This window comes from Salvia splendens, chromosome 14 (assembly GCF_004379255.2).
Source record: "Salvia splendens isolate huo1 chromosome 14, SspV2, whole genome shotgun sequence".
NCBI lineage: Eukaryota > Viridiplantae > Streptophyta > Magnoliopsida > Lamiales > Lamiaceae > Salvia > Salvia splendens.
The window spans coordinates 5,688,799-5,830,131 of record NC_056045.1 but is presented as its reverse complement, the minus strand read 5'-3'; the positions used below and the strand labels follow the sequence as shown (position 1 = coordinate 5,830,131).

Sequence of the window (141,333 nt, the reverse complement as noted above, 5' to 3'; positions counted from 1 at the left end):
TAAATAACAATGTCTGGAAAGGAAAATAAGCAAAAATAATATAATACCAAATCTAACTAATATTTAATATAATCTGCGTATTTGGCTGGTTGTGTTCGCTTGGCTGCTCGATGCGCTCTGGTTCGTCATCTTCATCGGTCGACTCATGTAAGCTCTTGTCGGGGTCCCTATCAACTCCCCCCCCGATGAAAAACGACTTGTCCTCAAGGCGCAAATGGGGAAAATCCTTCACTAACTGTGCTGCTGACTCCCAAGAGGGTGCACCATTCACATCAGACGCCCAATGCACAAGACAATGCACCTGTGAAACACCATCAACCAACACTGTGCGTTCCTCAACAGCCCGAACTGGTGTGTCAAGCGGGCGACCTTGTAACAATTCTGGTGGTAAGGCGACTGGCGTTCAGGAGGACGGCGAGCTGATAAAAGGCTTAAGCAACGATAAAAGGCTTAAGCAATGAAACGTGGAAGACATCATTAATGTGGCTTTCCACGGGAAGCTGAAGTCGGTAGGCCACTTTGCCGATCCTCTCGGTAATCTAAAATGGTCCATAGTAATGACGTCCCAACTTGGCAGATATCGGCCTCCCCACCGAATGCTGACGATAAGGTTGAAGGCGAAGCCACACGCGGTCGCCCACCGCGAACTCCACATCCTTACGGTGGCGATTCGCCTGCGCAGCCATAAGCGATTGAGCATGGCTAAGCCGCGCCTTCACCTATCGCAGTAGGGTCTCACGCTCCTCCAGCAATTCAGCCACCTCCGCGTTGTGAGAAGGCCGTGAATATGTGTCAAACAAATTGGGTGGTTAACGTCCGTAAAGGGCCTCGTAATGCGACATGTCAATACTCACATTAAACGAGCTGTTCATAGCTAATTCTGCCCATGGAAGCAACTGCGACCAACACTGCAGGCAGTCAAATGTATAAGCTCGGAGGTACTGCTCCAAAGCTCGATTAGTGACCTCCGATTGGCCATCCGTTTGAGCGTATTACTCAGTGGTGAATTGCAATTTTGTACCGCTGAGTGAAATTAATTCAACCCAAAAATCACTCATGAAAATAGAGTCCCTATCGGAGAGAAGCTTCTTTAGAAATCCATAAAGTTTGACCACCGTGTCCACAAACAAGCGGGCTACCCTTGGCGCATCAAAGCCCGGTTTCAAAGCCCCAAAATGGGCGTATTTCGACAATCTGTCAACCACCACCATCACTGCCGTGTAACCCTGCGATTTAGGAAGACCGACGATGAAATCCGTTGAGGCCGCCTCCCACAACATGTCCGGGATTGGCAACGGTTGGATCAAACCGTTTGGCTTGTCTCGGACGTACTTCGTAGCTTGACAGGTCACGCAAGCCGCAACATAATTATTGACGTCGGATCTCATCCCTGCCCAATAGAAGGATCCTGCCACATGAGCAAGCGTGCGACGAGCGCCGGGGTGGCCAGCCGTCGAAGCGTCGTTGCACTCAGCCAAAATGGCTGGGATAGCGGAAGAGTCCATAGTGAGGAACATGCGACGCTTAAAGTGGAGGGTCCCATCTTGCACAGAAATGTGCATCGAAGCGTGACCCTTTGCCACCAACTTCTGCAACTCGCACATTTCGTCCAGCGAAGAATTCTCAAGCCGGATCGTGTCAATGATCGCGACTGCCGGTCGTGTGAATAAGACAAGGAGACTCGGGTTGCCTACATGCAGCTCGTCCACCTGACGAGATAGAGCATCGAAAACTTTATTAGACGCCCCAGATTTTGTATTCTATGCGAAATTGGAAGCCCATCAATTTTCGCAGGTAAAACTGCTGATCGGGTGTCTGGACCACTTGCGATAGTAAATCCTTCAAGCTGCGTTGATAACTGCGGATCATAAATTCCCGTCCCAACAAATAATGTCTCCATTTCTGAACTGCCTTAACAATGGCATAGAGCTCTTTATGATATATCAAAGCCAAACGACGGTGCGGTCCCAACTTCTTACTGAAATAGGCGAGAGGGTAATTCTCCTGAAGTAACACGACGCCAATGCCGAGGTTGGAAGGATCAGTTTCTATGACAAAGGGAAGCTCAAAAGTGGGCAGCTTTAGCGCAGGGCCCGAACACATGGCCTCCTTTAGTGCGGCAAAGCTCTGCGAAGCTGAGTCGGTCCTAGAGAAGGCATCTTTCTTCAAGAGTTCAGTGAGAGGTGAGGCAATAATGGGGTAGTTCTTGACAAATCTGCGGTAATAGCCTGTGAGGCGAAGGAATCCCCAGAGTTGTTTCACATTAGAAGGCGATGGCAACGCCTGCATGGCCTCCAATTTCGCTGGATCGGCTAGGAGCTGGCCGGTCGAGATAATATGGCCTAGGTAGTCAATAGTCCGAACCCCAAAAGCACATTTGGACCTTTTGATGAAAAAAGTGTTATCTTGGAGGATTTTAAGAACCTGCCGGAGGTGGAGCTTGTGATCGTCTGCCAAAGCGCTATACACCAGAATATGCTGAAATAGTCATCGAAGAAAACGATCACGAAGCGTCGCAAGAACGATTGAAATAAGTTGTTCATGGCGGCTTGAAATGTCGACGGGGCGTTAGTGAGCCCGAATGGCATGGCGAGGAATTCATAATGGCTGTCATGGGTGCGGAAAGCCGTTTTGTGGACATCGTCCGCGTGCATCCAGATTTGGTGATAACCGGAGCGCAAATCCAACTTAGAAAATACCCGCGCTGCGTGGAGCTCATCAAAAGTTCATCTGCAGTAGGGATAGGGAAGTGGTCGGGTGTGGTTGCCGCATTTAGAGCCATGTAGTCGATACAAAAGTGAAAAGTGTCGTATTTTTTGCGGAGCAAGAGTACTGGGGATGAGAAGGGACTTGTGCTGAGTTGTATCACCTCCTTTTTAAGCATCTCAAGAATTTGCCGTTCGATCTCCGTTTTCTGGAAATAGGGGTAGCGATAAGGTCGAACATTAACAGGTTTTGTCCTTGTCGGTAGATGGATCCGATGGTCCCATTGACGGGTTGGTGGCAACTCCGACAAAAGATAAAAAACTGATGTGAAGTCAGAAAGGATGGCGTCCAAATCTGGATCAGCCTCGGCGAAGCTCGGGCTCGAGGTCGAGGTATCAGGCTGTACCAGCACAAGTTCAAAGATGTCTGCCTCAGTCTATGTGCCCATGAGAAAAAACAAATTGTTATAAGAGATTGGGCGTGGGGGTGCATCTTCCCCTCGCAAAAACACTGGCTGATTATTCCAATCAAACTTCATAGTGAGATTCCAGTAGTTCTTTGTGATATCGTCCAAATCATGCTGCCATTGCACTCCCAAAATAATATCCGGGTCCTTGACTTGGAGTATAAATAAGTCGATCTCAAACTGGTGCCCCTGCAATGTAACCGGGGTGTTAAGACATGTGAAGGCACATTTTAATGATGCCCCATCACCAGCAAACACTCGAAACGGAGAAATAGCATTGACAGGAAGACTTAGCTTTTCCGCGACGGTGGGTTGGATAAAGTTATGGGTACTGCCGCCGTCGATCAGTATAGACACCGAAGAGCCATTAATTCGTACGTGCAAGCGAATAGAACGAGGCTTGATCTTAGGGCACAGGACGAGAACTCAAGAGACATCACCACAAATTACCATATTCTCACCATCATCCTCCACGTTTGTATCGTGGATCTCCTCGTCTTCTTCATTTACAACCATCAGTGTATAAAATTTCTTGGCACAAACATGAGCTCGAGAGTATTTCTCGGGGCACCACCAACAGAGGCCCTGTCGAGTCCGTTCCGCCACTGAGATACGGACCACGTGATAGTCGTGCGGGGGCTGCCCTTCGCAATGGGGTCGCTGGTCTGGTTGACCTTCTCGTTTGGTGACTGACTCGCCCGGAATGGCTGAATGGTTGTTGCAAGAAGACCACGACTGTCTTGGTCCATATGGTGGATTCGCGACGTCTCGTGAGGAGCTCTTGTTTGTGCGCCATCACTTCTTTTCATATTTGGCTTGGCGTATCTGCATATCGTGAAGCATTTGACCGATTTCCTGGGTAGTATATTCATGTGGTCGCGACGATTTCTTCTCGTCGTCATAATAATCCGAAGGCATGGTCCAAAAGGTTGAACATGCAGGGGGAAGAGTGGCTCAAGAAAGCACCAGATGATAGGATCCGGTTATCCTATCGATTGAGAGAGCACGCAAATTGAAATATTGATCGATGAACCCTAGATTTGATGTTAAGGGTATACCGAAAATAAAAGAGAGCAAGGGAAGAGAAAAAGATTTTATTTTTATTGTATCCAATTAGTCGTTTATATTAGAATATTACGAGCAGCCACTACAGAAGTAATATTGTACTGCCCATCCAAATCCGAAAGTACAAGTATTCCGGGTTTCTATTTGTTTGTCGTCATTTCCCTTGCTTAAGATAGAAACGTCCATTAATTAATTAATGTCTGCTATGAACTTAATTAATTAACATATTATTAACTACAAGAGTGGACTTAGCAAAAAATGCTTATTTATTATCCATAGAATATTCAAACTCCAACTAGCTAGGTTCCGAATAATAAAACCTTGTTTCGAGCTCCTCTTGTGGACGTTATCAAACGAGACTCACCTCGCGACGATTCAATATAATAGCAATCCTAGCACCGCTAGATATTAATCACCACTACCCAATATACCAGGATTCTTGGGTTGCGAAAACCCCACACCATTTGGTAAGTCAAAGTAGTGCATAATCAATACCGTATGCTCAATGCTAACGTACATTGATTAAGAAATTAATTATCAAGACATCGTCTTTCAGTAGATAGCATAAATACTAGTCTTGCTGTTAGATCCAATTCAGTGCTATACCGCACCAATGTCATCTTATTTCAGTAAGGCTTAGAAATATGCGGACTGACATCACGATAGGTAGTCTAGGCCTATCTAGGTTGTGAAATTCTTATTTTTCTTTGTTCAGAACTGACCGTGTTACCTTAAAGTGGACGACGCCCACAACCGGTCTACTAAAACAAAGACTTAGACTTTGTTACGTTGTTTATACATTTAAATATGCAATAAACATTCATTAAATGTAAAACATAACAACATTATGACAAAAATAATATGTTGCATCAATTGAAAAATAAAATATAGATTTTTACAGTATTCAATCACTCGGGTGATTTCAAGTATATAAACTCTAACACCATATCCGCAAAATCCCATGTTCACCAACTGTTAAAAATTGAACACGTTATGAACTAATCTTCTTCCCATTTTTCTGAGCAAATGATGACAGGCATAGGGCAAAAGGGGATGACGCATCAAATGTACACACTGCTTCTACCACTTCATATGTGGGTACAGTAGTTTTACAGCTATAATCGTGCAGGTCCCATACATTCACAACCTGAACTTACAGATGGATGTTATGACACAACTAGAGGATGTAATATGACAAAAAATCTATCACAAAAATAACAAGGATGAACTTACACTAGAAAATATAATTGTGATAATTATAATATACATTTCTTATATGCACATACATGTTTTGCCAGTTCATACATAGACCTTAAAACAAATAAAAAGACAAAAAGGTTGTAGTTGAGATTTTCTTGCCCTCCATCATATAAATTATTGCATTAGTATGATAGAGAAACATAAATGGGCCAGAACATTATGGATTTACCTTGTCTCTTCCAGCAGTCACCAAGGTCCATCCATGTTCGGATATCGCAATTGATGTTTTTCTAGTGTTACGGCACACTTTTTCTTCGCAAGGTCCCACACCCTGTCATCGCCACCGGAGAAAATCTGTAAAGAATTTAATCACTCCAATCCAATCCAATCCAATCCAATCGAGATTTCCAAAATAAGATAGCCAGAAGACTATTAGAAAATTAGAGATATTATGTGTTTCAATAAAGAGGTCACAAGTAATCGGTTTGGGTCTGGGTGAAACATGAGGCTGGTTACCACCCCTTTAAATAATGTGTGCAGAAGCCACCATCAACACCCCAATATATAAATTAATTTTAAATAAACTCAGGTATGTAAAATCATAATTCTCAGCCTAAAGCTAGTTATACTTTCCATATGTATACAACAGCCTAAGGCTTGGAAAATCATAAAAGCTTAATAAGTGTCTAAACTCATCAAAAATCCTATTGAAAATCAAACAAATTCACATGCTTACATTGCTGAATAGTATCATAATCAGATTGATTCGATTCATTTCCAACTCTATAACCGAGCTAAATTAACTAAAATTATGAACAGCGACCTATTCGAAACAAGCTTCAATTCTTCAATACCAAAAACATCATCTGATCATCATAAAAAAATTCAACAAACAACATATAGAATAATAGAATAGCACCGGACCTTCCACGAGCCAATGCATTTGAGTGTGGAAACCTCCCACACTCGAACGTCGGGGCTGAGGATGAGGGACGGTGACGGGTTCGGAGTCGCCTTCAATGGTTGATCTGATGGCGGAGTTAGAAGATTCGACGACCTTAATGGTGTCGTCGCAGGCGCAGACGATGAAAGAGGCATCGGAAGCAACGGCATAAGGGCCGCCGGTGTAGGACTGCTGCAGAGATTGGAAGCATCGGTAGTTCTTCTAGAGCGCCACTGCCGACGCCATGAAACATAAGAGAAACGAAAAAAAAAATTCTTTATTATACCCCTGAAAAAAAAAGTTCTTTATTATACTACCCTCCCTCAAAGTTTATCACATTTTTTTCTTTCGTAAAAATAATACTCCCTCCGTCCCTGTGTACATTCCATTTTCAGAAATTTATATCAATTTAATCATGCATGTCTCACTATCCACTAACACTACTTTAACTACCATTCTCCTTCTCTCTCTTGTTTTACTATACCATTTTCCTCCTCTCTCTTACTTTACCAATTTTTTCTTAATTTCCGCGTCGTCCCAAATGCACATATTTTTTTGGGACGGATGGAGTAATAAATAGTTAAAGTATAAAGAGGATAAAATAAGAGAGAATAATATAGAGAAAAGTCTTAACTAAATTATTTTTTCTCTTACTTTACATTCTCTCAACTATAACTATTTATTATTTTTTTATAAAACTATTGCAGAAAAGAAGTGTGACAAACTTTTAGGGATAGAGGAAGTAGCATATTTTATCTAAATTTTTTTATATTTCAAAAATTCTAATCTAAGTGAAAAATTATAATGTACTAGTGAAAAATATGCAATATATTTTTTAAAGTATACTACTGTTCATATTATCATATACTAATATTATGTACGGCTACATCATAGTATAATATATGGTGGAGCCGTGTGTGAAAAGAGAGAACACATAAGAAGAAAATAGTCCATTTGATGTAATCTCAAATTCAGAATCAATCTCTTTATCGCAGGTAAAACATTTGGTTCTTATTGCGGAATGTACAATGATTTATTCAGTTTTACTCATAGAGTAACAATTTTGATTCTTACTTTCATGAGCCAATAAAGACACCACAATATGTTATTGAAGGGACATATAAAGATTAAAGAGGTTAATAATGCCTAAGGTCAAAAGTCATAGATTTGAGTCCTTCGTGGCGCGGCCTTTAAATTTAAGTTTATCTAACCATAAAAAATTAAAGAAGAGAATGCTTGTTAGTTGCCCAAAATGTTCGAGCAATTTTTTAAAATAACTTTCAACAACAAAAGCATATATAGGAGTACTTAACTTCCATGTTAGAAGGTGGAAACGAAACAAACTACTAAAGTTGGATCATGAAGAAACATTTGATCGCTAGATGGAAGATGCATTCAAGATTTGAGGACAAATTATTTTTGTCCAACAACTGGGAATGATGCAGACATGGTTTAACATTAATTAGTTTTGATTTTCTTTCCTTTTGTAATTATTAAATTTCACAAGTTGTGTTGATAGATTTATTTATTTTCCTAGTTAATTAAAATAAGTAGATGAAAATTTGTTGATCTATATTAATTGTCTTTGATATTTTTTCTTTCTACAAATTGAGATTTTCTTTTAATCTAGTTGCTTTTTAATATATTTTCTTCACGTTTTATTTTTCCATAACTTAGAATTAGTGTATGTATAAAATTAAGATCCTTTATCAATAATATTTTTTGTGAGTTTATTTCTTGAATTTTATCTTCAATATTTTTATTTCCATTCTTTGTTTTAGTCTTGTATAGTATATAAATTGCCTACGGCAAAAAATAATTTTTTTTTGTTCTTTTGATTCTGCTATGTTAAAGATAAAATTTGAAATTACCGGCAAAAAAACTGAAGGGAAAAACCCAAAATCGTTTGCCCTAATTCTTCATCTTCTTCTCTTTCGCAACGAAGAATTCCAAACTACGATACGATGTCGGAGGAATCGAAGACAAGGTACCGCATAGGCTATGCTCTGGCGCCTAAAAAAGTGAAGAGTTTCATTCAACCGTCGCTCCTTGTTACGATCATTCTTCGTAACTTATCTATCTTAGCTCACAACATTGATTTCACAAGAATTCAACGATGAACTACGATCATGAGACAATGACAATCAATGAGAATGAACTGAATTAACAATCATGATCGAAAGTCTTTACAACTCGGAGAAACGAATCAAAGAGGAGCTCACGATCCACGATCGGAGCTTATCAAAACGTACAACTCACAATATCAACGCTAAAACTAAAGAAAGAGTAGCAATCGACTATTTATACTCTGTTTCTTAGCTCAAGCTAGCTCACGCCGTCTTCCAGCTTAGTATCTTCCACGTAGGATCCTTCCTATTGGCTGCTAACACGTCATTGCCTTCTTCTCATTGGTCAAGACTCTTTACTAACGCCACGTCACAGCCACCTCACTATATGTCGCATGCATGTACGCTAATGTTGCATGCATGTATGTTGATCAAGGTTAATAGTCATGCATGCAACACTCCTCAATCTCGCCAAGGAGAGAGGAATCGATCTATTTCCCATCCAAACCACCAAACCCCTGATCGATCAATTACCCTTCGATTGCATCATCCACAAATCACCCGACCCGGAATGGCGGAACCAGCTCGAGCAGCTCCTCTTGCAAAAGCCCAACATCGTCGTAATTGACCGGCCGGAGGCGATCGAGCGCCTCCACAATCGGGTAACCATGCTGCAGGCGGTGAACCAGCTGGAAATCGCGAACGGGTTTTCGATTGGGGTTCCGAAGCAGGTGTCTGTGGAAAATCCCCAATCGCTGATTGGCTGCGTCGCGTCGAGTGGTTTAAGGTTTCCGGTGATTGCCAAACCTCTGTTGGCGAATGGGACCGCGTGCTCTCACCAGATGTCGTTGGTTTTCAACGAGGAGGGCTTGCGAGGGCTGAATTGGAGCCAGCCGTTTGTACTGCAAGAGTTCGTGAATCATGGAGGGGTCATTTTCAAGGTGTACGTGGCGGGCCAGCACATTCAGTGTGTGAAGAGGAAATCGTTGCCGGATATCTCGGAGGTGAAATTGGGCGTTTCGGAGAATTCGGTGTCGTTTTCACAGATTTCGAATGTGACTGCTCAGGATCAGAGCGATGACGGCGTGGAGAAGCTGATTGAGGCGGCTGAGCTTCCTCCATCTAGTTTTGTGACGGAAGTAGCTAGTCAGTTAAGGGAAGCTTTGAAATTGAACCTTTTCAATTTTGATATGATAAGGGACAGTAGTGTTGAAGGACGGCATCTCGTTATTGATATCAATTACTTTCCAGGGTATGCGAAGATGCCTTGCTACGAGACAATTTTGACTGATTTTTTTCTTGACATTGTGCATAATAAGCCAAGCGTGATTTCTAAGGATTGTTAGCTGAATATAACTGAGTAGTTCTGTCACTCAGAGCCGATATTCTGGCCTGTTGTGGCGATCAACCAGCACTGGGTTCATCTTGATTGATGAAACACATAGATAAGTTGTGTGGAAATTCCCAGGATAAGAGATGAGCAGTGTGACAGAACTTGAGCATGACTTGCGCGGACAATATGCTGCGGGAAGCTAATTATGTGTTTTCATTCTTATTTTATTGTTTTGGAATTCACGACTGCAAAGGAACCCACTTCTTGCTTGCACAAGGCTTATTGCCAGAATTGTTGGTAGCTAATGATTTGGATTTCCGACACCCTTTCCCCCATTTTGTTATATCGATATTATTTACAGAAATTTTTCGTATCAATGCTGACTCTGTTTCTTCTATTTTGTTTCACTTTGTTTGTTAGTAATTTATTCATTCTGCAATGGCTGTCAATTTTGATTGTGGCTAAATAGAATGTCCAGAATGGTGACAGCATAATCTTTTCGATGTTCCATCTAGCAATAAGGCTGATTTTATTTCTAGAGTTGTTCTTAATCTGAGATGAATGCTTTTACCAGTCATATTCCAGTGACAGGTTCCAGTTTGTCAAGAATGTTAGCAATGTAAAAGGGAACATGAGTTGCAAGACTAGTTAACAAAGCAATTGAAGCTCCTAAGCTGAACTTTTGGACCCCTGTTATAATTTACAAAGGCATTTAGTTTCTGGTTAGTCATGATATTGTGTCTTCTAAGGTTATGTAGACGAATCTAGTAATCACAGCAAAGCTTAGCACCATCCAGCTCAGGTTGCTACAACCTCTAATAGCTGTTTGACCTGTAAGAGGAATGTTGGTTTTTGCAGGAAATTATTGAAACTATCTACTATGAATATGCAGATCACTTGAAAATTGGTTTTCTATATCATATTTTTCTATTTTGTATATGGCGAAAAGCATTTCCATGTCTGCAATCACATATGCTGAGAAAAAAAAATGCCCCTGATAGATAGCTACGCCAATGTCTCACCTCTAAGTAGAGATCTTCTCTAGATCAATCGTAGTTTTATGTAACATTGATGATGGTAAAGCTGTTCATTTCTGATTTTAAACTAATGCTTCTTTGTTCATGCCAAATCTTTCTATGGTATGGTGTTTCCTTGTTGTGTACTATAGATACCACCTGGTTCTAGGTGAAGTCTGGTATGCACGGGGTTGATGAAGTTTGGCATGTGTAGATTGGCTATCAAGAAATTTTATTATATTCCTATATTTTTAATTCACTTTATTGGTGATTACTGAGTGCAAGTATCATTTATACTCTTCTTATATGCTCTAAAGGTTGACGAGATGGAGGCAAAAACTTAGGTTCAATTTATCAAAATATTGGTAAAGGTTGGTGGGTTAGTTTGTTTATGAGATCATCGCTTGTTACAGAAGGTTTGTTGCTTACTTGTACATTGGGAAGTCTTATACCCAATTACTTTTTGTATCAGGTAAGAACCTACTCTTATACTCGCATATTGTTTTTTTCAGATATCTACGGAAGAAACATGTTTTCTGAAATTAGGGATTCCTGTGTTGACTATCCTTATCTCTCTTATGCTATTTCTGGCAAAATTAAAATAAATTTTATTTCAACATTGTATGTCTGTTTAAAGTTTCTCTTATTGTATCTCTGTGATTTCTACCCTACCTAATATTTTGATATTGACTTTTTTTATCAGTTTAAACTTTAAAGCTCACTTAACATAATACTATTGGCCAATACTGGAAAACTATTATTCACTAGGCATATTTTACCTAGACCAAAACTCATGTAGATCAATGCCTGGATTGTGACACTCCGCATAAGGTGATTTGACATTTTAGTTCTACTCTTTCATATGAACGGTTTCGTTTATCTAATAGTATGACTTCTTCGTGTTATTTTTCACACCCCCTTGCTTGCGAAAACCAAGTGCAAAGAACAAATATATGATTAGATGTGTCAGTTTGGGGGGGAAGAGTGCTACGGTGAGCCCAGTAATCAGAATAAACCAGGAGGAAGAAAAATCAAATTCAGGGAGAGACTGAATGTTTTGCACAAGCCAGCCTGAATGTATTCTCTTTACACTGTGTTCAAAATGGATTGTTACATAATAAGGAAATAGACCTTATTTGGCAATCATACATGGAAAATTTAGGGAAAAAATTGTGGATAACATGAATCACACTGCTGATGGATATGATCATACAGGCTCTGTACCATAGCAAAGAAATAGTATTACATGAAATCTGGTAATTTTTCATTGCTAAATGTTTGGTATTTTCCTTGAGATTCAACTCTATCTCTTGACACCATCTGTTAGCTGCGTGTCCAGAAACGATATTGATCATGATTCATGGCGACAGTCTGGCCTGACTGCAGTGAAGAAAAACACTGTTACCAATATTTGAATAAAAAAGGGCACATATTTTACAATGAAGGGAAGCATGATTTTACTTACTCAAGGACTTGTTTCCAGTAGTAGTTGTTTGCTTCATCATCCATGAGAATATCTTCCATTGTATTAGAAGTAGTTGGAGGGTTGGAAAATTCATCTGGGCTGATGAAATTGTTTGGTTCTTGATCTGTACTTAAACACACAGGAGATGCTGAGACGAGATCGGGTACTTCAAAATCTGTGTACATGTTAGATGATTCCCCAAATTTGGTACTATCTATATCCATCATATTGTCAGTTTCCATTGTGTTCTGGAAGACAGGTTGAAGTGCATTTTTTAAGCTTTGTTGGCATGTCAGAGTATCAGACTCGGCTTTTGGAATGAATCTTTCCGACTGCAATCCCATCATAAGGGAATCCCATGGCGTTCTGCTCATGACTCGAGCAGATCCCAGGCTAGGACTAATAGTTTCCATTGGGAGATGAGGCGAAACTGTAGTACCAGAGTTCAACAACTGTAAAATGTTACCTACCAGTAAAATTTTTGTGAGACGAGCAGCATTCTCTTGAGATCTCACAACACTTTCCCAGGTATGACTATTACAGCTGAGAAGCTGAGGTAATACAGGTAACAAGGTATCAAGATGAGTCCTTGGCATATGGGTGCCGGGGTCTATCCCATTCCATAACAGCTTTTTCTTGAGACGAGTATTCCAGAAATTCTTGATCTCGTTATCAGTTCTCCCTGGCAGGTAACTAGCTATAGCCGACCACCTGAAAAAACATAAAACATGCAAGATACATCAAATGCATTAAAAACCCCGTCTTCAACAGCACAGAAAATCAAGTCTACGAGTTAGATATCTGAGGTTAGTTCATTACTTGTTGCCTAGCTCTGCATGAAGATCGATAATGACCCTTTCTTCCTCGTCAGTAAAGGCTCCTCTCTTGATATCAGGGCGTAGATAATTCGTCCAACGCAGGCGGCAGCTCTTGCCGCACCTGTTGAGCCCAGCAAGCTTCGGAAGCTCTTTCCAGCTGCCATGGCCGTATTTCTGAATGCAATCAACGAGCTTCTGGTCTTCTTCAGGTGTCCATGGCCCTTTCTTTAGGCCATTTTCTTCCGCCGTCCTTTCCATCACGTTGTTTATCTCTCTCCCTCACTCTTTATGTGTGTGTTGAGTGATTTTAGATGAACATGAGATAGTGTTGTGTGGGATTTCATTGCTTATAGCATAGGTTTTATAGTGTGGATGTGTTTGAAAAACTTGACAGTGGCGTGCTGTGGAGAGTCATTCATTGACTCTTTTCTTTTTTGGCTTTCTTCATATGTTTTTCTTCCTTCCTTCCTTCCTTCCTTCTCCCGTTAGAGGTCTCAAAATATCGACTTGACTGAGCCTAATTAGCCTCTTCTACTTATCGGTATAGAGTCGAATGGTAGCAACACCGAGATAGAATGATTAAGTGACGATGAAATGCAGTCGAATGGTAGCAACACCGAGATAGAATGATTAAGTGACGATGAAATGCAACTTAGTAGGAGTAATTTTTAAGACGATTTTTCAGTTGATTTTTCAAAAATCCAAATAAGGATTTCGATTGCTTTTATTTTGTTTTCATTTTCGATCATATCTATGAACTTACAATTGGCACAATCCTTTTTGGGTACATTTGAGATTCTATTTTTTGCTAATTACGTATACAATTTGTTAATCAGAACAATTTTGAACGACTTAAGTGGTTAATACTAAATACCAAACCCCACCAACCAGCAACATTAGAATATGAAAAAAAGTGAAATGCACTGAATTTTGAATGCAATTTCTAAATTGGGTTATAGCTTAATATGAAATTGCATGGGTCCTAATAATCTCCCAAATTAGTCACATAGTATTAAATAATCTGACGACCAAAGCAAAATCTTCTTTGAAAAGCTTCAGTTGCTATTATTATAGAGTAGAATATATATGTATACATTTTCTTATCCAAATTGTATATAGTTTTCATTTTGAATTTCTTGCTGTCAGGCGGCATTTGAAAGTATTGTTGGTCTATTGATATTTTTTCAGTAAAGAAATTATTTCCATTTTATCTTGACAATCTTGAATTGTTTTTAGTTAGGAGGGCAAGAGTAACAAACAAATTTTACAGTAGAAGTCAAGCTACCAATTTCTAACATTCAAATACAAGTAACTTGAAACTTAACATTTTCTAGCATGCATAAAACACATTTACCAGAAATATGCAAAAACTATGTTACAACAGATCACAGATGCATGTAGAGAAGTCATATCTAGTTAGAAATATACCCATCTATACTCATCAAGATCCAACAGCCATGAAGCTTGTCATTAAGTGGACAAATGAATGTGAGTTGAGTTCTTAGATACCCGTCGCCTGAGTTGATGGACTTAGACGAACTGGCGCCTAGAACCCTCGTTCGTGATGATTCTTTTGGTCTGAACTGTAGGAAGAAGATAGCTCGGTTCTTTATACTTGGGCCACTTGGAGATCATCCTCTCCTTGTTTTTCCACAGCTTAGCAACCATTAATTTGAATCCACTCCGTGCATAAGTGACAAACAACGTGACAAGTTCTCTGCAGGATGCAAGGCAGAGTTACTTGCAATATGTACAGCCCCAATCGTTCAAATTAGGATTACTAAGTTAGGAAACGGTATATACCATCGAAAAAACTTAAATAGAACCTGACTAACTAAATGTCATTTATCTCTACAGAAAAGAAAGAGGGTCTCGTTTTTCTAGCCCTCAGATCACAAACAGAACTAAATGTAGCTATGAGATTAGGCACGATTCCTTTTCAATAACCACTGATAGCTAAGGATGGCTGTCAAGACCTTCTCCAAGATTTACATTATACTACTAAGAAGCCTAGGCTGTAAACAGATGATGAACTCTAAATATGAAGCATATATAGAAGAATTTGAAACAATTTTTTGCAAACTACTGTTAGAGATGGAGTGTTTCACTTACAGCGGAGAGCAGGGAGACCGACCGCCATTCACGTAGTAGACAAACAGATAGGAATCGTAATATTGTCCGTTGATGTAATAAAAATTGTACAGCCGCCTTACACACTGAAATGACATTTTCTTGTACAAATGTATGGCTGGATTATTGTATGATATCACGTGGAGATAAACAGCACGGCAACTTGAAAGACTCGAGGCGTACTTTATGACCTCATGGATTAGTGAACTGGCTGAAAATCCAATATCATAGGGTTCAGTAAAAGAAGCGCACACACTACTTAACAAAACAGGGAAAAACAATAATTACCAATTCCTAGATTTCTGTAGGAATCGATGACTCCCAATGTTAGGATGTATACTAACGTTTGATCTGTTCTTGATGCCTCAAAGCTCAATAAATCTTCTACCTGAAAGAAAGTTCTCAAAGAGAAATGACTTCTTATCCGCAGCATTGTTTAGATAAAATATGATTCAATTTGCAGCAAAACCTACATTTTCTAAGTAAAGTGGATTGCTAAGTATCTAATGATAACTGAATTCACCATGGCTCACCTCACTGTCTTTGGCTGGAATAATCCTTACAGTAACAAATCCAATAAGTTCGTCACTCTGTTCATTCGGACGACTTCGATCAACAGCTCCCCACGACACAATATCTTGCTCATCGACAACATTCTGAAAGAACTCGGATTCATACCTAGAGGAGCATCAAATGGTTTTCAGAAAAGAAAATAAAAGAAAGGAGAAATAGTAACAAAGAAAGAAATAAAAACTGAGCTATTCTTCAGAAATTATTTAAACCTTATGGGAAACAGTTCGCCATGAGTTCTCTCAAGAATCTCCAAGTCAGATGGCTGTATTGGCCTATAAACTATAACTGGACGGCGGTGAACTTTGATGTTCACCATTGAAGGATGTAGCATCAATCCCCAGAGAAGATTTTATGTATGCAGAAACTCCACAAACCAACGATCTCTTCCATTTATGCAACATTAATTACATCAGCCATGCAACCTTGAGAATCCTACCAAAGATGTTTAATCATTAGTTTATTCACAATGATATGCATGCAGAAAACTGAAAAAAAAGAGTGAATTAAGCAAAATAAAATTAGTGGAAATTTTGTGAAACACTGACTTGAAATGCAGAAGTCTATACCCATGTTCCTGAAAAAAGTTTTATCCCCATTTCAAAGATAATGTTATCCTAGCAATCTTCACTTAACCATGACCCGCCCTCAAAGATAATGCAAGTCTTGATTACAAACCAGACAAAAGCATTCCATTGATTCAAAAGGCTATTTTTCCCCCAAATAATAGATTTTGAAAACTTATTTTGGTCCAAATCCAATAAGAAGTTCAACACTCGTGGGTTTCTTAACATCTATAAGAACCCAAACACAAACAATAGAGCAAATCAAATGCCTTTGCATCAACTGGCTATTTGAACTAGATCCTCAAACAACTTCAAAAGTGAAACAGGACAAACAGAATAAGCTAAAATGCACTTCAGATTAGTTAATAATCAATCTCGATTTCTTGCATAGCTAATTTGTTCAACACTCTTAAGGGCTGAGCTATCCATAAATGTTGATACTATGGTATTACCTAATCAGATCAAAAGCAAAATAAAAGCTAGATGACGAAATAAAACAGCACATTCTCTAATAGGAAGTAAGCAAACTCCTTCACATTAACCATTTCCCTTTCAGCCACCTCTAGAAATACAAATTTCATTTCAATGAATAAAACCAAGATCATATCAATAGCCCAAAAGGATTTTTAACACACAAACACTTTCCAAATCCAACCAATTCAAGGTATACTCATCCAACAAAGCTTGTTGGAACTCATCAAACAAGAATTAAATACAATGATACCAAGCATCAATCACGAAATAAGCTAATCATTCTACAATCAACTAAAGGCAGGCAGACCATTTGAGCAGCTCTACAAAAATTTAAAAAAATTACAAGTCACCACTACCATATCACCAAACGCTCTTCAGAATTGCATATCAAATCCGCCAATATAAGGAAAATATCACAGCTGTCAAATTCAACAAATATCAAAGTTCCAACCTTTAATCTGGACCGCGCAGATGGGAGAAAAATAGAAGCGGAAACGGGACCAAAAAGAAACGATTATTCTTACTTTTCCTTCGCCGATTGCAAAAAAGGAATAGATTCCTCTTTCCTTCTTCCTCTTTGGATTTCGAACCTTTTTATGCGTAATCAAGACTCGCCTTTTGAGAATTTGGTTTTTCGTATTCTTGACAATTTGAGTGAACAGTCAACCAACAATTTAATCAGGTGAGGGATCTTCTTAATTCAAGAATTGCGTAATCGAATCTGAGTTTAGCTGATTTCAGCAATGTTCAATTTAAGCATTCGTTTTATTCTAAGCTGAAATAGAATAAGCCTCGTGGAGTCAATCGAGCTTAAATGAAATTAACAATTTTAAATATTAATTGATTATATTTTTAAAAATATATATATACTGTTCCTACTTAAATTCGTCATTTTGTTAGAAAATATAAAGTTAACTATATATCTATTGATAAATAGATTGTACCGAAATTGTTAATAATAATAATAATCCTATTTCAAACTAATTCATGTTATAAGTTTACTCACGAATTAATGAACAATAAGCTAAATCCTATGCGTTTGGACGATTTGTTAAATTGTCAATTTAGGTAGGATTGATTAAATAACGTATGGCTTATTTTATTTATTTTTTTGGTTACAAACGTATGGCTTATTTATCAGTTCCTAGTATATAGTGAAAATTTTAGATTGTTGTTTTTATATATAAGCAGTTCGATTCATGATGACATACTATCTAAGAATAAAAGAGCTTTTTAAAAAATACAATTTCTTTTTGAAATGATATAGGAAACATAATATAACTACAACCTGGTATAATTGTACCATCGACATAAGGGATGGAATAATGGTGATAATCTATCAGTGTATAATATAAGTATAATGAAATTCTATCCATTCACGATATAATTAATTATTGCGTGCTCGTCATTGTAATTTGATTTATTATTAACAAGATCATAATTTGATTTATTAATTAATAAGATCAGCTAATATAAACACTGGCGTTTCTAGTTTTAACAATAGGTTTATTTATGTTATTTCCTAAATTACAATAATTTACTACTCAGAAAAACTGTAACTATTCAATAATGAACCAACATTGCTCAGATTTATTATCGTGTATCAGACGATTTTAAAACATATACAAACAATTGATTGATGGTGTCCTATATATAGCTGTAAAATCTTATTAGTATTTCTGTTATGTCCAATGTTATATCATAATCCAACTATAGTATATAATAGCAATTTAATTATCTAAATATCAGCATATTTTATCTTGAAATGAAACTGCCAGTATTAATGTATGCAGGGGATTTGGTAAACGATCGTCGAAATCCAAATATTTGGCTTAATGAGATAATGGAGTATTTAATTTAAGTTACATAATTTGTTGAAAAAGGAAGCCGTATTAGTGGCGCAAATGAACAGTTTATGGAGTATTCTCTTCTCTCACAAAGGCTATCCACAATGGCGCCTAGCGCACCGCCTAGCCGAGCGCCGGCGCTAGGCGGTCGCTAGGCGAACCATTGCAACTTCCGAAAACCGCCGAGCGGTTTTTCGGAATTAAAAATCACCTAGCGCTAGGCGGTCGACGGGCGCTGGGCGATCCGCTCGGCGCCATTGCAGCGTCGGGATCGCCCAGCGGTTTTTTTGTTTTTTTTTTTTAATTTTCGAGACAGTATATATATACGCGATTTGCACTTTATTTTCATTCGCACCACTTGTATTAACGAGTACTCTCTCTATCTTAATTTCTATACAAGATCAACACCGAGAAATGAGTAACGCGGGAGATGGTAGTGGAATTAGTGGGGGGACGCTGAGGAGTACGAACGTCGAATGGCCGAAGCGTTTGAGGCATATACCAACCGCGGGATAGACCAATGGATGCAAAGAGCCTTGCAGCCGGCGGTACCTCGACCTCGGCCAGTTGTCCATCGCCGACAAGCGATTGATCGTGATCACGTAGCTGCACATCAGCGCCTATACGAAGACTACTTCGCAGAGGAGCCGCGGTTTAACGCCAACATTTTCAGGCGACGTTTTAGGATGAGCAGAGCCATGTTTATGCGTATTGTTAACGCCTTGGAGCAGCGATATCTGTATTTCCGCTTCAGGCACGATGCTGCTGGCAAACCCGGCCACACACCAATTCAAAAGTGCACTGCGGCAATCCGGCAGTTGGCTTACGGAGGCGCGGCAGACATGTGGGACGAGTACCTCCACATCGGTGAGACGACTTCCCTGGAATGTTTGAAGTATTTCTGTCAAGCCGTGATTGAAGTATTCGGTGATCAGTATCTCCGAAAGCCTACCCGCGAAGATTGCCGGGATCTGCTGAGGATGCATGGGGAGCAGCATGGGTTCCCGGGAATGTTAGGCAGCATAGATTGTATGCGTTGGGAGTGGAGGAACTGTCCCGCTGCCTGGAAGGGGTTCTACACGACCGGCTACAAGGGAAAGAAACCCACGATGATCCTCGAGGCCGTAGCTGATTACCGGCTGTGGATTTGGCATGCGTATTTTGGGATAGCCGGTTCGAACAACGACCTAAACGTCCTCAACTCGTCGCCCCTATTCAACGAGCAGTGCCAGGGCGTCGGTCCGGCCATCAGTTTTGTAGCCAACGGCAACCGGCATGATATGGGCTACTACTTGGCGGATGGGATATACCCTAGGTGGCCCGTCTTTGTGAAGACGATCCGATGCCCAGGAGATGAGAAGAAGGCCTACTTTGCGGCACGGCAGGAGTCCGCGCGCAAGGACGTGGAGCGCGCATTTGGTGTGCTCCAGGCTCGATGGGCGGCGGTTAGGGGTCCAACGCGTTTGTGGCACGTCGACTGCATTGCTGATATAATGTACGCCTGTATTATCATGCACAACATGATTGTCGAAGATGAAGGTGTACAACTGACGGATTAAGCCAACGACGATAATGAAGCCGGTCCAAGCCACGGCGTGGCCGTCCCCAACGCACGGAGTGGGGTACCTCACGATGAAGCCGGCCTCCTCCAAGCACATGCCGACATGCGCCAAACGGAAGCTCATATTCGACTCCAAAAGGATTTAATTGAAGAGTTATGGGCGCGGATGACTGCTCGGAGTTAGTTTTTTTATTTATGTAATTTTGTAAAATGTACTTTTTTTAATGTAATATTTATTATTAATGTACTTTTTTAAAATTTTAGTACTTTTTTAAATTTATTGTACTTTTTTAATTTATTGTATTTTTTTAAAATTAAAATAGTATTATTATTATTTCCCGTATATGTCTCGTAAATTAAATTCCGTATATTATGTTATTAGTGATGTGGCTATTGATGTGGCTGGGCTATTTATGATATGGCTAGGCTATGGCTGGGCTATTTCTGATGTGGCAGGAGGATTTTTAGTATGGATGATGTGGCAGAAGGAGTTTGTGGCTGGGCTATTGCTGGGCTATCACCACTATGGATACCCTAACACACATTCGCACACATCTCTAGCGCTTTCCTCTTTCTTCAACCCGTACAATCCCTCCCCTCCTCTCTCAGTTTGTGATTCGGTAGAAATGGAGGCTGGAGGCGGAGGAATTTTAACGGCGGCGGCGTCTCCGCCGCCGTTTCTGAGTAAGACTTACGACATGGTGGATGATCCGGCGACGGATGCGGTGGTATCGTGGAGCAAGAACAACAACAGCTTCGTCGTCTGGAACGTGCCGGAGTTCGCCAGAGACCTTTTGCCTAAGTATTTCAAGCATAATAATTTCTCCAGCTTCGTTCGTCAGCTCAATACTTATGTTAGTTTCTTTCTCTACTGTTTTACCTAGCTTCTAGTCTTTTAGATTAAAGTTAGATGCGTACAAAATGCATATTTTGCATTTGTAATTACGAGAATTCTGAAATTTGATCGAGGTTTTGGAAATTGATGATGATTTTGGGTGTTTGAGCTCACTGTGATAAAGACATTAGAGTGTGAGTTCTGCTTTCTGCTGTGTTTTTTTGCGGTTTAGTGTTGAGCTAGTATTTTTTATGTTGATTGAAGTTGCCTGATGTATAAACAAAAAAGTGACTATTTACTAATTCTTGCTAGATTGCGAGGTACAAATGATTAGGTTTCCTTTTGCATGCTACGAATAAAAAATTTGGAATAGAAAATCCGATTGAAGATGTTGGAAATTGATAATAATATTTTGTGTTTAAGCTCAGTGATTAGAATATCATATCAGATTGTTAGTTCTGCTTTCGACTTTGTGACCAAGCAGATCCCGCTTTTAGATTCATGTTTGTGAAATGTTTTTAAAACTGCTGTGGAAGCATTTGAAGAGGGCTATTATTTTGTTTATATAAAGCTACAGGATTTGGTGCTTAAGGATTTTAGGCTCCTACCATCTTGCCTTTTTGTGTATGTTGAGCCTCAGTAATTCTTTTATAGTTTGTCCTCTTCTGTTGTCAAACAGGGCTTCAGGAAAGTGGATTCTGATCGTTGGGAGTTTGCTAATGAGGGTTTTCTTAAAGGTCACAAGCATTTACTGAAAACCATAAACAGGCGTAAAACATCCCATGCACAAAGCCAGCAACAAAATGTTCAAACTCAGAATCCCCCTGTCCCGTCTTGCATCGAGGTCGGTAAGTTTGGGATGGAGGAAGAGGTTGAGAGGTTGAAGAGAGATAAGAATCTTCTCATGCAGGAGCTTGTTAGGTTGAGGCAGCAGCAACAAACAACCGACAGTCAATTGCAGACTGTTGGTCAGCGTGTTCATGTAATGGAGCAACGGCAGACGCAAATGATGTCCTTCCTTGCAAAAGCTATGCAAAGTCCTGGCTTTGTTTCACAGCTGGTGCATCAGCAGAGCGACAACGGTAGACATATTTCTGGTGCTAACAAGAAAAGGAGGCTGCCAAATCAGGATGACGAAATTTTAGCTCACAAGTTGAGTAGTACATTGCCCGATGGACAGATTGTCAAATACCAGCCTTTGATGAATGAAGCTGCGAAGGCAATGCTAAGACAAATCATGAAAATGGATACATCAAATAGGTCCGAGTCTAAACTGAGCAGTCCTAATGGTCTCTTGATTGATAGAGCACATTCTCCCCCTGATTTGTTAGATAGCAGTAGTTCATCCAGTAGAATATCAGGAGTGACTCTTTCAGAGGTTGTACCCAATACCTCATCCTTGTCTGAGGTCCAATCTTCCTCTTGTGTGACACATGCTAGTTCTTGTAATACCCTCTTTCCGGAGGCAAGCACAGGGGTACCTGATTTCATTCCGACACAAGTAATCAGTCCAGGAAATAGTACCGACCTTCCTAATAGACCGTTGAAGGGGCCGGAGCCTACAAATTTCAGTTCTGTTGATGCACTTCCGGGGTTTGTTGATGCCCCTATACCTCCTCCGTCAGATGAGCCTTTAGAAGATTATGACGTTGACATCTTGCTCGATGACATCCATAAGCTGGTAGGTATGGATGATGATACGCATAAGCGGCTGGGTATAAGTGATGATATCCGTAAGTTGCCGGGTATTAGTGATAATATTCATAAGCTTCCGGGTATAAACGATGTATTCTGGGAACAGTTTCTTCCTGAGACCCCCAATACTGAAACAACAGACGAGATAATTACTGTTGATCTTGGACATGAAATGAACACGGATCAATTGATTGAACTAGAAAGCGAATGGGACAGGCTGAATAGTTTGAATAATCTTACTGAACAGATGGGGCTTCTTGCATCAACTGCGAAGATCGGTTAACAAAGCATCCGCCCATAGAAACCACCCCTTTTAGAGGTATAATTTGTCTTCAGTTTACTAGATATTAATTATAGCCCATTTTACCACCTTCTTCAGTGTGTATGTACTATATATGCTTAATGTGATTGCATGACTACAAACATACACAACACCAATGTTTTTGGAAAACGAGTCCATTGATTGTACAACATGTGGCAGTTGGACCCATCATTTTTTATGGAAGATGGTATAAGTTGACTATTATGGTCCAATTGTCATGTGTTAGGAAATCAAAGGATTAGTGCAGTACATGTATATAAGAATTTCCAGTGTCAGATTTGTGAAAACGATGTGGAACATTGAAGTTTTTGCCTTTCTTCAGCTGGGCGTACCATCAGGCTTGGATACAAAGATACTCTACCAAATAGTGTGGACGATTTGTTGCGGTGAGAAGCCTTTTCTGCTGCACTCGTCTGATATACTGCTTTTTTTAAACTTTATAGAGACAATATGTTTCGATGCAAAATGTGTGAACTGCTGCTATACCAACCCTGCAGCATCATTGAGATTTGAGTCTCGAAACAATGTCTTCGAAACTTCATTATGCTCTTTCTTCATCTTAATAATGCGTGTACTTGCAAAATTAGGACCAATTTTCATTTGATTTCTCTATACTAACTGCATTCCCTATGGTAAATAGAGTCGGCCTTGTTGACTGAGTTGAGTCAAGGTGAGTTGAGTTATAATGTGCTCACGATAAGTAGTAGTAGTAGTAGAATAAATTACTCCATACAGTATGATTTTATATTTGTTTGAATGTATTTGCAACATTACTAGTATTTGATTTGATGCATCAAAATCTTCTTACTAAATTGCATTTCCTAAGTAAACATTGTCTTACATGTGGGAGGATGAGAATAGTGGTAGTTTAATCAAATCATGTAACTGACGTATGTTAGGGCATCCGCAACGTGGGGGTTTCGTCACCTCCCGGGGGGACTAGACAAGGGAGCAAGCGTCCGTCCCGTCCCCAGTGTTGCTTGGCCAAGGGACGAATGTGAGCTGTCCCTCCATGCGTCCAGCCTCCCTTAATCAAAATGTACCGTGAAGCACACTCGCGGGCTTCATTTGAGATTTTTTTTTAATAAAAGAATTCTAAGATTTGAATTATGAAATTTGGTCACAACAATTAATGATTTGAATTTAGATTATGTATTTTATTGCTTTGTAATTCTAAGATTTGAATTATGTAATTTTAATGTTTTATACAATGTAATTATAGGATTTTAATGAATTTTGTATTTTGGAGTAAAAAATTACTCCCTCCGTCCCGCCACAAGTGATGGATTTCTTTTCGGCATGGGATTTAAGAAAATAATATATATTGAGTTAAAGTGGAGATAATAAAGTATGAGAGAGGAAAGAGTAAGAGAGATAAATAAATAATAAAGTGAGAAAGAGAAAATAAAGTAACTAACCGTTAAAGTTTTATTTTTGTTAAAAAAGAAAATTGATCAATTGTGATTGGGACAATTCAAAAGGGCAAGTTGATCAGTTATGGTGTGAGACAATGGAGTATAAAATAGTAAGAAATACAAAAAGATAAAGCAAGTGGAATCCATAAATAGTTATGGAATATAGAGTCGTGACTCGTGGTGTTGTTTCTGAAGTAAAAACTAGGGTAAAAAGTGAAGTAGGAATTTTCATAGTGTAGTGAAGGAATGTATGGATGAATTGTGGCTTAACAAAGCATTGAGCTACAGAATCACGTTTATTTCGATACTAAATACCAGACTCTTGTTTAGTCTTCAATATAAAGACTAAAGACCTATTTTGGTCCTTAACATATTGCGATTTTTTGATTTTGGTCCAAAGCATTATCTTTTGAATTATTCGGTCCATCACAAATAAAAACGGGTCACATTTGGTCCATTTTGGACGGTTCCGTAAAAAAATATGACGGAAATTCCAAATATGGACAGAAATTCAAAAATTGACGGAAACATGCCGGCTTCCGACTCCCGGTGTTCTGCCGCTGCTGCTCACCGTCAAGTCGTCGTCTCGCCTCCTCTCCCTCACCCTCGACCCCTCCATCGACCACCTCCTCCTCGCCGTCGTCCAGGCACCCTCCGCTACGGCTGCCTCCCCCACCGCAGTTCCACCTCCTCCTCTCAAATCGTGGCTGAGGAAACACCGGAAGGCGTCGTCGTCGCTAATTTTGCCGGAGATGAAATCGATCGGATACACTCCCGATTGCAGCACCTGCAATTACCTATTTCTGACTCTTTCGAAAATCGGTCAATTCGTCGTGTCGCCTCCTCTCCCTCTCCCTCACACTCACCCTCGACCCCTCCATCGACCACCTCCCCCTCGCCCTCGACGTTGTCCAGGCACCTTCCGCTACGGCTGCCTCCCCCTGCCGCAGTTCCACCTCCTCCTCTCAAATCGTGGCTGCGGCAACACCGGAAGGCGTCTACAGGGGATTGATTGCTGAGTTGAGCGAGGTGAGGAAGGTGGACGCCGTGGCGGAGGTAGTGAGGGAGATGATGTAAGGAGGGGGTGAGGCTGAGGGATGAGACGGTAACGACGGTGGGTGAGGCTGGGGGATGATGGAAGGTGGACGTCGTGGCGGAGGTGGTGAGGGAGGTTTGGGTTTAGGGTTTCCGTCAATTTTTTTACGGAACCGTCCAAAATAGACCAAATGCGACCCGTTTTTATTTGTGAGGAACCGAATAATTGAAAAGATAATGTTTTGGACCAAAATCAAAAAATCACTTTAGTCCAAAATAAATAAATATGTATCACATCTTTATCATGTTATAACAAAACGAACCTCAGGCATCATAGGTCTTCACCAATAGTCATTACAAGAGCAAGACCCCTCCTTGAAGTGGTGAAACCTATACCTATCCCTCAACACAATCTCCCTCCCATAAACCTTCGACACAACCTTGAACACAGAGTGACAATCCCCGCAGACACGAAGGTTCTTCACGATCCGAATCCTCTGCGTCGGCTGCTCGAGCGCAATGAGCCCGTACGCAAGAGCCAGCCTCTCACTGTGAAGGCTCAAAGCCTTCTCCTGCATCTCTTCTTCCTCCACCATTTGCAGCACCTCCGATTTCTTCGTTTCATACCCTTCACTCTTCACTCTCTCCGCGATTTCCCCCAATTTCGAGTATATCTTCTTCGACATAGGATGTGTGTTATCTCCCACTAGAAACTCATGAACACTTCCATTCATCTCAACAGAGCTACACCCTGGCTCCTTCCTCAGCCCGACCTCTCTCATCCTCTTCCTCACCTCTGAAACCTTCTCCCAAAGCCCCGAATTCGCATACACGTTCGACAGCAGCACGTACGCCCCGTGGTTCCGTGGCTCAATCTCGTGGAGCCGCGCCCACGCCTCCTCCGCCAGCTCGACGTTCTTGTGGAGCCTGCACGCCCCAAGGAGAGCCCCCCACACGGAGGCCCCGGGCACAACTGGCATGGCCTTGATCAGCGCCATCGCATCCTCCAGTAGCCCTGCCCGGCCCAGGATGTCGATCATGCACGCATAGTGCTCCACCCCGGGCGGAATGTTGTACACTCGCTCCATCTGGTCGAGGAACGCACTCCCCTCCTCGACCAGGCCCGAGTGGCTGCAGGCAGATAGCAAGTTTGTGAAGGTAATAGATGTGGGTTTCACACCATCCTCCAACATCTTCTCGAACATCGCCATTGCATATACGCCACACCCGTGCATTCCTAGCCCTGCAATCATCGCGCTCCACACGAAGACGTCCTTGGTGCACTCGACTGAGTGGAAGACGTCGAGCGCCTTCTCCAAATCGCCGCATTTGGAGTACATGTCGATCAAGGCAGTTGCAAGGTGGCAATTCAACCTCATTCTTTCCTTTTTTATATAAACATGGATCCAACCACCTAACTCTATTGCCCCAAGCTCAGAACAGGCTGATAAAGTGCTAACAAGAGTGACTTCATCCGGTTTCGCCGTCTTGCTCCGCTGCAGCTCATTGAAAACGGCCACGGCCTCCTTAGGGCTACCGTTCTGCTCATAGGCCGAGATCAAAGCATTCCACGCTGCAATATCTTTGTTAGGCAATGAGTCGAAGAGTCCTCTGGCCGCATCAAAATCCCCCAAACTTCCATACCCTACGAGCATCGTTGTCCATGAGATGATATCCTTCTCCACCATCTTGTCGAAGAACATTTTGGCCTCGTCCACGCCTCCACACCTGGTGTACATGTCAAGAATCGCGTTGCAGAGGATCAAGCTCTGCTTTATCCCATTCTTCTCTATGTAGGAATGAACCATCTTCCCAAACTTCACATCCACCTTCATTCTCCTGCAAGCAGTCAAGACCCCCACCATTGAGACATCGTTCGGCCTCACACCTTCCTCATCCATGGCGCGGAAAATCTCCATGGCCTCATCCTCGCGTCCACCATTAGCGAGCCCATCAATGATCGAGTTCCAAGAAATGACATCCCTCTCAGGCATATTGGCGAAGACGCGCGACGCCAAGTCCAAGCAGCCGCATTCCGCGTAGAAATGGATCAAGCAGTTGGCCACGTACAAATCGGAGGAGAAGCCCTCTTTAATCGCCATGCCATGGATGCCTTTTCCGAGTTCCAAGTCCCTGAGCTTAGCCAAAGCCTTGATGACGAAGGGGTAGGTGAATTTGTTGGGCTTCTCGGCGCAATCTCGGAGCAAACGGGAGAACATGGAGAGGCAGGTGAGGGGCTGAGAGCGGGTGGCGTAGGCGCGGATGAGGGCGTTCCAGGAGTAGAGATTTGGGTGGGGAATTTGGTCGAACACCTTGTGGGCGTAGTCTATGCTAGAGAATTGGGAGAAGGCGCAGGACTGGATGAGCTTGCTGGCAGAGAAGGGGTCGAAGAAGAGGCCGCCGCGGAGCATTTGGGCGTGGAGCTGCTTGAGGTGGTGCGGATTTGAGCATTTTTCGATGAGGGCGATGGTGGGGTGGTATGCCAAGTGGCGGTCGGTATTGACGGTAGGGAAATTGATGAGTGGGATATTTGGCGCCGCCATGCTTCCGATGACTCTCCTTTTCCTATTTGGTTAGGATAAAGTAGGAATATTTTAGAAAAACTTAGTAGTCTTAAATCAAAACTCTAGATTTAATTAATTCACAAATCATAACCAGGCAAAGTGAATTGAAGTATGATGAATTTGTAGGGTTAATTTTTTTGGGAAAGTCTGGTTTCATAAAATAAAACTAATTTTATGAAGCAAATAATTTAGCTTTTTCTACTCTCCGTTGCAAACTAAATTTTACCCCTCGACACTAAAAAATTGTGTCATTTTTCCATTTCCGTCCATCCCACAAAATTTGTCATATTCTACTTTTTACCATTTTGATAATGGACCTCATATTTCTCTAACTCATTCCTACTCACATTTTATTATAAAACTAATATATAAAAGTAGGACCAACATTCCAATAACTTTTTCGACCAACTTTTTATTATATTTCTTAAAACTAACTCGTGGCGGATTAAAGTGGGACAATATTTGAGGGATGGATGAAGTACTTATATTGGGACATTTCTTTTGATACATAATAATAAAAATTGTATTCAAAATAAACTAAAATTAATTAAAAAATATAATAGTAAAATATATAAAAAAGAGTGATGAAAGTAAAAGCTAAAATAAAGTTTTTTATAAAAAAATGATTTAACTAACTTGGTATGACTCAATGAAAAAAGAATACCACTACTGAAATATGCTTTAAATTTAGACTGAAATAGTATTAAATTCAAGGTATTTAAAAAATAAACAATAATTTTAAAAAGACCATAAAACTTTGTTACAAACTATACTATTTCTCACCATTATTTCATGTGTTCCACAATAATAATCATATTTTAGCATTTTAGCCTATCGCTTAATAAGATTCTTATTTTATTTTTATCATAAATAATAAGTAGGTCTCACATTATACCAACTTATTATATTTATATTATATTATAAAACTAACATAATATATAAGTGACACTCATACTTCACTAATTTATTCAACTCACTTTTCTTTACCTTTTTTAAGATACGTGTCATAACTAAATATAACTTCTATTATGGGATGGAGGGAGTATTATTTATACCAAGCTATTTCACATAATGTTAGTTTTCAAATATTATTTCAAAATAGTTAAAATCGAAGCATTCATATTTAAACCGTCACCTGAAAAGTTGATATTCCACGCGTACGCGAATCGTGTGACGCCTAAAAATGCGGGTACTCTCCTGTGCAGTTCGTTCCAGTTCTCTGTGATCCGACTAAAATAACCCTGAAAAACAACTTTTTATAGAGTCGCATCTGCATTTACTGTACCGAAAACTGGAGAGACCCCACATGCCCACACACTTCTTCCTTGATTTCCAAGACTCATAAATTAATCATCAAATAGCCGTTCTCTATCTCACACAAACTACTCTCTATTTCTCTTCCAACAGATTGTTACAGTTTATTCGTATCTCTCCTGTAATCACACGCAGTCGTAGGCAATGACGGTAAGTATATTCATGGTTTAATTCACTGTTTTTTTTCATTTCCAGTGTTGTTAGACACAAATTTATTGAGTAGCGTTAGATATTTTCCAATTTTCTTCTCCCCTGTTGTTTTTTCGTAGTTTTTACCTCGAACAAGATTGATTAAAAACTTAGGTTTCCGTGAATAAGTTGGTTTCGATTTTGTGATATCGCTGCTTTTAGTGGATCGAGATGAGATTATAGTCATCTTTTTCTGATTGATTTTCGATTTGTTGAACTTTTTTTTTGGTTTTTTCGAATGAGGATATCAATAATTAAACTGAATTGAGGAATTTATATGTCTATTATTTGTATGTGAGTGTGTTCATGGATATAATATTAAACGTTTGATCGCCAATAAACGTAATAGATGAGCTGATGATTATATCTGGAACAAGAGCTACTAAACTGAATTTGTACTGTGGCTCAAGACCTAGGTTTATTTTTTCTTGGACCAATATTTGGATGTTATTCCATTCAGTTATTTAAGTTGGATGAGATTATTTATCAAGGATATATCTGTTCAACTTTGAGCTGAAATTGTATATTTGAAAATCCTCTCACTCTTTGTTCATGGCAGACCAGGACTGCGAAAGTGAGCAATGTCTCACTCAGTGCAACAGAACAGGACATCCAGGAGTTCTTTTCCTTCTCTGGGGTGATCCAATATGTTGAAATGAAAAGGTTCGGTCTCCTTTATGATTCCAATCTCCGATGATTGCTCTATGGTGGTTAGCAATGTTATTTGGACTCATCTATTGCTTGCTTGTTTTCAGTGAAAGTGAGAGATCTCAATCTGCGTATGTCACTTTCAATGATGCTCAGGGTGCAGAAACTGCTGTTCTGCTTTCGGTATCCTTCTCAATACTCTCTCTCTCTCTCTCTCTATCTGTTGGGCTTGCACCCTAATCTTTGGGACATAGATGATATGAAACTCTACTAGACTTTTTTCTACTCATCTGTTAGACCTGGGAGTGGGGTTTTGTTTAGTTTTGGTGAAATGAGATGTATTTGTTATATTTCTGTCAAATCCATACCATTTAGTTTGTAACTGCTCACAAATCCAAACTTCGGACTAACTGCTGGGACCATACATTTTTGTTTTGCCATGATAATTGACATATGTTTATGGCTGAGCAAGAAGTTGATCATTTCTATACAGTTGAATATCTTTCCTTTCCTTGATCCATAAAGTTTAGGTCGATAAGTGCCTGCCATAGGAAAGTGCATCATAATTCCACATTTTGTTGCTTTCCTTTCTTTCTACTCGTTTCTGAGGTCTGTTTTCCAATTGAATGTTGGTTTATTTCTGTCTGTTTGTTATTCTGGTTGAACTATAGAAAGGAGAAATAAAGAATAAACTCTTGGTTTGTTGTAGAAGGCAGAATTTTAAGCATTCTGATATTTTGCAGGGAGCTACAATAGTGGACCAGTCAGTAACTATTGCTCTTGAACCAAACTATACACTGCCAGCAACAGCACCAGCAGCAGCTACAGTATGGAAACTTTTGCTTTTTTCATTTTGAAATACAACCTCTTGTGGGGATTTATTTAACAGATTTCTTTTACAGGCATCACAAAGCGATAATGCAAGCGGTAGTGTTGCAACTGCTGCACAGAAGGCAGAGGATGTTGTTAGCGGCATGTTAGCCAATGGTTTTATATTAGGGAAGGACGCACTTAACAGGGCAAAGTCTTTCGATGAGAGGCACCAACTCATATCAACTGCTTCAGCCAAAGTAGCATCGCTGGATCAAAAGATTGGACTGAGTGAGAAAATCACTGTTGGAGCAACCATAGTCAACGACAAAGTGAAGGAAGTAGACCAGAAGTTCCAGGTTTCTGAGAAGACTAAGACAGCTTTTGCTACTGCTGAACAGACTGTGAGTAGCGCAGGAACTGCCATCATGAAAAACCGATACATCCTAACTGGCACTTCATGGGTTACCGGTGCTTTCAGCCGGGTTCAAAAGGCAGCCGGGGATGTTAGACAGAAAACACTGGAGAAAGTTGCTGAGGAAGAGCAGGGAAGAAATGAAGCTCAAGGTTACACTCAGCTTCACTCATTTGATTCAGCAAAAGATCCTCCAACTCCAACTCCAAGCGACAAAAAACCAGACTCTCCAAAGGGCTTGATTCTCTAAATTATATGTGGTGAGAATAATTTGTGCATATATTATACATGCTTTGCCGTTTGAATATTTGATGCCTTTTAATAAAGATGTGTAATTACTTATTAGATATTGAGCCGTCGACATGCATTTAACATCTTTTGTTTTAACAGTAGATCAATAGAGTATACGTTTATGTAGCATTATTATATGGTAATGTTTGTATTTAGGGTGTACTTTATGCACCATAGATTTGCAAAGTTAAAGGACTTGTGGTTGGATTAATAGAGGAGTGATCAAGAACTAATTTTAAGTGTATAACTAGAGAATAAACTTCAACCACACAATATGTCAATCCAAAGGCTAAAAATAAAGGCAACAAATCTTTCCTATTTAATTAACAAAAGTAGAATAAGGGCATTATTGGAAACCAAATTTTATGGTAGAACCACACAATCTCACACATAATTGCTCACACAAAATCAAACTCGGCGATGCCATCTTCCGCTCCGCCACCGCTCGCAGCATCGGTAGACCTTCATGCCCGCACCCTTGCCTTCTCTTGCTCCTCTTCCGCCTCCTACAACTTCATATCCCTCACATCCAACATCGCCAGCCACTAAGAGGTCTCTGATGCAGTCGACGTGGCGCTGCGTTGCAACAACAATAGAACCCCCTCTTCCTCGACAAATTCCAATGCTTCAACAAGACATAGCAAGACTCATGCTGATTGCTACAATCTTCATCGTTTACGCTCACGCTCAGCAATCTCCATCAGCTGCAAGAGCTGATTTCTCCATCTCACTTGTTGATTTCACGATCTACTATATCTGTATATCATTGCAAAAGATGATTTCTCCCTAGTCAATTGTTGACTTCAGGATTTGCTAGTTCACTATTTCATCACAAGAGTTGATTTCACCATCTCATGAATTGAATTATGAGATGATCGAAGATGGTGCACTTTAAGATAAAATTAGTTCACTTTATTTCAGTAAATTATCAAACATCATATTTACTTCACTATAAACATCATATGCATCAGTATATGATCAATATACTTCACTGAAATGAAAATATAGTACATTATACATCACTATATACTTAATATACTTCACTGAAATGATAAAACAGTGCACTATAAACCATATTCTGCACTGAAATATCAAACATCATATTTACATCACTATATGCACTATATACATCACTATATGTTCATTATACTTCACTGAAATGAAAATCGGTACACTATAAACAATATTCTTCACTGAAATATCATACGTCATATTTACTTCACTATAAACAACATTTACTTCACTATTAAATGTCATATGCATCGAAATGAAAAAACAGTACACTATAATGAATGCTAAATATACTTCACTATATGCACAATATAAATCACTATATGCTCATTATACTTAACAGATATGAAAATGAGTACATTATAAATAATACTCTTCACTGAAATATCAAACATCATATTTACTTCACTATAAACATTATTTCCCTTTTTAGTAAAAGTCAACACATTTTCTCATTCTTACTTTTACCTCTTTCTTACTTTATTGTCTCTACTTTAGTATCTTTTTATTTAATACATTACACACATTTTTCTTAATCTCCGGCCCGAAAAGAATATCTCCACTATTATGGAACGAAGGGAATAACTCATTTGTGAACGGTATATTGTTGAGATGCATAACAAGTATTTCATTTGTGAAAAAAATAGCTATGAAGTAAACAGATAAAATTTTTATATAAAAATAAATGTTAGTTACATACATACTATTGAATTTAAATGAACCGAATATAGTTTACAGTGAACTAAATGAAACATGTTTAAAATATTAAATTGGTATTATCTTCGCCTTCATAGACGCCAAGCTTCCAATCATCATCTTAGCCTCTGCTTTCGCTGCTCTATATCTTTCTCTTCGTCTTTCTTTAAGTATATCAATAGCTTTCAAAAGATTAACAGATTGTCCTATCATTTATAGAAACTAAAAGGGATTAATAATAGAATTAAATATATAGTCATAAACACTTCACTCTAAGCATGAAATACTTCACTCTAAGCACATTTTACTTCGCTGAAATGAACAAACAGATCACTGATAGCATGGATCACAAACACTTCATTCTAACCTTAGAATACTTCACTCTAAGCATGCATCACAAACACTTCACTCTAACCATGGAATACTTCACTCTAAGCATGTTTTTACTTCATTGAGATGAAAAAACAGATCACTATAAGCATGCATCACAAACACTTCACTCTAACCATGAAATACTTCACTCTAAACATGTTTTTTACTTCACTGAGATGAAAAAACAGATCACTATAAGCATGCATCACAAACACATCACTCAAACCATGGAATACTTCACTCAAAACCGAAATTTTTGAGAATTAAATCGGATTTATTAGCATAATTAAATTCCTTTAGAAGACGTGTAGTCGTAGAATTCTCGTGGTAATTTCTGACTATGGAATAATCTAAGTATTTTCGTTGGGAAAAAAATAAAGTGCAAGGAAATTATTATTTCAAGGATAAAAGTAGAGGAGATACTTTTATTAGAGAAATGTGGTTACACCTTGAGGAAATATAAATTCAAGATATGGAGATACAAATAGTATATGCTTACATGTGTGAAAGGGACAACACACACACACACACCTATACTACACCTTTCATCCTATCAACACTAATAAACAAGTTTTGGAAGCTAGTTATTTTAGTGATGAAGCCAAAGAGTTTCAAGAGGAGAATCTCTTTGCCTTTCCCTACACTCTCTCTCTCTCAAAACTCTCTCTCTCTCTCTCTCAAAATGCTCCCACATCACACCAAAGGAATCCTGCAAGGTTAACAAAAATTGGGATTAAAAGTTGAAATAAAAAGGGCTATGACCCTAAGCTTTCACCAAAGTAGTAGAGTAAATGGTACAACATAGCATCTCCTCTGCCAAAGACCAAGAAAGGACAAGGAGCATGATCTCCCAAATCTTTCTAGAAAAGGGGTGAAGATAAAGAGCCAAAAGAAAGTGTGCTTAGTCATAAACCATTAGAGAAGAACTACTGCAAGGGGCACATACATCCACAAATGGCCATGAGATCAGCCAATCTAGGATGCCAAAATATACACCAAATGGGCATAGGAAGCATACTTACAAACTGAAAAAGGGGCCAACCTTATAGCCCCAAAATAGGAGACTTCCTCCCCAAGATTTCAGGCACAAGATGCCAAGAATGAGAGCTATATAAAGTGCCTCCCACCACCCTCTCTTCCCATCATTTAGTCACCACAAATTTCCCTCAACGTAGGGAATTGCAGCAGGGGCGGAGAGGGGAGCGATGAGAGGAGTTGGCAGCAAGAAAACAACAAGGATTCACCAACCGAAAGGTAATCCCCTCAGCACCCCACTACTCCTTGCATCATATCGAACAAAGACCATGAAAGAACAGAACTTGGAGAAAACATGAAGATAGCATCACTTAGAACATCACAGGCATCTCAAGAACATAGAGCTATAAGGTTGCCACAATACTATAGCATAGCTACTACCAAAACCACAGACATGACGCTTCCATCATAGATCCCCAAAGAGTAATTACAGCAATCAAACTCTCTCCAATCAGAAAAGATTTTCACCCATAAGCTCTTAACCGAAAATTCTAAGTTTAACGGAATAATTAAAGGGGAAAGGGAGAAAGGACTTAGCTTTATTACGAGGATGTGGCGATGCCTCTGGAGCGATAGCACGAATGGCGGTGGCGAGCCTTGAGTCTCGCCCGGACAGCAGCAACAGCCGAAGCCCACGAAGCAGCGACGCTACCTCTCGACTCTCCGATCTAGAGATGTCCGTTTTGGAATTTGAGGGAGACAGAGAGCTCGTCGGGGAAGAAATCGCAGAAGAGGAAGATGCCGGCGAAGTGTCGGCAGCCCAATCGGAAAGGTGATTTCACCGAGGAAGGGAAGGAGAAGACGATGTTGTGCTCATTTCAAAATTTGGGGAAATTTGAAAAGTGAAACAAAGAAGAAACAGTGGGAGAGGGAGTCACCGACGGCGGTGCTCCGGCGACGCAAAAGAGACAGCAATTTCACCGAGCAAAGGAACAAAATGGGGGTGAGCCGCCGCTGCTTCTTCAAGGACTCCTCATTCTTTTTTTTATATGAACGAGGGAGAGATACGATAGTGGTGCCCACTGTTCATAAACCGGCGGTTCCGAACCGCCGGTTTTCGGACGGTTCTTACGGTTCCGGTTCGGTTTTGGCAGTTTTTTTTCTATGTAATTTGAAATTTGGACTTATACAATAAATTGGAACAAGACAATGGATAATTTAAATTGAAATAAGACGAATAAGATGAAAAATATATCAATTTTATTGAATTTGAGTTGTAACGGACAACGATACATTAAAATTTACAATACATATACAAGTATACAACAATGTGATATAATTTACAAGTGTCGTCGGAACATAAATAAAAAACATGAAATGGGGGGAAAAAGGAAAAAAATGAAAAGGGCTTGGGCTCAACTTAAACTTTCAAAGTTAAAATTTTCAAATTTAAGTTGAGTTGCCTACGTATCCACAATTTTATTGAGGAATCAAAGCCCACGTAGTTCTCTTACCTTGCTTACCTTTTTGGTCGGCCGTGCTCGCCATTCACCGCCCCCCGTCATTGATATTGTTGAGAGCCTCGCTTCCGACCTCGTCATCGGTGGAAAAGTCTTCACCATCACTCTCGACACGGAAGTCGAAATCCGGTTCTTGTGCTCTCATGTCCGCCTTTACCCAATCATCAAGTAACATAGTGGTTTCCATGTTTTTGGCGGAGAGATTGCTCCTTTTGTCGTCTAGGACACAACCGCCGACACTAAAAGCTTGCTCAACGGCGATGGTAGAAGCGGGAACGGCGAAAATCTCCTTAGCCATTATCGAGAGTATAGGAAACTCTCGATAGCCGATCAGTTCCCAAGAATAGATACGTAAGGTTGCTTTTACGTTTTATCAGTGTTGTCTTGTCTCATAAATCCAAATCAAATAGTCAAATCCAAACCGCCGGTTCCGTTTATAACCGCAGGTTAAATTGTTTTTTTATCAACGGTCATTTTAAAAAGGTACATTACCGATTCCCCTCTCATCTCTCTCACCATAAATACAGTCGTTTCATTACTTAAATTCAGCCGATTCTGAACTACACTCACCTTCTTCACTTTTTCAAACCACCATTCCCTTCACAATCCTTCTTTTATTTGCTCAACATTAGCTAGGTCCAGTGTAGGAAGTGAGAAGAGAAAATGCAAGAGGCTGCAGGCGGCGCCACCACCCAAAGGCGACACTCAATTCGAAAAACTAGTAGACCCGATCGCCGGAGATCTCAAAAATGGGGGGAAAATGGATCAATTTGAATTCAAAATCAGAATTTTTAAAAAAAAATTGAAAATCGGCAGAAACCGGCGGTTTTGGGGTAATACCGGGGGAACCGCCGGAAAACCGTCGGTTTTTGCCGGTTCCGGTAAAAAAACCACCTGAAAAAGCTGCCAACGGCTGACGCCTCGGATACCTCACCGGAACCGTGAAACCGCCGGTTAACCGGCAGTTCCGTGACGGTTTCGGTTCGTAAAATGTTGAACCGGAACCGGCCCGCAGTTCCAAATACGACGGTTCCGCATCGTAAAAATTGTCACAGTTTCGGTTCGGCGGTTAACCGCCAGAACTGGAAACCGTGGGCACCTCTAGATACGATGGGTGAAAGGGAGTATTTGAGGCTGCTTCATTTAATTAGTTGAGGATTGGGCCAAGTAAATGGAAAGAAAAGAAAGAGAGTGGGCCGCCCCATTTCACCTCATAAACTAGTAAGACCCATACTAATAAAGTGATGGATTACATTCTGTTATAGGGCCTGTCAATTTAATCAAGTGGGCTGGAAGTAAGAGTTTGGTTTGGGTTGCGAAATTTGATCGTTAGTTTGGGCCAAGTCCTTTTAATTTTAGTATTAGGCCTAAGCTATGTGGGCCGAATTGAGTAATAAAAAGAATGAGATGCTCGACTCTTGTTTTGACCTAGAATGGTCCATTTTGGACAAAGATTTAAGTTAGTGTTGGGCCAATTTAACTATTGTGGCTAGCTCCATTTAATTAGGTAGTGGACCGATTTTATAGATAGAGAGATGAGTTGAGACTTTATATGTTGGGCTTGGAATTGAGTTACGTTTAGGGCTGAGAAAATATACCGAAATACCGCACTTACCGTACAGAAAAAATACCGAAAATACCAAATTTTTGGTATATTGTACATTTCGGTACGGTATCATACCGTACCGACAGTTTTAGGTACGGTAAAGGTATGCATTTTGTATATACCGCGGTATACCGCGTTATACCGCATCATACCGCAATTGCGATATATACCGCAAATTTACGGTATATACCGCAAATAACACGGTATACCGCAAATACGGTATATATCGGAAATCACGGTATACCGCATATTGTGGTATACCGAAATCACGGTACGGTATACCGACAAAAGCGGTACGGTAACGATATCTAAATTTTGGTATAGCGACTTTTCGGTATACCGCAATTGCGGTATACCGACAAAAGCGGTACGGTAAAGGTATGGTTTTTGGTCATACCGCATGGTACGGTACGGTATGCGGTATGGCCATTTCGGCGCGGTATACCGTACCATTCCAACCCTAGTTACGTTGGAATTAATTTAAGAATCGAGTTGGAGCTTGATGAATTAACTCCCGAATAGTTTATTAAATTTTCGAAGATGAAAAGTATTAAAGTTGGAAACGCGAGAGCCTACCGGCGTCGCCCCGCGACGCCATGGGCGGCCTTAAGAAAATTCAAAGAAAGGAATTATAAGGGATTTTTCAAGAATCCATATTTTATTAAATAAGTGTCGGAGTTTTGTTTTCGAGAAAATAGAATTACTCCGAACTTAGTAGTGTGAATAAATAAATTCTGCAGAGTAGTGAAATCGAGGTAGGATTAAGAAAATCCTATAAGCCGAGACTAAGATATAGATGCTATCCAATAGAATGCATGCATTCTTTCTCAAGCAAAATAGTTCAAGTACTAATTAGCGTGCTACGCTATTTATTTTCAAAAGATAAATTGCTCAAGGGCAAGTGAGGCCAAAACGAGTAATTGAATTGATGAATAAGCATATCAGGTGGGCTTTCTTTTAATATCCAGCACATTAGTATGGATATAAATCAAATACTTGGCGAAATTATGAAGTACTACCTCCGTCCCCCAAAATTCGTCCCAGTTTGACCGGGCACGGGTTTGAAGAAATATAATGGAAAGTGAGTTGAAAAAGTTAGTGGATTGTGAGACCTACTTTTATATATTAGTTTTATAATAAAATGTGAGTAGGAATGAGTTGGTGGAATATGGGACCCACTACCAAAAATGGTAAAAGTGAAATGGGACAAATTTTGGGAGACGGACAAAAATGGAAAACTGGGACGAATTTTTAGGGATGGAGGTAGTATCATCTTTTCTCAAAATGAAGCTATGATTATTTTCAAGTTGTTGTCATGCCATAAAATGCTTGTTTTTGAGGCCTATATGTTGGGGCTATATGCCGAGGGCTTTGGCGACGCCAAAGCTATGTAATGAATTTGGTTCCCAATAGGACCACAAATCCTATTCGGAATAATGTGCACAAGGGCTGTGAGCCACCCAAGAGGGTTGGCCGGCTATGGTGTCCGTGAAGGTGGCCACTTTCACGGTACACGACTTTTCAGATATGGTATGAGTATTGAAGAAACTTAGACTGATCAGTCGGACTTTTAAGATGACATAAGAATTTAGTAAGCTCGGGCCTTTTTAAGAAAACCCCTGTGTGTTACTATTGATGGATGATAACTGTATAATGTATGTTTTGCTTTTTGGCACGTGTCCACTGAATACTCTTGTACTCAGCCCTGCATGTATTTCTAAATGTGCAGGTTGAACGTCAAGAGGAAGGAGTATTGATCGGAGTCGATGTTATTAATTAATCAAGTGGATCTTTCGACAATTCGTGTCTTCATACACGAAGTCGTTTAGTAAGGACTTATTCCGCTGTACTTTTGTTAAGTGAGAATTTCAAAGTCTCACCACCGAACTCTGATTTAGTTGATGAGATGATCTGAGACCATGTAATTAAATACTTGGCTTCTATTTTATGGTATCAATCGATTTAGCCTTTTCGGCAAGTTCCTTGAGTTCTACCCCTTTTCTTTCCCCGTTTCTTTAATCTCTCTTATTAGTCGCGGATTACCCGCTTTCGCTATCCTTAGCAAAATGTGGTCGTGACACAAGTACACTTCTGCAATGCCGAGAGACTTTGCCGACCGGTTGCTTCTCTACTTGATTGAAAGTATTCAACAAGGGCGGACAATGTGTTGACAATACGCATAAACAACCGTTTTGACATGCGAAAACGGCGCCGGAAGTAATCTTCTGGAAACTGTGGCTGGTCGGAAAAATAGTCGGCAACGAGCCTTTCGTTGGCTCCCTCCCGGTCACGAGGTATGTAGCGGCGAATTGATCTAGTTGGTCGAGGAGGAGGGGCGGGGGTGGTGGCGGCGACATAAGCTTCATAGGCGGCACAATATTGTTCATAGTATTCTTGTTCTTCGCGCTTCGCTTCAGCCGTGATATCGGTGAAAACCATTTTTAGAGAGGGTTTGAGTAAGAGAGGAAGATGTAGATGAGTTGTATGAAAAAGGATGAATGAGAGATAATTTGATATGAAAAATGGATGATGAATGTGTGTATTTATAGATGATTTTGGGGTTTTTAAAAATTATAAAAAATCAAAAAATCCCAAAAAACGGTAATAAAACGGCTATATTTTTGGGAATCTGAAAAAATATATATATTTTAATTTTTGGTATTATTTTCGGTATTATTTCGATTTAAAAAAAAATCCAACGGATAATCCGTTGGCCAATAAAAATGTGCCACGTCACCTGCTTAGTGGTACGAACGAGCTCGATGCATCGAGCAGCGCTGTGCCAGCGGTGAGCCGCGCCAGCAGCACGGAGGCTGTCCGTCCCAGCGAGCACAACTGAGGATGCTCTAATTATCAAACTACAACATATTCTTCCATTCGAAGTTTGCTTTTTTAATTTGTTGTGTCGTTAGCATCGGCCAATTGCTTACATATCCATATAATAAAATTATGTTAAAGTAATATTTGTAATTAAGTAGTTGAGGTGGCACATTCTCTGGCGCTTAACTAAATGAAAAAAATAATATTTCTATTTAGCTAATACTATTTGGAATTTGCTGTAAACTTCCACATAGAAAACTGGAGTAGTAGTTGTTGAGGTGGTGCATTCTCGCTTAAAATCCCTCCGATGTTTGGCCACGAAATCACACGCCGGCGACGGATTTTGAACCTGAAACTAGCGCTTGAATTCTCGCATGCATTCACGTTTCTCTCAAAATTTTATGAAGTCGTTTATTTAACACTTACTCCATTATTTAAAAAATCAACTAATAAATTAAACATTAATTATATACCTAAATATTATTAATTGCTTTTTCATATTGTCATTTTACAAAACATTTAAATATATTTGAAATTTCAAATTACCAATATTATGGTTTAAGTTCAGCCTCAAAATCCTAATCCTTCAACAGTGTCGCCACCGTTTTCGATACCTCCGCCTTTACATGGTCAGTCCATTGTCGATCTCCATTCTCCGAATGGAGGTTGTTGGTTGACCAATTTCTAGGGAAAACGTCGTCGTATGTGTGGTTTTAGGGGCTAACTTTGCCTCCAAAATTTATCGCCGTTGTCAAATTCGCCTTAATCTGGGTTGCAATCATCGCGATCATAAATGAAACGCTCATCGTTAAAATTTAAACGTTCCATCAATTTTTGGCCAAAAAATGATTAATTGATAGTACTACCTCCTTCCCTCAAATATTGACACACTTATATATTAATTTTATAATAAAATGTGAGTAGAAATGAGTTAGTGGAATATGTGGTCAACTATCAAAAATGGTAAAAGTGAAATTGGACAAACTTTAGGGAACGGACGGAAATGGAAAAATGAGACAAACTTTTAGGGACAGATGTAGTAATATTTAGGACTTGAAATGTGAATTAAGTATTCTTAATGGAAAATGAGTTATTTTATACTAATAGATAAAAACTTGTCAAAATATAAAAGTAGACTAATTTTGTGAAATGAACTAAAATGACATAAAGTGAATATTGTTTGCGGACAAAGGGAGTATTTAATAGTAATATTAAAATTACTAATCGAGTTAAAATCATTTTGATGGTCCATTTAACGACAGTATCACTTTAGAGATACAAAATGTATCAATTTGTAATGGTTAGGATCTGAAGCTATCAAATACTCTCCCTGTCAATAAAAATAGTCTTATTTGTGTATGTTGTGTAATTTAATGTATAATTAATGAAGTAGGAAAAAGATAGAAAAAAATATGTTAAGAAGGAAGGAGAAGTGGTGAAAAAGTTTCTTTAAATATTCCATAATTGAAACGGTCGTCTTACCGATATGAAAAATGAATTAGTGCTATTCTTTTTTAGATGTAGGAAGTGTAGTGTTGTAGATCAGTATTATAAAATGATTATATATTTGTAATTAAAAATAAACTTAAATAATACATAAAGATAAATTATATGGAGTATATGAATAATGTATAATATCGATTAAAATGTGAAAGAGTAATATTTTCAGGGGATCAAGAGTATTAAACTTCTACTACTAATTTAGATACTTGAAGAAAAGAAAATTTCTGTTTTAGATAATAATAAATTGAAACGAGGGCGTTAAAATGAAAACATAAGGATTCCTTTTTATGATTGGAGCGTCGTTACACGTGCAACATAATACTAATATTTCCATTCTCAGTAGATTAACTTGAGATAAGTGATAAACTCAACTACCTGAGCCATTGAACTATATTAAACTATTTTGATAAAACTAATATTTATGTATTTACTTACATATTTAATTAGTATATTAATTAATTCAGATTATATGGAGTATATAACTTTGACGGTAGCCTCCAGCTCAGATTCAGAAGATTCCGCTGTGGAAATAAACCTCCAAAAAAAAGTCTATATTAAAACTGAAAGAGTCGTCACACTTCAAACGGAATAACCTCACTTTAACCAAGTCTTCTTCTCCAAGATTTTTCGCCTTCAATTCTAAGGTATCCTGTCTAGCCACTTTTTTCTCGATCTACCACTTATGCTTTGGTTCATGATCTGTTGAAATTTGAATTTAATTGGTTGTTTTTGCTTTTTTTTTGGCTGTTAATTTGAATCATTTCTATGTCATGTACAATTTGGGGTTTCGTGTTGTTTCCTTTTGAATGTTGGAGTTTGAGTTTTAAGTTGTGAAGGATTTGGGTTTTGTTATGTGGTATGTGGCTGGATAGTATTGGATTTTGAATTTGAACTGAATTATTCAATCAAATAGTTTGTTTGACTATGGTCTTGGTTTATCTGATATTTTGAAGCATTTCATTGAAAGGATTTGGCAAACTAGACTTCATTTTAGATCCAAATTTCCATTGCTTGAGAATATCAAAACTGTTTCCGGGTTTTCTAGATCGTTCTGTGAAAATATGAGTGACAATTTGATGGAGAAAGTCAGCGCGTTTGGTGAGCGCTTGAAAATTGGGGGATCTGAGGTGGGCCAGAAGATTACTGCTGGCGTGAGCTCTGTTAGTTTCAAGATGAAGGAGTTCTTCCAAGGTCCGAATCAGGCTGATAAGCTTGTCGAGGAGGCCACTGCTGAGACTCTTGACGAGCCTGATTGGGCGACAAATCTCGAACTTTGTGATATGATCAATCATGAGAGGGTCAGCAGTGTTGAGTTGATCAGGGGAATAAAGAAAAGGATTGTGTTGAAAAGCCCTAGGATTCAGTATCTGGCCCTCGTGTTGCTTGAAACTGTTGCGAAGAATTGTGAGAAGGCGTTCTCAGAGATTGCGGCGGAGAGGGTGCTGGATGAGATGGTGAAGCTGATTGATGATCCGCAGACTGTGGTCAACAATCGGAATAAGGCTCTGATATTGATTGAATCGTGGGGAGAGTCCAGTAATGAACTTCGTTACCTGCCTGTTTTTGAAGAAACATATAAGGTAAAATTGCTGTTCGGAATAGGTCTAAATTTCCAATATTGTTTTGTTCCTTGGCTGCTTGTTGTTGAAATTAAGAACAGGATTAGCCTTTTGTGTTTTATTATTATCTCCTTTAAATCGTTAACCAACTTCCTATTTGTGTTCCTACTCTCTTTTAGAGTTTGAAGTCAAGAGGAGTTCGATTTCCTGCTCGTGATGAAGAGAGTCTAGCTCCAATATTTACTCCTGCAAGATCTGTGGAAGCAACAGAACCTAATGCCACAGTTGGACAGCAAGTCCATTATGATATCCCTGTGCAGAGCTTTTCTGCTGAACAGATAAAGGAAGCATTTGACGTGGCAAGAAACAGCATTGAGCTTCTAAGCACCGTTTTATCCTCTTCCCCACAGCAAGATGTTCTTGAGGTATCATACCTCTTTTATATTTGCATATCATATTTGTCATTTCGATTGTGCCTCACTCTTGATGCCATGTACAGGAGTGCATTTGCTTCTGTTTTAGCTTCCATTCATTCCAATTACCATTATCTTAATACTTTTTTGGTTCATAATCATTGTCCTTAGCTTTTCCAGAATTTTTCGGATATAAGTGCAGAATTCGATTAATAGCCTTCCTCGCGTTCTTCATTCTATTGGACCATCAGTAAAATGTATTGGGGCTTAAATTTACATCATTTCACTGTTTAGAGACTTAATTAGTAATGACATTATCTTCTTACAATTTTGTTGGAAGATTAGTTTAATCTATAAAGCCAACTTCAAGCTATTTATCAGTACATCACATCATAGTTTTGGCAATTTTAGCATGTTTTGCTTGATAAAACATGAACGTAGATCACAAGGCATGAGCTATAGAAAGATGGGGTTTGCTGTATTTCCTCGCTAATATTCTTCTATCGTTGAGTTTTAATGGTTATTGATCAGTGCTCATATTTCTACTTCATTTTCAAATGTACAAACTCTCTGCAGGACGAATTGACCACCACCCTTTTACACCAATGCCGTGAGTCCCGTTACACGGTTCAGAAAATCATCGAAACAGGTGGCGACAACGAGGCAGTGCTCTTCGAAGCGCTGAATGTTAACGACGAGATTCAAAAAGTTCTATCCAAATTTGAAGAGATGAAGACTCCCTCAGGATCGCCAAAGGGGCCGGAACCTGCCATGATCCCGGTCGCTGCTGAGCCCGATGATTCACCTGCAGCCGGCAAAGAAGAATCCCTCGTCAGAAAGCCTCGGTCGGGCAGCAACGGCGGGAACAACAATGAGATGATGGACGATCTAGACGAGATGATCTTCGGCAAGAAGTCTGGCGGCACGTCGGAGGCCGGGGCGCGAGATGCAAAGAAACAGCAGCCACCCAAAGACGATCTAATCTCCTTCTAAGTTGGATTACTTAAAAACATGATTGATATTGGGTTTGTTGATACTTTTGACATCTGATATACTGGACTCACCTTGAACGATATACCACTGTGCACTCTATTTTCTTTTTCTTTTTCTTTTTCTTTTTCTTTTTAAATCTTAATCTTTTATATTTTGAAAGTTGGGAGTCTAGTTTATTGATATCCACGCTAGTTGTGCATGATATTTGTAGTGGAACTACACTGGATGTAATTTGCCTATCATTGATCTTTTATGATTTATATGAAGAGGTTGTTTTTAAGGGTTGATTGTTACATAATCATTGGTCTGTTTCGCCATTTCAAAATCATTTTCTACAAGAACCTAACCAACAGTGAATAGAAAAACCGTAAACATGCATGGTGAGATTTGATTCTTTTAAAGGGGTGATTGGTTCACATTTAGGCTTTTCATAGTTGTATGGATAATTTGTTTTTCACACGTGTGTTGTTAGTCTTTTGGGATTGTGTAGAGTGTTCGGTAGATGTTATTTTAGGAAGGAAAAATATAAACCATCTTGGTTGAGGTGTGGTTCAAATGGCACACACTTGAAAATAATGGCAAAATGACTCTTATGTCCCTCAATTACAAATGGAAATGTCAAACAAGCGATTTAAAATGAGGGAAAATTGCTGAAATATAGTTAACAAAAGGTTATGATTTTTTTTACAAAAGGTTATGATTTAAATGAGGGCAAATTGCTGAAAAACTATGAAATTCGGTCAAAGTCTTGCAACTTTAAAAACAGCTGGAAAAAATCATGAAATTTGAATTTATACGCAAGTATTCGAAGAAAATTATAGTAATCACTTGCGTATAATATGCATTCATATTTTTAAATCAAACAATGTTGTTTTTTTATAAATAAACGACATTACTACTAACCGACAATGACGTCTACAATTAATTTCCCTTCTATGATATCATATGATTTTACCAAAATAATTCATTACCCAATAATTGCAAACAAATGCCATGATTTTTCCTTGTACTACTCCTCCCTAGGTATTTAAAAAATAAATGTTTAAAATTGATAAAGTAAAAGAGAGGAAAATAAAAATGAGTAAAGTAAGGAAGATGAAGAGAAAAAGTAATGAAAATAGAATTAGTGGATTGTGTGGGATCCATAGGAAAGATTTTAAAGTTTCTATTTTTAAAGAACGACTCAAAAGAGGAATAGTTGTTATTTTTTAAAAAAATGGAGGGAGTATTAATTTTGCGTAAGGCACTGAATTTTCTATTTGTCATTCAAGTATACACTTGATTTTTTAACGAAGTAGAGTGGCAGTTCCCGACTGAGACCATTCAGTCGCCGGAAAATGGCCGGGAGACACTTCTCCCCACCGCGAAATCTCAGAGATCTCCTCTTCTTTCTCTCTCTAATCTTCCTCTCTCTTATTTTCTACATCTTCGCCTCCTCTTCCTCTCCCTCTCTCCCCACTCTCCACGCCACCTCATTTCCCGCACCATCAAACCCTAACGTCGACTATTCTTTCGTCTCCTCACTCGAGAAGTTTCTTATCACTCATAAATCCAATTCTCCCTCCAGCCGCGACGACACCGTTCGAGGCACCGTTGATGAACGCGATGTGAAATTTGGGCAAAATTCCAAGAACGGACGTCATGGCAAAATTTATCCGCCATTTGTACCCTGAAAAAAGATGTTTCCAGACATAGGAAAGACGCGAGAAGCTCTCGCGTGTTTTAAAAGTATAGACGCATCAGCCTAATGCGTGTTTAAATAAAACACGCATATTCATCTCGCGTGTATTAAAGGAGAGACGCGTCTTCCTCTCGCGTGTTTAAAGCAAAGACGCGACACGCTCTCGCGTGTCTCCCTTGCTTCACAAAATCCGTCCAGAAGGCAGAACATTGTTGGGTTACAAACCCATCCCACATCGGGTGAGGGAGGGAAGTTGGAAGGTGTATATAATTCTTCCCAACCAGCGAAATTCGATGCCTAATCCGATATTTAGCTCTCCTATTCCAATTTGAAGTGTTGTTAGGTAACTTTCAACCCTTACTTTCGATTTTTATTGGTATATTTTAGGTGGGTATAATAGTTAGGGTTCATGGGGTAGAAAGTATTTTGTTGAATTTGGTGTTGAATTATTCAATTTGGTTGATTTTATCTTGAAATTGGTTGTATTTGACGTTGAATTATTCAATTTGGTTGATGTTTTGTTGAAGTGTTGAATACGGTCGAATAAGGTGTTACTTTGTTGAATTTGGTGTTATTTTGTTGAATTTGGTGTTAATTTGGTGAATGTGATTGATATTTTGTTGAATTATTGAATTTGGTTTTGAATTATTGAATTTGGTTTTTAATTATTAATTTGGTTGAATTATTGTTGAATTATTGAACATGGTTGAATATGGTGTTAATTTGTTAAATTTGGTGTTGATTTGTTGAACATGGTTGATATTTTGGTTTTGAATTATTGAATTTGGTTGAATTTATTAACTTAATTTTTTTTATAAAATTTGGTTTATAATTAAACATGTTAAATTTTGATTATATTAGGATGTCGCGATATGGACCAGAAGATCCGTCTGTATTGCATTATCAGCACAGTCATATATCACGCAAGCGTGGGCAGGCGAGGAAACAACCTCTTTCAATATTCGGCGCTTTGAGAGACATTTCTGGGAAATCGATAATCATCACAAACGCGTGATTGATTATGTCTGTAGATTTGGTTTAGGTGGAGTTCTTTTCTGTGGTAAGGCTCTGGATGTAGATCATGCTTTGATCATAGCATTTATTATGCCTTGATGTCTGTCTGATATTATGCACACTTCCTGGTCATGCTTTATAATATGCCCTCTGACAAGATTCAAAAACCAACTCCAACTCTCATTTGTTTCTTCATCAACAATAGCAAAAGCAACAGGCAAACAGTTCTTATTGCATCGTACCCTACCGCAGTAAGTATTTTACCTTTCAGTCTTCCACGCAGGTGAGTCCCATCAACTGCTAAGACCGGCTTTGCTAGTTGGAACGCCTCTATTGCTGGCCCAAATGCCCAAAATACGTAGCAGAACACCTTTGTAGTACCTTGACTCAATATAGGGTCATGCAACCACTCAACGATTGTCCCAACATTTTGACTCTGCAACTCAGTCAGGTAGCTGGGGAGTTGTCTGAATGATCACTCCCACCCACCATATACAAGCTCAATAGCTTTTCTGCGAGCATACCATGCTTTCTTATAGCTGATTTTCACGTGGAATTTATCTTTGATATATGTACGTACAACAGAGGGCTTGAATTCAACATCGTTTTCAATTTGACTTCAAATACAGAGAGCAATCATGGATGATGTAAGATTAACATGTTCACTTGGATCGTGATCTCCCATACAACAATGACGATCAACCCATGAGTTGATAGACCAGCTACCATCGCGTTTCTTAAACGTTGCTTTAACCTCCCAATTACAAGGGTATCGTTGCCCAAGTTCCTGGCCTTTTCTTTTCGGACCAAATGGGTCCCTACAGACTGCATGCCATCTTCTTGATTTACTGTCCATAACCTCATACATCCGACATGTTCCCACATGCCATAATGTAATTGCAGTTTTCAACTGCAATTTGCTATCAAATTTCGTTCCCACATCTATATGTCTCGGATTATCCTCATCCCAATACCACATATCTTCTTCACCCACTCCATGGTCTTCTGAAAAGTAACCTCGGCCGCCTTCACATGGTAATGATCGAAAAAATGGTAACCCTTCAGGCACATAGTCGGGAACAGATTGCTCCCCACGAACAGATGGTTGTACATAATTCTCAACCATCATATCAAGTGTCTCGTCGTCTGTCAAATCTTCACATGATTCTGCACTATAATCAAGATCAATTGGTTGAGAACCATCGGAACCATCACAATCAGAACCATCTAAACCATCACAATTATTTGGACCATCTGAACCATCACAATTATTTGGACCATCTGAACCATCACAATTATCAGAACCATCACAATTATCAGAACCATCTGAACCATCACACGTCACATTTGGTACATCTAGTTGTTTATCAACCTCCCTCCCAAATGTGTTGAATTCAATACTATGATATTCATCATCCCTCCTAGATGTCCCGACATCAAAACTATGATAATCATCTCTCCTAGACGTTCCAACATCATGATGAGTGATAGGTGGTTCAAATTGCAACGCAGTAGTAACAGGTGTATATTCAATAAAAAGTTCAATTTGACGTGGATTTTCAGCAAACATATACTCCAACAAATTATCATCCACTGGTGTAGCTATATAATTCACCACTCCACTAAAAACCACAGGATGCCTCCACGTTAAATCAAGCGTATGTGCATCCAAATCAATTCCAATTTTTTCACATATCATTGAAAGTAGCTGATAATAAGATATCTTTTCATTCAATATAATAAATGATTTTGCACGCGGAGGATCATAAGCAACACCCAAACCTGGGAGCTGAATGATTTTCCCATCCCAATATAAACTCACAAACACCATCAAACCTGCAAGCAAAATAAGTACGATAAACATCATATACTCTAAATTCAACCAAATTCAACAAAAAAAATTTAACACCATGAACCCTAAATCTTATACCCAACTAAAATATACCAATAATAATCGAAATTAAGGGTAGAAAGTTACTTAACAACACTTCAAATTGGAATGGGAGCAGCTAAATGTCGGATTAGGGTTCCATTTTTGCTGGTTGGGATGAATGGGGCGACGAAGCTGAAGCAATTTTCGCGTTCTGTGCGAGGCAGAGACGAAACTGAAGAAAGAGGGCTTCTGCCTCGTATTTAGAATTCAAGGCAAACACGCGAGAGGGAGTAGCGTGTTTAAATGAAACACGCGAGAGGCTGATGTGTGTTTACTAAACACGCGAGAGGCTATTGCGTCTTTCCCATGATGGGAAATGTTTTTTTTCCGGGTACAAATGGCGGATAACTTTCCCCATAACGTCCATTTGTGGAATTTAGCCGTGAAATTTGATCTCGGAGGAAGAGGAGAAACGTCTCTACGGAGGCGAGACTTCGTTTTACTCGCCGATTAGGGTTTATGTGTATGACATGCCGTCGAAATTCACCTACGATTTGCTCTGGCTGTTTCACAGTACGTATAAAGAGACAACTAATCTCACCTCCAATGGAAGTCCTGTGCATCGATTGATTGAGCAAGTGAGTTTTGATTGATCAGAGTTCGAAGCTAATGTTGCTATCAGATTCATAGATATCCTACTACTTGAGCTTGGTTCCTTGGATCTTAATGCGATGTTAGGTATTTATTACGTTTGGTTTGTTTCTGATTAATTTATGCATATTGTGATTGATTTGTTGTAGCATTCGATTGATTATTGGCTATGGGCGGACTTAATAGCACCAGAATCAGAGAGGTTACTGAAGAATGTGGTGAGAGTTCACAAGCAAGAAGAGGCAGACTTGTTCTGCATACCATTTTTAACTACAATCAGCTTTTTCTTGCTGGAGAAACCGCAATGCAAGGTTTTATAGGGTGTGAGTGCGTTTCCATAGTCTATTTCTTTGTGTTTTAGGTTTTTATACTTGCTTATAACTGTTTGCAGCACCTTTAAGCAGTAGCTGCTACTACTGCATGCATGTGTTAATATTTCTCATGAAATGAAATGGTATGTTATTTGTGGTCAGATTTACCTTATGGAAACTTAGGCACTAGTGTGTGTTCTATCATCTCAAGGTTTATTATTCCCTCTATACTTTGAATCCGAGCTTATATTTTCAGTATCCTATTTGAACTGCTCCCTTCCTGAAATTCCCCTGGGAGACTCATAAGCATTCATCACTTGCGTGATTTGTAACACATTCACTACATTTTGGAAACATAGGAAGCCCTAAAGTGGGTCACAGACCAACCAGCTTGGAACCGGTCTGATGGTAGAGATCATATCTTACCAGTTCATCATCCTTGGTCATTTAAATCCGTTTGGAAGTTTATGAAGAAAGCTATCTGGCTTCTTCCAGATATGGACTCAACTGGGAATTGGTAAGTTTTCCCTTAAGTTTTGTTAATGCACCAAATATGGTTGCTGATATCTATTAACTGGTATGTGATTGCCTCATTGCCTTGACAATTCAGGTATAAGCCTGGACAAGTTTACCTTGAGAAAGACCTGATACTGCCATATGTTCCAAATGTCCATTTGTGTGATTCCAAATGTTTGTCTGATTCAAAGAGGACTACACTGCTATTTTTTCGAGGAAGGCTGAAAAGAAATGCTGTAAGATCTCATTATTTATAAACATGTTTATTTTTTTGTAACTAATTGACCTTAAGGCTAATATAGCCCATATTGATTCTGTGTTTAAGCTGGCTAGTGCAAATACTGCTCTTGTTCTCAGGGGGGTAAAATTCGTGCTAAACTTGTGGCTGAACTTAATGGAGCCAAGGATGTGGTCATAGAGGAGGGTACTACTGGAGAGGGTGGAAAGAATGCAGCTCAGATTGGCATGCGCAAGTAATCTTGGGCTGCATAATATAAATTCTGTATGGACAACAAAAATAGCATACTAATGTACTTGTTTGTTCTTTGTTCATCAAGTCTATCATTTACCTTAATCCAGCTGGTGATACTCCTTCATCTGCTAGGTTGTTTGATGCTATTGTCAGTGGCTGCATCCCTGTAATAGTCAGTGACGAGTTGGAATTTCCTTTTGAAGGAATTCTTGATTACCGCAAGGTATATCCCTTCTTCTTTGTGGTTTCACCATGCAAGTTATTTTCTATTTCCTTGGAATAGAAACTAATATTATAAAAACGAGTACGAGGACTGATATCCATGTTTTAGATTGTAAGGAGTGAAAAACAGTTTTTGCATTTATTAGGTGGTTAGTGCTGCTCATACATGGATATATAAAGGTCTATTGCTAACTCTGCCACGATAAGCAATGTGCTGCACGTGCTTGAGATCCATGTTTCGTTACCTGTAACTACAACTTAATCTACAGCTTTTGGCTATGACAGGTTACTGTTTTCGTATCCTCAAGTGATGCCATGCAGCCAGGATGGCTATTATCCTATTTAAGAAATATTTCTCCCTCTTAAATAAGACAGAAGCAAACAAGTCTTGCTAAGGTATTTGCATCTTTAATTTCTTTAGTGTATGTGTTTTGATTTTGAGCCTATGAACAGTTAATTTTGTTCTCTTATTTATTAGTACTACTTGACTGAGTGATACATTTTTCAGTTATTGTTAATAATTACCAACTGTGTACTTATTTCAGTACTTGAGGCATTTCGTATATTCTCATCCTGCTCAACCATTGGGCCCAGAAGACTTGGTTTGGAGAATGGTCTGTATTCCATCCTTTAGACAAGCCATTTTTGGTTATAAAAATGAAGTTTTGAATGAAATTCCTGTGCTAAATGCTGATGTTTATCTACTACTATGAGTTAGTGACATTTGCTAACTGTTATAATGAGAATTAGGAAATTAAATATAAGTGCCTTCAATGTGAAATAATAAGATTCCAGTTTCACTTTCTTAGCTGTAGCAGAAAGCTTATAACTTACTACGGAGTACTGGCTAATTTAGCTAATTTTATCGAAGTATAGTTCACCTCCTATAATCATGTTAGGGTTGCAAAATTAACAGTGGCGTTGGCATATGCCAAATGTTCGATCTAAACTCCCAAATCTACTTTTACCTGTATGTTTTCTTCCTTGGGAGGCTTTCAGTCAGTTTAACTAACCTCATTATGGCCTCTGCTCTATTACTATTAGACATGCATGTTTAATGTGATTCTCATTCCTTCACACTATGAACAGATGGCAGGTAAGTTGGTTAACATCAAGCTTCATTCGAGGAGATCGCAACGTGTTGTGAAAGAATCTAGAAGCATCTGCAGTTGCGAATGCAGGCGACCGAACAGTACAAGCCCAGTACCCTTCTCTTGATTGTCCTCTTCCATGTCAATTTCCTCCTCCCCTTCACTTTTCCTCTTTCCTTTTATGTTTTGCTTTGTTTTGAAAGCTCTTTATCTTTCTTTTTTGTATTTACCAACTTGTGTAATTGTTAGATAAGTAGTATAATGTTGGAATTACTTTTATGTTGATCCTATTCTTTTCTAGTTAGTTATGTGTAGGACTAAAATTAAATTAAAGAGAATGTACTTGGACCTAGTGAAGATGTTTTACTCTTTAGAGCATTCCCAACGGTGAGCAGCAGCTCACCGTCCGTCCTTGCCGCTGGCAAGGACGAGCTCCGCCACCATTGCGCTCTTGCCGTTGGCAGGGCGCTGCTCTATGCATAGAGCACGTCCGTGCCAGCGGCAAGAGCACGAGGCGTCGACGTGGCATGCTCTGATTGGCCAGTAGATTTATCATTTTTTATTATTTTTTTTAAAAATTCGAAAAAATCTGAAAAATTCAAAATTAATAAAAAAAATATTTTCCCACTTCCTAATAAAATATATCCATTTTTTCCACACTTTTAATTTATTTTTTTTCATTATTTTTACCCTAAAATTCATACTTTCATCTATAAATGCTCTTATTTCAAACACAAAAAAATGACGCTATACCAAACAACTCTCTCAATCTCAAATTTTAGGAGTTTAAATATGTAATTTTTTATTTTTAGGAGTTTAATTATGTAATTTTTAGTATTTTAATTATGTAATTTTTAATTTTTAGGATTTTAATTATGTTTTTTTAATTTTATTTGTATTTTGTAATATTTATTGTGATTTTTTAATGAATTTTAGTATTATGGAAATGTTTATGTTTAATTGAATATTAAATTAATTGTGCTCGTCCTTGCGGAAGAGCACAGTTGTTGGAGTTGTGCTCTTGCCAGAGAGCATACATGAATAGTACCGCACGGGCCCACAACCGTGCCGCTGGCAAGAGCACGGTTGTGGATGCTCTTATATACACCTTTTACTATTTATACACGCAGAATTTTCGTATATTGAAATATTCTATTGTGCTGCATTATTGCTTGAAGCGAGGTCGGTTGTATAGTATTTTATTAGTGTCTAGATATCTATTTTGATACATTTGGTATGCCATTTTGACTGTAGTAGTAGTGTTTGTCATAATTAATGATATCAAGAGTAAGGCGTGGTAGTGGAACCCCAATGTCCTATCATGTTAATGACTCCCTTAATCATTTTATATTTACATGTGTTGACAATTTGAAATAGTGATGATGGGTTGTCTCATGGTTCACACTATTCTCGCAAAATGAGTAGTGTATAAAAGTAAAAAACATACTCCTTCCATCCAAAAATAGTTAAAGACATTTCTTTTAATCATAAAATTAAAAAATAATAGTACTATTTAAAAGTTAAGATAAAGAAAAGTAGTGTATAAGATAGAAAGGGAGAGTAAAATAGAAGATAAAAGTAGGATATTATATTAAATTTTTTTGATAAAAAATGATTCAATTAACTTCAGAAAATTTAAAAAGAAATAAAACTCAATTGGCTAGCAGTAATATTTTATCATATCACAATCTTGCCTCTTTTCATTAGAGCATCCACAATGGCGGATGTCCCGGCAGACGTCGGACTGGCGTGCCGGACGTCCGCCATTAGGCAGCATGCATACGGATACGGACGTCCGCTGCGGACACCGGAGTTCCGTGGCTTTCCGAGGCGTCCGTCATTGCGTTGACACGACGGACGTCCCGACGGACGTCCTGATTTTTTATTATTTTTTGTGGATGTCCGTCGGGATGTCCTTGGGGATGTCTGTCATTGTGTAGTGGGATGTTCTTATGACGTGGCAGTGCAGTGGGATGTCCTTATGACGTGGCAGGAGGTGTTTTTGGAAAGTCCGTCGGGATGTCTGCCGGGACATCCGTCCCATTGTGGATGCCCTTAGATTTGTGAATAATGAAAAGAAAATTGATTCGTGATAGTTTTTATACTCCTAGAGAGTGTTGATTTTGTAAATAATTATGATCTATTGATTCATTATACATAGGTGAATGAGTAAGTGTTTCATGTGAATGGGGAGGGGGAGGGGGAGGGGGTACATTTTCTGATTTGCTTGGGTGTTTCATGCCCATGTCATGTGCCTTAAGTCATGTGTTTCGTTTCAATAATAACAAATCACCGACCTTACGCGTTTCTTCTTTGTATTTTTCCCCTTAATTTTTTTTTTCGATATATAATGTGCTTATTTATTCTATTTTCGTAAATTACGTGTGTTATTATAGATCTAGCGCGTGATTGGGGGTGTTCACATTTTCAACTCCAACTTTAGGAATATTGATGAATAAACAACTCAGGTAATGCTTAATATTCGTCAACATTTAATTATGGTGTGTTGATTAGGAAATAGTATCATGAAAACAGCTAGGATTATGGCAGCTGATTTATTAGGATACTCTCTTGGTAAAATTTATAAGTGGTTTAAGTCATAAACCAAATAAATATAATGTAAAAATATATGCGAAATAATGAGGTTATTTGTATGTAAATATATACATTTTGAATAATTTTTTATTTTATCTCCTGGATTTAATACAAATACATCAAGTTTGAATTTTTCTGATTTTATCCTAAAATTAATTTTCCCTAAATTAAAGTTGACATGTTTGTCCAAAGTGTCCAGCTTGGCAAAACTTAACAAGTATTAAAAGAAAGTCGTTTGAACAAAAGAATGTAATTTGGTTGTAAATACATTAAATTTTTATTTTTTTTAGAATTTCCGTCGAACTTTTAGAATTTCCCTTAAACTTTTTGGGATTTCTTGATTTCCCATTTCGAATATTTAAAATTTAACCAAACACTTCATTTGAAATTTAGGCATGAGTTTATTAATATATATATATATATATATATATATAGGGGAGCATTAATCTCCTTTTCATCTATTAGATCCTATTTTCTTCTTAATATTATCCGTTAGATCTAATGCATTAACGGATCAGATTGATTCTACAAATCTATATCAGTGTTGCATTATAGATGATGGTTATATGCATTACAGGGGTAATGTAGACATTTGACGGAAACATGAACCGCCATATTTTGGTATATGCGAATTTTACGGGATTTGAAAACATCTGCCTCTTCTTCTTTCCTCATTCATTACGCACACAACCAAAACCACTCCATCCACTCCCTCCACTACCGCAAACCCTAGTTTTCACTCCCTGCCGCAGCGTTCGAAGAAATAGCAGCAGTGCACCAAAATTTCTGCGACAACAAGCTACCGGCGTTAACAGCTGCTCCTAAACACCGACTCCTATCGACAAGGTATGTTTCAAAAGGGATGTGGGCATGTTTTTTCCGCGATTTAGCATACCCGAATTGTTAAAATTGAAACTTTTAGTATGCAGAGGTGCAGAAATTTGTGAAAATTCTTGTTCTTTGTTTATGTTTTTCTCTGAATCTGTAGTGTAGATATTGGGTTCGGTTCAATAAACATCAATTCCGGTATCTTATGTTTTTTTGGTGTCTGCAGATCCAAAATGACTAAGAGGGGTCGACCGCTCTCTCAAGCATCAGAGGCCGCAGGTAAAAATTGCATCGGACTTAAACAATTCAGTATCTTATTTGTCGATTGTGTGAAAGGATATTAACAACTCTGTTGAATCCGCAATATCCATGTTGTGTGGTGTGGTGACTACACACACGAAAGAGTTCATAAGTGCATATCTATTGAATGCATTGTGGAACTGTAATCATGCATTTTTTTGTAGTAATGGCTGTATTATTTATACAGTTTAATACATTGTGTGTGTCACACATGTACGTTTTCATTCTGGAGCATAATTTATATAGGCTATGGTTACCAAATTTTGTATTACACAGGGTATTTGGAGTGTTTTAATATATGCTCAGGCAGGATGGTTTTTTTGTATTATGTTGTGTGGGCAATGCATTGTGGAAATGTAATCGTCCATTTTTTTTGTAGTATTGTCTGCATTATATGCGTGTAATTATTTGTATAGTTAAAAACATGTTGTGTATAACACATGTACATTTTCAGTTTGCGACAATGCATTCTCAGTACATATGTAAATATTTTTGTAAAGGCTATGCATTATTGAACATAAATTATGCATTACGTTTACTTAAATATGCATTAGCTAGGTTATTGGATGTGTAATACATGGTCAGTCAGTATGATGGTTTTTTATTATGCTGTGTGGGCAATGCATTGTGAAACTGTAATAGTGCATTTTTTGGTAGTATTGTCTGCATTATATGAGTGGTATTATGTGTATACATTAATACATTATGTTTGTACAAAATGTGCATTTCAGAGTTGTAACAATGCATTATCAGTAATATTTACTGCATTATGAGGCTGTGTTATGCATTAATTCATATGATAAGACAGATTACTTTGTTTGCATTAATTTGTAAACATTAATATGTATACATCTTTAAACATAATGTAGTCTACTTTACTGAAAATGTTGTGATAGATTGCTTTGTCTGTTCAATTTCAGAGAAGCGACTAAGATCTGAAATCGACGATGCAGTAGATGATGTTATTCCGGTTGCATTGGCTAAGAAGTTAAGGGATAGGTTGGCAGAGGGTGTCCCTAGTACGTCCATAGGTGATGTTGAACAGAAACAGAGTAAGGGACGAAAGACTGATCGTCTTTACTGTAGACGAACACCGTCAGAATTTCTGAACTGCTTGAAGCATTTAAATCCAAGACAGAAAAGGGCGGTTAAGGAAATTGGTTTTGGTGCAGTACTCGATTTTGACATAAAAGAAATCCCTAGCTTTCTTGCTTTTTGGGTGTTGAACGCCCTTAACCTCGCCCGCTGCCAAATACAGCTCTTTGGTGGCGATGCACTGACTTTGGACGAGGAGGACGTCCACTTGACTTTGGGATTTCCAAGGGGGCCTACACCGATTTCGAGACCGGTCGACAAACAGACAAACTTTGCTTACAACGACTTGGTTGCAGAAAGGTGTCAAAAGGGTCGGTTTAAGATGCAGTGCATTATGTAGCTGTATACTGGCATAATTTGCAGTATATCATGCATTTTAGGGCCATGTGTAGGGTATTGTTTGTTTTAGATACTAAACTCAAAAAAAAAATTATGTGCATTATTTAAACTGGACTGGGCATTATGTACAATGATGTATGCATTATGTTCAGTATATTAAGCATTATTCATGGTATTATTTGTTGTTATTGGAATATACGTATGTGCATTATTTGGTTTAGGTAGTGCATTATGTAGCTGTTAATTGTCATTATCTGAGTATATTATGCATTATTAGAGGTATTGTGTATATGGGTTAATCAACGCAGTGAAGATTACATATGTGCATTATTTGGTTTAGACATTGCATTATGTAGTATCTAATTGTCATTATGTGCAGTATATTATGCATTATAAGAGATATTGTGTATATAGGTTAATCAACGCAGTGAAGATTACATATGGGCGTTATTTGGTTTAGGCAGTGCATTATGTAGTATCTAATTGTCATTATGTGCAGTACATTATGCATTATGAGAGATTTTGTGTATATGGGTTAATCAACTCAGTGAATGTTACATATGGACATTATTTGGTTTAGGCAGTGCATTATGTATTATCTAATTGTCATTATGTGCAGTACATTATGCATTATGAGAGATATTGTATATATGGGTTAATCAACTCAGTGAAGGTTACATATGTGCATTATTTGGTTTAGGCAGTGCATTATGTAGCAGGTTATTGTCATTATTTTGAGTATATTAGGCATTATGAGATGTATTTTGTATATGGGTTAATCAACTCAGTGAAGATTCAAAGTGCGCATATCATGTTGTATTCTGTTTTAATGATAATTTTCTGATGTTTTATGTTGTTTGTTCCATATCAGAGAAGTGGCTAAGACTCGACATCGACGAAGCGATCGACAATGTAATTCCGGTAGCACTTGCGAAAAGATTCAGGGATAGATTGGCCGAGGTGGCCCAAGTACAGCTGGAGATCAGGGTGAGCCGAAGAGCCGTAGAGGAAGAAAGGGCCCTCGTCTCTTACATAATATGTACATTATGTAAATCAGTCAAAATGAGTGCATATCTGCGATTATAACTAAACACTAGTTTTATAAATCAAACTAATGGTCTTTGTTTACGTTGTTATTAATGTGTACATACTAGACCCTAGCCCCTGTGCTTGTTAAACCCTTAGGGAAAACAAGAAACGTGCGCCAAACATCTAAACACGGCCCAACTTAAATTAAATGGGGCAGGATAAATGTGAATTACATATCACAAAACATGCATTACAGAAACTAAACTACGCATTATACTCTAAAAAAAATGTACATTACGTACATCTGTTTTAAAAATGTCTACGCGCTATGAATGTGCAACCCCAGACGAATTACTGCAGCTCGTGTATTTGGACAACGTTATGTAGACTTAGAACGTACTACACCCTAGCCCCTAGGCTTGTTAAACCCTTAGGGAAAACAAGAAACGTGAACCAAACATAGAAACACGACACAACTTAAATTAAACGGATCAGGATAAATGTTCATTACATATCACAAATAATGCATTACAGAAACTAAAATGCGCATTATACTATATAATATGTACATTATGTATATCAGTAAAAAAAAACCTACGCGCTATGAATGTGCGACCCCAGATGAATTACTGCAGCTCGTGTATTTGGACAACGTTATTTAGACTTAGAACGTACTACACCCTAACCCCTAGGCTTGTTAAACCCTTAGGGAAAACAAGAAACGTGAACCAAACATCGAAACACGGCACAACTAAATTAAACGGATCAGGATAAATGTTCATTACATATCACAAATAATGCATTACAGAAACTAAACTGCGCATTATACTATATAATATGTACATTATGTATATCAGTAATAAAAACCTACACGCTAAGAATGTGCGACCCCGGATGAAATACTGCAGCTCGTGTATTTGGACAACGTTATTTAGACTTAGAACGTACTACACCTTAGCCCCTAGGCTTGTTAAACCCTTAGGGAAAACAAGAAACGTGAACCAAACATCGAAACACTGCATAAGTTAAATTAAACGGGTCAAGATAAATGTTCATTACATATCACATATAATGCATTACAGAAACTAAACTGCGCATTATACTCTACATATCAGAATTCAACAAAGTATCGCATCTCCTTTCATGCAGCGCTCCCTCTCTCTTAGAAAATTCTTCGTCGCCGTCAGCCATTGTCTAGGTCTGCTCTCCCTCCTTCGTCGGCGTTTCGTCGCTGAACTGCTGCGCGGCTGCTGTCCTTCACGCAGCTACTGCCCCTGTTCCCAACCTCGCTTTCTCTGCCCTCCGATCTGTACTCCGTCGTCACCGTCGGCGAGCTCGAAAGCTTAGCTCTCCGCCTATCTTCTTCTCTCATCGCCGCTGCGATTCGTCGCAGCCGCGACTCTCCATCATCGCTGTTGATCAGCCACCGCTGCCGCCACTAGGGTCGCCGCTGAACGGATATTGTTGTTTTCCTCCCGCCGTGGCTGTGCGCGATCCAGCCCAGAGCCGACGTCGCATCAACCCCTGTTCCCCGTCGTTGCCTCTCATAAAGCACAGATGTAATGGAGAAATTCACGTCAGTGGCGTTTGGCAAGGAATAATAACCGTGAAGATTGAGTTGGAGTAAATTTAGGAAGTTGCCATAACCAACCAAATTATTGATTACCAATTCAGCCCTTTTCATTTTTTTAATCATTAAATTAAATGATTAAACACACTAATTTAAGTCATTGGATACAGGAAATCAACTGCTAAGATCAAGAAGGAAATAGGAGGAAATATGGGAAAAAGGAAATGAATACATCCATCTATATATATATATATATTTTTTTTTAACTAATAAATTCATTATAAATTTTAAAATTTACATAATTTATATAAAAGAAATTATAATAATCAAAATAAAATATGTCTGCAAGTTTTAATATCTATAAAGTTTAATGCCAAAATTTCAGTAATATTTTATCATCATTATCGTACTATTAAATTACAAGAATTAAGCATTAGTAATTAATAATATAAGAATGAAAACAACTATCATCCTATCTAAATGCAATTTGAAAGAGATAATTCACAAATATCTCAATTTACAATACTTCTTAAAAGAATATAATTAAGCTCGACAAACTAGTATCACCAATGTTTCTTATGGAGTCTTATATAACTTTGTTTGTGTATTAGTATATGTATCGTGGAAAAGATGTGGTCGAATTTGAATGTGTGTATTCTCAAATTCATTCATCTCTTCATTTTGCAAATATTTGAAAAATTAAGTGCACCCAATTCATCATGCACTGGTAAGTCAAAGCTCTTTCATGCCAATGAGTGTGTATCCAGAGAAGATAAATAATGTAAAGTATAAACTGTAGTAATCATTTTAAAATAAAGCAAAAATTAGTAATAATTTTAAATGGTTATAGTAGTTGATAACATTTATGGAAATTATCCCAAATAATGGTTGTCATTTACTATGGATTGTTGTATTTATTGTGAAATTACACGGTAGGCTGCGTGAAATCGACGCAGAATGAAGTAAAGAAGAAAGAATTAATGAAATAATTGATGAACATTACTAAATTAGATTAAAAGAATCGTATAAAAATTAGTATAGTAAATATTTTCAGAATTTTGGAACAAGAAGCGAGAAACATTGGACTGCCGTCATTAGAAATATTCTAAAATTAAATTCTTTTAATATATTTCTTTACTTTTTTTTTCTCTTCATTTACGTGACGAGTGAAAATGGTTTGACTAGTAAGTAGTATTCCCGAGAGAATCAAAGAAGGCAAGACTTGAGTAAAAGCTTGTACAGAAAAATGACTTTGCTGTTAAATTTTGATGTTCACAATCACAGCTGTGTGCCGCGCCTGTCTTATAATAGAAACACGCTGAGAGAGAGAGAGAGACATTAGGCCATCGGAGATTGAAAGTTTTGATAAAATAATGCTCTCTCTCAAGAGCAGTCTGCTTCTGTAATCACAGAGAGAGAGAGAGAGAGAGAGAGAGAGCCGGCGAGCATTACTCCTACTGCATCTGTCTTCATCTATTTGTAGGTATAATTTGAAATGTGCTGTGTTGAAATGTACTGATAGATTTTGAGGGATGTAATGATGATTTGAAGATGCTTAATTAGGACAAATATTTGTTGTTTTTATAGGATATGATTATTGGTCTGAATGTTATCACCTTTGTCTGTATCATTGACCTCCAATTGTTGGCTATTGATGTTCCTTTATGTTTTGTTTTGTATGTTAGAGCCAAATTAGTAAGCAGAATTGAGATTTAGTGAGATCTGTTTTCAGGATCTAACTTAGCTAAAGCAGGGGATTCAAATGGCTTCCAAATCATTCAAGGCGAGTAGATCAAATTTATCCACAGATTCTGAGATGACAGAGTCTCAAAACGGCAGGCCGCCTCTGCCTCCGCAGTCTCACATCACGTTTGCCCGCCGGACCTCATCAGGCCGCTATGTCAACTACTCTAGGGACGATCTCGACAGTGAGCTAGGCAATGGCGACTTCCTGGATTACACGGTCCAAATTCCCCTTACCCCCGACAACCAGCCTAGCAACCCCGTCACACAGAAGGTGGAGGAGCAGTATGTCTCGAGCTCGCTCTTCACGGGAGGGTTCAACAGCATGACAAGGGCTCATTTGATGGACAAGGTGATTGACTCGGACGCTAGCCATCCGCAGATGGCTGGCGCCAAGGGATCCTCTTGCTCCGTCCCCGGCTGTGATGGGAAAGTCATGAGTGATGAGAGGGGAGATGATATCCTCCCTTGTGAGTGTGATTTCAAGATCTGTAGGGATTGCTACTTTGATGTGCTCAAGACGGGAGAAGGGGTCTGCCCCGGGTGCAAGGAGCAGTACAATGCGGCTGATCTGGATGAGGCCATGGAGAAATGGCCGGCTCTGCCACAGCTCCCACCGCCACCTTCTGGGGTTTCCAAGGTGGAGAGGAGGATGTCGCTGATGAAATCGAACAAGTCAATGCTGATGAGGAGCCAGACCGCGGATTTTGATCATAACAGGTGGCTGTTTGAGACGAAGGGGACTTATGGATATGGCAATGCTATATGGCCTAAGGAGGGGGGATACGATGACGAGAAGAACGAGCGTACTGTTGAGTCTTCTGACTTGGTGAGCAAACCGTGGAGGCCACTCACTCGCAAGCTCAAGATCCCGGCTGCCATTATCAGCCCTTACCGGTATGAAAGCACTAACCTAACCTTTGTTTTTACTTACATGATAGTACTAGCATTATTTGCCATGTCTATTGAAATAATTAGTCGTATATATAATACAAATCTTGAACTAGTAAGTTAGAGTATTGTCTCATTGATGGAATGGAGCATGTCTTGATCTTGGTGATTCGTGTGGATGCAGGCTTCTAGTCGTGGTTCGAATGGTTGTTCTTGGTTTTTTCTTGACATGGAGAGTCAGCCATCCAAACACTGATGCAGTCTGGCTTTGGGGGATGTCTGTAGTTTGTGAAATATGGTTCGCTTTCTCTTGGATTCTAGATCAGCTTCCTAAGCTCTGTCCAGTCAATCGAGCCACCGATCTCAACGTGCTCAAGGAGAAGTTCGAGACACCTACTCCAAACAACCCCACTGGGAAGTCTGATCTGCCCGGTTTGGACATATTCGTCTCGACTGCAGATCCAGAGAAGGAGCCGCCACTCGTCACTGCCAACACCATACTGTCTATCCTAGCCGCTGACTATCCAGTGGAGAAACTCTCCTGTTATGTCTCGGATGACGGAGGGGCACTCCTGACATTCGAGGCCATGGCCGAGGCAGCGAGCTTCTCCAACATGTGGGTCCCGTTCTGCCGGAAACACGACATCGAGCCTAGGAATCCCGAGAGCTACTTCAACTTGAAGAAGGATCCTTACAAGAACAAAGTTAAGAGTGACTTTGTCAAAGACCGGAGACGAGTGAAGCGGGAGTACGATGAGTTTAAGGTCCGGATTAACAGTCTGCCAGAGTCCATTCGTCGCAGATCCGACGCCTATCATGCTAGGGAAGAACTTAAGGCCTTGAAGGAGCAGAGGCAGAGGAAAGACGACGAGCCATTTGAGGCGATTAAGGTGAAAAAGGCTACATGGATGGCTGATGGAACACATTGGCCCGGGACTTGGTTGAGCCCTACAGCTGAACACACAAAGGGTGATCATGCAGGAATTATACAGGTATTCCATTTGCTGCCTCTTGCTATATACGGGATTTTGATTGTAGTATATAAAGTGTGATGTTGTGATTGTAGGTTATGTTGAAGCCTCCAAGCGACGAACCGCTTTGTGGGCCGTCGTTGTCGGAGGGTCGGGTGATGGACCTGACAGATATTGACATCCGCCTGCCTATGCTCGTCTACGTGTCTCGTGAGAAGCGCCCCGGCTATGATCATAACAAGAAAGCAGGTGCCATGAACGCTCTTGTCCGAGCTTCAGCAATCATGTCTAATGGTGCCTTCATTCTCAACCTTGACTGTGATCACTACATCTACAACTCTCAAGCCATGAGGGAGGGAATGTGTTTCATGATGGACAGAGGCGGCGATCGCATCTGCTATGTTCAGTTCCCCCAGAGGTTCGAAGGCATCGACCCCTCTGACCGTTATGCCAATAGAAATACTGTCTTCTTCGATGGGAACATGCGAGCTCTCGATGGCCTGCAGGGTCCGGTTTATGTTGGAACCGGCTGTCTCTTCCGGAGGGTTGCTCTTTACGGCTTTGACCCTCCACGATCCAAGGAGCGTGGCTCTGGCTTCCTCAACTGTTGCTTCCCCCGTCGGAAGAATCACCATACGGTTGCTAGCAATGCGGAGGAGAATAGGGCGTTGAGAATGGGAGACTCGGACGATGAAGAGATGAACCTTTCACTTGGTCCAAAGATGTTTGGAAACTCGAATCTACTCATTGATTCCATCCCGGTGGCGGAGTTTCAAGGCCGGCCGCTAGCTGACCACCCCTCGGTGAAGCACGGAAGGCCACCCGGTGCCCTCACCATACCACGCGACCTTCTTGATGCATCCACCGTTGCAGAGGCCATCAGTGTCATCTCGTGTTGGTATGAGGATAAGTCCGAGTGGGGGCAACGTGTTGGATGGATTTATGGTTCGGTCACGGAGGACGTTGTCACGGGATACAGAATGCATAACCGGGGCTGGAGATCGGTCTACTGTGTGACCAAACGAGACGCCTTCCGTGGCACAGCTCCGATCAACCTCACGGACCGGCTCCACCAGGTCCTCCGATGGGCGACTGGCTCGGTCGAGATCTTCTTCTCGCGCAACAACGCCTTCCTAGCCACCTCGAAGATGAAGATCCTTCAGAGGATCGCATACCTCAACGTCGGAATCTATCCCTTCACATCCGTGTTCTTGATCGTCTACTGCTTCCTCCCCGCGCTCTCCCTCTTCTCCGGCCAGTTCATTGTCCAATCTCTGGACGTCACATTCCTCGTCTACCTCCTCACCATCACCGTAACACTGTGCGCGCTGGCTGTGCTCGAGGTGAAGTGGGCAGGAATCGAGCTGGAGGAGTGGTGGAGGAACGAGCAGTTTTGGTTGATCGGAGGGACTAGTGCACATCTCGCTGCCGTGTTCCAAGGCCTGCTCAAGGTTATTGCTGGTGTGGAGATCTCATTCACCTTAACGTCCAAATCAGCAGGGGACGACGACGATGATGACTTTGCTGATCTCTACTTAGTGAAATGGACGTCACTGATGATCCCTCCGATGGTGATCATGATGGTGAACTTGATAGCTATCGCGGTTGGGATCAGCCGGACCATCTACAGCACGATACCACAGTGGAGTCGGCTATTGGGTGGCGTTTTCTTCAGCTTTTGGGTGCTGGCGCATCTCTACCCGTTCGCCAAGGGGTTGATGGGGAGACGGGGGAGGACGCCTACCATCGTGTTCGTGTGGTCGGGGCTCATCGCCATCATTATATCACTCCTGTGGGTGGCGATCAACCCTCCGGAGGGAAGCAACCAGATTGGTGGATCTTTTCAGTTTCCCTGAGAACTATGACAAGGTTCCTATTGCTCTCTCTTTGCCCCTTTACTAAAGTTGAGAATTTTTTCAGACAGATAAATTTGGTGATGTTTTGTGCATTGCTTGGTTGCAGTCTAGTCTAGCAATTTTAGACAAAGCTGCATAGAGAAAAACATAGGAGTTGTTGGTGCAATTCTTTGATTGTTTAGTGTTATGAATTGTGAAGTTTATTCATTAAAAGAAAATAAAAAATAAAAAAAGGAATAAAATAGTAGTAGCTCTTTCTTTATTTTATCTATGACAAGGAGGAACTTCGGAATTATTAGTAGTACTTTCAACAACGAAACTGCTTCTTGGTAATGAGATGATGATAGTTTTGATTTTATTTTGATGGTAATTAAGGTTAACATCACTTCATAAAATATATTGCATATGAATATCATGTCTTAAAGGAGACTTGTCCTTCTATATCTTTGAGGGGACTGAGTTATTTCCATATTTCTAAATACCACTCATGAAGGATCACCTGCTAAAATCAAAACACATAATTTCTCTATTGATTTTGTTATTATTCATATAATTTATATCCTTTTAGTTATTTTTAAATTTTTAATCCTTACTTTAGTGTGCATTATTATATTGCATTTCCTTTATTTTGTGTAATACAGTACATTGTATTGCACTTCAATTATATGAATGTCTAGTAATTTTGTATTATAAATTTAAAATATAAAATCATTTACGTAATTTGTAGTTATAAAATTTATGTTTATTAATAATACGTGAAAAGAAGATATTTAATTAAGTTGGATCTGGGGTCATTAATGCAAGTATTAGGTTGGGATCGTATATATGGATGAGAGCGAAATTAATATTTTATCAAAAAGTTGGAATTGTGTATATGGATGGGAGCAAAATTAATACTATTTCATCAAAAAGTTATTGTGATTAGATTGAATAAGATTCATTGATGGAAATAGTTTTGATAATACTTTATTAATAATTTAAAATCTATACTTTTGAATTTTGTTTAACAAAACTGAATATTAAAAAAATAATCATATATTTTTATATTTTAGAATTTCGCTAGGATTTTCCTCGAGGTTGTTGTAGACTTGTAGTGACACCGATTAAGAAATCATAAAGAGCAGTCACACTGAGATCGGCTAATAAATTATTTTGATAACTGTTCACAATAATACTAATAACAAATGTATTTTTAATAATATTTAACTATTTTACATATTTACTTTCTCTAACCAATTTGATAGTAGAATTTATAACTATCGTCCATTTATATTCCCGTATTCTTCCCATCAAAATAATTTAGAGGGAAACGTTGAACTACTATTTTATTGTTCCATTTTAAATAATTTATTAATAGTTTAAAATGCTCACTTTAAATTTTCTTTTACAAAATTGAAATATTCAAAAAATATTCAAAAAATTTAAGTTTAATACTTATACTATAAGAAGTGCGTGGGTAAGCATTGCTCAAAAATAAGAAAACACAATCCACAAAGTCCACCTATAATTCAATTCAATCAAATCCAACATAACATCTATTACTAATCATCAACTCAATATTCACCATTATACATCTTGATATATAAAAACGAATAATATTATTAAAAAAAATTAGTACTAATGTTGGCAGCAACAAAGGTAATCAGGGCCATCCGGTTGTCAACCACAATATCCATAATTGAACTTTCTATTAAGGCATACTCCCAAACATTTATCATTCCAAAAATACTTTGTACACACTGCGTAGCAAAATGGATTCACCGGTTCTCCCTCTTCAATAACAAAAAAATATTTCATAATCGTAAAAAAATTAATCAAATTTTCCAATATAAGTATATAATGAAATTGAAACATAAATTAATAAGTAGTAGCAGTTTACCTGTAATATCAACGGAGGCAGTCACGATATTAGAGAAATTATTAAAACCACAATGTATCTTTTTACTCCCATCTTTCTACTGCTTGGAATCATCAATCTTGAAAGATTAAAGCTAAAACAATAAATGAATTGTTTATTGGTATAATATTTATAGAGGGTATATATGCAAGTAATGTACTTCTGAAATTTAATATTTTCTTCTTTCGGATTTTATGCCCAAAATAGTTTGCGGGAAATTGTAATTATTGTCTTTTTTTGGAGGTATTATTATTAGTTTTGTGGGATTTTGTGGAATCTCTGTGTGTATTAAGTTTTTCTTATAATGGAGTATATTTTAATTTTATTATAGATTTAAATTATGGTAAAGTTTTGATCGTGTTATATCATGTTTTACTTGTGTAATATCAGATTTTATGATGTAATATCAACTCGAATTGTATTGTATTATTAATAGCATGACTGAAAATTATAGATATGACACAAAACCCAACACAAATAAGCACGAAGTTAATTTATTGGGTCAGGCCTTATTTAGGTTGTGTTGAGTTTAGGTTAAACCTGAATGGGTTGACCCTTTAAAAACTAATGAATTCTAGTTCAATTTGGATTAAACCTTATTTGATTGAACTAATGATGAATAACGGTTTGATCTGTTAACGAGTCAACTTGCATGATTTATTAGCAATACAAAATATAAGAGGGGTTGTGTACAAGTAGCCTTGATTACTTGCCAATTCAGTTCTAGTATCTAACTCTATCAAGATATGAAATTGGAGACTAAAATTTTCTAGAAATTCACCCTAATCGTATTGAACAGGGTATAACTCACGTTTTGTGTGTAGAAAAATTGGAGACTAGAAAACAGAATAATACTTTAAGGTATGAAATTGGGAAATACTTATTAAACTTGGAAAACTTGTAATCTAACAAATATTGAAAACTAGTACACTATAATAAGTATACTGAAAACATCCACAAGCAATAGTATTCAAAAATGAAAAAACTCTAAAAAATTGGAAGTGTATAATTGCAAAAAATTGAAATTGCCAAATTCCGATCATTGAAGCCTTGAAGGTACAAAATTGCCAAAAATTAAAATAGGAAAACAAAACACCTTTAATCGTCTTCAACAACATTCAAATTAGAAAAATTTAGACAAAAAAAAACGCAAATAAAACTTTACAAAGCAACCCCTAACGAACTACGTACGGCGCCAATGATCGATTTGGATGATGAAATATAATCCACTCAATTAGCCTCAAATAAGAATGTAAACCTACCTTAGCCTCAACGAAGAATATAATTCTACCTGTGGTAGAGAGGTTAATAATGTCATAGGCAAAAGGTCTCGGGTTCAAGTCCTTCGTGGCGTGGCCATTAAATTTATGTTCATTTAACTATATAAACTTCATCCTCCTTTCATACGAGAGAAAAAGGTAGCGAAGCTCACTAGTAGCATGGTAATAAGTACTGACGATTCCCAAGACATGAAGAAGATGAATCTTTTCACTGCTTTCGTGGAGAAATGGGAGAATTAGGGTCGTTGTTCGACGTCGTCAAGTTTTGTTTTTTTAATACTCCGTATTTGATTACTTAGAAGTGTGTGATATGAGAACGACGATTGAGTTTTTGTATTCTTTTAATTTTTTATTTTATTTTATTTATTAATCTATTTTGAATTATGTAACCAAAATTTTAGATAATGTTTAAGTTACTAACTATCTCAGTTTAATATTCTAATCTAGTTACTAGGCTGTCAAATCGGGTACCCGCGGATACCCGATCCCGAATTTACTAAAAATTGATATCCGATACCCGATTCGAAACTGATTTCGGGTACCCAGATACCCGACTCGGGTATCCGGTCCCGATTTTAATTTTTATTTTTGAAATTAACTACAAACTTGTAGTTTATTACACTGGTGAAGTTGTGCATAAATTTTAGCCATTGGTAGTGAATTAGGCAAACTGGATGATGAATGAAATATGAGTATAGATGCGTTCATTCCACAAAATAATTGAAATTGTTTCTACATGTATGTTAATACTATTATTTTGGAATACAACAAGTTTGATTCATGCTCTGTTATTTAGTCTCAAATTTAGAAAAATATTTTGGAATACAACAAGTTTGATTCATGCTCTGTTATTTAGTCTCAAATTTAGAAAAATCGGGTATTGACAACAATGAGTTCAAACTATGATAGAACATGGGTCTGCAAATTCTGTAACAAACTACAATTAAAGGTTTCTTTGTTGGTTTCTGGGATTACAACAGATAAAAGTCGGGCGTAATACAAACCCAAATAAGGAATACAAAAGGAGAAACTGAACTAAAAATTACAACTGAAATTGAAACAGTAACCGTGAATAAGTTTAGCCGAGTCGAGGAGGCCTCTTCCCGCAAGACGAGATACGCCCCGGTAGTGCTCTCGGTTTGGCGTGTCGTCCCCAAAGGTAAAACGGCTACATCTCTGGTGATGCAGCACCGCAATCAACAGAGCTCCGACGAACTGGATGGAGGAGAGGGCAGAGCTTCGACAGAAAGACAATGCAGAGAGAGGGAGAGAGCTTATGCTTGTGTAATGTGTGTCTAATGCAGTGGAATGACTAGCCTATTTATAGGCCAAGCCACCATGCAGGGTCAACCAAGCCATGAAGGCTCATCATGGCAGATTCGTAACCGCCGATGGTTATTCGCGTGTGGCAGGAGTGTGCCTTTCGCGTGCGAAGCGTGTGCTTTTCTCACGTGGCAGCTCTGACTGTGCCACGCTTGACGACGTGTCAAGCCACTTGGATTGCTGACTCTGCGTATAAAAAGATTAAGTTTGGGCTAGGAACAAGCCAAAGCACCAAGCCAGATCGAGATCGGGATCGGGCCCGGGCCCGAGGCCCGCGTCCGCGGCCTCGAGCACGGGCTCGGGCGGGCGGGCGGCGGCGCGCGCGTGTGCGCGCGTGTGGGTTCTTTCACCCATCTTGGTCCACTATAATTATTAAGTAACATAAAGTCATTTAATTTAAACACATTAAAATATGTGTTACTTCTCCTATGTGAGATAAATAACACTAGTTAATTATTTCCTAAGCTCCAACTCCAAGCTTTAATTAAAAGCTAATTATGTCCAACTTTAATACACCATTTCTCACTCACCGAAAATCAGATTTGAGAATGTGAATATACTACATTTATCTACGTAAAATGTAGATCGACGCTATATCATTTAATTTCATAAAATTAAATGTCTCGTCACTTTTATTATTTGGTCAAAATCCATTGACCAGGCATATTTAATCCATGTTTTTTACATTCTTAATCTTGTTTGCCTTAGTATCATTAATTTCTTACAGTGAATTTACATATACACCGAGATTAACTAAACACATATAGAACCAAAGATTATCTTCAAACATTAAATAATCCAACAAAAAGCAATACAAAAACACCTCTTAACACTAAACGTGGATGTCGGCGAAGGGAGGCGCCTAGGTGAGAGTAGAGGCAGGAGAGGGGGGGAGTTCACGGATTTTAATATTTGGGTACCCTAACACTAAATGTGACTTTTAAAATTATATTTAATTTATTAAATTAAAAAAAATTAAAAATTCGGGTAATTCGGGTATACTCGATCGGGTATTGGGTTACCCGACCCGATACCCGATAATCCAAAAATCTCACTACCCGAACCCGATCCTAAACCTGAAAAAATCGGATAATTGGATACCTGATATCCAATTTTTCGGGTTTGGATATCGAGTATCCAATACCCGATATCCATTTTGACAGACCTACTGGTTACTTAAATCCAAAAGACCAAACTGGACTATTTCCATTTGTCCAAAATTAAAAAATTTAAAAGATACCAAAATCATAAAATAATCATACATTACGTTTGGAGCAAAAAATAGACTAAAGTCTCAATTTGGTCCTTAACATATTGCGTTTTTTTTTAAATTTTGGTCAAAAATATTATCTTTTGGATTATTCGGTCCCTCACATTTGAAATCGGATCACATTTGGTCCATTTTGGATGGTTCCGTCAATTTTGTTGACGGTTTTAATTACCGGGTCACAAATCCGTCACTAACTGGGAGAAACTGATTCGTCACTAATCCATCACTAATCCGTCACTAATTGGGAGAAACTGATTCGGCAAATTTTTGACGGAGTTCATCGTTCTCCACCACGGAGCGCCGGTGGGGCCTTCTCACCGTGCGTAGCTCTTCGTCTTCGTCCTCTTCTTCATCTTCACCTTCGTCTTCACCCTCCTCACCACCAGGGACGCCGCCGGCCTAGAATTCCAAATCCAGCCTCCCCAACTCCGTCTTCGACGTGCTTCTCCACTACGCCGCCCTCAACGCCTCCTCCACCGGCCGCATGTCCGCCGACGAGCTGAACACCGTCCCCGCCATGCTCCGCCGCTGCGCCGCCTCCTGCAACCTCCTCGTCTTCGGGCTTAGCCACGAAACCCTATTGTGGAATTCCCTCAACCACAACGGCCGCACCGTGTTCTCGCGCGGATTAGTGACGGATTGTGACGGATTAGTGACGGATTTGTGACCCGGTAATTAAAACCGTCAAAAATTTGATGGAACAGTCCAAAATAGACCAAATGTGATTCGATTTCAAATGTGAGGGACCGAATAATTCAAAAGATAATGTTTTGGACAAAAAAAAACTCAATATGTTAAGGACCAAATTGAGACTTTATGTTTCTTTTCTCTTTTGATCTCTCGATTGTTAGATGGGTAGTACCCGGTCTGTGGGGATACCATAGTAGCTTTGTTAGCTCTTGTGATTTGTATCTCTCGTGCGGATCGAGTCACATTTGGACTTGGTTGATGTATGTTTCTTTGACGTATTGATATATACAGGTTGGGGGTCTGCCTAAACACCCGCCGTGATGATGGTGTTTGAAAAAAAAATGGGACTTTAGTCCAAAAAATATAGTCCTGTACATTTTCCCCAAAATTGAGAAACCCTACATAAACCCTGAATCTTTTTCCCCATTGCGAATATGTCAACAAAACCCTCGTTTCTTCTCCCTCAAGACAGTGTCATGTACTATAAAAGTTAATTTCCCAAATCTCTTGCAATTTATAACCTAAAAAGCCTTGAATTATCGTTTCCACTATGGGTAATCGGCTGACCTGTTTGGGGGTGAAAAAGGCTACAAATTACTATGTATCAGTGGTGCCAGCAGCTGCAGCCTACGCAGCATTTGATGCAGAACACGCCTATGCAGATGGCCCGTTCAAATTTTCTCCATTCTCCAGCTCTACGCCCCCTCCGGAGCCTCAGCAGCCGGCTTTGGAGGCGGCTAAGCAGCTAGCCAAGCCGCCCGAGCCACGGCCTCGGAATGATAATCCTAGGACGGCATCTTCTGGATTCGACCCCGAGGCATTGGAGAGGGGCGCGAAGGCGTTGAAAGAGATCACTAGCTCTTCGCACGCTAAACAGGTTTTACTAACTTTTTTGAGCTCGCATTTCGATTTATTGAGTACCTTTGTGTTTGTGTTGATATTTTGAAGCATCATTTGTTGTGGATGTGTTTTTATGTATCGATTTTTGGTTAAATTACTGGTTTTGTGTGGTTTCTTTGGGGGTTATAGTAATCATAAAACAGACTGGATAAGGTTTAAGTTTTTTTTAATGTGTTTCTGAGTGAGGATGATTTGCGACTAATATTGCAGCCGAATGTACTCAAATTATATTGATATAGGTATTTGAAGTGATGAAAAAGCAAGAAGAAACAAGGCAACAAGAGTTGAATGTAAAAGCAGCAGAATTCAAGGCGATGCGAGCTCAAGAAGAAACTGTAAGTTTTGTTTGATCTCAGATCATTTCTACCGTTTGCATTTTCTTGGCTGAATTCTGTGATATAGGAAACAAACACTTGCTCAAACGGTTTTGCTATATTCTAGTTCCCGGTACCTTGAATTAGGACATGCCATTGTTACTGTACTCACAGTCGTGAATAGATAGGGTAGAAAAATTTTCCTGATGAATTTGGGTGTAATTTGGGGCTGGATAGTTTGGTGTCTGTCTCACAGACAATATGAGCCAAGATTTCTCACTTGTGAGCAGAAACAAACTTGTAGCTGCTTGTTAATATGTAATCAATCATGTCTCAGAGATTTTAAATAACTTCATTACCATAGTTCAACTTATAATTGAAGCAACTGCAGGATGACTTGTAGATTTAAAGTTATGTTCCCCCATTTTTATGATGAAATGTTCTTACCCAACTAACAGAGCGGACTATTTGACTGGATCCGATAGTAAAAATATGTGCCACCCAGTTCTGGTTGTTTCAATACTCAAAATAGCTAGCATGCATATAAAGCAGTATAATTACAACTTTTATATCCAAAAATGACAAAGATGATCTATTTTGGCAGGAGAAACAAAAAGTGGTGTATGATGAACAGAAAAAGCTAGCCCAGACACAGGCACAGATAAAATCACAAATGGCTCGTTATGAAGATGAACTGGCACGGAAAAGAATGCAGGTAAATAATTTTTTGGTGCATATTATGGCGTGCAAAAGTATACCAGACTCCAGTAATTATAGGAAATTATTAAAATCCTGAGTGTGTTAGGCTGAAAATGAACATCATAGAACAAGAAACCAGGAGCTTGTAAAAATGCAAGAGGAATCAGCTATGAGACAGGAGGCTGCCAGACGAGCAACTGAGGAGCAAATTCAAGCACAACGTCGCCAGACTGAAAGAGAGAAGGCAGAGATTGAACGTGAAACTATCAGGGTGCGGGCTATGGCAGAGGCAGAAGGTAGAGCTCATGAAGCCAAGCTTGCTGAGGAGGTTAATAAAAGGATGCTGGTTGAGCGTGCAAATGCAGAGCGAGAGAAATGGGTTTCTGCGATTAATACAACTTTTGAACACATTGGAGGTTTTTTCTTCTTCCTTAATTTTTTCATATTGAAATAGTATATGTAACATTGCTGTTAGGTGATGCACAAAGTTGATGTGATATCAATATCAAATTGAATTTAATGAGATTTTGTATTCTGAATCTAGCTCCAAGTCAGCTTATTAATATATTTAGGCTGACCTAATCGTTTAATCAAGTTTATTTCTCATGTTAACCTTAGTGACTACTCATGTAATGTAGGGGGTCTGCATGAAATTTTGACGGATCAAAACAAGCTTGTTGTAGCTGTTGGAGGTGTAACAGCTCTTGCTGCAGGAGTTTACACGACGAGGTATTTTGATGGTTTTGAGTGTGCAACACCTTTCCTTTTGTCTATTATTTAGCATCAGTGGAATATACTGGGATACTATATTTACCATATTTTTTGTTGGCATAATTTGTTATGTTGTGGCATTTTTAATAGGGCTAATAATCGGAAAATACACTAACTATAGGGCTAATCCAGGTCTTTTATCTTTACCACCAACATTGAATGTGGTGAACAAATGCATGAACTTTTAGTGTGTAGCCAATTTCCCAGGATCAAGTATTATGGAAAAACTAATCTAATGTTGCGTGTCCGGTGGCAATTTTAAATAACATGGAGAAGACATGAAAAAATTAGTGTTAAAATGGTAAATCAGCTCATCAAAACGATGTCATTTTGATGATTTTTGCCATTTTTGTCCGTCCACCATGGGTGCAATTTTTCCATTTTTGGGCATAAACCTTTATACTTTACCATCATTCAAACTCAATATTTACAAAAACCCAAATAATAATAAGTTAGATCCAAACAGATATTCTACTGCAGGGGCATATCTACATACAAGAAAAGAGGGGCAATTGCCCCACCTCACATTTTCATATTCATATATATATCGTGTATTTTACAATTTAATTTTTTCAATTTCTTCTTAAATGCCCCTCCTCAAATTCTTAAAATTCTCTCATATGTAAACTTGCCCCTCTCCCTACAAATTCCTAGCTCCGCCCCTGTTCTACTGATACCTTATATAATGAACGTCATTCTAGTCAAACATATCAAGTCTTATCTGATAGTGCCTGGCATACAAATCCAATTCTTGAATTAATGTAATAGTCGTATCTAAACTATTTGTGTCTATTCTTAATCCTATATTATTAATATATTCTACTATAGTTTAATGGAATGCATTTCTTGAATTACAGAGAAGGTGCTAGGGTGATTTGGAGTTATGTGGACCGAATTTTGGGACAACCATCTCTAATAAGAGAATCTTCAAGAGGGAAATATCCATGGTCAGGCCTTTTTTCTCGTGGCCTGAGAACTATCACCAGTGGTGCTAATAGAAGTTCTAAAAATGGGAATGGGTTTGGCGATGTTATCTTGAACCCTTCACTTCAAAAGCGGATTCAACACTTGGCAACTGCAACAGCTAATACGAAAACTCATCAGGCACCATTTAGGAACATGCTCTTTTATGGGCCACCAGGAACTGGAAAAACGATGGCTGCTAGGGAGCTTGCCCGCAAATCTGTAAGATTTCATTATCTCTTCATAATGAAATGTGAAACCAGTTTTGTTTGTTGGGTACTTTCCTTTTGCTGCCTAAATCAAGTAGCTCATAATTATTGCACAAATCATTTTATTTATTTCTATCAAATGTATCAGATGGGAAATGTCAGGATTGCTTAGGTTGACCATTTTCTTATTCATAATAGCTCTTGAGATATAACTAACATCTAACTGACCTTAATTTTGAATGGATAAATAAACAAAAAAATTTAAAAGCCCAATCACTGTAAACTCGAACCTGCGACCTTTTCTTATGAGAGCTTGTCATCATGGTATGTTTCTGTGGCTGATTGTAATTCTGAAATAATCTGGTTGTTTATTAGGGCCTCGACTATGCCTTGATGACTGGAGGAGATGTTGCGCCATTGGGTTCTCAGGCTGTTACTAAGATACATCAATTGTTTGACTGGGCTAAGAAATCGAACAGGGGATTGCTGCTTTTCATTGATGAAGCAGATGCGTTCTTGTGCGAGTGAGTAATTTTTTCACTCTCCCATTAGAGCAATGTCCGAAGCGCATATCTTAATGAGTTTTCCCCTCATAAACATATGACATGTTGGCATCTTTCATTGATCTTGCTCTAGAGGATAATCTTTTATTAGCAATTAACACAATTCATTGCAACAGGCGGAACAAAACATATATGAGTGAAGCTCAAAGGAGCGCACTCAATGCACTGTTATTTCGCACTGGTGACCAGTCCAAGGATATAGTCCTCGCTCTTGCAACCAACCGACCTGGTGATCTTGACTCTGCTGTGGCAGATCGTATCGATGAAGTCCTCGAATTCCCCTTACCCGGTGAAGAGGAGCGTTTCAAACTGCTCAAACTGTATCTGCGTAAGTACATAGCAGAAGCTGGGGAGAGAAAACCGGGATTGTTCTCACATTTCTTCAAAAAACAACAGAAGAAAATCGAGATCAAGGGTGTGACTGAGGATCTTATCAAGGAAGCTGCTGCAAAGACTGAGGGGTTCTCTGGAAGAGAAATTGCGAAGCTCATGGCTAGCGTTCAAGCAGCGGTCTATGGTAGTGAGGACTGTGTGTTGGACGCCACTCTTTTCCGCGAAGTTGTAGACTATAAAGTTGCAGAGCATCAACAGAGGAAGAAACTTGCAGAAGGGCAAGATGCTGCCCAATGAATCTGAGCCTTAGCTGTAGTTTTCGCCCTGAGTACAAGCCATTGCTCTTGTTTACGTGGCCCAGAATTTTTTCATTTCTGGGAACTATTCAATTATTCTTCATTTAAGAGGCAGTTTATCCGAATGAGCACTCCAAGTTTTGATATGATTGTTTTTAAATAATACTCCCTCCGTCACCGAATAAGAGTCGCTAATTTCCTTTTTGAGCCGTCCCCCATTAAGAGTCGCTCTTCATTTTTACCATAAATGGTAGTAGGTCCCACATTCTACTAATCCACTCCACTCACATTTTATTATAAAATCAATATAAAAAGTTGGTCATACATTCCATCAACTTTTTTAACCAACTTTTATTTACATTTCTTAAAACTCGTGCCCGGTCAAACGACTTCTATTAGGGGACGGAGGGAAGTAGTAGTAAATCCATTCATCAATGTCAGCCAGAATTTACAGATAAATTCAAATACTTTCCCATATAAATTCAAATACTTTCCCATATAAATAAGCTCAATATTCCTTTTTTGTCCGGTCTTATATAATATTTCTAATTATGAAAAAAATATTTCCTTCTTTTTACTTATGAGTTCCACTCTACTGTATTATTTTCATTATTTTTGTAAATTCTCTCTACCAATTGCGTTTCATCCTAAAATTGCCTAAATTTATAGGACTAATGAAATATACTCCTATTAAGTAATTGTTGGATAATGAGAAAACAAATAAGTAGTACTATGATTCTCTAAAGTGGTACATGCAGGATAATCATTTATGGTGGTATTTGATTCACTCCACGATATAATACAACCTACCTCCGTCCATCATTTAAAGAACTCTTTTGACTCGATTTAGGTTTTAAGAAATTGTTTAACTTTATTAAGAAAATTAAAAAGAGAAAGTGAGTGGAATGTATGACTCATTTTTACTACTCCATCCGTCCCAAGTAACTTGAGTCGTATTAGTTTTATAATAGATTGTAATTGTAAAAAATTTCATTCTTCGTTCAATACATTTATCTCTCTAAAAAATATGAATCATATGCCGGATGAAAATGACCTTCTTGATTAGGCTCTGGAATTGATCGTAGATGTACCGAGTCATCGGCTCTGGATAGCATTTCCGATGCTCTTCGTGACATCGATATGTTTGACCATAGAACAATACTCCAAATTGGAAGCCAATCTGCCAATGATACGTCGAAGATAACAAGTGCAAAACCTTATATTGTGCATACTCATGCAGAAGATAGAAAAACATATATCCATAGATTTTATTTTCTATTAAGTCATACTTCTATTTGATTATATATGAATTATGAAGTCGTTTCGTGTATATATTATGTAATTGTATTTCAGTTTTGACCCCAGACAATGAATAACAAATTAATGTGAGATGCTTTGCCAAAAATATGTAAATTGATGAAAGGATAGCAGCAAAAAGCATAGCAAAGCAAGAAACCATTATAGCTTAAAGAGGAATGTGCAAAGCACTTTTCATTGATAGAAGAAGAACAATACATATCAGAAATACATCTATATGTAATAACTACAATTGGAAAAACTGCCTCATGGAGTAATTGCAACTGCCTCATAAACGTGGGGAAGTGCAGCATTGCATCAAGAACATGGGATAGTGCTCTCATCCGATTGCTCTCTTCCTTTCAACAGAATATCTTTCCAACTTGGTCTGCTAATGTGGCAAGGATCCTCTTGAGCTGATGTAAATGTCTTATCCAAAATAATCTCAACATGAACATTCTCATTCTCTGTATTGTCAATGATTCGACAGGGTTTTTTCTTCTTTTATACTAGACTACATATATCATTCCTCGTTTGTACTGCAGTTTTTTTTTGTTCCGGATTTGGGAGAGACGCATGACCCTCATGCGTCACCCGTTAATGAAACGCATGACCGTGATGCGTCTATGGGTAAGACGCATGAGGGTCATGCGTTTTTTATTTTTTTTTTATTTTAATTGAAAGATGCATGAGGGTCATGCGTCTTAGGGTAAAACGCATGACACTCATGCGTCTCTCCTACGAACATAAATTCGCTCTGTAGCTTAGTGGTAAGAATTATGTGTTGTCATTGTGGAGACCCGGGTTTGAATCCTAACAGCCACATTGCAAATTTTTTGGGAAATTTCTAGTACATATTTATTTAAAAGTTAATTAAAAGGAGTATTTTATGAAATTTCTAGTACATGATTATTTAAGATATTTATGTTAATTAAAAGTTCCAATAATTTATTTGATAATCGTTTTGAATTGTTACTAATTATAATTTTTAAATAGTATTTTGTACTAGTAATTACAATTTTTTGATTAATTGCTAGTACATAATTATTTAAAATTTAATTAAAACGAGTATTTTATGTCAATTTCTAGCACATAATTATTTAAGATATTTATATTAATTAAAAGTTCCAATAATTTATTTAGTAACCGTTTTGAATTGTTACTAATTACAATTTTTAAATAGTATTTTGTACTAGTAATGACAATTTTTTTGATTAATTGCTAGTACATAATTATTTAAAAGTTAATTAAAAGGAGTATTTTATGTCAATTTCTAGCACATAGTTATTTAAGATATTTATATTAATTAAAAGTTCCAATAATTTATTTAGTAACCGTTTTGAATTGTTACTAATTACAATTTTTAAATAGTAGTAATTACATTTTTTTGATTAATTGCAAGTACATAATTATTTAAAAGTTAATTAAAAGGAGTATTTTATGTCAATTTCTAGCACATAATTATTTAAGATATTTATGTTAATTAAAAGTTCCAATATTTATTTAGTAACCATTTTGAATTGTTACTAATTACAATTTTTAAATAGTATTTTGTACTAGTAATAAAAAAAATAGCAATGTGGCCGCTGGGATTCGAACCCGGGTCCCCACAATGACAACACATGATTCTTACCACTAAGCTACGGAGCGAATGTAAATTTGTAGGAGAGACGCATGAGTGTCATGCGTTTTACCCTAAGACGCATGACCCTCATGCGTCTTTCAATTAAAATAAAAAAAAATTAAAAAACGCATGACCCTCATGCGTCTTACCCATAGACGCATCACGGTCATGCATTTCATTAACGGGTGACGCATGAGGGTCATGCGTCTCTCCCAAATCCGGAAACAAAAAAAACTGCAGTACAAACGAGGAATGATATATATAGTCTAGTATAAAAGAAGTCCTCTAGCTTATGCAGTTACGCCGAATACATATGCTAGAATGCGGAGGCCCACACCATAGTATAATGCTCCCTCCAAAACCAATTCTTCTAACAAGACTCTCCGTCGTCCACCGCCGTCCTATAACTTCATCGTCTCTGCACCAAACGCCGCCGCTGTCTCTCGCGCCGGACAAATGCCGATCCATGGACCAGCTGAAGCAAATCCACGCTCAAATTATCACAACCGCCCAAATTCACGACGCTCTCTCCGATTCCGGCGACCTCACCTACGCCCTCAAATTGTTCGCCAACATCCCCGCACCCAACACTTTCATCTGGAACACACTGATCAGAGCTCTCGCCACCAGCTCCAACCCCTCCGCCGGCCTCCGCCTCTACTCCGAAATGCGGAGGCGCGCCGCCGCCCCGGGCAAGCACACGTTCCCCTTCGTCCTCAAAGCCTGCGCGAATTCTCAATCCGCGAAATGCAGCGAGCAGATCCTCGCTCACGTGCTCAAATTCGGGCTGGATTTTGATTCGCACGTGGCGAATGGCCTGATTAGGACGTATTCCGTAGCATGCCTGATGAGAAACGCGCGCAAAGTGTTCGACGGAATGTGAGCGTTTGGCCGACTATTATATGCGGCTACGCCCAAAACAATTCCGCGGACGAAGCGATGGTGCTCTTTAGCGCCATGGTTTCGGAAGGATTCGAACCGAGCGGAGTTGTTCTTGCCTCGGTTTTGTCTGCGTGTGCGCAGTCATCGTGCTCGTCGTTGGGGAAGGAGATCCACGCCTACATCGACGACAAGGGCGTGGAAATGAACGTTATTCTTGGAACTGCTTTAATCAACATGTATGCGAAGAATGGGGAATTGATCGAAGCTAGGCGAATTTTCGATGGGTTGAGAGAGAGAAACGCGGCGACATGGAACGCCATGATCTGTGGGCTGGCCCCTCCACGGCCGCGCCAGCGAAGCCATCCATATGTTTGCAGAGATGGGGAGAGGGAGAGGGAGAGTGAGGCCTAACGGCATCACTCTTCTCGGAGTTCTGTGTGTGTGCTGCCATGCCGGGATGGTGGATTTCGGGAGGGAGGGAGGTGTTCTACTCGATGGAGAGGGTGTACAGCGTGGAGCCTAACTTGAGGCACTATGGGTGCATGGTGGACCTGCTGGGGCGGGGAGGCCGGATTTTGGAGGCGGAGGGGCTGATCAGGGGGATGCGGTGGGAGGCGGATGTGGCAATTTGGGGGGCGTTGTTGAGCGGTTGTAGGAGTTGGGGGGATATTGAGGCGGCGGAGAGGGTTGTACGGGTGATTCAGGGGTTGGATCCCACGAATCATGGGGTGCACGTTGTGTTGTCGAATATGTATGCCGAGGCAGGGAGGTGGGAGGATGTGGTGAGCCAGAGGAAGGCGATCAAGGAGGGGAGTTTGAACAAGACGGCTGGGTGGAGCGCCGTTGCTGGTGACCGGAATCATAAGACGGCCAATGTTTTCAGCATTTACACAACTAGGAGTTCAAGAACCAGAATGAGATGAGTGTGTGACGATAACGAAAATGAAGAATTCATTGAGTTCGATCGGACAACGACGATCAACCCAATTTTTTATGAAAACCTCGGTCATACGAATCCGTTTTGCATGACAGAGGAACATATTTATAACATATATATAGGCGGCCAATAGCGCAGCCTCCTGTCTTCTTACATACAGACCTCTGTAAATATTACAAGTGCAAGTGATACTGAATCTACTTGCATCTTCACAAAACAAACACTACATTTATTTGGCCACATACAAAGCCGATTCTACTCACAACAATACTCGACTTGACTCGACTGAGCACACACCACGGCATGAACACACATCACTACAATTTGTTTATGCCGGTCTTAGTAATGTTGCCAACCACATTTTATGCGCCAGCTTGTTCACAGAGATCTAGCAAGTCCAAGGTCTGTAATAGCCGATTAAGTACCAAGAGTATAAGCTCCAATATCGTACCAGAATATATAGTAAGGCTGTTGTTTCAAATGATAAAGATTAAAACTAACCTCAGCAATGGATAGCTCCAGGCGAAACTTAGGGCCATCATAGTGATGCAAGACGGGCCTGAAAGCATCTTCGTCCAGAGGGTTGCAGAGTTTCCTGGCTCGAACTCTCACCTAATCAAGTAACAGAGGAGTTTGTATCCCATTCAGTAAGAGAGTTTCAATCCACATATACAAGCATATCAACAAGCTGTTGAAGTGAAGGCCAACATTATTGTATTGTACCTGAGCAGGGAACCTTGATTCACCTCTGCACTTTTTATCTTCCCAAGCAGTAGGATCTATGTTGGAACCTCCAAATGTTGTTGCCTGTACAGGAAAATCAGAGACTTAATGTCTAACAAGAGTTTGTGAAGACAAGGTACCATATGTTGCAACAAAACCATACTACTCAATGCTAAAGTATGCTGAGTTCTTCTTTATTTATACAGCATGAATACATCGCTGCCCTTACCGGAAAAGGTATGATATGCTACCACATTTATAACAAATCGCAGGGTTCTGAAAAGACCCGTAAAGCCTCAAAATTTGGGATTCATTAATAAATTAGGCTTGCTGCATATTTCTTATTAACTAGGTGCATAAAAGTAATTTTTTTCATATCAGATTGACGGTAATCGAACATACCTCAAAGATACCATGCAATTGGTGAGTGGTGTAGTTGTAGAGGAACAAAGGTAAACCAGGTGTTATTGCCCTCACCGAATCCCTATATCTAGGAGGCAAACCTGCAATATGCCCACAAATATAAGATTCTACACTGGCAAAAAGCTGAATACACACACACAGACACATAGTAGAGTTGGCACAAGAAGCATAATATTTCTTCAAACAAGCAAGCCATAAAGAAGTAGTTCCATGTAAGCAGGGTACCAATTCGCTAGAAATATCATATAGTTACCAAACAGCTGTCGCTTCAGATCCTCCTGCATCGTATCATTATTGCATACAAAGATGTATCCACCGAGCACTTCATTCCTAGGGAGAGTCTCCGCAGCAGGGAGTGTTTTGAACCTTTTGTCAGCTGCGCCGTTGGAATTCATGGCATCATCCTTGGCATTATGGTTGTTGATATAGCCGTTATTAGGTTCCTTCATGAGGTTGATATTGTTATACTTGCTTCCAGAGATGTTCCCCATAGCGCTGATGTTGGGATTCTGATAAACAGCATTCATGTTGTAGATGCCATTGCCGAAGGAAGCTTTCGTCACGTTCTCATTCAGATTCAGCCTTGGCTCCATGTTCAGCATGTTGAAATTGAAACTCTCGAACTTGTTATCTTCCTGAAAACCAGAAGTGACCCTGGGCCTGAATTCAGCAGCACCCTTTGAGAGATCTAGATTGATCCTCCGCTCGGGCTTCGACCTTGTCTGCTCGGCCAACCTGGAAGCTGCCACCGACCATTTTTGATCCTCGGAAACTTTGGACTGCCCTCGCAGCTCGTCACCCAGCTGCCAAAAGCTGTGCTCCATGCTGGAAAACATGTAAAATGCTTAATTATATAATATAATCATTTATTTCACTCCAAAAAGGCAACCTATTTAGCAAACATAGATTGATCCCCAAAGTGAAGAAGCTAGCTAAACCAGTGATGAAAAGTGCAAAAGATAATTTAATGAAAATACAACTTAAAAAAATATGCTAATAGTCAAATTTAAGTAAATTCAAATGCAGAAACGATGGATCACATTAGAAATTTAACTAGTTTTCAAATAAAATCAAAACAGAGACCAGAAAATGGATAAAGTCCACCGCTAAATCATCCACGGAAAAAAAAAACTTAAAAATTCAAATTTTCAAAATTCCTAGACACATTTCCAGGAGCAAAGATTCACTTAAAACAAAAAATGAAATTAGAAAAGCCAGACCAATTTTCAGTACCTTCTAAAATTCTCAGAAATGTGACCTGTTTGTTCAGAGTTGACCAACAGTGAAGCAAATCAAAAAATTATGAGAGGGGGATTCAAGCAAATTCATACAATGCTGGTGCAATTAACACCATATTGAGCCACAAAATTGGTAATTATAACAAAAACAAGTAAATAATACACCATTTGTGAATCTGCTACACAATTTTAGTAAACAAGCTAAAAAGAATAGAAGTGAAATCTTATGACATAGTTTAGATTAAAAGTGATAAAATTAAGGGATGGATCAACAGATTTGAAGCCAAAATCTAGAGAGCGAGAAAAGCACGCACCTTTGATTGGTTTTCACCTCGACAATGAAGAACCGGATTTATTATGCGACAAAAAGGGGGAGCAATACGAGATTTGTCTATATCTATATATATCTACTATGTCCAAAATGCCCTTTGCGACAAAAATTAGTGTAGAGTTTAAAAATCTGACAACATTAGCGATGAGTTTATTACAATATTTGACATCCCTAGCTAAGCTAATTAATTTTTTGGTAATCTAAGACCATCCACAACGCGTCTCGCGCCGGGCTCGCGTCTCGTCTCGGAGAGACGAGACCCCCGCGAGGCGCATTGCAGCGCCCATCTCGTCTCCAGCTCGCGCCCGTCTCGTCGCGTAGCTCGTCTCGGCGAGACACGAGACGAGATGTCTCGCCACGCGCCAGGGACACGTGGCCCGTCCCCATGCGTGCGTGACGCCCACTCGCTGGCCCGCGAGTGGGCGTCGTCACTGATGACGCAATAATTCATTTTTTTAAAAAAAATCGATTTTTAATAAAAAAATTTTTTTTTTTCAAACGGTAATATTACCGTTAAATATTTATTTTCATTTTTTAAATTTTTAATTTTTTTACTCTATAAATAATTCTATTCCATACTCATTTCAAACACAAACACACATCTATTCCTCTCAAATCCTCTCTATCACTCCAATTTCCATCTTCAATCAACTCAAACAAATGGATCCTTTTGAGCAAATGCGCCAATTAATGGAACAATCACTCGAAGAAGATCGACGACGAGAGGCGGAGGAAGCCGCACCACCCCCACGACGCTCCCGGAAGTACATGACTTTGGATCTGGCACGCGTACTTCGGGGTTCCTGGCTCGAACAACGACGTAAACATGCTCCAACAGTCCGACCTCTTTACCGAAGTTTTGGATGGTAAAGCGCCGGCCATCAACTTCGTCGCCAACAACCGGCGGTATAAAATGGGGTACTATCTCGCCGACGGCATCTACCCGAAGTGGCCGACCTTCGTGAAGACGTGCGGCAGGCCAGCGAACCCAAAGCAGGCTCTTTTTGCGCAGAAGCAGGAGGCTGCGCGCAAGGATGTGGAGAGGGCGTTCGGGGTTCTCCAAGCGCGCTTCAACATCATCAAAGCCCCGGCTCGTTCGTGGTTCATGGAGAGCATGGTCGACATCATGTATACGTGCATAATCTTGTACAACATGATTGTCCGAGACGAAGGACCCGATGCCGGAAATTGGTTCGACCCCGAATCCCCCGGAAGCTCAACCGCAAGTAGTCCGCCGCGAAGTGGAGCGCATCCATCTATACAAGAACGGTAGGCTATTCGGGCAATGACACGCGACTCTAGCGCCCACACCCAACTCCAAGAGGATCTAATTGAGCACATTTGGGAAAACTTTGGCGGAGAAGATTAAATTATGTCATTTTTTTTTTAGAATTTTAATTATGTCTTCGTTTTTTTTAATGTTAAGTTGTAATATTGTTTTAATTTTAATAAAGTGTGTTTGTTTAAATTGAATTGAGTTTTAAAAAAAATTATAATTTAAATTGAATGAATAGTAATTAAGAGACGGTATAGAGACGGTTAAGAGACGGAGCGTTGCAGGTTCCGTCTCTTAGTTAAGAGATGGAGGAAAAAAGGACAGTGGGGCCCTCAAATAGTGCTCAAATAGTAGTTAAGAGACGGTTTAAGAGACGGTATAGAGACAGCGTTGTGGATGACCTAATACTCCCTCCGTCCCATGCTACTCGCACATTTCATTTTAGGCCGTAAATTTGGAATTGATTTTTTTGTGTAATTAAAAAAGAATTTTAGGTGTAATGAGACATAACTTAATAAAAGAGCTCTTAACTTAAACTAACATATTAATTAAATGCATTAATTCTAACTTAAATTATAAATAGTGTAAGGACTTTGTGACGAGCCGAAAAGCAAACGTGCGAGTAGTACGGGACGGAGGGAGTATTACAATATTTCAAAAGTCTAAAAATGTTATATGAAACGAACGTTCTCGCAAGAAAAAAAAATCACCACAACATTAGCGTTGAGTTTATTTTCGGTGTCCCGTATAGATTTTCTTATGCGATAATTTGTTTTTTGTGATATTTTTTTAAAAATTTACGTATCAATTAAGTTCATGAAATTTACATCTAAATAAATTGTTGAAAAAATTAATGCATCTAAGTATTTTGATGATAGTAAAATCTTTGATAATTATACATATGGTTTGACATAGTACTCCATAATTGAAATGTTAGAGAATTAAAGCAGGGACGGAACTAGAAATCGAAATGAGCCGGTGCTGAAATTTAACGATAAATATGCCAAACTGTGCGATGCTTTCGTAATAGTATTATCCATTTGCGATTACTTTGACTCGTTTCTAATAGTATTAAAAAGGTAAAAAAGAAAAAATTAGTGGAATGTCCGTCATTTTATATACTAGTAACTAGTAGTTTTATACAATATGAACAGAATGTGAAATCTATTTTATCAAAACTAATACTCCATCCGTCCATGAAAAATAGAACATATTTGTCATTTTTTGTTGTCCACGAAAAATAGAGCACATTTAAAAAAAAAGTGTTGAACAACCTATCTCTTACTTTTTTTCCCTTCTCTTTTACTAATAATATAGACCTCACATTCGACTAACACTATTTATCTCTTACTTTTTTCATTCTCTTACTAATAATATGAACCTCACATTTCACCAACATTACTCATTTCTTACTTTTTTCACTTCTCTCTTACTTTACCAATTCCACATTAAAATCCGTGTCATTCATAATGTGTCCTATTTTTCATGGACGGAGGGAGTAAAAGATACTAAATAAATATGTATTTGGATAGTCCAAAAATAAAATATGAGATGAATAATAGTACAAAATATTAATCAATAATGTTATTATACAAATAAAAATAATGAAATTACAAAATATATATTAGTAATAAATAAATTGATTGATATAATATATTACTCCTAAAAATAATAAAATAATGCTAGTAAAATGTTGAATAGTACGGTAATTGATTTTGAAACATTTTTCAAGAATGACAAATATTAGTAATATATTCCTAAACTAATAATAACACAAAACAAGAAATGGGATTTAAATATTATCTTTGGTACCGCGGTCATAATTATATTTCCTATTCAACACCATCATTTCTCTTCCCTCACTCTCTCTCCTCTATTTCTCCGGCAACATCTTCTTTTTCAAGCTTTCTGTCTCTGTAAAAAAATAAAGCACAAAATCACTATAGACGATTCTAAAGAGGACGGCACCGGCCAAGCCCCCAATGGAGCGGCGGCTTGGCCTCTGCGATCTCCGTCCGAGTTAAAGTCAATGTGAATTATAAGGATTTTAAATTGGGAGTGCGTGATCAAATACTAATTTTTTATAGCAATAACTAATAACTAAATATCAATTTTGTATGTTAAAAATATCAACACAAAGACATAAATCTATTAATTTTTTGTGTTGATAAACATATGTTTTTGTGTTGATATTTAAATTTACATGTTGTATTGATATAATTATATCTTTGTGTTGATAATTTTAGTACACATAATTGAAAGTTATTAGTTATTACTATAAATTAGTTAGTACACTAACGCAACCCTTCTATTGGGTGGGGGATCCTTAAACAATCGGGTTCATCAATGAGGCAATGATTTTGGATGCATAACCATGCTAACTTGCTAAGAGATTATGAAGATATGACATGTGTTAGAAGTGAAAAAATGACTCAAAGAAGTGGTGATAAAAAAAAAAGAGAGACAAGAAGCATGAATGAGAATTGAGAGGATATTATATGTAGGAAGTAGCCAACTAACATAGCACAAATGTCTAGTTACATTGCTATTTCCTGGATCAGTACCAAGGTTCACCATAGCTAACATCTATCTACGACATTCAAAGGAGAAGAATATCAACAGCCGATCTTTGGTTAAAGGAAGATGGAGTGTTGCGATTCCGAATCTTCTGCATATCTTATTCTTTTGTATATTCGTATTGGAAAATGTGAAAAAATTAGAAAATAGTGAAAATTTATGTATTTACATGCAAATAATATTTTTTGAAGACCAAAACTTGTGCACGGGAAGAAGCAGAAGAAGAAAAATTCATTGGTGTTGACTCATCCCCATTGGCGGACACAGGTAGAGCTGGGGAGGGGCTTCAGCACATGCCAGCAAATTTTTTTTCTTTATTTTCTACTGTTACATTTTTTGAAAATTTCAATATACAATCTTCAGCCCTTCCTAAATCAATGCTATTAAAGACTAAATTATTAGAGATTGAATGATGGAAGGGGCTGAAATGAATTTCTGCTTGAAAAATATGCAGAGGCAAATGAAGAAAGCTGCCATGGTTTTGGCCTTTTGGAGAAGAAGATGACCCAACTCCCAAGAAATAAATAGTACAATACCTAATAAAAATTTAAAAAGTACAATTTTCAAAGAGTGCATGTCTAATTGACTTTTCAACTTTTAACTCAATTTTTCTTTTTTTTTCTTTCCAGTTCAATTATGCAAATATTTATGTTTTAACAAATTTTATGTATGATATATTAAGCATGAAAATATAAAATAAATTATGGTGGATTGAATGTTAGAATTTTATTTTTTAAGTTTAATATGTTTGGGTTAGAGTTAATTTGATGTGTTCAGGTTTGGATAATCTGAAGTTTGTCTCAAGTGGAGTAATATTTACTATTCCTTCTGTCCTACAAAAGATGTCACACTTATAGGACGACACGAGATTTTAGGAGGTTTTTTTTGTGTGTTAAGTAGAGAGAGAAATTATATAATATTTATATTAATGTGAGAGAAATTTTTTTCCAAAAATTGAAATGTGACATCTTTAGTGGTATAAACTAAAAAGGAAAGTGAGACATCTTTTATGGGACGGATGTAGTATCTTTCACAACGTTATTGTAAGACAATTTTGATTTAATTAATTGAAATTTTAATATTTTGTCTACTATATTTTTTCAAATGTATATTCCTAAAAAATCATTCCCCCCCTTCGTGATTTGTTATTTTATGTATCTTACTTTAACTCTTGGGATCGAAAAAACTGTTAAAAAAGTTAGTGAAAAAATTTAATAAAATTTAAGTTATATTTTTATATATTAATTTTAATAAAATGTAATAAGGGTCGTTAGTGGAATCAAAGTCCAATTATTAAATAAAATAAAAGAGGGTAAATGATATATTTTTCCTTACACGAACAGAAAAGGATATACGTAGCATGAAACAATTATTTGAAGATGGAAGAAGTATATAATGCAGCCCCTGCCATATTATTTTTCTGCGTCCGCCACTGCTCATCCCCCTCTGTCACCGTCGTTGTTACCTCCTCCACCCTCTTCTCCACCGTTTCTGCATTTCCCTAGTTTTACTTCTGCAAAATGTCTGGGCTCACCCGTGTTCATTGGAGTAGATTATCTATTTCTTGAAATGCTTATGTTTAAATGATAAACCAATCATAATTTACTCTTTGGATCAATATCCTTATGTTTAAATGCACGGATACCATCAAAAATTAAATATATTTAGGCCTAGTTCGCTTGCTATGACTCATTATTAGATGATTATTCATCTAGTATTAAGCTGTGAGATTCAATCTTATGAAACAAATATACTCTCCCTCCGTCCCCAAATTTAGTCATAGTTTGACTGGGCATGAGTTTTAAGAAATGTAATGGAAAGTCGATTGAAAAGTTGTTATAACGTGGGTCCTATTATTAAAGTATTGGTTTTATAATAAAATATGAGTATCAATCTCTTTGCCGATGTAAAACCTTGGGTTGGGTCCTTATTGCAACATCTACAATGATTTCTCTAATTCCTACTCACGTTGTTAAAAATAAGTGGTTTTCTCTTTAATAAGTACTATATTCACAACTGGTTTTACAGCCCAATATTTTTTCATCATCATGGGTTTTGCTACTTTCTTGTGTATACTTGTAACATGGGGTATTTCTATGACCTATTTATGAGATAAAGAGTCATAATTGAGGCATTTAGTTTATGAAATGCTGTTGCAACTTGGAAATGTCATTGTTGTGTAATTGTAACATGAAATGTTTGTTTTTAACATGGACTAATGACATATATGTATCCTATGGCGCCCGAGTTACCTATAGTACTCCTTGTAGTTGGTGCAAAGTCCAACAGGCCACCACACCCTCCTCCAAGATAAGCACTTCGCTACAATTTACTCCATTTTTTAAAATTAGTTTTTTGGCTTAGAATGTTTGTTGCGAGAATTCATGTGCTGTGCATTGTAGCACTTGCACTCCGTCACCAAACCTATACTTTTAGGTAGTTTAGGTTTTCTAGATAAAATAATAGCAAGATATAATTATGACTGAGTTATGAGATTATTTTAGTCATATGAGGTTAGCTATGAATAGGGCTGAGTAAATATACCGAAATTTTCGGTACGATACAATACTGTATCATAAGTTTTCGATACGATAACGATATGAATTTTCTTATACTGTGGTATACCGTTTTATATCGAATATACTATATGTATCGATATTATCGGTATACCAAAATATATTGAAAATCAATATATATTGAATTATTGATACATACCATTTATACTGATTATAATAATAATATAATTAATTTTTTTAAGGTTAAAAGTTTAAAATATTTAAATAGATATCCATTTAATTTCGATATACCGTTCAGAATGGCATACCGAAGTTCGGTACGATATATCGAAATTTCGATACGGTAACAGTATAGATATTATCCATACCAAAATTTCGGTATACCGAAATCCAGTGTACCAAAACTTTCGATACGGTAACGATATGAAATTCTTTTATATCGATATTTTCGATACGATAACGATACAAAATTTTCGATACGATATATCGTATCGAACCCAACCCTAGCTATGACTAATTATTCAATGATTAGCTGATGGAGTACGTACTAAACAAGCCCAACAGCAGTAAAGCCCAAGAAAGAGTATCAGTTCGGCATGGCTAAAGAGTATCAGTCCGGCATGACTCAAGAGTTCAGTTCGGCACAACCACAGAGTTCGGCCCCAGCCTACAGCTCGGTAAAAGCCAATCAATCAAACTCTGCTCTGGTCGGCATCAAGCTCTACTCTCAGATCGGCAAAAGCTGCTCGGCAATAATTCAGCAGTCCGGTCTCAGTATTCGACCGAACTAGGAAATAGTGGACTCATGCAGGATTTCCACCTCCACTACACCGACGATCTATTTAGTGGTGTCAAGCAGTCATTAACTCATGCAGGATAGTGGACCCATGCAAGATCGCCACGACCTCCACGACATCCACTACCTAATAAAGGCTGCATGCCACGATCTAGGTTCAATGTATAAATAGAACCTAGGTCAGATAGATACTTCTTCTAAAAAAAAACTTCTGTTAAGCTCTCTAAAGAGAAAATAGCAAATAGCAAGTCTGTATTGTTAGCTGTAGAAAACAGATCAAGCAATACAACTCTGCCCTCTTTTCTTCCCGTGGATGTAGATTTACCTCAGTAAATCGAACCACGTAAATCTCTGTGTTGATCTTCATTTATTTTTACAAGCATTCATCACCATCAAAAATTCGCCGATTCATCACTGGCGCCGTCTGTGGGAAACAGAGAACCAAATTTGTGATAAAGCGAATTTTTGATCCTTTTTCCACCCCAAAAAAAAAAAAAAAAAAAAATGCATACCAGATCACATAACACCCATAATACCGTTCGTGATAACCGTGAGGAAGCTAGTCCAGCTCGCAGGTCTGAAAAACGGCCTCGGGAGACATCTACCTCCGGTTCTCACGAAGGAGGAACAAGCCACTCCAGGAGTCATCGCGCTGAGTCTTCCCAGCAGCCCGATTTAAACGAAGCTGTCAAGCTGTTCTTGGCCGAGAAGCAGGAGGAGTTCTTAACCTTCCTGCAGAAGAGCCAACAGCCGGAGAAGACAACGACGGATTCTCCCTCCTCATCCAGACATGAAAGTCACTACCGCAGTAGTGACGTGTCTTCCAGGAGAAAGAATCCTCAACCCCGACATGTTCCTGTTCCTCCTCGGTACCGGAACCACAGGAGAACTCCATCTCCTCCGTACCGAAGAGATGTCGGGTTCGCCATGTACGGAGCATTAAAGACTCCGTTCTCGGACGACATCACCCGAACTCCTTTGCCGCGGAACTACCGGACACCGTCAATGACTTATGACGGGCTAGAGGATCCTCATGATTTCTTGGGACGCTATCAATATAATATGGCGAACCAGGGTCTCAATGAGGTCCACATGTGCAAGCTGTTTCCCGAGCTGCTCGTCGGGAACGCCAGAAGATGGTTCGACAGCCTTCCTCAAGGCAGCATTAGATCCTACCGAGATCTAATGGATGCTTTCCACAGGAGGTTCTTTCAGAAAGCAGAAGCCCGGATCACTTCGGCTCAGCTGCTTTCCATTCGTCAAGGTCGCGACGAAAAAATCAGCGACTTCATGACAAGATTCCACAAGGAATGCCTGCAAGTAGACGATCTCAACGATCTGCTTGTCATCTCGGCATTCCAAAATGGAATCCTGCCCGGAGCTCTCTACAGGAAGCTCGTTGAGTGCGGTCCGCAGACAGCTCAGGAAATGTGGGACATTGCGGACCAGTACTCCCGGGCCGATGAGGCAGACCGTCTCAAACGGTCGTTAGACAGCTCATCGTCCCGAGAAGACAGAAGGAAGCCCGATCATAGCGATCGCGGGCATCCTCGCCGGACTCCATTTGAAAGAATTCAAAGGGCTCCGGTGCAAGACAGATTGGGACCCCGTCTCAATCCCGAGAAGCCGCCCGCTCAGTTCGTACCACTGAACAAGTCAAGAGCGGAAATTTTCGAACTACATTCCGATATGTTCGAAAGACCAAAGCGGATGACGAAATCAGCCGCGCGGCGACCTCAGGATCAATATTGCTCCTTCCATCACACCCACGGTCACGATACCGAGGAGTGCCGAGATTTGGCTGCAGGTATTGATGTTCTTGTGAAAACAGGAACGTTAAAAAAATACCAAAGCAAGCAGCCGAAAAAGAACAAAAAGCAGAGAGGTGCGAACTGCAATCCTCAGGATCCGAAAAGGCATGAGGATCCCGAAGACGACGACGAGCCGCAATATGATGGAGTAATCCTGACTATTGATGCTCTCCCTGCCGGGAAGACCAAGTCGTCCCTAAAAGCAGAACGCAGAGGTTCCAATCAAGAGGAGCCAACACATAAAAGGCTGAAGAAAGACGAAATGATTACATTTTCAGACGCCGATCCCGTCCCAGCCATCTCTCCTCACCAAGACGCTATTGTCATTCAAGCCGGAGTGGCAAACAAACTGATCCACAGAGTATTTGTGGATACAGGAGCGTCAGTCAGCATTCTTTTTAAAGAATGTTTCGATAAAATGGAAGTGGATCCAGCTCGGCTCAATCCGGCTCCACTTCCTCTGAAAAGTTTCGCCCAGGAGGACACCCGCCCAGAAGGTATTATCAGCCTTCCGATCACGGTGGGAAAAGCGCCTACAAGCTCCAATACGATGATCGAGTTCTTTGTGGTGAAAGCTCGGTCCCCGTACAACATCATCCTGGGGAGAGACTGGCTCAACACAGTTCGGGCCGTTTGCTCTACTTATCACCTCACCATCAAGATCCCCACTAAAGGTGGGATAGCGGTCATCCGAGGTGATCAAAAGAGAGCAAAAGAATGTCTGCAGATTGCGCTTAAAAGTGCCGAGCAATCAGTTCGGCACCATCAAGCATAGCAATCACAGCAACCGGAGTCAGAGGCAAGCGAGATGACCGAAGTCACTTCAGAGCCGAACTCAATGACCGTTCAGTTATACGAAGATGATCCATCCAGAACGGTCAAGGTCGGCTTCGCAGGAACGCCTCTACTCCGGGAAAAGACCATTCAGCTCCTCAAGGAGTACAAAGATGTCTTTGCATGGTCTCCGTTGGACATGACCGGAGTGCCCCCCGAAGTAATCACTCATCGGTTAAATATTGATCCTTCAATCCGGCCAGTAAAACAGAAGCAAAGACTCTTTGCGGCAGAAAGAAGCCAAGTCATCCATGACGAAGTCCGCCAATTACTAAAAGCGGATGTACTATTCGAGGTGAAATATCCTTCTTGGGTGGCCAATCCTGTGATGATCAAGAAAAAAGGAGGAGGATGGCGGATGTGCATAGATTTTACCGATCTAAACAAGCACTGTCCAAAAGATTGCTATCCCCTTCCGAATATAGATAAAAAAGTAGAAGCTTTGATCGGCTTCGAAATTTTCTGTTTTCTTGATTTATACAAAGGATATCACCAAGTGTTGATGGATGAGAGTGACGCTCCGAAAACAGCTTTCATTACCGATTTCGGCATTTTCGCTTATAAAAAGATGCCATTCGGTTTAAAGAATGCCGGAGCCACTTATCAAAGGATGGTAGACAAGCTTTTTCGGCACCTGATTGGAAAGGAGGTCGAAGTGTATGTTGACGATATAGTCGTCAAAAGCAAAAGCACTTCGGAGTACGAGCACAACCTCAAGTCCACTCTCAACGTGCTCAAGAAAGCCAACCTCAAACTTAATCCCCAAAAGTGTACCTTTTTGGTAGATTCGGGAAAGTTTCTGGGTTGTTGGGTTTCGAAGGACGGACTCAAGGCAAACCCCTCAAAAGTTCAAGTCGTTCAGAACATGGCAATGCCGAAGTCCATACATGACGTGCAAAGGCTAACCGGATGTCTAGCCGCACTGAATCGATTCCTTTCCCAAGCAGCCGAAAAGCAACTGCCGTTCTTCAAGGTGTTGAAAAAGGCACCAAAGTTCGAGTGGGGAGCCGAGCAGAAAAAGGCCTTTGACGAGCTCAAAAGTTATCTAGCCGAGCTTCCTATTCTCTCTGTTCCAACCGAAGCCGAAGTAATATTCTTATACTTAGCGGCATCAGATCAAACCATCAGCGCGGTACTTGTACGAGAAGAAGGCCTAAAGCAGTTTCCCATCTACTTTACAAGCCGAGCATTAAGAGGTCCAGAAACAAGGTATCAACCTCTGGAAAAAATTGCTCTGGCGTTAGTAAATGCAGCAAGGAGACTGCGGCCATACTTCTATGCTCACAAGGTATGTGTCTTAACCGATCTGCCTCTTCGGCAAGTTTTGACCAAGCCAGAAGCATCAGGCAGAATCGCCAAATGGGCCATAGAGCTGGGAGAACACTCAATCGAGTACCTACCTCGGAAAGCCATCAAGGGACAAGCCTTGGCAGATTTTCTTACAGAGGCCAAGTTCGATCAAGCAATCCCTGTTATTGCCGAACAAAAAAATTCTGCCCATGCCGAACTAGCACAGCCCTTGGAATCTGAAGTAGAGCCGCCAGACTGCTGGAGCGGATTCGTAGATGGAGCTTCAAACAAGAGGGGAAGTGGAGCTGGTATTTTACTCGTCGCTCCCGATGGACACGAGGTAACCTACTCACTTCGGTTCCTATTCCCCACTACTAATAATGAAGCCGAGTACGAAGCCCTCCTTGCCGGACTCCAGTTAGCGCAAAGTCTGCTCGTCAAATCTCTCAAAGTCCATTGTGATTCACAAGTCATAGTAAATCACATGTTGGGTACAAATGAAGCTCGTGACGAGAGAATGAAGAAGTATTTGGACAAAGCGAAAAGCATCAGCCGAAGTTTCTCCTATTTTCGGATAATCCGCGTTCCCAGAGCGGAAAATAGCCGAGCAGATACCTTAAGTAAGTTGGCCTCAGATCCGAGCTCAAAGGCGGAAGAATTAATGCATCGAAGCATTGATGAAGCCGAGGTACATTCAATATCCAGCTCGCCGAACTGGATGACGCCGATCTTGCAGTATCTGGATCAGGGACAATTGCCCGAGGATAAGAGAAAAGCTCGGAAAATCACGTACCGAGCACTTCGGTATGAACTTCATGAAGGAGTCCTCTTTAGAAAGTCTTACCTCCAGCCGTTATTGCGGTGCGTAGGACCAGAAGAGACGGACTACATCCTCAGAGAAGTTCATGAAGGATCGTGCGGCAGCCACATCGGAGCTAGAGCTTTAGCTAAAAAAATTCTAAGATGGGGATATTATTGGCCAACCTTGGTACAAGAAGCAGTGCAGCTCGTCAAGACATGCCCGAAGTGCCAAATCCATGCAAATATCCCAAGGATGCCGCAGACCGATCTATCCACTATGCAAAGCCCTTGGCCTTTCATGCAATGGGGCATAGACATAGTGGGACCACTTCCTCAAGCTCCTCGGCAAATGAAATTCCTAATCGTTGCCGTGGACTACTTTACGAAGTGGGTGGAAGCTGAACCATTAGCTACGATAACGAGCTCGAAGGCATTGGATTTCGTCTGGAAGAACATAGTGTGCCGATTTGGCATACCCCACATCCTCATCTCGGATAACGGGACTCAGTTCACCGACAAGACGTTCAAGAATTGGTGCCAAGAGCTGAATATTCAACAGCGGTTCACTTCGGTCTCTCATCCACAAGCAAACGGACAAACGGAGGTAACAAATCGTATCCTGGTGAAAGGGTTAAAAGCTCGGTTAGAACAAGCCAAAGGACAATGGGTAGAAAATCTCCCTCAAGTCCTATGGTCCTACCGAACTACACCCACAACCTCCAACGGTGAAACTCCGTACAGTCTGGTATACGGCACTGAAGCCGTGATTCCGGTGGAGATCGGCGTACCCAGTCCCCGAACTCTAAATTTCTCCTCAGAAATGAATGACGACGGACTGAGAGCCGAGCTAGATCTTGCCGAAGAAAGAAGAGAATTGGCATGCATAAAAGCAGCCAAGTACAAGGAACAAGTAGCCCGGTATTACAACCAAAGGGTGAAGAAGCTGCAATTTCAAGTGGGAGATCTCGTCCTGAGAAACAACGAAGTAAGCCGAGCAGAAAAGCTGGGCAAGCTCGAACCCACATGGGAAGGTCCGTATCGGGTGTCAGAAGTCCTCGGCAAAGGGTCTTACAAATTGGCTCACATGTCAGGAGAACAGGTACCCCGAACATGGCACATTTCCAACCTCAAAAAGTTCCATTTGTAAGAGACAGTCCGGTCAGTCAGTCTTGAGTCCTGTTTGCTCAATGTGCTTTATTTGGTTTGCTTAGTCTTTGTTTGTCTCTGTGCGTTTTGTCTGTGTGTTTTGTCTGTCTCTGTGCGTGTCGTCTCTTACAAATGTTACTGAGGTAGCTTGTTCTTCGAAGGCTGATCCCCTTCTTAGAACATGTACAAGCCAACGATTGCGAGTCAAAGCTTCTACAGAAGATACAAGACCACAATTCAGCTTAAACAAGCAGTTCGTCTGAAACGAGCTGCAACAAGCCAACGATTGTGACTCAAAGCTTCTACAGAAGATACAAGACCACAATTCAGCTTAAGAATCAAGCACTTCGTCTGAAACGAACTGCAACAAAAGTCTGATTCTCGCGATAAAACTTGCCTGAATTACGACTAGGGAAAGTCCGATCCACGCGATAAAACTCGCCGAATTAGGACAAGGGAAAGTCCGATCCCCAAATTAGGACAACGGAAAGTTCGATCCGAGCGATAAAACTCGCCAAATTAGGACACAAACCAAGTCCGGTCAAAGAAGAGTTCACTTCATCAGACCGAAGACAAACATCAACTTACCCCGTACCTTTATCCAGAATGCCGAAGTGATTCACTTCACTCTTCGGGAGGGGGTAGTGATGGAGTACGTACTAAACAAGCCCAACAGCAGTAAAGCCCAAGAAAGAGTATCAGTTCGGCATGGCTAAAGAGTATCAGTCCGGCATGACTCAAGAGTTCAGTTCGGCACAACCACAGAGTTCGGCCCCAGCCTACAGCTCGGTAAAAGCCAATCAATCAAACTCTGCTCTGGTCGGCATCAAGCTCTACTCTCAGATCGGCAAAAGCTGCTCGGCAATAATTCAGCAGTCCGGTCTCAGTATTCGACCGAACTAGGAAATAGTGGACTCATGCAAGATTTCCACCTCCGCTACACCGATTATCTATTTAGTGGTGTCAAGCAGTCATTAACTCATGCAGGATAGTGGACCCATGCAAGGTCGCCACGACCTCCACGACATCCACTACCTAATAAAGGCTGCATGCCACGATCTAGGTTCAATGTATAAATAGAACCTAGGTCAGATAGATACTTCTTCTAAAAAAAAACTTCTGTTAAGCTCTCTAAAGAGAAAATAGCAAATAGCAAGTCTGTATTGTTAGCTGTAGAAAACAGATCAAGCAATACAACTCTGCCCTCTTTTCTTCCCGTGGATGTAGATTTACCTCAGTAAATCGAACCACGTAAATCTCTGTGTTGATCTTCATTTATTTTTACAAGCATTCATCACCATCAAAAATTCGCCGATTCATCACTAGTCATCTAGGATTGAGTTGTAGAATTGAATGTTATGAACTAAACACACTGTTTATTTAATCTCGAGATAAAATCCTGCAAATCGAACTCCTAATATAACTTCAATTGTGGGACGGAGGGAATATTCAACGCCCGTAGCAAAAGCTTTTTTAATCAATCCCCGATTCCCATCTTAACCATAATTAACAGTTTTGTTTATTTTGACCGCCATTAATTCAAAGTTTGGTGCATTAAATATTTCTCAGCTCACCAATATCCCACATTTACGGCAATGGCGTCCGCGTCTCTACCCCGCTGGCCTAATAAACCACGTGGGCGGCGCAGTTTAGCATTTTATGCAGCCACCCACCCCCTCCAGCTACTCAAAACGACACCGTTATGGCCCTGGCAATCGGTTTCTTCACAATCCCCCCAAATTCCACCCCCAATTTGCGTTGCCCTCTGAAGAAAGACGCCTTCAATTTCATCCACCTGCTCAAGCCGACGCCGCGGAGGAGGATCCGCCGGGAGCTGAAGTCGGTGGCGGCGATGTTTACTGACAACGTCGTTGTCAGCGACCTCATCGCCGGCGGTTTGTCGGGCGGGGTTGCGCTGTCGCTGCTTAAGCTTTGGGAACAAACGGCTAAGAGAGGCATATTTGACCAGGTTTGTTGTTTCCTTCCATCATTTTGTGATGGTAAGAAATCTCTGCTATAAATGTTAAGTTATGTTTCAGAATTTTATGTGTATTATGCTTGAATTTGGGGATGCTTGGTGAGAAACTGCTTTCTCAAATCAATTGATGAATGATAATAGATACAAAGTTCATCCAAAACATAGCTCTGTGAATGGTGTTGTTATTAGGTCCAATGAGGTTTAGAGTAGAAGATTTATACATAGCTTTATGAATTATGATTTGTTTGATTTCTATGTTGTAAAATCTTGAGTTCAAGCATTTGTTAGCCTCTTTCTAAGCATGTGTTGTTTTAATTTTGTTTTGTAGAAACTAAATAGGAAGCTTGTACACATCACTCTGGGATTAGCATTCATGCTTTGCTGGCCTATGTTCAGGTAACATTCACTATATGTCCACTGTGATAGAGGGTTTCAGTTATCTAATTGAGCTAATGATACTATGTTGTAGTCCTGGTCGCCAGGGAGCGATTTTCGCAGCTCTCATTCCTGCTGTTAATATAATCAAAATGCTTCTCATGGGGCTTGGAATATGGAAGGATGATGCAACTGTCAAGTCCATGACCAGAGATGGGGACTATAGGTATGTTTCAAATCAAATGTCATTAAACTTCAAGCATAATGGCATTCCAGTTTTCTTGGTACTTCAGTTCTCCTATTATAAAACCACATCGGTTTGATGCATGCCTTTCGGAAATGTGGAAAACATAGCCTGCTTTTGAAGCTTAAATGGAAACTTTTTGATGCATAATAGATTCTTTCTTAGTTCAACAGCATGATGTGTTGATGTTGCAAGAAATGGTGATTTGAGAAGAAGAGCTTCTAAGACTCCGAATAAGTTGATTTAAGACCAAATGCATGAGACTACTCACAGTGTTTTCCCCATCCTATGCAATGTGAAACTTCTTTAGTTCTGATGGCCATTCTCTATTCAGGGAACTCCTTAAGGGGCCGTTGTACTATGCTTCCACGATCACTTTAGCCAGTGCCATTTACTGGAGAACATCACCTATAGCAATTGCAGCAGTTTGTAACATGTGTGCTGGTGATGGTATTATTTTTTCTGATTCTGCACAATTTTTCCAACATTGTTAGCAGGATTTACTGGAATTTATATTTCCCAGGACAAATACCGAAATGTAGATGAGATGACCATATTCTTCCTTCTCAGGTATGGCTGATATTGTGGGTCGTCGTTTTGGTGGCCAGAAACTTCCCTACAATAAAAATAAATCAGTTAATGGCAGTATTGCAATGGCGAGTGCTGGTTTCTTGGCTTCACTCGGGTAACAAACTCTCCCTCGTCCTCCTTAAACTATGTTAAAATCTATTGCTGAGATTGAGTTATGCCTCAACAGATTCATGATCTACTATTCATCTTTCGGTTTCATGGAAGCAAGCATGAAAACGGTTCTTGGGTTTCTAATATTGTCTGCTGCTGCTGCATTAGTTGAATCACACCCTTTAAGCAGTGAGCTTGATGACAACTTGACTGTGCCACTGACCGCGGTTTTGGTTGGCAGTTTAGTTTTCTGAGTTTGAATCCTCATAGCCAGGGGCGATGTAACGAACGAAGATTGACCCGGAAATGATGAAAATTGAGCAAATTCTGTTGTAGGAAGCACTAGTGTTTCTTGTTGTAGTTGTAAGTTGAATTTGTTGAGCATGGCAAGATCTCATGTTTGTAAAATTGCAGAGTGAACGTGTCCCTGTTGTAGTAACAACATAATAAATGCACATAATTTGTGGATTTGAGTTTTAAGTTAGTTACAAAATCAAAATTAATAATTTTTTAGGTTATTATTATCCAATAAAAATTACTCCATAGCATTGGTAAGTTAGTATGTATAACAACCCTGACGTTTGAAAGACAATACTTAAATTCATATATAAATAATTACTACTACAATTTGATTCACAGTTTATTAGTTTAACAAGTTTTTATTAATTTTTAATATAATGAGATAAATATATTTATAGGAAAAATAGTTTTATAGCTTAAAAAACAAATAACCTAGTTAATATTCACTTTTATCCGTATAATTTATGTCTTAATTTATCTTAATTTTAATTCAATAGTACCAAACTAGTCCTGAAAATTTATACTCCATCCGTCCCATAAAAATATGTGCACTTTTCATTTTTGTCCATCCCACAAAAATATGTGCATTCTAGTTTTTGGAAAGTTATACCAATTTAATAATGTAGGTCCCACTATCCACTAACACTACTTTAACTATCAATCTCCTCCTCTCTCTTACTTTACCATACCATTTTCCTCATCTCTCTTACTTTACTATTTTTTTTCTTAATTCTCGTGTCATATCCATTGCTCATATTTTTATGGGACAGAGGGAGTATTAAATGTGACCATCTCCAACTATCCAACAATTAACATAGAGTATCACAAAATTAACATAGAGTATCACAAAAATATGTGCATTGCTCATATTTTTATGGGACAGAGGGAGTATTAAATGTGACCATTTCGTCAATATATTTACTTTGATAATACGACTCATGACATATACTTTGTATTCACTACTACTATTGTAATCTACATGCTAATAATGTTTTGAAATTATAAGTTTTGGAGACCAAAACTGTGTGAACTATTTATTTTGTGTTGACGAGCTTTTAACTTTATTTGTATTTTACTATATACTTTATTCTCATAAGTCATAACTCACTGCATAATGATTTTATTTTATATTTTGTTCCAGTTTACAATTTGTCTTCATTATTTTGAAAAACGTATGGCCCGTGCATAGCACGGGTGTTAATACTTGTACAGTAAAATGTTAAAGATGGAAGAAAACATATTTTTTGATGAATATTAATTAATTAATATTCCAAGAAAACTAAATTGTAGTCATAATAAATTAATATACTAAAATGACACTTTATTTTTTATTTTATAAAAAATCTATAGAAGTAGTGATAAAATGTGATAATTTGAACTTTTTTAGTATATTGATTAGGTAATCTTAATTTTTAATAACATATACAAAGTTAATGAAAAATATTAAAGGTAGGAGATAAATTTTATTTTATTTTTACTGAAAAATAAATTTAATATGCATCAAAATATTTAATTAAAGAAATAAAAGCATAAAAATGCAAAAAGTAATTTAGATGCATTTAGTTTCAATATTATATATAATTACACTTGTTAGCATATTTATAAATTAATTCTTATATTCAATATTTCAATAGTATACTATAAAAATTTAAAAAATGAGAAAATAAAATTTATGTGCACCAAAAATTTCAATAAAAGAAATAAAGACCAATAAATTAAAGAAATGTTCAATATATTAGGTGTATTTAGTTTCCATATTATACATGGTTATTAATTACACTTGTCAAAAAACTATTAGTTGGTCACACCAAATCATATTGCCAACTTGGTGTGTTAAGACCATGGAATATTTTCTCTCAAAATTGTAATAGTGAAGACACCATTACATTAAATGCGACCATCTCCAACATACAATATCACGAAATTAAGTAATTAACACGTGCTGGTATGCCAAATTTATTGAACTCGATATTGGATAATTACAGATCTTATACCGTTAAATTTAAATTTTAAATCATGTTTAAAAATCATACAATATCATGAATTAATAATGTAAATCAGGTTCGGGATGTTATCGTATTGTTATCACGTTGATCCAATATATTTCGTGTTGTTAATGGATTCGTAACAAGTGTGAATCATATTCGTGTTTGAAGGTGGCATGCCGAATTTGTTTACAAATTGAGGGTTCATTAATAGATTGAGTTTGAATTAAACTTTATTGAGTTGATAATCTTGGATGGATCTAGCTTAATGCTAAAAGGGGCAAATGTCCATGCTCATATTTCAGTACATATATATTGCTATAAATTTTTTTTATCACTAATTACACCTTTTTAAAAAAATTAAATTATCTCTATGTTATATATTTGTTCTTTTTACTAAAAATTCCTAGCTTCGTACTTGAATTTATTCATTATTAAGTTCACCTATCTACATTCTACATGATTTGTTAGTCTAGTAATTTTGTCATTTTTACAGCACACGATTTTGAATTCATGGGCGGACCCAAATATACTAAATTCACTTTTTAAATATTTTTCTTATAACTCTTTTATGTTTGTTTAAATTTTAGTATATAAATTGTTATGTATAAACTGTTTAGGTGATTCTGTAAGTCTGTAAGATTCGAGATGTGATATTAATTCACGTTTTTTGCTAAAATATATCTCAATTGATTCTGACTGGATTTTTAACTCTGTCAAATTAGACATGTAATATTAAATCTGTCAAATTTGGCTAATTTTTGCATACTTAATTGATGAATAAAGTGATTTTTTAAAATAAATATGGGACCAGCACAAATATAAAAGTGAAAAAATTAAGAAGAATTGACCTTATAGTGATAGTTAACGTCTCAAATGTCGCGTCTCCTATAACATTTCACCTGCTTATGTTTAAATATAGAAAATATCTAATTACACATGAATCACCAATCTCCCATCGTAATTTTTCATCAGTAGCCGCAAAATATTTATATCATTAGAGCATCCATGTCCGTGCTCTTACCAGTGAGCATGGATGTGGGTCCAGCCCCACTTTTTCTGCCGGCTCTTAGGCAAGAGCACAACACCCACATCCGTGCTCTTCCGCAAGGACGAGCACAAGGATCCCACCATTCTATTATTCAATTTAAATAAAAACATTTCCACAAAATTAAAATTCATTAAAAATACCAGAAATAATATTACAAATTACAATAAAATTAAAAATTATATAATTAAATTCCTAAAAAATAAAAATTACATAATTAAAATCCTAAAAAATGAAAATTACATAATTAAACTACTAAAAAATAAAAATTACACAATTTAAGCGTAAAAATGCCCCTGGTGAAGACTAATCATCATCCGGCAATACCCCTAACGTTCTTTGGAGACCCCGTATCATCGCCACATGAGATCGAAGTTGCTCGGGGTCATATTGACCTATCGGCCAAATTGAGTTGGGCCAAAACCCCCCACAACGAGTTGGTGGGGAGGTTGAGGTGGCATATAGGGAACGGGAACGGGAGCGGGAGCAGGTTCGGGATCGGGGGCGGATGGAGTCGCGGCGCGACGGCGGTTGGCCGCCGCCTTCTTCCTTCCTTGCGGTCGGCGTTGGGAACCGCTCGTGTAATACCCGAAAATTTGTGGAATTTTATTCTTGTAATTAAGGATGAAATTTTTATTTTTTTGTGTTTAAAATATGGTGTGGAAAATATTGTTTGTGTTTATTTGATTGTTGTGGATGTGGTATTTTCTACCTAGGCAAATTAAAATGGAATTAAGTAATTAAGCTATGAATAAAAACTCCTAATTAACAAATTAAATCCCTCCCTCCCCAATTCTCTCTTCTTTTTCGAAAAAAAACCTCCCCCATCACCCCATGATTCTCTCAACCGCCCTCACTCCCTCATAACCGATTTCCCTCCCCCTCTTTTCCATTCGTTCTCTCTTCTCGCTCTCTCTCTCTCTCTCTCTCTCTCTCTCGCTCTCTAGCTCTCATCTCTCTCGAAGTGTGCTCTCACGGTAAGCTCTCGCCCCTCTCTCTCTCGGTTTACCTTTCCCCATTCATCCCCTTCTCATCATCATCTTGGCTTCTTCAAGGTGTTACGCTCGTACGTTGTAAATCGGTGTAGGGAAAGCTTCGATTTTACGTTTGAACTATCCAAGAAAGGTAACCAAACCCTAACCCTTGTTTAATTCGAAAACTCATGCATATAGGACGTTTTGGATGGTCTGAATAGGGTTTGTGGCTATGTGATATGGTTGAGCATGTTTTTGGTAGTAACTGGCAGTGGGTTCCGACCCCTTTTTATCTAAGCAAACGATCTCCGTTGGGTACGAATTTTGAACTGTAAAAAGGTTAATGTGGCTTCTGTGTGGTGTGTAATTTTCAGCCTCTTTGGATGTCGTATGAATTTATTATGATTTTTGCAAGTAAACTGCGCAGTTTCGCGAGTTGTATGTTTTTGGGAGATGTTTTCATGTGCAATTGGCGTGATTCTGAGTGCTATGTTTTTGTGATGAATGTGGGTGTGTTTGACCAAGAGATGGCTCGGGAAAATCAGTGTTTGGTTCGAGGGTTTTGCGTGGGTTGGCCGAGAGTTTTAGGGGCCGTCCTAGGGCAGTGTTGTGGGGGGGTTTTGAAGGGATGATCCCAGGTGTCTGGGTGTGTTTTGGGACGGAGAATGTGTGGTGTGAATGTTGTATAGGGTTTGAGAATCGGAAGTTGGAGGAAAGTGAGTGTGCACGGGACGAGCCAGGAAGCCGAGGTGCCGAGCAGGCGGCCGAGATGCCGAGCCAGCGGCCGAGGGGCCGAGCAGGCGGCCGAGGTGCCGAGCCAGCGGCCGAGGTGCCGAGCAGGCGGCCGAGGTGCCGAGCAGGCGGCCGAGGTGCCGAGCCAGCGGCCGAGGTGCCGAACAGGTGGCCGAGGTGCCGAGCCAGCGGCCGAGACACCGAGCCATGTCGAGACGCCGATCCTTTTTCCGAGTTTTTCCGAACCTTTTCCGAGCCAAGCGAGCCGTTTGCACAGTAAGGGTATGCCAGGACTTGGAGTGTTGTGTTCGTGTGTCGTGTGCGCGTTTTGGGTACGTCGTTTGCGTGCGGGGTGTGTTTCGAACGTGTGACTTTGTGTGTTTGTTTTGTAACATGTTGTTAAGTGTATGTACGTGTAACGTGCTAGATGTTGAAGTCGTCCACGTAGGAATCATGCATTGTCGTTTAAAGTCTCGTCTCTTCTGACTCTAATCATGATACAATTTATCTTTCAAAAGGGTGATCGTTTACGAGGAAAGTGTGGTTGAAGAAGGGAATTATTTTAAAAGCTAAGCAATCGAGGTGGGCTTTTCTACCCTACTTTTACGTGGGTTGTTTTTAATACGGACTCTGTTCCGGAATTGTTTATGGAGGTGAACTGTTTGTCTTGCCAAATGTTTTGATTTGAAACCTATCTGAAGTGGTTTACCACATATGTTTAATCGAATTCGGGTCTGTTGGGCTGCGAACCCTCAGGCTAGTGTACACGAGACTGGGTGCCATCTGAGAGCAAGTTGGCCGGTCTAGATGACCTGGGGTGTGGCCACGCCCCTTGTCACCGTTTGGATCAGATAGTGTATGATTGAGGGAATAAGGGTGGCAATATCGAAAAATGACTGCGCAGTCGAATTTATGAAATATATTTTGGTGTACTTGGGTTATTTTCATTACACTCAAAACCCCAATGTTACACTGTTATGGCATGACAAACTATGATTTTGGCGTGTGTCCACTGAGTGCAATAAGTACTCAGCCCTGCATGTTGTTTTCTTAATGTGCAGGTTGAGCGGCGATGGGGAGGACGGATGTTGAGCAGTTAAAGTCAAAATGCGTTTCACTTTGTTTTGGATAATGTCGTGTCGTCATACCCGGCATTATCTGGCTTTTGATCTTTTTCCGCTGCTTGTAATCCGAAACAATGTTTTCTTTTAAACTCTGGTTACTTAAACTTTTGAAATGTCGCTACAGTACCTTGTTTTAAAATGAATTTCCTTTTATTAAATGTCTTTGGGTCAAATATTCTTGTTTTTCCCCTTTCTTCCCCGCTTCTTTACTCCTCCCCTAGTCGCGGTCCACCGTACTTCCTATCCTTAGGAAATGCGGGCGTGACAGCTCGGGCCGGCGTCGGGGCTACCCAAGTTAGCTCCGGCAACTTGGCTAGCCACGTCTTCGGAGCAGACGTCGGATAGGGATACCGACCTTGACCGTTTGGAGGAGCCGCTAGAGGAGGATGTTACGCCTCCCCTATACTTCGGATGCGACCACGTCTCCTGCCTAATGTTGAGGTACTTGAACGGCTTGTAGTTCATGGATTGGTAGGTCGACAAGGCGGAACTGATGATATCGACCTCGCTCCGGCCGCTCCCCGCCGACCGCTCTTCCTGGAGGTAATACCCCTGAAACTTTTGTATTTCTTCGTTGGCTCTGTATATGGCGTTGCGCACCATACTCTCGTTGTGCTCGATTATTTCAGCCGGCCGGTTTTCATTGTACCAGCGACAGATGTGCCACCAATAATGATCGCCGGATTGGTTCGTGCCAATCTCCGGATCTTCGGAGATTGACAAGAACGCTTTGAACAATTGCTTCATCTCCGCCGGAGTGTACGGTGTGCGGACACCGCGAGTAGGAGGAGTCCGAGTTTGGGAGGGGCCGTTCGACCTCGCTTTAGGCTCGGGTGTCCACCCGTATTGCCCTTCGGGGGCATCTTGGTCGTCGATCAGGTAAGGCCGGTAGCCACCCAGAACTTCCGAACCTTGGGTTTGAGGAGGGGCCGAATATTCCGTTTCCGGACTAGGAAACGGTTGTGAATCGAACCAATCGGGGTTCCAACCGTGGGAGCTCGGGGGTGATCGCCGTGGTCGGACATTGTTTTGTTGTAAGAGTAAGAGTGAATTAAAGATTGGATGAGAATTGAGAAAGGAAATGAGAGAATTTAGATGATAATTGTGTAGTGTGGTGTGAATTTTTGATGTGGAAGTGAGAGTATTTATAGATGAAAATGTGTATTTTTGGGGAAAAAATTAAAAAATAAATTAAAAGTGGGTAGAAAACGGATATAATTTTTTGAGAAGTGGGAAAATATTTTTTTTTTAATCGGAATTTTTATTAAAATCGGTTTTTTTTTAAAAAAATTTAAATTTCCAACGGCTATGCCGTTGGCCAATCACACGCTGCCACGTCGCCTGCTCGCTAGCACGGACGTGCTCGATGCATCGAGCAGCGTCGTGCCAGCGGCGCGAGCGCAGCGGCGGACAGCGTCTGCGTGCCGCTGACACGGACGCACGGACGCCGTCCTGCTCGCCGTTGTGGATGCTCTTAGATCTAATTAGAAGCAGATATATTTATTGTGAAAACCAGTCTTAGAGGTAGCTGCAAGCCCTTTTTTATTAGCCATAAATACAAATTTAGTTTAAATAGTAGTATGCCCCTACCTATATTATTCATAAATCTCGCTCTTCTTTGAAAACGAATTACCACTATTTGCAATTTCTTCAGACTCGCCGTCAGCCGCGGCAATGTTTTCCGACAACGTCGTTATCAGTAATATCATCGCCGGCGGCTTGTCGGCTGGGATTACGGGTTCCGTGCTCAAATTATTGGAAATAACTGCTACCAGAGGCGTATTTGATCAGGTTCGTGTTGGAAATAACATAGTCTTGTATTTTTTTTAAATTTGGTCCGTACACCAAAATTAGTCTGTTGACTGGTATCTCTTTTGGCCGTTACGTAACTTGGGCCTCTTTTTTGTTTTGTGTTTAGAAGCTGAATAGGAAGCTGGTGCACATTAGCTTTGGATTAGTCTTCATGCTTTGCTGGCCTCTGTTCAGGTAATAATAATGATATACTACTATATAAGATCTTTGCTTTTCTCCATTTGTGTAGTATTAGCAATGTTCAATATCTACAAACATGTTGTAGTTCTGGTCGTGCTGGAGCAGTTGTAGCATCTCTCATTCCCGGTATGAATGTCGTCAACATGCTTCTTTTGGGATCCGGGATACGGAAGGACGATGCAACTGTCAAGTCCATGACTAGGACCAATGACCATAGGCACGTACTATATACTTATATCTTTAAACATAATAAATGTACATTTGATTTGTTGTCTGAACTCTTCTTATGTTTCATGAATCTCTTTGATCTGCAGGGAGCTACTGAAGGGGCCGTTGTGTTATATTTCCGCACTGACACTTGTCACCGCATTCTACTGGCGAACGTCTCCTATCGCGATTGCAGTATTCTGCAACGTGTGTGCTGGTGATGGTAAAGTAGTTTTGCAAATTCTTATGCTTGGTTAAATTTTTTAGCCCTTAACATTCTATTTGTAGGCATGGCTGACATTTTTGGAAGGCGATTCGGGCGCAAAAAACTTCCCTACAACAGAGACAAGTCCGTGGCTGGTACTGTCGCGATGGCATGTGCCGGTTTCTTGGCCTCTGTCGGGTAAGACGGATACACCCTGAAATGGTACGATGGGTACGAGAGTATGGTATCTAACTTAGATTCGTGCAGATACATGCTCTACTTTTCGGGGTTGGGCTACATCGAAGCAAGCTTCGAATTGGTGATTAAGTTTTTGGTAGTGTCTATTGCTTCTGCATTAGTTGAATCTCACCCTAAAAGCACTCAACTTGATGACAATTTCACAGTACCATTGGCTGTCTTCTTGCTTGGCACTTTGGTCTTTTGACCATGTAACATCACTTCTTTCCCGGAGCGGATCTCCTACTCCACTCCTACACCACACTCACATCAAAATAAAATAATTCACCATCACTTATTAAAATTATAATATTATTTTATTTTGTTGTGAGTAGGTGGAGCAGGAATGAAGTAGGAGATCGAAAGTGCTTCTTTCCATATTTCTTAGTAGTATATGTCTTGTTCTTGTGATAATAATGTTTGCTCTCTATCAACTTGCAGTAGTATGTAATAGCACTCACGTGCACTCTCTCACTGAACCTATGAACTATCGAGTAAATTTATCGAGATGAATCTCATTTTCTATTAAAAATATTTTAATTAATTATTTGTCATTCTTTCTCTTAGTTATTAAGTAGTACTCCCTCTATCCCGGCTAAGATGACACATTTTTTGGCTGACATGAGATTTATAGAGAGAGAAAGAAAACTGAATATTTTAATAGGAGTGAGAAAAAGTGGTTGAGTGTATTAATTGGAAAGAGAAAGTTTCTAAAAAAGAAAATGTGTCATCTTAATTAGGATAAATTAAAAAAAGGAAAACATAGCATTTTAAGTGGGACGGAGAGTATTAAAATATGCATCATCTGCGATTAAAATTATTTTTTCTCATTGCGACATGATACTATAGTAAAAAAAGGAAAAAACTCCTACATTGCATAAGGTTTAATCTTGAGTGATGTTATGTGTTTCCCCAATTTATTTCCGTTGATCAATTTAGTTTGCTACCTATGTGGAAATGGCAGAGATTTTTGCATGTAGTTGATCAAGTAATATAAAATATAACCGATCGGGTGGATCAGTCTGTAATTGTCGTTGCAACTTGATCAAGGCGCCCCTCTCTGCTTTCGAAACTATTTATAACTCCCTAACATGCAACCTACTTAAAACAGTAAGCGACAAGTACGGTGTCGATCCCACAGAAAAGCTGGTGTGTTGAGTGTGTGTTTAGTGAACATGGTTTTGGCTGCGGCCACGTTTTAAGTTGGGAGTTTTTTAAACCACTGGATTAAGCTAGCCAGAATGTAAACTATCTACTTGATCAAGTGGCATATCAATGCTGGAAACAGTGAACTGATCAGGTAAGCGACAAACTGAAATAAATGACTTAACTACTTAAGCATGCTACGAATCTACGAATTACTTTGCCATTCAACATTATGCAAGTTCAAACATTGGACCTGGGAATTTAAAACTGAAACTGAGCCAGAACGGTCGACGAGATTTCCACAAACAAATAACTTTGATTTTAAACAGTATTCAGAACAGAACTTGGAAAGTGCAGAATACAAAACAAGAACGATTTTTCAACTGCGTAACAAACACGAAATTTAACTAAGTGACTAGATTTGAAATGTAAGAAAGCGATAAATCCAAAAGGTTCTCGGTCGGAAACTGAAACTGCGCCAAACAGATCTGGGTTTCTCTATCGTGCTCCCTTCTGTCGCACTCCTTCTTACTCTCTAGCTAACCATTGCTAACTCTCGAAACGAAACTGGAACGTAACTCCTAAAATGTAAAAAGAGCGGAACTAAAAAGATAAAAGGAATCACTCCTAAACTATGGCGATGCGTCCTTTATTTATAGACTCTTCATAACAACTTCCAGCTGTGATAACAACTTTGGCAGAGAATCTTAGTCCTTGCTGGAATTGCGCGTCTTATCCGTCGAGTCAGCTTATACGTGTCCCCTTTCTGTTTCGCCGTGGTCCTTGATAACCGATTGAGGATCGCTTTCCAGCGCATCAGCTATACGTGCCCTCTTCTGCAATGTAGTGGTCCCCGGCTAACTGCCTGCACATCACCTTGATCAACTCACACTGTTTTGGGTATTTTTCGCCTTCTGCGCCAACATGATCAGTTTGGTCTTGTTGTCCTTGGTCAAGCGACATTCCTGCACAATTAACACTTGATTTCCACGTAAAACTGATCAAGTAGCCTACATTTACCCTCTAAACCGATGCATGAAATAGACCTTATGAGTGAGTAATTCATAAATTTTTAGGTTGCTACCTATGAATGAGTGATTCATAAATTGTGAGGGGATCAAGAATTGCCTTTTTTTTGTTTTGAGTAATGTAAGAATATTGGTGGGCTGATATTGTCCACGCTTCCAATACAATGTCTGCGATGCCCATTTATTTCTACCACCAGAAATATTTTGAATTAAAATCAAAATGTTCATAAAATATCCACACTAAAATAGAAATAGAGCTTTGAAAATATTCATAAAATGACATACTTTATTTCTAAATGGATAAATATATAACTAGTGATAGTCACTCTTTCAAATTAAATTATACTCGTAATTTAATTTTAGTCAGAATCACTCTTTCAAATTAAAATATTTTCGTAATTTAATTTTAGATGAATAATTATATAATATAATTAGCAATGATAATAGAACGAAATCATGGTACATTGAACTGTAGTACTTGAGCTTGGCACATTGTTGAAATTATTAACTTAACTTTATTAAAAAGAAGTATACTATGAAATTAAATTAAAATAATATAAAAACCATTAAACTGCTTTATTTTTAATATCTGGATTAAATTGATAATCGGGCAGAGGCCTTTGTTCAGCGCGAGTGAACATCAGAAACACAGCTCAAACAATGGAGCTCCAAGATTCAGGAATGTTATCTAGAGATCAACTGCTTTATCTCTTTGATCGATTCGACTCCCTCATCTCGCAGCCTGGTATATTATCGACCTTTTATTTCTCTTTCTGTTTTCACCACATTTTTCAATTGCATCTCTGCTGCTGAGATTCGTTTGCTTGGGATTGGGAACGGCCTTAGAGGTGAAGACACGGATTGCTGATGCCGTCAATGACAAGCAGGTTAATTGACAGATTTACTTCATTTGATTATTCCTTCTGCTTTGATTATGCTAAATTTGAATTTGAAATGTTATTGTAAGGCCAAATACTAGATTAGGTTTCAGCTGAAGGAATATTTTTAGTTTTCTGCAAATTTTCTCTTCTTTACATTTGTGTTTTCCTTGGATTTTTCCACAATTTAGCAATTGGATTTAAATGCGTACAGGAGCCTGTAGCTGTAACCACAACAATTCAAGAGGAGATTTTCATGGAGATGGGAGTTGGTGAGTGATTTTTGGTTTGAAGTTCTTAGATTTCATGGAGTTTGCTTTGTAAAATTAGCATACTGATATGGTTCTCTCTGAGAATAAACTCTTGCTTGAACTGAAAAGCCTTTGGCTAGAGACACTGCTTTCGTATAATGCTTGCTTGTTGTATCCAAAAAACTTGTTCGTGATGAAAACTTGTCAGGATGCATATAGTGTGGCTGTAGCTGGAAATCTTCAGATATCTGTTTGCTGTGTTGTTTAAATTTCATTTGTAGATTACTACTCATAGGATATTGGCATAGTTGAAGTTAGATGATTGAGAATATTTTACTTCTCTATTCAGACCCACAGTTTGGCTTATCTTGCTTGGGAAAAGTGAGCTTGGCTTATGAGGATGATCGAGATTTGATAATTCAGTTCTATGGTTTTGTAGCAAAGTAAGTGTTATATCTAAATGAAGTAATTTAAACTAATTACATTTTATTCTGTGTATACTTTTTCTTAAACTGCAGCACCTAATTTATTGTTTGGGTCATGAATGTATGTTATCTTTCTAGTTTCTTCTATCATGAATTATGGGTTTATTACTCTGAATCCATTAGACCTAATTTTCAACCATTTGGTGTGGGAAAATGCTCGTTCCATTATGTAAATGCAATCGATATAGAAACAATCATATTATTTGAGATCAAGGCTTGGAACAAACAAGAAAATAACATTTTTTCTCCATGCCTTTCTCTTTCAATTTCCATTGCATTCCGCTTGGGAAAAGGTCCCTTTTGCCATTTTATATTCCATTTGATTTTAAAGGGAAGAGATAGCTTGTGAGGAAGCAGAACTTGGACCAGAAAGATTTGCAGAAAGAACTGAAATGCTGCGGCGTTTAGAAGCAGAGGTTTGTTTAACTTATATTATTTCCAAATCATTAGATTTATTAAAAACAATGCTTAGTCTGAATCAGCACATTTACAGCAACTGGAGATGTTGAAGAACATGCGCAACTTCCAGCTGGATGATCAGTCTGCAATCCTTGAAAAGGTATGGTTAGATTCAACTTAGCCGTGTATCTATTTTCATCTTATACCTGTGATCATACTGGTAGGAATCAACTTTCACTTTTTGGATATTTATTAAATTCATTTACTTCTTTCCATAAACCTTCGCCATCTTCTTTCATTTTACTTCTAGCAAATCTGTGTTGACTGATTGGTATTTGTATCAGTCTCAGCCTTATATATTAAATCAAGATATAAGCCAACATTTATTAATCCAGATGTATCTTAGCAACAGTTATCTGTCTAAATATCTTATGGAGTAAAATGAAGCAACAGTCAGCATCACAGCATAAACAGTAGCAAACTATGTCTCAGAAACCACTCCCAGATTATTGAATAAACTTAGCATACATTTCATTAGCTGCTGTATCTTTAAACTGAGGCATCGTTTTCAGGTCACTTCGATAAAAATGGACAGATTCAAGCTTTTGGTTTATTTATATTTACTTTTCTACTGTATCCAAGTTGAATAAATTTACGATGTCACTCAATCCTTCAACATCTGATTTGCAGATTCATCAACAAATGGAGAATGCTGGCTTTGAACCAGACACATCGCTCTTATCAGTCGAGCAAATTCAAGACATTGTTGGAAGAAGAGTGACCCCAGTTTTTCAGCCAATATAGTGGCCTCAGTTAAGCCTGGAATATAATTTGGCAATTGCTTCTAGGAAGCCAACCTTGTTGTAACATTTGCGTGGAATATGTAAATCTTGGGCTGTGTTCAATTTAACTCTTAGGCCATGTTTGGTTGCCAAAATTCTATCTGGGAAAGTAATCTGATTCCTTAAATTTTAAAATCGTGTGTTTGTTTTGGTTTTTAATTAAATTGGGAAAGTAATTAGAATCCCGAGACAATGAAAGTTAGTACAACTTTTCAAGATTCTGAATCCTAACTTTTCTTAGGTATTCTTTTTCCAGGTCTTAGGATTCTTACATATTTAATGTAATATAAGTATAGTTTTATTATTATTATTATTATTATTATTATTTACAATCTAGAAAAAATATTTTAAAATTATAAACCATACTTAATTATGGTATAATAAATAACTATGATTAAAATTATCATAATTATAACTATATTATTATAATATTTATATATATTGTTATTATCATATAATAATTTATTAAATAATTAAAATATAATTATATAATATAAATTATATAATAATAAATAATACAATTATTATTTTATAAATTAATAATTAATCAATAAAGTTATGGTGAAATTTCAAATTATAATATTTATTCAATTATAATATCCGTAAATATGTATGATTATGATTCTAATAAACAGATTTATTATTATAATAATTTATGATAATAATACTTCATGTAACTATAATTGTAATTATATTATTATATATTATGATGAATAATTCATATTTAAACTAATAAATATAATAATATAATTATTATCATTTGTAATTAATAATTTATTAAAATTTTTATATTATTATTCTTTTTTATAAATAAAAATAATAATAAGTAGGGGTATAATTTTAGTTTGGTGTTTAAATCAAATATAAAATTTAAAATCTTGATATTTTCCAAACACAGGAAAGTAAGTTATTAGGAATCATATTCTCGGGATTCATTTTCCAGGGAATCATTTTCTTTGTCAGCTTTACTTTCCCGTTAACCAAACATGGCCTGAGTGAAAATAAGGAAACAATGACCTCTGTTATTCATTTTGTGATCAGATAGAGAAAGACCATAATGACTTTATTATGCTAATTTACTAAAACAGTTGCTAAACTGTACATAAATACTTGCTGTTTGTACAAAATTTAAGTATTTGTTTGAACTATAAAATACTCCTATTATTTGTTTTTGTTTTGGAAAAACAAAAATCAAAATGAAGTTACGTGGCACGTCATCAGCAGAGGAAAAATCAGGTGCATGGAGCTCACATACTGCATCGATAAGGTTTTGAAATCTACTGATTTCTTCTCCTTCCACACACATTATTCCACTTCTCCCATTCCATCTCTTCAATTGTAAGCACCCGCCAATTCTAAACTGTAAACTTAATCTCTCATTAACATTGTTCTTTTTAATTTTTTTATTATTACTTTTTATTCAGTTTCTCAAAATTTGTGTGGATATAAGTTCATTTTTGAGAGACGAGTTGATTTGCAGATAGCAATGGCGGCTGTGAGTTTGAGTTTCAATCTGGCGGGGGCGTTCAAAGGGCTTTCCATCGGCTCCAGCTCCTCGTCTTCATTTTTCAGAGGCGATTTCGGTTTGATTCACATGGGGCAAAACGCCTCCGTTATGCTTCCGATGAAGCCGCCGCTGACGATTGAGTCGGCGCACAAGAAAGGAGCTGGAAGCACTAAGAACGGCCGCGACTCGCCGGGCCAGCGGCTTGGAGTCAAAATCTTCGGCGATCAAGCAGCCAAGGCTGGCTCCATTATCGTCCGCCAACGCGGCACCAAGGTCTCCCTCCCTCTCTCTCCTTAATTCTGTGTGGTTTTTTGTACTTGAGTTTTTTGTTGATGATAAGTTACAGAATTTTGCTTTGGAGCATTGTGATTTTGAGGTTTGATTGTTTGAACTCTTTGGAGTTGCTGAGGTATTAATTTAGGCTCATTTACTTATTGCTGGATGAACTAGCTAGGATGTTTGAAAGGCCGGTGCTCTTGTTCCATGAATGAATAGAACAATTGTAGGATGCGATGTCGAAATTTGTTAGTGCTATATGCCGTTGGGGGGTGTATGATTAATTGAATGTTGGAGTGCAGAATCGTTGAATCTTATTGCTGCTATATACGATTGTGAATTTCAAACCTTATTAGGTTTATTTGTGGTTGGAGGGTGAGATGCCAAGCTTTAGAGAGGGTGAATGATTAAACCATATTAGTGATATATGCAACTGGAAATGTCGAATTTTATTAGTGGTGTATGCGGTTGAATGGTGAGAGATTGAACCTTAGTACTCCGTTATTAGTGATATATGCAATTGAAAATGTCGAATTTTATTAGTATGTATGCTGTTGAAGGGCGAGAGATTGAACCTTGTCAGAGCTATATACAATTGGAAATGTCAAACCTTATGGGTGTTATATATGTGATTAGAGGATGAAATGTGAAATGTTACATTGTGTTACCTTATGGAGGTTGGAATGTCAAACTTCATTAGTGCTAAATATTAGTACTCCAGATAGCTTGGTTCAAGTGCAAATAGGTGACTTTTTTTTTCTATTTATGTAATGTAGTTCCACAAATAAATTGGTATTAATGTGGTTCTTTCTGAAAATAGTATTGAGGTTTTGCTTTTGTGAATGTGATGTGAAATTATTCTTAAGTATGAGGCTATATCTGCACTGTTGGTTTACACAATGTGTATAGGACAACTGGCTACATGCCTTTTTCCAGTGTTTGTTAGTCGTTATAAACTCTGGGTGCCATTAGCTATATTTTGCACAAGTCCTCCGAAATCCCAACCTGGAAATCGGCAATGGGTCCCGTATCGTTTTTATTTGCATTTTATCCTTTGACTATCGTATTATAGTGTTACTAGTGCAAGCTAAACAGAAATGCTATATTGAGTGATTTCATGTGAATAGGAATCTCCTCTTCACAGAGTTGCAAAGTGTGCAAATTTTGTTTTTGTGAGGCCTTTTTGTAGCTTGTTTGAATTCACGATCGTCTCAATAATAAAACTCTCTTTGTGCTGATTGCTTGAGTTCAAGAATAACCTATCTTGATTTCTAGTGTTTCAAGGACTTAGGCTTATGCTGACATAAACCCTCATCAAAACCTCGCGGCTACACTTGGTTATCTTAGAAAAGTACAATGTGAATGTGTGTGTTCCATCTTTGTTGAATCACCCTGTTCTTGTTACTCATACTACTTTCCCCACATTTTGTGCAGTTTCATCCCGGCAACAACGTTGGGCTCGGTAGGGATCACACTATTTTTGCCTTGATCGATGGACTAGTGAAGTTTGAGAAGTTTGGACCAGACAAGAAAAAGGTAAGCCATTCATCTTCACATGCTTGCAGCTTCCTCCAATTCCATCAATGTGGGGGTAATGCCTAATTTCACTCAAACTTAATGCAATAAACAGATTAGTGTCTACCCCCGAGAAGTGCAACCCAAGAACCCCAACAGTTACAGAGCACGAAAGAGGGAATCGTTCAGATTACAACGCGAGCGAAGAAGAGCTAGAAAAGAAATCAGAGAAGGCATTGTGGTTCAACCTCAACTGGTTCTTGCCTCTGCTGCTGAAGATGCAGCAGTTTGTTAGCCAGCAGGAGGGTTTGTTGCTTGTATTCAACAATAATGAGTTTGGCCCAATTAGATATCCATTTATATCCTTTGAGCTTAATTTCAAGTTAATTTGAATAAACTATTTACACATAATTATTTATTCTACATAGATTTTTCCTATTAGTCTTTGGTATTTCAACTATTTGGCAATCAATGCATAAACTCTAAGTCTCACTAGCATCATCCCAGACAGCGCCTGAAGTATATAGAGATGAAAAATGGGGGATAAATACACCATTAAATGTATCACTCTTGAGTTTCAAATTAGTAAAAATAAGTTTCAAGTTTACATAATAATACAGACCTTTCATTTTAATACAAATAGTAACCAAGGTTTTAGCTCTGTTAATTATTTGGCATTTAACTCTTTAAAATACACAAGATGATAGAATATAGAAGGCTAGAACAAAGACACAGACAGTAGGCAAATTGCCATTTTGCTTTCTCGATTAAAATTTGGCACGAATTGCTTGTTTTGCCATTGTTGGCCTGCTAGCCCACTTCCAGTTTTTTGTGCTTTATTTTTGTTGACAACGACCTTTTAAATTATGAATATTCTGATTTTCAATCCAAAAACAGAAACAAGAGCTACTGATTGTAAAAAGCCATTAGAAATCTTTGCTTAAAGTTTAACCAACACAAAACCTCTGCTATAAATTTTGAGAGAGAGAGAGTTAAAGTTTGCCACAAAACACTTGCATTGCTTACTGAGATTTCTCCAAAAATTGCAGGAATGGTACTAATTATTTTGCCATGGAGTTGATGAGTCAGACCTTAACATAAGTATATAATTGACAGAGAAACTGTCATTAGGATTTGTATTAAAATGAAACGTCACCGAAACGTTTTGTACTAATTATGTAAACTTAAAACTTTTTGTAATAATTGAAACGAGCGTAATCCACTTTGTATGAATGATATATTTATCCTGAAAAATGAAGTCCTGAATCCTATCAAAGTAGGTCTTGACATGAAAAGTGGAAGCAACTATCTTTACCCACAATGTCTTCACCATCCATCTCACTGCACCTACAAGAGTAGAGACAATCCCTCCAGTTATCTTGTTCAAGTCCTTGTTCGCATCGCCACGATTAATGAAGCACCCACGCCACGAGGGCTAGCTATAATACAACACGCACGATCTTCTTGAGGGCCACAGAACACTACAAAACAACTAACATCCACCAAAAGTTGGTTGGTATGAATAATTGTCTTTAACAACACAATGATCATAATGCAATTCAAGATAAACACCATTAGCATAAAGTTATAAACACTTACACATATGAGAGAGACGAGAAGAATAGGGCCTATTATCAATAACCGTGTCTATGGATTGATATCCACAAACCTTATTTTAGTGATTGAGTGTGACTTCCTGATGTTTGTTGAAATTGTTTTGGTTGTCTCCATCTTTAACTTCTCCAGCTTCCACATTGACCGAACCTCTTTCGGGAGGGTGTCCAGATTTGGACAACTGCGGATTTCTATTTTCTCAAGATGAACCAATGCACCGTTTTGAATTTGTAGACTCCTCGGGTGCCATAACTCTTCGATGCACAAGACTTGAAGATAGGGTAAATCTTCTTTAATGATCCTCATTTGTTGACGTGTGTAGGCATTCTGCAATTTGAGGTACTCTAAGCTAGGTAGCTTCCGTATTAGTGGCAAGGGATCTTCATCAAGACAACTATTAGCCAATGTCAAGGAAGTTAGCTTGGAAGGGAAACTAAACTATTTGGCAACCTATCAAGGCGTCAATCCAATTTGAGTGTTTTGACACGTTGTAGAATAGCAAGATCATCCAAAACAAGGCATGCTTTTAAAACGGTACCCTCTTAAGATTTCAAGTTGGACAATGACACAAATAGCTTTTTTACATGTGGATTTCCATCCAATTTCTTAAGCCTAGTCAACATTTGTAAGCCTGAGAGCTCATATCTCAGATCATCAAATGAGACTGAGGTTAAGGTCTTCAGCCGCTGAGGTTAAGGTCTTCAGCCTGAGAGCTCATAGTCAACATTTCTTAAACAAAGTTTCAAAAGAAAAGTTTTAATCGATTAAACAATTAAGCAGCGGGTTAATATCTCAAGGTAATTAATGTCATAAAGTAGTGTGGAGCAAAACAAAAGACTTTATCAAGAACGATTCGAAACAAGACAACGGAATAAAGGTGTCTAGAGAGTCATAGGGAGACGCCTATGTATGAAGACACGACGCATCCGGAATTTCTTAAGTCTCGACTCAACATCCTCCGCAACATCACCGCTCAACCTGCACATAAAAAAAACATATGCGGGGCTGAGTACTTGACATACTCAGTGGACACACGCCAAAATATTTGATAAAAGTTATGTCATCCATACCATAGTGAACTCGAGTTTTAACATTTTAGAAAAGAATATCATCGAGTATCACAAAATATTTTCGTAGACTGGCCAGTCAAAACAATCTCCCCACTTTATCCACAATCAATCAATCTTATCCTCTTACCATAGTGCGACGAAAGTGTGGCCACACTATTCGCCCACGAGACCGACCGACTAGCAAGGACGGCTCCCGATCCCACCTGTGTACATAGCCTGATAGGGTTTGCGGCCCTACTCAGACCCGAATTCGTTTCACACATAGCCCTATAGCCTAACGGAGCAATCTCAAACGAAGTAGGCATCATGCAACAATCTCAACATCAAAACAATCACAGTCCTATAGCCTAACTGAGCAAGCTCAAACGAACTAGGCATCAAACAACAATCTCAACATCAAAACAATCATGGTATGACATAACACTTTAAACCACCCTTATAGCTCCACAATCATATTTTTGAAACGTAAAAGAGTTTAGTAAAGAAAGCCCACCTCGATTGCTTACAAACACGGTTCACAACTTTATTGAAATCCTTGCTCTTCGTACCCACGTACGCACAACAACCCTTATCAACATCATAACCACATAATACAACACAATCAGTTTTCTATCAACACATTACTCATGCATGCCATATCGTTCCTCTCACCGTTTTCTCATATTGCCCATCCCAACGTTCACCATCATAAATGATACAAACCCTTTGGCATACATCAACGTGCAACGCATAATCACATCATAGGATAAGTTCTTACTCACACATGTATCATGTATTTCATTCAAAACTTGCCAACAAGACTATTTCAATCAAGACATGAATCTGCCAGAACAGCGCAGTCGTTTTGTAAAAATCATTAAAATTCCATCCGACCTCATATGACCCTAAACTTTGGTCACCACATAGTAGACACATAAAGCTTTACTAATTTAAAATTTCACACCAAAATCATGTCTTTTGATTGGTCAAAACAAAAACGAATATCACTGGACGGAACACACCATTCTAGCAGTACTGCGCAGTTCGATTGAAAAATTTGTTAAAACTTCATCTTTCGACAAAAGGGGCTGAAAGTTTGACACAACACAGAACACACTAAAAATTTCACTCAGTTAAAAATTCATTTCAAAATAAGATCGTTTGGTCGGCCAAACACTCGTCGGGACCTACTGTCCGAACATCACAGTTTTCATGCTCAACATTTACAAACTAGGGTTTGTCTATCATTCATCCACACATACATATTCATGCTTTCAACACATATTCATGCTTGAAAAACGACATCACAACCATGTTCCCCTATTTACACATAGCATTCACCAATGAATCACCCACAAACTCACACACACACACATACATACACGCACATACACATACTTTCTCATGCAAACATCCTTCCCAACCGATTAATTTTTAGATCTACGATTTCTACACTCACTATATGCATGAGGGGATCAAGAAACATGGATTCAATGGTAAGAAAGAGAAAGATGAATCAAAGTATACCTTTCTCTTGAAAAACAATTGTGACGAATGATGTGATTCTTCGATGAATCTTGAATTTCCAACTCCACAATGATGCAAGAACAAGGAATTGGTGAAGGATTGGTGGAGAATGAGAGAAAGAGAGAGACGTGTGGTATGTAGAGAAGAGGAAAGCGAAAATATGAGGGCTAGGGTTAGGGGTCTTTTAATTTATAGTCTAGGATAAATCCCACAATAAAGCAATTAAAATTGTGTAAGAATAAAATAGAGGTCAATGAATAAATCTCACAATTAAAAGGAAAATAGGTGTGTAGTATGTGGGGGAGTAATTTTCGAAAATTGCTATTTGATTAGCATAGATATTTTTTTGGTATTTACTTGGAGAGAAAAATACTCACAAAATATGTAAAAAGATATTGAGTATCTCATAAATAAGGTAACAAAATAATTCAAGAATCTCCAAGTGGGGAAATAAAAAGGGGCGTGTATAATGGGAAAAATCAAGGAAAAATACTTAAATCCTCAAATCAAATAGGAATATGATTTAAATTTGGTAATTTCTTGTAGGAAAAAAACTCCCACAAAATAGGTAACAAATAAATTAATCTCACAAGTAATTGAAAGACATATGGGCGAAAATTATGAGGTTTTAGGGAAAGAAAGAAACAAATCCTAATTAAAATAGATATGGAGAGATTTGCCAAGATATGGTAAGATTTAATTGGATTTTAATTCAAGGAAAGAGATAAACAAGATACCAATTAAATCTACAAAAATAATTCATTCTCCTAATTAATAGAAGATTTCGAAAATCTCAAGGGATGGCCAAGGGGTCGAAAATTATTTAGAATAGCATAGGGATAATTTGGTTTGGATTTAATTTGGATAAATATTCCAAAGCAATTAATTAAATCCAAGAAAGAAAGTATTATTTCCAATAAATAGGAGGGCCGAAAATTTCAAATTAAATGGCTAGAATGATTATGCATTATCCCATTTAATTTAATTCACACATTGGAAGCTTAATCACATTAACTCACATAACTCACAACAACTAATTTCACATAATTAACTCAAACACATAAAGACTCAATTTCCACAAAAGAAATTCTCATTCAACACCCATATTAATTAAAAAAAATACGCCATCAAATAAAAATAATAATAATAATAATAAAGTCACAATTTCCGGGGTACTACAGGCTAATTTGCCCACGTTGTCAGAATATTCGGTGTGGGTTATTTGGGTTGTGTTTTTCTGGTTATGATTTTTTGACTCTAAACTCTTCGGGTTTCAGGCTAATCGGGCTAAAAAAGTTAAACAATGCTTCGTTCCAATTTATGTTTAATTAAAACTTAGAATTCTTTTCCAACTATTTCACATAATAAAATAATTGAATCTTAATCTTCTTTATTTTGTAAACAATATAATTATTATAATGATAACTCAATTATTGTACTTTCTACCTCCGATGTTACTCAAACATTTTTCTTTTTAGATCAAAAATTAAAAATTGAGCAATTAGCGTAATTAAATTAATAATTTAAGTGTAATAAGGAAACACTTCATTAACTCTAACATTTTAATTAAATACGATAATTCTTAATTAAAATATAAATAGTGCAAATAGTTTAGAACGAGCCGAAAAAGAAAAGAGAGTATAAAATAATAATAAAGTACTATGTATTTGTTAAATATAATCTCATTATCTTTAGAAAAGAATAATTTTAAAACTAATGTTTTCTGAAAAAATATAATCATAAATTTGCATAGAACAAAAGTGTATAGCATATAATTGAAATATTTTATCTTCATTAAGATTTCTAAAATATATATAACTCCTTCTAGCCATTAAATTTTGTCACATTTTTCCCTTTTTGTTGGTCCCACAAAATTTGTCACATTTTGTTTTTTAATAATTTTTGGTAGTCGACCACGTATTACACTAACTCATTCCAACTCACATTTTATTACTCCCTCCGTTTACGAAAAATAGAGCACATTTGCCATTTTTGGCTGTCCACAAAAAATAGAGCACATTTAAAAAATGGAAGTTTTCAACAACTTTTCTCTTACTTTTTTCCCTCTCTCTTACTAATATTATGGACCTCACATTCCACTAACACTACTTTTCTCTTAATCTTTTCCCTTCTCTCTTACTAATAATGTGGACCCCACATTCCATTAACACTAATTCTCCCTTACTTTACCAATTCCACATTAATACACATGTCATTCACAATGTATCCTATTTTTTGTGGACGGAGGGAGTATTATACTAATATATAAAAGAAGGATCTACTTTCCACTAATTTTTTCAACTCACTTTTCATTACATTTCTTAAAACCTTTGTCCGGTCAAAGTGTAACAAAATCTACACGATGAAGGGAGTATATTGAAATGTAATATGCATAAAATTTATGCAAGCAAGAACTAATGAAAATGAGATCTATATTCAAAACAAATTTTAAATTTATTATTATATTAATTGGAAAGTGCAACCCGTCAGGCTGACCCGTAATCTGTGCGGATTAGCCCGCCTAACCGACCAACCCATTCGGGCTTACCTATATAGTCCATTTTATATACGGGTCGCAAAAATATAGCTCTAACCCTATAATTTATCGGGGTTATTCGGGCAGAATCGTCGAATCATTTTACTGTGATTTGTGATTGTGAGTGGAGGGTGAAATGTCGAACTTTAGAGCACTCACAGTAGGGGCACCGTCCCGCCGCCGTGCGGACGAGCCCCCGACGGCGAAGAGAGGCGTGGGACGACGGTCGGCGGGCGCCGCAGGGATGGGCGGGGGGGCGACAGTCGCTCGGCGCCTATTGTGCGTCGTCCGACTGACATCAGCTATTTTTCATTTAAAAAAAATATTTCAACTTCTATATATACAACTCATTGAGTCTTCATTTTTTAAATATTTGATAAACACTAAGAATTAAAACATATTAAATTAGAGGGTTATTGGGAGGGCTTTGAGAAGATAGGAGGACTGAAGGTTGGCCATGATGTGACGGAACAAAAGAGAAAAATAGAATTGGGCCAAACTTGGATCAATCAATAAGAAGACATCCAATGCAACAAAAAATAAGGATACTAAGATTTATATAAAATACCCCAATGCGGGAAAATAATCATGGAATCAACTCTGAACAACTTCCAGTATAATAAAAATAATTGGGATACAATTTCTTCCCTTCAACCAACACTAGGGAATACAACTATCATCAACAAGACATCAAGAATAGGATGCCTTGACAAACCTCAATATATATCTCACTCTCAAAATTTTAGCCCGATTGGAGAAGATTTGACCATGCGATAGTGACTTGATCGCGGACCATGCAGGGTGAAAAACTTGCTGGTAGATTTGTGTTTTTGACTCTTTTTCGATCTCTCCTCTATCATGCACGAATTTTGCACTTTGTGTTGTATCTCTCTTGTTGTATTGCATCCACAGTTAACTGCTGGTCCAAGGAACTTGAGCTATCTCTAGTTGTATTGTTGAACTTCATTATTAATTAACCGCTTGTCCAATTAAAATTGATAATGCATAGTTAAAGTGTAGATAGAGTACATAAAGAGAGAATAATTATTTATAATATTATCTCTCTTATATTATTCTTTCTTCACTTTAACTATTTATAAAGTTAATTTAAAATTTGGGCTTTGATCAACATATGACGTACTTTTAGTTTGCATCACCATTCACTTTACCAATTCAATACCACAACATTTTTTAGTCTAACATGTAAGCCAACAGAATAAAACAGATATGCGATAAGAGTTTCATATCATAAATTTTATCCGTGAAGCCACTCTTGACATCTGAAAAGAAAATATAATCTCCAATTTACTACTTAATTAGTTAATCTAGTATGAGGGAGACCTATTAACCACCCTCACAAAGCAAGAACAATCTCATTCAACAATCAATCTTTGGTCATAAAAATCTTGCCAAAGAATACGAGGACAGTATTACCAAATACAATCACAAACATCGTACATATACTCACTCAAATAATTTGAGCCTGTAATCAAAAAAGAATACACCACAATGCTTTTCCACCAACCAAATTTTGCTGCTACCTTTGATTGAAGAAGAAATGATAGAATTACAAACAACCAAAATATGATAACATTGCAACAAACTGTAGACAGGCATACTGCCAATTAACTCCCGAAAAAAAAAACCTTCCGATTAGCTCAGTAATATTTCTCACCTTACCTCCGAGAACTACCATAGAGGTTACGGTATACTGGCTTTGTTCGATGGACAAGAATCAAGCTCAAGATGACAGCAACCACACAAAGCCCTGACAGGGTCAAGGAAGTCACGAAGAAGCAAATGGTACCTTTGCATTTGAGAGATTCTTCTGCTCTCAAGAAATTTGGAAACGAGAATGATAAACCACGATGTATGTAATTTTGTCCGTGAGCTTGTTTCTCTGCTTCTCTGTCGTATATGGAACTCGCAAGAACACCTGACATTATCAAAGAACCTGCAGGATTCGCCATGGTAAGGAAATTATATAGAGCTGCGAACTTCTTCAGACCAAACAATTCGGATGCTGCAGCAGGTACGATGGCCCAGTGTGCTCCGTAGCCAAGGCCAACAAGGAGAGTTCCAACGTACATTGAGCCGGGCCATCCCATAGCAAAGAGAAAATGACCAATCGCGAGAAAGACTTGAGCAACTGCCATGGCTACAGGCCTTGGATATGCATATTCGCTTTTGGAAGCAAAATTAAACAATTTAGTGAGAATAAATTATCATAGATATGTAATACTATCGAGCGTTGATTGATGAGTGTAGATGAGATTGTTACCTGACGACTCTCTCAGAGAAATAGCCACCACCAATACGGCCTAGAAAGTTAAAGATGCTGATCATAGAGACAAAAACATGGGTGTTGTCGTAACCTAGAGACTCACTCATTTGGCCCAAGTTATCAATCACAGTCAATCCAGAACCAGAACCTAACATAAGAGAGAAAAAGATAAGCCAAAGATCAGCCTTTATCAATGCCTCCATCATAGTGAAATCTTCCCCCCGATGTGGCCTTCGTTTCTTGATTCTTACTGCTCCTTCTGCAGCGGCCTGCGCTATTCTCGACTGGAGCCGAGCCATTCTCTTTCGCCTCTCCGAAGCAGGAAGAAGATCTGCTTCTTTTGGCTTTTCATCCTCCAGTTCACTTTCACTGAATAAGATATCTTGAGAACTATCCTGGGATTTGCTCGACTCTTGCTTATCTGGGCTGAGAAGTGCCTCTTCTGCTGGTGATTTTGGGTCCCGAAAAAAGTTCAAGAAGATAGGGATGACAATAGGGAACAACAGAAGGGCAAATAGAATCAGAGTGAAGATTGTAATGACAGTCTCGCTCACGTAGACTAGATCTTGCACGAGCATGACCCCCATCAAATAAGCAGCCAAAATAAGGCATACACCGTAAATGATTGAGAAACTGAACCCGTCAGACGATCTTACTTGTCTGTGACCTCCTACAGGCCTGATGATGAACATTAGCGAAATGGCCACTATTCCTGGGCCAACTGAAACCATAAATATCAGAGAAGCTTGGTCGGGAGAATGCAACAATGCATATATCTGAGTCAAGATTGCTCCACTCAGCCCGGCAAACCCCTTGAGTATCCCCACAACTGGGCCTCTGTTCTTTGGGAAGTTTTGCACACAAGAGACAAGTGCTGCTGTATTGAAATAGGTCTCGCCATTTGTTCCCACGAAGATAAGAATGCACATCTGCACACGAAAGGATATAATCGGTCAAAACAAGAAGAGAACTGTGCCATTACTTAGTTAATAGCTGCAAATATCAAATTCCAAGGACTTTCTAAATTGTCATTTGAGCAGGACCACCAGCAAATAGACTGACCGACCGGCTATGCCTTTAGACTACTAGTCACGAGAATGTTAGAGTAACCATTTACATCTCCACACACAAAGATTTTAGAACTAGTTTTATTGCAGATAAAGCACACATCTGCATCAAATGATTAAAACAGGAATACAAGGTCAATATGATCCTCAGCATCCATCACAAAAGCTTTCTTCAATTATAGTAAAAAACTATTTTAACAGAGAAAAACCACTGCATTTCATGGGTATGAATTAATCCCCTGGACTTACACCCATCAACACAACACCTTTAGATCAATATTCACTCCACCTTACTATCACAAGTTCTTAAGCAGTACATCTAGAAAACAACTGATTCCAGATAAGGCAATATTGATTTCATATTTTCATTAATCCACAAAGCACATCTTAATCCACAAGATCTTGAACTGAAAAACAGAGGCACAAATCATTTCATATTAGTAGTCACAAATTATGAACCTTAGCTCAGATGGCATCATTCAAATTCAACACCTTACAATCCCAAAAAAAGCCCAACAACCAAAATATATCGTGGAATAAATTCAAAAAACACACACAAACACACGATCTCGATCAAACTGAGCAAAAGGCCAAAAGTCAATGGATCAAAAAGCTGAAGAAACTTGACAAGAAAAGGTATACTCACAGCCCACAATGGCAAGACAGGAGTTCTCCCAGTAACAACCAGCCAAACCCAACCATATCCAATCAGATTCTGAATCGCCCCAATCAGCAAAACACCCCACAAAGGCAGAAAATCCGATAAAATCCCAGGCAAAAACCCAACGCTGTCACCTAAATCCTTGGCCACCCCCAAACTCGCAACCTGCCTCTGATTATAGCTCAAAGAGCTCTTGATCACCGGCGATATGCTCCCAAACACATACCCGATCCCCCCGCACGATTGCACCCACATTGCAGCCACAAAAACCAGCCATCGATTGTTGAAGAACGATGTGATCTTCTCTCCGAAACGGCCCATCGTCTTGATTTTCAGTCTCTCCAATCAACTTCCAGTTAAATCGGAAAGCTTTGAGCTCTTGTCGATATTTCTCTCTCTCTCCGACAATTTCACAATCAGTTGGCAGCTGACAACATAAAAGTGATAAATTACACTTTCCGTATTCCACCTTTATGACGATGGCCTCTGTGGAAGGGGTCGAGCGACAATCGTGGATGTAATTGTAGTTTAGTGGAACATGGCGATTGAAACGAAACTGACACGAGATTTTATTTTATTGCAACCTAACTGGATTTTTTTTTGTTTGTGTGATTATTCATACAGAGAGAGATGCAGCATGGGAAAGTGAAGCTGAAAAATACAAATTTTCTCGCTCCACCGCCGAATTAATAATACGGGAAAATCATCTGACGATCTTGACGTAATTATTTAGAGCATTCACGTCCGTGTTCTTGTGACAGATGTGGATCCGGTCCACTATTACTCTCTGAAGAGCACAGCATCCACATCCGTGCTCTTTCGCAAGGACAAGCTCAAGGGTCTCACCTTTCTATTATTCAATTTAAATAAAAATATTTCCATAAAATTAAAATGCATTAAAAATATCCATAATAATATTACAAATTACAAAAAAATTAAAAATTACATAATTAAAATACTAAAAATTAAAAATTACATAATTAAAATCCTATAAATTAAAAATTACATAATTAAACACCTAAAAAATAAAAATTACCCTCGTGGATGACTATTCATCCGGCTCTACCCAATGTTCTTTGGAGACCACGTATCATCTCCACATGCGATCAAAGTTGCTCGGGGTCATAGTTGACCTATCGGCCAAATTGAGTTGGGCCAAAATCCTCCACAACGAGTTGGTGGGGGTTGAGGTGGCACATAGGGAGCGGGGGCGGATGGAGTCGCGGCGCGACGGCGGTTGGCCGCCGTCTTCTTTCTTCCTTGCGGCCAGCGTTGGGAACTGCTCGGGCCGGCGTCGGGGCTACCCAAGTTAGCTCCGACAAGTTGGCTAGCCACATCCTCGGAGCCGGCGTCGGATAGGAATACTGACCTCGACCGTTTGGAGGAGGATACGTCTCTCCTATACTTCGGATGCGCCCGCGTCTCCTGTCAAATGTTGAGGTACTTGAACGGCTTGTAGTTCATGGATTGGTAGGTCGCCAAGGCGGAATTGATGATGTCAAGCTCGCTCCGGCCGCCCCCCGCCGACCGCTCTTCCTGGAGGTAATACCCCTGAAACTTTTGGATTTCTTCGTTGGCTCTGTATGTGGCATTGCGCATCATACTCTCGTTGCGCTCGATTGTTCCAGCCGGCCGGTTTTGATTGTACCGACGACAGATGCGCCACCAATAATGGTCATCGGATTGGTTCGTGCCAACCTCCGGATCTTCGGAGATTGACAAGTACGCTTTGAATAATTGCTCCATCTCCCCCGAGGTGTACGGGGTGCGGACACCACGAGTAGGAAGAGGAGGAGTTTGAGAGGGGCTACTCCCTCCCTCTCTAGGTACGGGTGGTTCGGGTGTCCACCCGTATTGCCCTTCGGGGGCATCTTGGTCGTCGATCGGGTAAGGCCGGTAGCCACCCGGAACTTGCGAACCTTGGGTTTGAGGAGAGGCCGAATATTCCGTTTCCGTACTAGGAAATGGTTGTAAACCGAACCAATCGGGGTTCCAACCGTGGGAGCCGGAAGGGTGATCGCCGGAGCCGGACATTTTTTTGTTGTGAGTGAAAGAAAGATTGAGAATTGTAAGAATAGAAATGAGAGAATTTAGATGAGAATTGTGTAGTGTGGTGTGAATTTTTTGTGTGGAAGTGGGGGTATTTATAGATGAAAATGTGTATTTTTGGGGGAAAAATTGAAAAATAAATTAAAAGTGGGTAGAAAACGGATATAATTTTTTGGGAAGTGGGAAAATATTTTTTTATTTTTAATCGGATTTTTAATTAAAATCTGATTTAAAAAAAATTAAATTACCAACGGCATTGTCGTTGGCCAATAGACAGCTGACACGTGGGCTGCTCGCTGGCACGGACGTGCTTGATGCATCGAGCAGCGCAGTTCCAGCGGCAAGAGCGCAGCGGCGAGCAGCGGGTGCCGCGCCGTTGGCATGCAAGGACGGACGGCTACGCTCAACCGTTGTGGATGCTCTTAACGCTCACAGTCACAGCGCATACTAAAAATATTGATGTGTAAAAATATTTTTTTAAGAAATATTGATATGTATAAAATATAGTTTTATATTACCCAAATAAAAGTATGATATGGAACAAATTAACAAGGAAAGGAAAGTGAAGTAAATGTAGTAAGATAGTTAATCATGAACATAAATATGCAACCTAAATACTAGTAGTACTATAATTTAAGACGGATAAAAGAATTGTTCAAAATATCTTTACTAAATTTGAGTGTTATCCAACACTTTACGTTGAATAGTGTTTAGTCATATGTTCCATCTAGATGTAAAATAATCGTGCGGCATTTGAATTGTTGATAATTATTTTTTCTATACATTTGGCGTGCCATCGTGAAATTATTAAACTATAAAATATAGTACTAGTACTAATCATAAAAGGTTAAATAATCATACCAAAGTGCTAGTCAAAAAAACGTGCACTGAACTTCCACATATCTTGAAAACCGACCATGGAATAAATCTCAAATTTCATCCAAAGATTTATTAGAATCTTGAATTTAAGATGTCCGGTCAACTAAGTTTGACCAATAATAAATGTGACGAGACATTTAATTTTTTGGAAATTAAATTATATAGTGTCGATCTACGTTCCGCGCAGATGACCGTAGTATATTCACTTTCTCAAATCCGATTCCCGGTTAATGAGAAAAAGTGGATTAAAGTTGGTCACATTGTAGCTTTTAATAAAGCTATGAGATTAAAGCTTAGGGAGTAATTAACTAGTGTTAATTATTCCACATAGGAGATGAGACACATCTTTTAATTGGTATTTATTAAGTGACTTTACTACACTTAATAATTATAGTCGACTAAGATAGGTTGAAGAAGCCCACACGCGCGTACACGCGCGCCGAGCTGAGCCGAGCCTTGCCCGCACCCGCGCCCCAGCCCTTGCTCTTGGACTTGGCAATTGGTCTTTGGGCTTGGTGCTTTGGCTTGTCCCTGGACCCAAACTTAATGTTTTGGACCACGCCATGATGACAGCCATCAAGGCTGAGTTGACCCCTGCAGTGGACTAGGCCTATAAATAGGCTGGTCGTTTCTTGCATCAATATAGAACATACACACAAGCATCATACTCTCTCTGCATAGTCTTTCTTCTCGAAGCTTTGCCCTCTCCTCTTCCAGTTCGCCGGAGCTCTGCTGATAGCAGTGCTGCTTCACCAGAGACGTTGGCGTTTTATCTTTGGGGACGACACGCCAAACCGAGAGCACTACTGTGGCGTATCTCGTCTTGCGGAAAGAGGACTTTCCTCGACTCGGCTAAGTTTGATTTCCAGTTTACAGTTTCGTTTTTCATTGTATTTTCAGTTTCAGTTCTTCCTTCTTGGGTTGTATTACGCCCGGTTTTTGTTTAACTCTTGTAATTCCAGTCATTCCTACGACAAGATTATATGTCGACAATAAATACAATTTTTGGACTATTATCTGGTAAGACTAAACATTATATATTCCTCAAAAACCAACCAAAAACTTTATTTCCCTTTTTATTATAGAAATGGACACTCTCCTTTAGGGGTGGGTAGATACGGTATACCTTACCGAAACCATCATATCGTACACTTTACCGTAAATGCGGTATGCGAAAAAATCATACCTTTACCTTGCCAAAATTTTCGGTATACCGAACTTCGATATACCTTATTTTCGGTATAACAATTTTTCATACCGATATCGTACCTCATTTTCGGTATACCGTGCCGAAGTTCGGTATACCTTACTTTTGCAGTATACCTGACTTTCAACATCAATGAAAATAGAATATTTGAGTTTTTAGAATACTATTTATATTCTATAATTTTAAAAATATATTGAATATATTTTATTCATAATTATATTTATATTTCACAATAGATTTTATAATTTAAAAATATATAAATTATATTTTATATATAATTATATTTATACTTTACGGTATATACCTTAATTTACGGTATATACCGAATTTCGGTATGCCGCGGTATACCTCGGTATATGAAAATTCATACCATTACCTTACCGAAAGGTATCATACCGTACCGAAAATCACGGTATACCGAAAATTCGATATTTTCGGTATTTTTTCGGTACGATAAGGTCGGTATTTCGATATTTTTTCCCAGCCCTATCCTCCTTCAATCTATAAGACAATTTTTGAGGAGACTAAATAATATTTTCCAATACATACCATATACTAAATAATATTTTCCAATATTTACCGACCACAGACTGTTTATTTATCGATAATTTATTCAATACGAGAAAATTGAGTATATATAGTCGATTAGGTATTTGACATGGCTTGACATAAAATAAAAACACCTGCATTTTCATATCAAGTTTGCCAAGTCAGCTTTAGGATGATCCTAATTGGTGTTTATGTGCAAAAATGTTCGGCGGCATACTTGATTGAATATCATAAATCAAACTAAACTGGATAGTTATCGTATTTCGAAAACAATTGTGATAGTCTAAGATATTGTATTGTTTACAATAATTAAGGTTTAACACGTTAGGGATGATCAAAGTATAACTAATATTAAATATATAACTAGAGAACAAATCTCAACAATTAGATCAAAATGATCTAGTTCACTATATAAACAATTTAGTTCACTACATGAAGGAGTGAATCAAAACACCATTATACTGAAGTATTTACTTCGTGAAGGATTTAGTTCACTGTAAAGGCGTCTTGGTTCATTCCTTCCTATAGTGAACTAAATCACTCTTATAGTGAACTAAATTCATGTTATCTAGTTATGCATTTAAGTAGTAGTTTTCCTAGATCACTACTCTTTTTGTGGACAATTAAAAATGACAAATGTACTCTATTTTTCGTGAACGGAAGGAGTACATGTTAGGATGAGATGCTCACACTATCGTCCCAATTTGTATGAAATTGAACATTTGATTAAAATAAAATAAAACAAAATTAAAGTTGTGTATAGAATACTTACATTTTTTTTATCAAAAATAATATATACATATGTAAATTATAAAAAAAATATAAATAAAAATAAATTAATTAAACGAAAGGGTTTACATATTCCTTAGAGATTAATAAAGTGAAGAAATAAATTTATTATATTTTAGCATCGATTTAAGTATCTTAAACATAAAATAATGTTTCCATGGATTAACATAAGTTACGTTTTTAGCATACAATAAGATTATTAAATTTTTTTATGAGAGAAAACACATACTTAAACATTCAGTTGCGGCGAGCTAATAAGGTCACTAGTTAGGGCATCAGCCGTCATCAGTTTTATCCTCCTACCTCCCCACCTGCAGTGGGGCGCCCTATAGCGCGCCACATCATCATTTTTTTAATATTTACAAAATCCATACGAATTTAAAAAAACTTAATAAATTAAAATACGAATTTCAAAAACTTCATTTCATTTAATAAAAATTAATACATTACAATGCGAATTAAAAAAAAACGCAAACTCAGCGACGGCGGTTACGAGCCCACACTTCTTCAATCATGTCGCTCATGAGCTGCGCATGATCCTGCTGGTTGCGCATTGAGGCCTGTCTAGATAGAACCTCATTGAAGCCTAACGGTAAAGAGATAGTCGATATGTTCGTATGTACAAATGACGTCGCGCTGCATTGTCGCATAGCATGCCGCCATGGCCTCGCGCTGCATTGCCGCATAGCATGCCGCCATAGCCTCTTCAACGGCTGCATCTAATGCTTCTGACGTCAAACTACCGGACTCAGACGAACTAGAACTATTGGTGTCGTCGCCGAGATTCATTTTGGTTGGATGTTGAGACAGAATATGTAAAGAGATAGTCGATATGTTCGTATGTACATATGAATGAGAAATGAGATTTAAATAGAAAATCAAAAACGCGTGCCATCGTCCGCGTAGCCCACAGTGGGGCGGACGATGGTGCGGCCGATGGTCTATCGTCCGCTGCCATCGTCCGCGTAGGCCGCAATGGGGCGGACGATGGACATCGTCCGCGCTATACTCCGCGCCCTTAGTATAGGGCGCGACGATCATCCGCGGCCTATGTCACGCACCCGCAATGGGGCGGACGATGGTGGGCGCGGACGATGCGCGCCATCGGGCGTGCCATCGTCCGCCCCATTGCGGATGACCTTAAAAAAAAAGAAATAATTTTAGTCGGAGAACCCTAATACTACAATATATTTTTATGAAGTGCTGCACATATATAACCCTCTTATACGTTCATCATATACTAAATATGTAGTTCACCCTTTATTTAAAATATGGAAAATGAATATACCAATATATCTTTTAAGGCTTTAGAAGTAATACATTCCAAAAATGAAACAAATACTTAAAAATATCAAACTTCATGGATTTTTCATAATATTTTTCTCACTGACCAAGGATATGTATATTATGAAAATATTAATACTAAAGACTATTAATCTAGTTCACTCTATAAAATAACTCCACCTTTAATTATTTTACAAATTTAGTTTATGTCGCCCTCTTCCCTTTTTACCAATGTAACCCACTTTAGCCGCCATTAATCAAAGATTACTTACACTATAATGTCATGAAACAAGATTACTAATATAATAAGCTCAATTATTGCATACCACACAACTAAGGACGGTGCCTGTTACATTCAGTCGAGTATAATAAGTAAACATCTTAATCAATTGAATATTTTATTGCGAAAATTATTAAACACATAAATAAATAAATTTGATCGCTCGTCCAATTCTGTATCGTAATATAAGTAGTATTTTTAATTAATGGTTTCAATATTGATTTGGTGTCTCGAGAAAATCAAATAATCACGTGGGTTTAGATTTTCGAAATAAACCTAGACCGAAAAATCCGTCCCGGCTAAGATGACACATTCCTTGGCCGGCAAGAGATTTTAGGAGTTATTGGTTAATGTGTTTAATTGGAGAGAGAAAATGTGAGTCAGTGGGTGTAATTATAAAAATAGAGAAAGAAAGATAGATGAATATTTTAATAGAAGTGAGAAAAAGTGGGTGGGTGTATTAATTGGAGAGAAAAAGTTTCTAGAAAAGGAAATGCGTCTTCCCTTTTTGTTGTGATGGAAGCTTGCAATTGGACGACTAAGAACTTTTATTCATTTTTTTTATTAATCTAGAAAGGCTTGAGCCGACCATCAGCGAGCAAAGGTTCGAGACAAGCGGTCAAAAAGAATTTTTTTATTATATATACTCTCTCCGTTCCTGAAAATTTATCACATATTTCATTTCCACCCGTCCCATAAAATTTGTTATATTTCATTTTTTTTATCATTTTTGGCAGTTGACTTTATATTCTACACTAACTAAATTTCCCTCGTATTTTATTATAAAATTAATATTTAAAAGTAGGATCACATTCCACTAACTTTTTTGAACACATTTCCTATTATAATTTAGAAATTTATGCCAAAAAATGTGACAAAATTTAAAGGACGGAGTGAGTATTTTTTTTTTTTTGCTTTAGCTTGGCCTATTTAGTTAGATCTAGATGACCAAAATAGATAAATAACACTACATCAATTTTATAAAATAACTTAAATCCAAATACGAGGTAACTCACATTAAATAAAATAACCATATGCTATAGGCTTAAACTGAAAACATATTACCCCCTCCATCCCTAAAGAATATGCACTTTGGGGTCGGCACGAGTTTTAATGTAAAATTGGTAAAGTAAAAGAGGGGTGGAAAGAAAAAGTAAATAAAGTATTGTTAGTGGAGAATAAGTCCTAACTCATTAGAGAGAAAAGACTTTCCAAAATTAGAAAGTGCATATTCTTGTGGGACGGATTAAAAATAAAATGGTGCGTATTCTTGAGGAACGGAGGGAGTATTATTTTGGATCTTTCACACTATTCTAGTACTTTTTTTGTATGCATTATTTGGGCTAACATTTTGCCATTAGGGGTGAATAAAATAATTGAAAATCCAATATGCAATTAAAATTTAAAATTTGATTTGTTCTTTATATATATATTGGATTCAGTTTAATTCTCTGGCAAACTTTGCCTTCTTGATTTGGATGTATTAGAATAAATAAAACAAAATAATGACATTTTAACATTATATATATAGATTAAAGTCCATTTTTAATTTTGAACATATTATTATTTTACTATTTTAATAAAAAAAGACATTGCATCTGATAGCCTCCGGTTGAAATCTTCAGACTTCAATATGAGAAATTGGTCCAATTTGCCCCCCCTACCAACAAAAGTCAGCAAATTGGTCCATTTTAGCCCCCTCAAAAGTGACGAGAGTCATTAAATTTTTATGATCGACTAAATTTTTGACCCAACTAGTCAATTAAATTTGTACTACTATATTTTTTTTAAAGACTAAAGGCTCATTTTTGTCCTTAACATATTGCGATTTTTTGATTTTGATCCAAAACATTATCTTTTGAATTATTCGGTCCCTCACAAATAAAAACGAATCACATTTGGTCCATTTTGGACGGTTCCGTCAAATTTGACGGAAATTCCCCCCTCTAGCATCTCCGCCGCCAAGCTCCGCCATATCATCACCATCGGTCCTCTTCCTCCCTCTTTCTATCTCTGTCATGTCCTTCTCTCGCTCTTTTCTTCTCAATTAGAAGTTCCAAATTGAAACACGGCCTTCTCGGTGTCATCCCCCTCTGCCTCAGAATCAATTTCGCTGCACCCTCATTTCTCCTTGGACATGCCGGCTTCCGACTCCCGGTGTTATGCCGCTGCTGCTCACCGTCAAGTCGTCGTCTCGCCTCCTCTCTCTCTCCCTCACCCTCGACCCCTCCATCGCCCTCCTCGCCCTCGCCGTCGTCCAGGCACCCTCCGCTACGGCTGCCTCCCCCCGCCGCAGTTCCACCTCCTCCTCTCAAATCGTGGCTGCGGCAACATCGGAAGGCGTCGTCATCGCTAATTTTGCCAGAGATGAAATCGATCGGATACACCCCCGATTGCGGCACCTGCAATTACCTATTTCTAACTCTTTCGAAAATCGGTCAATTTGGTGAAGCGGTGGAGGTATTGAAAGGGATGGGGAGGGCGGAATGCGTCCCCGATTGCGACAACTACGGGGGATTGATTGCTGAGTTGAGCGAGGCGAGGAAGGTGGACGCCGTGGCGGAGGTGGTGAGGGAGATGATGTAAGGAGGGGGTGACGACGGTGGGTGAGGCTGAGGGATGATGGAAGGTGGACGCCGTGGCGGAGGTGGTGAAGGAGGTTTGGGTTTAGGGTTTCCATCAAATTTGACGGAATTGTCCAAAATGGACCAAATGTGACCCGTTTTTATTTGTGAGGGACCGAATAATTCAAAAGATAATGTTTTGGACCAAAATACAAAAATCGCAATATGTTAAGGATCAAAATGAGTCTTTAGTCTTTTTTTAAATGGTCCTTATCATTATAGCTTTAGTTTTATTTTATTTCTTTCATATATTCAAATAATTGATTAAATTAATAAATGAAATTATTTTTTTAATTAAAAAAAACTATCCCTCAAAAAGAGTTCATTGTTTCAACGAATTGAACTTGACCCTGACGACCAGAGGCTCCCCACCTAGCCACAACATATAGCGGTGGGGACGTCTTTCACATAATTTCACCTTATTAAAAGGGGTTAGATATCCTATTTACAATAATGATATAAATAAAGTTACAACATGATGATGGAAAATATAAAAATTTCCTTAGAAGGACGAAGACCAGTCTTATAAGTACCCCCAATACGAAATCATAATGTTTCTTTTCTAGATTAGATATCTGTAGTCGTTGATTGGACTCAAACTTATGGTTACGAACACATCATAAAGAGAGATTTAATTTATCAAAACTTTATGTCAAAAAAATAGTCCCATAATTTGTATTATAACACCATCACATCCATCTTTTGGTAAAGCTTCACGAAAATAAAATGATTATGTTCAGCAAATTAAGATGGTAAGAATGAGATACTATATTTTTGTAGGGTTTCTTCGTGATAGAATAATCAAATTTATCTTGGCTCAAACATGTTACGCCCCCTTTGATATGCGAAATAAATTTATTTGTTGGTCTGTATTATTTCTATGGCCCAGTTAGATTAGCCCTCATTAATATGTTCTGTTGGATTAATTTAACCTACCAACTAAATAGGTTTATTTACCCGCCTTAAAATTTTAAGCCAGTTAACAATATTAGTTTATTTAAATACCCACCACCTAATTGTTTAATGTCGTTTTTAAATAAAATTAATTATGAGTTTTCATTCATCTTACTGCTCACTAGTAGCCCTATAAAAGATTTTAAGAAATGATGGCCAGAAGCGTTTGATTAAGGAGTACTACTATTTATTATTCCCTCCGTCTCAGTTGGGGACGCTACGAGTGTTAATACAAAATTTATAAAGAAAGTAGAATATGAACAGAAATAAAAAAGTGATTTAAGTGTTGTTAGGAAAATGATGACCTACTTCATGAGAGAAAAAACCGTACTAAAAGTAGAAGTAGACTAATTTCGTGGGACGAATCAAAATGAAAAAAGAAATTATACACTTATAGTGGGACGGATAGAGTAATACTTTTGGATTTGCATCATGAATGCCACTCATTAGTCATCTACTCATCATTCCTGGATAAAAGAAAAACCATTCCACATAAAAATTAACAAACTATAGCAAATATATATTGAAAGACCATATAACTTTATTATTTTGATCATGCCTTTGAATTCGTGCGGACTGTGTTGTTATCGAATCGATGAATAACTACCAATATGTTATAGCCAAAAATCTAAACACAACTAGATAAAGAAATTCTAACTCAAATTCGAACTTAACCTGCTACACTCAAATTCGATACGATCGACACATGACATGAACCCATTAGCGATACAATCTGATTCGTGTTGACACGACATGGTAATGGCTCGAGCCCTACATGAACTTGGTATGCAAACCTAAGACAACATATGAAAAGTGAAAAAAATAATAGTAAATTAATTTTAATTTTAATATATAATAAAAAATAACATACTAAAATAATTAAAACAATAATATGAAATATTCATGGGTTACTCGAATCCGACCCGAAATATCGTGCCCTTATATTAAAGGTCAATTTTGGACCTAAACATATAACCAAAATACGAATTTGGTCCAACACATTCACTTTTTGAAAAACAAGTCCATAACAAATGAAATCCTTGTCAGAGTGGTCCTTTTTTTGACGGTTTCGTCAAAAAACTAACGGTCAGACCACTCTGCATTTAGCATTGACCGTTAGTTTTATGACGAAACCGTAAAAAAAGACTACTTCGGCGACATTTTTATTTGTTATGGACCTGTTTTTCAAAAAATAAATATTTTACTCTAGAAATATTTGACAATCCTTTTCCTGGATATTTAGCCTCGTGGCCCTGTCTTTTGGTTGGCTATATTTAGTTGAATAAG

General features: G+C 38.5%; 15 protein-coding genes and 3 pseudogenes across 25 annotated transcripts; 12 read left to right on the top strand and 6 right to left on the bottom strand.

Annotated features, from left to right (window-relative positions):
* Positions 1–5,174: 5,174 nt before the first annotated feature.
* On the bottom strand, positions 5,175–6,626 carry LOC121764066 (annotated as a pseudogene).
* Positions 6,627–8,262: 1,636 nt separating this feature from the next.
* On the top strand, positions 8,263–10,145 carry LOC121763625 (inositol-tetrakisphosphate 1-kinase 1-like). Its single transcript, XM_042159684.1, has 2 exons — positions 8,263–8,428; positions 8,908–10,145. The coding sequence occupies exons 1-2, from the start codon at positions 8,345–8,347 to the stop codon at positions 9,790–9,792; spliced, it is 969 nt and encodes a 322-aa protein (XP_042015618.1). The 5' UTR covers positions 8,263–8,344; the 3' UTR covers positions 9,793–10,145.
* Positions 10,146–12,043: 1,898 nt separating this feature from the next.
* LOC121763624 (transcription factor MYB41-like) lies at positions 12,044–13,585 on the bottom strand. Its single transcript, XM_042159683.1, has 3 exons — positions 13,080–13,585; positions 12,261–12,971; positions 12,044–12,175 (listed from the first exon to the last, which is right to left on the bottom strand). Exons 1-3 carry the CDS (start codon positions 13,334–13,336, stop codon positions 12,154–12,156), a joined length of 990 nt encoding a protein of 329 aa, XP_042015617.1. The 5' UTR covers positions 13,337–13,585; the 3' UTR covers positions 12,044–12,153.
* Positions 13,586–14,329: 744 nt separating this feature from the next.
* LOC121765839 (histone acetyltransferase MCC1-like) lies at positions 14,330–17,579 on the bottom strand. Of its 3 annotated transcripts, XM_042162096.1 has the most exons (7): positions 17,343–17,579; positions 17,175–17,237; positions 15,991–16,213; positions 15,742–15,886; positions 15,497–15,596; positions 15,191–15,419; positions 14,330–14,795 (listed from the first exon to the last, which is right to left on the bottom strand). In XM_042162096.1, the coding sequence occupies exons 3-7, from the start codon at positions 16,110–16,112 to the stop codon at positions 14,609–14,611; spliced, it is 783 nt and encodes a 260-aa protein (XP_042018030.1). In that variant the 5' UTR covers positions 16,113–16,213; positions 17,175–17,237; positions 17,343–17,579; the 3' UTR covers positions 14,330–14,608. The 3 variants fall into 3 exon arrangements, with proteins under 3 accessions (XP_042018030.1, XP_042018031.1, XP_042018029.1); XM_042162097.1 differs by lacking the exon at positions 17,175–17,237 and having other exon boundaries at positions 17,270–17,579; XM_042162095.1 differs by lacking the exon at positions 17,175–17,237.
* Positions 17,580–20,792: 3,213 nt separating this feature from the next.
* Positions 20,793–24,207, top strand: LOC121766059 (heat stress transcription factor A-1-like). 3 transcript variants are annotated; one of them, XR_006042890.1, is made up of 5 exons: positions 20,793–21,080; positions 21,741–23,075; positions 23,401–23,464; positions 23,719–23,748; positions 23,978–24,207. XR_006042890.1 is itself a non-coding variant. In XM_042162392.1 (3 exons), the coding sequence occupies exons 1-2, from the start codon at positions 20,853–20,855 to the stop codon at positions 23,037–23,039; spliced, it is 1,527 nt and encodes a 508-aa protein (XP_042018326.1). In that variant the 5' UTR covers positions 20,793–20,852; the 3' UTR covers positions 23,040–23,075; positions 23,401–23,619. The 3 variants fall into 3 exon arrangements, 1 of the variants encoding a protein (XP_042018326.1); XR_006042889.1 differs by lacking the exon at positions 23,719–23,748; XM_042162392.1 differs by lacking the exons at positions 23,719–23,748; positions 23,978–24,207 and having other exon boundaries at positions 23,401–23,619.
* Positions 24,208–24,732: 525 nt separating this feature from the next.
* Positions 24,733–28,192, bottom strand: LOC121763796 (pentatricopeptide repeat-containing protein At2g29760, chloroplastic-like). The gene has a single exon (XM_042159880.1). It carries the CDS (start codon positions 28,069–28,071, stop codon positions 25,870–25,872), a length of 2,202 nt encoding a protein of 733 aa, XP_042015814.1. The 5' UTR covers positions 28,072–28,192; the 3' UTR covers positions 24,733–25,869.
* A 1,164-nt stretch (positions 28,193–29,356) lies between these two features.
* Positions 29,357–31,813, top strand: LOC121766015 (binding partner of ACD11 1-like). The gene is made up of 5 exons (XM_042162346.1): positions 29,357–29,556; positions 30,155–30,258; positions 30,351–30,426; positions 30,987–31,070; positions 31,146–31,813. Exons 1-5 carry the CDS (start codon positions 29,551–29,553, stop codon positions 31,716–31,718), a joined length of 843 nt encoding a protein of 280 aa, XP_042018280.1. The 5' UTR covers positions 29,357–29,550; the 3' UTR covers positions 31,719–31,813.
* Positions 31,814–42,764: 10,951 nt separating this feature from the next.
* Positions 42,765–45,507, top strand: LOC121763524 (TOM1-like protein 1). 4 transcript variants are annotated; one of them, XM_042159555.1, is made up of 4 exons: positions 42,765–42,906; positions 43,308–43,842; positions 44,001–44,246; positions 44,811–45,507. In XM_042159555.1, the coding sequence occupies exons 2-4, from the start codon at positions 43,324–43,326 to the stop codon at positions 45,225–45,227; spliced, it is 1,182 nt and encodes a 393-aa protein (XP_042015489.1). In that variant the 5' UTR covers positions 42,765–42,906; positions 43,308–43,323; the 3' UTR covers positions 45,228–45,507. The 4 variants fall into 4 exon arrangements, with proteins under 4 accessions (XP_042015489.1, XP_042015491.1, XP_042015487.1 ...); XM_042159557.1 differs by having other exon boundaries at positions 42,775–42,905; positions 43,297–43,842; XM_042159553.1 differs by having other exon boundaries at positions 42,775–42,906; positions 43,216–43,842.
* A 4,665-nt stretch (positions 45,508–50,172) lies between these two features.
* On the top strand, positions 50,173–53,348 carry LOC121763966 (annotated as a pseudogene).
* Positions 53,349–62,102: 8,754 nt separating this feature from the next.
* On the top strand, positions 62,103–66,633 carry LOC121765920 (cellulose synthase-like protein D3). Of its 3 annotated transcripts, none has more exons than XM_042162214.1 (4): positions 62,103–62,293; positions 62,547–63,454; positions 63,633–64,440; positions 64,515–66,633. In XM_042162214.1, exons 2-4 carry the CDS (start codon positions 62,577–62,579, stop codon positions 66,273–66,275), a joined length of 3,447 nt encoding a protein of 1,148 aa, XP_042018148.1. In that variant the 5' UTR covers positions 62,103–62,293; positions 62,547–62,576; the 3' UTR covers positions 66,276–66,633. The 3 variants fall into 3 exon arrangements, with proteins under 3 accessions (XP_042018148.1, XP_042018149.1, XP_042018147.1); XM_042162215.1 differs by having other exon boundaries at positions 62,103–62,297; positions 62,568–63,454; XM_042162213.1 differs by having other exon boundaries at positions 62,103–62,297.
* A 6,509-nt stretch (positions 66,634–73,142) lies between these two features.
* Positions 73,143–77,908, top strand: LOC121765904 (ATPase family AAA domain-containing protein 3-B-like). The gene is made up of 8 exons (XM_042162189.1): positions 73,143–73,612; positions 73,875–73,970; positions 74,554–74,664; positions 74,755–75,064; positions 75,287–75,377; positions 76,277–76,604; positions 76,967–77,115; positions 77,271–77,908. The coding sequence occupies exons 1-8, from the start codon at positions 73,286–73,288 to the stop codon at positions 77,782–77,784; spliced, it is 1,926 nt and encodes a 641-aa protein (XP_042018123.1). The 5' UTR covers positions 73,143–73,285; the 3' UTR covers positions 77,785–77,908.
* A 3,141-nt stretch (positions 77,909–81,049) lies between these two features.
* On the top strand, positions 81,050–82,739 carry LOC121764634 (annotated as a pseudogene).
* On the bottom strand, positions 82,612–85,348 carry LOC121764633 (B2 protein-like). The gene is made up of 6 exons (XM_042160655.1): positions 85,221–85,348; positions 83,922–84,493; positions 83,648–83,748; positions 83,246–83,329; positions 83,024–83,134; positions 82,612–82,926 (listed from the first exon to the last, which is right to left on the bottom strand). The coding sequence occupies exons 2-6, from the start codon at positions 84,490–84,492 to the stop codon at positions 82,885–82,887; spliced, it is 909 nt and encodes a 302-aa protein (XP_042016589.1). The 5' UTR covers position 84,493; positions 85,221–85,348; the 3' UTR covers positions 82,612–82,884.
* A 14,541-nt stretch (positions 85,349–99,889) lies between these two features.
* Positions 99,890–102,042, top strand: LOC121763215 (probable phytol kinase 3, chloroplastic). Its single transcript, XM_042159167.1, has 6 exons — positions 99,890–100,253; positions 100,591–100,658; positions 100,732–100,863; positions 101,216–101,331; positions 101,452–101,566; positions 101,639–102,042. Exons 1-6 carry the CDS (start codon positions 99,987–99,989, stop codon positions 101,814–101,816), a joined length of 876 nt encoding a protein of 291 aa, XP_042015101.1. The 5' UTR covers positions 99,890–99,986; the 3' UTR covers positions 101,817–102,042.
* A 7,279-nt stretch (positions 102,043–109,321) lies between these two features.
* On the top strand, positions 109,322–110,864 carry LOC121764706 (farnesol kinase, chloroplastic-like). Its single transcript, XM_042160721.1, has 6 exons — positions 109,322–109,516; positions 109,644–109,711; positions 109,803–109,934; positions 110,032–110,147; positions 110,213–110,327; positions 110,397–110,864. Exons 1-6 carry the CDS (start codon positions 109,400–109,402, stop codon positions 110,572–110,574), a joined length of 726 nt encoding a protein of 241 aa, XP_042016655.1. The 5' UTR covers positions 109,322–109,399; the 3' UTR covers positions 110,575–110,864.
* Positions 110,865–113,127: 2,263 nt separating this feature from the next.
* On the top strand, positions 113,128–115,530 carry LOC121763862. The gene is made up of 7 exons (XM_042159950.1): positions 113,128–113,285; positions 113,387–113,427; positions 113,633–113,690; positions 114,019–114,112; positions 114,486–114,570; positions 114,648–114,713; positions 115,244–115,530. The coding sequence occupies exons 1-7, from the start codon at positions 113,201–113,203 to the stop codon at positions 115,355–115,357; spliced, it is 543 nt and encodes a 180-aa protein (XP_042015884.1). The 5' UTR covers positions 113,128–113,200; the 3' UTR covers positions 115,358–115,530.
* Positions 115,531–116,635: 1,105 nt separating this feature from the next.
* On the top strand, positions 116,636–119,134 carry LOC121763936 (50S ribosomal protein L27, chloroplastic-like). Of its 2 annotated transcripts, none has more exons than XM_042160025.1 (4): positions 116,636–116,733; positions 116,876–117,175; positions 118,613–118,714; positions 118,809–119,134. In XM_042160025.1, exons 2-4 carry the CDS (start codon positions 116,882–116,884, stop codon positions 118,986–118,988), a joined length of 576 nt encoding a protein of 191 aa, XP_042015959.1. In that variant the 5' UTR covers positions 116,636–116,733; positions 116,876–116,881; the 3' UTR covers positions 118,989–119,134. The 2 variants fall into 2 exon arrangements, with proteins under 2 accessions (XP_042015959.1, XP_042015960.1); XM_042160026.1 differs by having other exon boundaries at positions 116,699–116,757.
* A 7,691-nt stretch (positions 119,135–126,825) lies between these two features.
* On the bottom strand, positions 126,826–130,101 carry LOC121763322 (protein NUCLEAR FUSION DEFECTIVE 4-like). Its single transcript, XM_042159322.1, has 3 exons — positions 129,417–130,101; positions 127,701–128,632; positions 126,826–127,603 (listed from the first exon to the last, which is right to left on the bottom strand). The coding sequence occupies exons 1-3, from the start codon at positions 129,750–129,752 to the stop codon at positions 127,096–127,098; spliced, it is 1,776 nt and encodes a 591-aa protein (XP_042015256.1). The 5' UTR covers positions 129,753–130,101; the 3' UTR covers positions 126,826–127,095.
* Between the last annotated feature and the right edge of the window lie 11,232 nt (positions 130,102–141,333).

Coding starts and splice junctions, on each gene's coding strand:
- LOC121763625 (XM_042159684.1), top strand. CDS start 8,345: ATGTCGGAGGAATCGAAGACAAGGTACCGCATAGGCTATGCTCTGGCG. Junction 8,429..8,907: donor GTTTCATTCAACCGTCGCTC/CTTGTTACGATC, acceptor CATGCAACACTC/CTCAATCTCGCCAAGGAGAG.
- LOC121763624 (XM_042159683.1), bottom strand. CDS start 13,336: ATGGAAAGGACGGCGGAAGAAAATGGCCTAAAGAAAGGGCCATGGACA. Junction 12,972..13,079: donor CATGCAGAGCTAGGCAACAA/GTAATGAACTAA, acceptor ATGTTTTTTCAG/GTGGTCGGCTATAGCTAGTT. Junction 12,176..12,260: donor TACTGGAAACAAGTCCTTGA/GTAAGTAAAATC, acceptor TCTTCACTGCAG/TCAGGCCAGACTGTCGCCAT.
- LOC121765839 (XM_042162097.1), bottom strand. CDS start 16,112: ATGCTACATCCTTCAATGGTGAACATCAAAGTTCACCGCCGTCCAGTT. Junction 15,887..15,990: donor GGCGAACTGTTTCCCATAAG/GTTTAAATAATT, acceptor ATGCTCCTCTAG/GTATGAATCCGAGTTCTTTC. Junction 15,420..15,496: donor CTACAGAAATCTAGGAATTG/GTAATTATTGTT, acceptor TTGGATTTTCAG/CCAGTTCACTAATCCATGAG.
- LOC121766059 (XM_042162392.1), top strand. CDS start 20,853: ATGGAGGCTGGAGGCGGAGGAATTTTAACGGCGGCGGCGTCTCCGCCG. Junction 21,081..21,740: donor TTCGTCAGCTCAATACTTAT/GTTAGTTTCTTT, acceptor GTTGTCAAACAG/GGCTTCAGGAAAGTGGATTC.
- LOC121763796 (XM_042159880.1), bottom strand. CDS start 28,071: ATGGCGGCGCCAAATATCCCACTCATCAATTTCCCTACCGTCAATACC.
- LOC121766015 (XM_042162346.1), top strand. Junction 30,427..30,986: donor AAACTGCTGTTCTGCTTTCG/GTATCCTTCTCA, acceptor GATATTTTGCAG/GGAGCTACAATAGTGGACCA. Junction 31,071..31,145: donor CAGCACCAGCAGCAGCTACA/GTATGGAAACTT, acceptor TTTCTTTTACAG/GCATCACAAAGCGATAATGC.
- LOC121763524 (XM_042159555.1), top strand. CDS start 43,324: ATGAGTGACAATTTGATGGAGAAAGTCAGCGCGTTTGGTGAGCGCTTG. Junction 43,843..44,000: donor TTTTTGAAGAAACATATAAG/GTAAAATTGCTG, acceptor ACTCTCTTTTAG/AGTTTGAAGTCAAGAGGAGT. Junction 44,247..44,810: donor CACAGCAAGATGTTCTTGAG/GTATCATACCTC, acceptor AACTCTCTGCAG/GACGAATTGACCACCACCCT.
- LOC121765920 (XM_042162214.1), top strand. CDS start 62,577: ATGGCTTCCAAATCATTCAAGGCGAGTAGATCAAATTTATCCACAGAT. Junction 63,455..63,632: donor GCCATTATCAGCCCTTACCG/GTATGAAAGCAC, acceptor GTGTGGATGCAG/GCTTCTAGTCGTGGTTCGAA. Junction 64,441..64,514: donor ATCATGCAGGAATTATACAG/GTATTCCATTTG, acceptor TTGTGATTGTAG/GTTATGTTGAAGCCTCCAAG.
- LOC121765904 (XM_042162189.1), top strand. CDS start 73,286: ATGGGTAATCGGCTGACCTGTTTGGGGGTGAAAAAGGCTACAAATTAC. Junction 74,665..74,754: donor TGGCACGGAAAAGAATGCAG/GTAAATAATTTT, acceptor TGAGTGTGTTAG/GCTGAAAATGAACATCATAG. Junction 77,116..77,270: donor GCAGATGCGTTCTTGTGCGA/GTGAGTAATTTT, acceptor TCATTGCAACAG/GCGGAACAAAACATATATGA.
- LOC121764633 (XM_042160655.1), bottom strand. CDS start 84,492: ATGGAGCACAGCTTTTGGCAGCTGGGTGACGAGCTGCGAGGGCAGTCC. Junction 83,749..83,921: donor TCTGAAGCGACAGCTGTTTG/GTAACTATATGA, acceptor GGCATATTGCAG/GTTTGCCTCCTAGATATAGG. Junction 82,927..83,023: donor TGGAGCTATCCATTGCTGAG/GTTAGTTTTAAT, acceptor CGGCTATTACAG/ACCTTGGACTTGCTAGATCT.
- LOC121763215 (XM_042159167.1), top strand. CDS start 99,987: ATGGCCCTGGCAATCGGTTTCTTCACAATCCCCCCAAATTCCACCCCC. Junction 100,864..101,215: donor ACCAGAGATGGGGACTATAG/GTATGTTTCAAA, acceptor TTCTCTATTCAG/GGAACTCCTTAAGGGGCCGT. Junction 101,332..101,451: donor TAACATGTGTGCTGGTGATG/GTATTATTTTTT, acceptor CTTCCTTCTCAG/GTATGGCTGATATTGTGGGT.
- LOC121764706 (XM_042160721.1), top strand. CDS start 109,400: ATGTTTTCCGACAACGTCGTTATCAGTAATATCATCGCCGGCGGCTTG. Junction 109,517..109,643: donor CCAGAGGCGTATTTGATCAG/GTTCGTGTTGGA, acceptor TTTTGTGTTTAG/AAGCTGAATAGGAAGCTGGT. Junction 110,328..110,396: donor GGTTTCTTGGCCTCTGTCGG/GTAAGACGGATA, acceptor AGATTCGTGCAG/ATACATGCTCTACTTTTCGG.
- LOC121763862 (XM_042159950.1), top strand. CDS start 113,201: ATGGAGCTCCAAGATTCAGGAATGTTATCTAGAGATCAACTGCTTTAT. Junction 113,286..113,386: donor CTCCCTCATCTCGCAGCCTG/GTATATTATCGA, acceptor GAACGGCCTTAG/AGGTGAAGACACGGATTGCT. Junction 114,714..115,243: donor AGTCTGCAATCCTTGAAAAG/GTATGGTTAGAT, acceptor TCTGATTTGCAG/ATTCATCAACAAATGGAGAA.
- LOC121763936 (XM_042160025.1), top strand. CDS start 116,882: ATGGCGGCTGTGAGTTTGAGTTTCAATCTGGCGGGGGCGTTCAAAGGG. Junction 117,176..118,612: donor TCCGCCAACGCGGCACCAAG/GTCTCCCTCCCT, acceptor CATTTTGTGCAG/TTTCATCCCGGCAACAACGT. Junction 118,715..118,808: donor TTGGACCAGACAAGAAAAAG/GTAAGCCATTCA, acceptor TGCAATAAACAG/ATTAGTGTCTACCCCCGAGA.
- LOC121763322 (XM_042159322.1), bottom strand. CDS start 129,752: ATGGGCCGTTTCGGAGAGAAGATCACATCGTTCTTCAACAATCGATGG. Junction 128,633..129,416: donor CTGTCTTGCCATTGTGGGCT/GTGAGTATACCT, acceptor TTTCGTGTGCAG/ATGTGCATTCTTATCTTCGT. Junction 127,604..127,700: donor TTCTCTGAGAGAGTCGTCAG/GTAACAATCTCA, acceptor TGCTTCCAAAAG/CGAATATGCATATCCAAGGC.